The sequence below is a fragment of the Chelmon rostratus genome, chromosome 15 (genome assembly GCF_017976325.1).
Source record: "Chelmon rostratus isolate fCheRos1 chromosome 15, fCheRos1.pri, whole genome shotgun sequence".
NCBI lineage: Eukaryota > Metazoa > Chordata > Actinopteri > Chaetodontiformes > Chaetodontidae > Chelmon > Chelmon rostratus.
This window is the reverse complement of record NC_055672.1, coordinates 7507435-7649238: the sequence shown is the minus strand read 5'-3', so window position 1 is coordinate 7649238 and position 141804 is coordinate 7507435. Positions and strand designations below refer to the sequence as shown.

At 42.1% G+C, this 141804-nt stretch overlaps 7 protein-coding genes across 22 annotated transcripts in view; 2 read left to right on the top strand and 5 right to left on the bottom strand.

Moving 5' to 3' along the window:
* map4k5 (mitogen-activated protein kinase kinase kinase kinase 5) overlaps positions 1 to 29040 on the bottom strand; it is a 33206-nt gene extending 4166 nt beyond the window's left edge. Inside the window, exons 1-34 of one of the 4 annotated variants that reach the window (XM_041954257.1) lie at positions 28641 to 29040; positions 27971 to 28206; positions 23854 to 23911; positions 18147 to 18237; positions 16643 to 16707; positions 16100 to 16155; positions 15960 to 16007; positions 14669 to 14711; positions 14489 to 14561; positions 13875 to 14006; positions 13560 to 13622; positions 13352 to 13433; positions 12558 to 12674; positions 11789 to 11867; positions 10986 to 11057; positions 9911 to 9969; positions 9685 to 9752; positions 8418 to 8462; positions 8281 to 8323; positions 7964 to 8174; positions 7615 to 7700; positions 7144 to 7185; positions 6796 to 6880; positions 6634 to 6713; positions 5528 to 5588; positions 4972 to 4974; positions 4618 to 4732; positions 4308 to 4366; positions 3928 to 4031; positions 3371 to 3548; positions 2725 to 2793; positions 2506 to 2598; positions 2222 to 2292; positions 69 to 124 (exon numbers count right to left, since the gene is read on the bottom strand). In XM_041954257.1, the coding sequence (XP_041810191.1) occupies positions 69 to 124; positions 2222 to 2292; positions 2506 to 2598; positions 2725 to 2793; positions 3371 to 3548; positions 3928 to 4031; positions 4308 to 4366; positions 4618 to 4732; positions 4972 to 4974; positions 5528 to 5588; positions 6634 to 6713; positions 6796 to 6880; positions 7144 to 7185; positions 7615 to 7700; positions 7964 to 8174; positions 8281 to 8323; positions 8418 to 8462; positions 9685 to 9752; positions 9911 to 9969; positions 10986 to 11057; positions 11789 to 11867; positions 12558 to 12674; positions 13352 to 13433; positions 13560 to 13622; positions 13875 to 14006; positions 14489 to 14561; positions 14669 to 14711; positions 15960 to 16007; positions 16100 to 16155; positions 16643 to 16707; positions 18147 to 18237; positions 23854 to 23911; positions 27971 to 28078 (2615 nt within the window). In that variant the 5' untranslated portion in view covers positions 28079 to 28206; positions 28641 to 29040. The remainder of the gene's footprint in view (positions 1 to 68; positions 125 to 2221; positions 2293 to 2505; positions 2599 to 2724; positions 2794 to 3370; positions 3549 to 3927; positions 4032 to 4307; positions 4367 to 4617; positions 4733 to 4971; positions 4975 to 5527; positions 5589 to 6633; positions 6714 to 6795; positions 6881 to 7143; positions 7186 to 7614; positions 7701 to 7963; positions 8175 to 8280; positions 8324 to 8417; positions 8463 to 9684; positions 9753 to 9910; positions 9970 to 10985; positions 11058 to 11788; positions 11868 to 12557; positions 12675 to 13351; positions 13434 to 13559; positions 13623 to 13874; positions 14007 to 14488; positions 14562 to 14668; positions 14712 to 15959; positions 16008 to 16099; positions 16156 to 16642; positions 16708 to 18146; positions 18238 to 23853; positions 23912 to 27970; positions 28207 to 28640) is intronic. The other 3 variants (XM_041954258.1, XM_041954259.1, XM_041954261.1) reach the window with 3 other exon arrangements.
* Positions 29041 to 30127: 1087 nt separating this feature from the next.
* On the top strand, positions 30128 to 37967 carry atl1 (atlastin GTPase 1). Of its 3 annotated transcripts, none has more exons than XM_041954264.1 (14): positions 30128 to 30161; positions 32180 to 32430; positions 32656 to 32790; positions 33035 to 33139; positions 33722 to 33772; positions 34017 to 34073; positions 34332 to 34424; positions 34552 to 34690; positions 35534 to 35661; positions 35801 to 35857; positions 36058 to 36129; positions 36219 to 36650; positions 37528 to 37542; positions 37854 to 37967. In XM_041954264.1, exons 1-14 carry the CDS (start codon positions 30128 to 30130, stop codon positions 37965 to 37967), a joined length of 1683 nt encoding a protein of 560 aa, XP_041810198.1. The 3 variants fall into 3 exon arrangements, with proteins under 3 accessions (XP_041810198.1, XP_041810196.1, XP_041810197.1); XM_041954262.1 differs by having other exon boundaries at positions 30128 to 30167; XM_041954263.1 differs by lacking the exon at positions 37528 to 37542.
* A 3007-nt stretch (positions 37968 to 40974) lies between these two features.
* On the bottom strand, positions 40975 to 48234 carry sav1 (salvador family WW domain containing protein 1). The gene is made up of 5 exons (XM_041954265.1): positions 47849 to 48234; positions 46508 to 46999; positions 43969 to 44239; positions 43595 to 43750; positions 40975 to 42694 (listed from the first exon to the last, which is right to left on the bottom strand). The coding sequence occupies exons 1-5, from the start codon at positions 47940 to 47942 to the stop codon at positions 42481 to 42483; spliced, it is 1227 nt and encodes a 408-aa protein (XP_041810199.1). The 5' UTR covers positions 47943 to 48234; the 3' UTR covers positions 40975 to 42480.
* A 1321-nt stretch (positions 48235 to 49555) lies between these two features.
* On the bottom strand, positions 49556 to 73460 carry nin (ninein (GSK3B interacting protein)). 3 transcript variants are annotated; one of them, XM_041954366.1, is made up of 28 exons: positions 73215 to 73460; positions 69599 to 69811; positions 68584 to 68677; positions 67683 to 67855; positions 65364 to 65409; positions 65102 to 65277; positions 64410 to 64556; positions 64008 to 64175; positions 63614 to 63750; positions 63348 to 63488; positions 62733 to 62907; positions 62424 to 62534; positions 62139 to 62228; positions 61874 to 62009; positions 61595 to 61716; positions 59972 to 61095; positions 56853 to 56951; positions 56687 to 56756; positions 56325 to 56492; positions 56121 to 56237; positions 55723 to 55836; positions 55318 to 55464; positions 54987 to 55172; positions 54742 to 54876; positions 54554 to 54655; positions 54162 to 54254; positions 51340 to 51453; positions 49556 to 50566 (listed from the first exon to the last, which is right to left on the bottom strand). In XM_041954366.1, the coding sequence occupies exons 2-28, from the start codon at positions 69788 to 69790 to the stop codon at positions 50354 to 50356; spliced, it is 4590 nt and encodes a 1529-aa protein (XP_041810300.1). In that variant the 5' UTR covers positions 69791 to 69811; positions 73215 to 73460; the 3' UTR covers positions 49556 to 50353. The 3 variants fall into 3 exon arrangements, 2 of the variants coding, with proteins under 2 accessions (XP_041810300.1, XP_041810301.1); XR_006007446.1 differs by having other exon boundaries at positions 50532 to 50566; positions 51340 to 52952; XM_041954367.1 differs by lacking the exon at positions 56121 to 56237.
* A 2503-nt stretch (positions 73461 to 75963) lies between these two features.
* Positions 75964 to 82976, top strand: LOC121618074 (lysophosphatidylserine lipase ABHD12-like). Of its 3 annotated transcripts, XM_041953337.1 has the most exons (12): positions 75970 to 76300; positions 77553 to 77655; positions 77888 to 78007; positions 78187 to 78217; positions 78298 to 78343; positions 78929 to 79058; positions 79175 to 79212; positions 80010 to 80089; positions 80862 to 80944; positions 81510 to 81588; positions 81689 to 81822; positions 82067 to 82976. In XM_041953337.1, exons 1-12 carry the CDS (start codon positions 76198 to 76200, stop codon positions 82092 to 82094), a joined length of 975 nt encoding a protein of 324 aa, XP_041809271.1. In that variant the 5' UTR covers positions 75970 to 76197; the 3' UTR covers positions 82095 to 82976. The 3 variants fall into 3 exon arrangements, 2 of the variants coding, with proteins under 2 accessions (XP_041809272.1, XP_041809271.1); XR_006007431.1 differs by lacking the exon at positions 82067 to 82976 and having other exon boundaries at positions 75964 to 76300; positions 81104 to 81588; positions 81689 to 81746; XM_041953338.1 differs by lacking the exons at positions 81689 to 81822; positions 82067 to 82976 and having other exon boundaries at positions 75964 to 76300; positions 81104 to 81647.
* pygl (phosphorylase, glycogen, liver) lies at positions 82225 to 93192 on the bottom strand. Its single transcript, XM_041953335.1, has 20 exons — positions 92895 to 93192; positions 92146 to 92247; positions 91962 to 92040; positions 91579 to 91682; positions 90628 to 90759; positions 90288 to 90399; positions 89950 to 90032; positions 89654 to 89791; positions 88971 to 89063; positions 88146 to 88292; positions 87858 to 88021; positions 87001 to 87115; positions 86649 to 86750; positions 85412 to 85559; positions 84905 to 84963; positions 84647 to 84788; positions 84258 to 84465; positions 84043 to 84177; positions 83732 to 83798; positions 82225 to 82972 (listed from the first exon to the last, which is right to left on the bottom strand). Exons 1-20 carry the CDS (start codon positions 93135 to 93137, stop codon positions 82784 to 82786), a joined length of 2562 nt encoding a protein of 853 aa, XP_041809269.1. The 5' UTR covers positions 93138 to 93192; the 3' UTR covers positions 82225 to 82783.
* A 5024-nt stretch (positions 93193 to 98216) lies between these two features.
* Positions 98217 to 141481, bottom strand: trim9 (tripartite motif containing 9). 7 transcript variants are annotated; one of them, XM_041953750.1, is made up of 11 exons: positions 140645 to 141481; positions 127726 to 127821; positions 126443 to 126565; positions 109921 to 110031; positions 107286 to 107439; positions 106363 to 106508; positions 104371 to 104509; positions 102233 to 102271; positions 100589 to 100892; positions 100293 to 100455; positions 98217 to 98294 (listed from the first exon to the last, which is right to left on the bottom strand). In XM_041953750.1, exons 1-11 carry the CDS (start codon positions 141479 to 141481, stop codon positions 98217 to 98219), a joined length of 2190 nt encoding a protein of 729 aa, XP_041809684.1. The 7 variants fall into 7 exon arrangements, with proteins under 7 accessions (XP_041809684.1, XP_041809685.1, XP_041809687.1 ...); XM_041953751.1 differs by lacking the exon at positions 102233 to 102271 and having other exon boundaries at positions 106363 to 106544; XM_041953753.1 differs by lacking the exon at positions 102233 to 102271.
* Between the last annotated feature and the right edge of the window lie 323 nt (positions 141482 to 141804).

The following is a 141804-nucleotide window of genomic DNA, read 5'->3' as shown; positions in this document are numbered from 1 at the left end:
CCGCTCAGTGCGTTTGATCACTCATCTGCAACTGACGTAGCTACAGGCGGAAACATCTGTGTACCAACCTGTCAGATCCGAGGAGGCGGAAGACTCTGCTTGGATCACAAATCTCCTGCGTCACCTGGGAATGAAAAGGCACAACTGACTTAAACTGACACCTGGTGTTCTGTGCGTGTGAAGCACTGACGGCGCTGAGGGGGCTTTGAAACGCATCAATAATGAAGCATCGTTATCCTCGTGCCTGTTAGGACAGTTTCGCCAGAACACCGTCACGCTCCACAAGTGCAAAGATAAAAATCTCCAGTATGGGTGAGGCTCCTTTTTTGGGTTTTAATGCTGGAGAAACCAATCAAAAAATCCAACCCTCTCCCCTCGGGCCTCCCACCAAAGTCATTCCCCCAAAAGACACGATGGAGTCCTGCCTGACGACTGCTGGAGCATACCTCATGACTCAAAAACACACAACATTAGAGCGTTGGTGCTCACAGATGTCAAGCTAGCATGTTAGCCACTATAGCTTTAGCAATTTATCTTCTGGCCTTGTGGAAGACTTTTGTCAGAGCATTTGATTTGTTGATCGCTGTCTGAGTGTAAAGAGAACAAAAGGTGCTTCTCACAAACCTTTCTAACAAACCTATCCTCTCCGGCATTAAACTGCATGTCAAACAACGTATCAGGCAGAAATTCTGACTCTAAAATTAGTCTGTGTCATCAAATTCAGGATTAAAACTGGGCCAAATCCCAGCATGTCCGCTCAGCGTTACAGTGATAGCTGCCACTAGATCACCAAGAAAAATCCTGCACATACAATTTCAGTTGATTTTAACTTAGAAATAAAATAATTGTGTTATAAAGGACCATAATTGAGATGACTGCTGTGTTTACAACCGTTACTGATATAAACCTTTAATAGCATCACAAAACATTATAATTATTTAGCTGTTGTTTAGTGTCAGTGAAAGACTCGCCGATCAATATCCAGAGCCAGGAAGCTTCCCATCACTGATGGTACCTTTAACAAGAAAATGTCTATATGTTTTTTAACAGACTGCAGGTGACCAGGTGCCGTCTCTAGGGCCTCTGTGTCGGTGTACAATCCTGGAGATTACCTGTCCTAGTCACAAGATGTAGCCTGACACGTTGCAGTGTAAAAGACAAGGGCCCCTTCAAAACACACTCTCACGCGTCGACATGTCATGAAAACTTGTCGACAGATGCGAGATAGTCGCCGTGTGACACCTGCTAGGTGTAAGCCCTTGGCCTCGGGAGAGATCTGATCTGTTTAAGTCTAAACGAGAACAAGGTCTCGGGTGTTCAGAGAAGCACCCACCGAGGAAAGCACGGATCAATAGGCCGGCCCCCCTTGAATGCCTTCGCTTTTGAGACGAATCATAACGAGACAAAGGCTGAATTATTTAGTGCTGCTCCCTGTCGCGTGACGGGTTTCGTTTATGATCGATGAATTTTGCATGGCCGCTGACATTTCAAAAATCCTTGCTATGGGAGAACTGTCAAGCTGGGCTGGGCACAGACTCGGCAAACAGACCTTCTGTTTCATCCGAGCGCCGCAGGACCACGTCTGACACGGCGCGCTTTCAAAAGGGTGGCCCCTGTCGCCATATCACTTTTCATAAAAACAGAATGCTTCACCTCCCGGCGATCCCTTGAACTATTATTCTGCTGTTCGTGATCAGGTTAACACGGAATCCCTCCGTGAAAGGGGGACAAATTCATAACCTCGGCCCGACACACAGACACTTTGTCTGGCTGCACCTGAGGTCTAATCCTGGGATCACCGACAGCATGTTGCCACGCATATAAAAGGTCGGCGCTCAGGGTCTTTGTTGAGAAGAGCTAGAGGTGTTTGTTCACACGGAGAACAAACAAGTCTGTATTCAGGGACGCGACAAACAAAGCATCCATGTTTCTCCACTGCAGTCACTGGCAACCAATAAAAACTGATACTTAAGGTCTGGTATCAATATTGATTTAAAAGTAGTTAAAAGCTTTCAAATCTTTTATTTGTTGAACAGTAAGTTTTCAGGGTCATCGTACTTAAAAGTGAAGATGACATACCCGACTACAGAACAGAAAGTGTCTTCAATGATGGTGCAGTATCAAAATGAAACACCATAAATTTGTATTTGAATATAACTACTATTGTAAGTATTTCTATTCTAAGGTTCCGCCCGGCTGTCGTGGTTGTGGGATACTTTACCTCATTAGACTTGAAGCTCTTTCCCTGCATGCCGTGTTTCCAGAAGGCCAGGACGCTGTCCTGAAGGCACACTGTCAGAAGAGAAAGGGAAGACGACATGTGTCAGATCACAGGTCCAGGTAGCCACTGCCAACTTGGTTAAGAGGAGCGATGCAATTCAGTTTGCGTTCACTCCTTTGTAAATAGAAGGAGCAGCTTTGCTGGATATACAACAAGCTTTTTCTGTGTTTTCTTAATATTTCCCTTTAAGGTAAGGAATTTTCAGCACCTGTCGAAAAGCTTACCAACAGATCCGATGCAGAAGTCAAAACTGAGCTCTGATGCCAGCTTCTTGTTGGACTTCAATCTGCCCTGGAGATTAACAATCTTCAAATTTTCTGGGGAGAAAAGGAGTAAAAAAGCTGTAGGAAGGATGTGGCAGAACACAGAAACTCACATCTGGACTGTGGAAAGGCTGTTTGTACAGATTTCGGTGGAAGCTGATGAAAAGAGATTGTACTTACGGTCCAAACACACCAACACAGTGTCTCTCTCCAGCTGGGTGACGTGGATCGCATCCACCTGCTGATTACCTGCGGAAAGGAGAGGAAGAACGCTAGCAGTGCTGCTTGATAACATCAGAGGAAGCAACAGCACAATATTTTTGCTCTCGATAGGTGAGAGTAAACAGAAAAGCGTGTCATCACATGTCATAGCTGGTCGTTCAACCTGCACAAAAGCCCTACAACAGGATGCTGAATTTCACATGATACCCATGACGGATCCATAAAATCACAAGGCTGCATTACATTCAGTGGGGGCTGCTGTAAATAAACCAACTGGTTTGTGCAGAAGTCACCCAGTCCACCAAATCTCCACAAACCACAATGTGTCCCTGTCTTGATTTCATGGTGTTCGTCCGTACATCACACTACACCAGGCATGTCCAAACTATTCCATAAAGGGCCGTGTGGCTGCAGGTTTTCGTTCCAACCAAGGAGGAGCACACCAGCTTAATTAGCTGAGCTCAGTCTTCAGCTGATAACTCAGTGATCCCTTGATGTTGATTGGCTGGCCTGGTGTGCTCCTCCTTGGTTGGAACGAAAACCTGCAGCCACACGGCCCTTTATGGAATAGTTTGGACATGCCTGCACTACACGTTCGACTTACTTGTCCCCATCTCTGTGAACCAGGACGAGCAGGAGTTTAGGTTGATGGTCTCAAAGCGGACCACCTGGCCTGGCTCTGAGCCCTGGCTGATGGCCACACACACCAGGGGATACTCCTGCTCCGGGACCACCAGCATCTCAAACACCTTCAGCGGGCTGGGAAGAGGGAAGTCAAAGTGCTGCCAGAGGAAGACGGAGCCAACACAGGGGTTAGTGTCAATGGTGTTATGATGTTTGATGATGCTTAGGATTAACTCAGCAGAGTAAAACATGTGACACGTTGCGACAGGTGCAAGGAGCTGCACCAGTTTAATAGTGTTGTGCTTGTGATAAACTCCCTGGAGACACAAACAACTTGTTTTAGAGCACAAGAGCAATGGACATTTCTAGTCCTGATCTTTTTTTCCATACATGGCTAGATTTTAAAATATAACTGCAGATGTGCTCCTGAAAGAAAAAAATGACAGTACAACCTGCAGTAAAAACATGTAGTCTTACTATGCAAATTTGCGGAGGAACAGCAATGTTTGAGAAGAAGAAGGAAAAGAGCCAACTGACCTTGATGAGCATAAACCTCTGCATGGGTTCATACCACTGCAACAGGACAATCCCAGACTGCAGCGCACCACACAAATACTTGTGGCCTGTATATGGGTTTCTCACTGTGAAATAGAAAAGTGCAGCAAGACTGAGCGATGTAGGTCCAGTTTATATGAGGAGAATATGGTTTTAAAAAACTGGGCTGGGAAACCACACAGTAATGAAAAATCTAACTCACATGACCCCATTCACATCAATACATCTTATGAAACTGAACAAAAACCAAGTAAAGGGAGACATGGGTGGTGCAGAGATGTTCCTCATGTACTGACACAGCTCAATATGATGGATGGGTGAGTAAATAAAAACAGAGTGGTTGGGAGGGACAGGCCACTCACCAATGCAGCACTTGTGACAGCCCTTTGTGTCGGGGATCTTAGTTGTCAAGGCAAACCTCCTGGGGAGAGAAAACAGCCAAGCTGTTGTGACCACAGTCTTGAAAGAGCTGATGACGTCTAGAATCAGGGAAGTCGGCGGGTGCTTCTCCTTTTTTCTACCAGCGCGGTAGTTTGTCATGACGGTAGACAGTGAGCTACAAAAAGACTGCTCTGCACGAGTGTGGCAACATGCTTCAAGTTAGAAAAGCACAGCTGTGACCTGATCGCTGCAGTGCCAGGAGTGTTTCTGATTGGTGCGTTAGATTCTCACCTGGGTAAAATTTTGTCCGGGAAGCGGTGAGTCTGGAACTGAGCAGCCAGGCCGGGCTTCTTCAGCTGCTCGAACAGCCCGATGAGATTGTGGGAGTAGAGCTGGAAGGTTTTCCCTACAGCAGAATACAGTAGATTTAATCACTAGCTTCATGAGCAAAAACAGCGCATAGTGCCAGGAGCTAAAATATTCTCATTGTAAATATGACAGACATGAAATGAATCGACTTTTCTCCACGTTATAAGTATTTCAAACTTAATTTCTGAATCCCATGAAGCAGGTTTCACATGTAGAAAGGTTAGATGTGAACAGGGGTAAAAACAGAAGTGTGACGATGATGTGAAGCATGATTACCTTCTGATGAAGCCAGTTAGTAGAATATCAAATCAAGCCAGGCGAGAGGAGGATGGACAGTGTCCAAGGGAAGAGGAGAAGAGAAAAGAGGTTAAGTATACCAAGGGGCAAACTACTGAAGGTAAAACCGAAAGTAGACCTCGCACTTTGTAATCCCATCCTCAACCGTTAAACCGAGAAAAGGCTTCGGCGGCTAGGTCAGCCAAACAAAGACGGTTTGGTTTCAAATGATGGATGATTTGAGTTTTCTGGCAACAAATAGCACGTCTTTGTGGCTAGTAGCCATTGCAACCTACAGAGATCAATATATCTGAGTGGTTCTTCAGCAGAAGAACAGGCTGTAAAGCCAGATGTGTCACTCATGAGTCACTGTGCTATAAGGAAGCCGCTCGTATAGAAGCTCTTTGATGGCAAACAAAACAAACAGTTATTTCAGGGCTGCAGATATGGAGTGACCGTCTTGCCCTCAGGGGCAGCCAGATAACGCGGGACAAAGAAGCAGCAGGTTATGACAGTGGCCAGTGAAGCAGGAGGCTGTGATAAGTCCATCACTTACCAGATAAAGACATCAGGTTGTTGTTGATAACGTACAGCCAAGTACACTTCCTTGGAAAGAGCTAAATAGGGAACAAAACAAAAACGGGAAAATCACCATATAGTTGGACATTAATTCTCAATGGAGGGAGTAAGATGAGGCAAAAGAACAGCGATTGACCATTTGCTCCCCTCCTCTGAAAAGCAACTTTCCAACGACAGCTTAGCAGCTGGATTTAGCTACAGATGGGGAACTCAGCATGGGGCTTTAGTAAGAGCAGTACTCTGTATCCAAACAGTTTGAAGGGTGGCATCGATTTTTTTTAGCCTTTTCAAAACCAAAAGCACAAGATCAACTGTGTATAAAATGGATTATGCAATGGATTATATTATGTCTGCTTTGACATTAGCTGCAATCATTAGCCTTTCATCCAAGGCCAAGAAACATGAACAAACTACATTATTTTGAGGGTTACACACTTCATGTCTACTGTTTTCCAGTCAGATCCAGCTGACTTTTTGCCTCAGACATGCAGCTTTAGCCATCAAGTGCACACCTAAGACCCTTTCACCAGATTGTTGTTTTAAAACAAATCAGCAGGAAACATAATAATAAGCTAGTTGGCTACAGCTCACAAGACCTGCCCCTGACAGTTCATCCAGCAAAATCGATGGTCATTGGCTAGAAATAAAAATTCTGCTTTTTGAATTACTAAAAATGTTAAAGGCTGAGGAGGCCGGATGGCCCCCAGTAACTGGAAGGTCGCTCATTCGATCCTCTGCACACACAGGAGGGTGTTTTCCAGCTGTGAGCCGTGGACTGGCTGGCTGTTATCACATCTATGATGCCGAGATATCTCTGCCCAAGTGCCCTTGAGCAAGACAATAAACCCCAAAACTGCTCCAGGGGTGCTGACCTCCCTGATGAAATGCATTGTGGGGGACTGTATGTGTAACAAGGAGGGATAAGCGAAAAGACAAATTTCAATTGCCTCAGCAACTCAAATTTGCCTGTTATCACTGTGAACCACACATGTGTTGTGCCACAATTGAATGATTGACAGGCAGAGCAACAATAATGAGGATGAACAGTCAGTAATTCTAATAACTGTTTTCAGCTGCTGTTACCTGCTCCATTGTGGCTTCATGCAGCTCGTTGAGATTCAGCGTATAGATGCCGTCCTCTGTCCCAAAGATTAGGTACTGATCTAGAAGAAAAAAAAAAGAAAATTAAATCAAGCATTGGCTTTCATAAAACATATTAATTCTGTGTTAACTCTGAAGCTGTACCTTTGGTGTCAGGATGAATCCACGATGTGGCACAGTTGATCTTCAGTGGACAGCCATCAAACACTTTAGAGAAACAGGCTCCCATCTGAAATGAAAAGCAACATGGCTCAGAACAGGCAGCCTCTGGCTCAGTGAAGCGCTAAAATGTCAGCCAGGGTTTAATGAGCTGAAGCTGGAGCTGAGCTGAGCAGAGGCGACCACAAAGCAGAAAGCTCTGTGGACCCCAAATATCTGCAGAATGTACAGCAGCAGCAGCAGCAGCACAGACCAGAGTTTAATAACAGTGCCCATGAAACCAGGCCAGCAGGGGAAAGTGACTATGAAGGATAATGCAGATGATTCACTCACCAGTACTTTAGGAGTGGGAGGCAGACCGTTGATAGCTGGTTTCTAAAGAGAGCAGAGGAAACAAAATAACATAAAATAATGTAGATGCAGAACACGCAGACAAAGCAGCAACAATTATTTTCAATTTAGCTGCTTAATTTAGCTCCAACCTCAACAATGAGCCAAACAAGAAACAATATGGACTGTTTCCTATTGCAAAGTCTGTCAAAGTCAATTAAAAGTTCAACATGAGTGGATGCCAAATTTCCCTTTTTAAGTGTTTGGATCCGACAAGGGAAATGCATCATATTTGAGGTTTCAGTGCAGAGTCAGCCAGCTAGTTGGAGACACTCCAAATATAAAATACAGGCTTTTAGACCACAGATGACATTTTCATCCTAAAACCCGCCGAAACATAAGATGATAAGTGTGGCTGTCACGACGAAAATAAATAATGCAACGTAATATGTTGTGGGATATCTCCAGACTCACAGGGAATTCCTTCTTCTCCTTCTGGTGCTGTCGGTTGGGTGGTGGCTTGGGACTGCCTCCATTCACACTGTCGTCTGAATCGTTATCTGTCACAAGAGAGCAGGCAGATGAAAATCACATTTGTAGCATAACTTTTAAATCACACTGTCAAACACGCAGAATCGAAATCCAAAAACCAGACACATTTACACCAGACTCCCTTACCTTTACGTTCAGATTTACTGAGAGCTTGTAAAAATAAAAGTAAGTGCTCATTTAGAGACCTGCTTGGTTTAAGAAGACATATGAACTACTGCACATAAATATACTTAAAGACACCACAGGTAAGAAAAGAAATGTAAATACTCACCAGGATCAGAAGCGTGAGACAAAAGGCCGGGGCTGCTGACGCTGGCAGAGAGGAAATCTGAGGACGAGTGGTCTCCCTTGTGGCCCTGCTCAGGTGTGCTCTGTCTGCGAGCCACCTGGTTCTGTCCGTTCTCAGAGTTGGGGAACCTCCGAACCGTCAGAGACCTCTCATCATTAAGGCCAAGCTCCTCTGACGAGCTGTTTAAACGCGGCTGGTAAGGGGTGGGGGTAAAAGAAAAGAGTGAAAACAGTTTGGTGTTAATTCAAAAACACTTGTAACATGGACAGTAAAAGGGATTTTATCATTTTGGGTCTCACCTTTGGAGGCAGAGGAGGAGGAACACCTGGCTTGAGGGTTGACCTGAAATGAAGGTATGTTTTTTAGAAAGATGGAAACTCCAGCAATGAATGTTTGTGTGTCCATGATGAAATCTTAATATATTGATATTACTCACAGCTCCACTTCTTCAAAGGCATCTTCAAGGTGGGCGATGTGTCCCCTGCAGGAGACAAACACAACAATCGGTGTGGAAAATAAGACTCATCGGAGCTCAGGAGGGACGTTAATGGTACAAATGTTTGTGTAAAATCCCTCCTTAGAGATAAAGAGAGTCAGACTCTGAGGAGAAGAATGGGGGTGTATTCATCCTATTATTGAACTCAGGAGAGCATCATGAGAAGGAAACCAGAAGAAAATACTATAGCTATGGCTATACTCTGGCTATATGAAAGGTATTTCTTGTCCTGCTATACGTTATACTTTAAACAAGCATCTCTGCAGTCAGTATTTACCATGATGTTACTTACTGGAACCAAAACAAGGTCTGCAGACAGAGGTTTAGAATACTTCATTTTTTTATTCATAAATCCAGACTCAAAGCCAAGTGAAAGGTCAAATCTGAGCAAACGAGTCATTTTAATTGAATGCTATGGTTGCTGTTGAAGTATTTTCCTGTCTCTTTCTCCATCACACAGTTCTACCTGCATCTCTGAGACTTGTGAGTTTGAATCTACAGCTATTATCACACCGCACATAGTGAATGGAGGGATGTTAGGGAAGGTGATTGGTGGACACAGTGGGCGCTAAACCTAACTGTGACAAGGGTGGGGGACCAAGCGAAGGGTGGAGTGGATGGCGTACGGCAGCACAAACAGTGTTAGTGTTACCGTTGGAACAATTCGTCCTCAACGCTTTTGAGAAGGCTCCTTGGAGGGACAAGACGAGAAAGAGAGGCCGACAGCCAAGAGAGGACAGAGAGAAGTTGAAGGAGAAAAACAGTCAAAAGCACATGGACAAGTGAGAAGGGGCTTATAGGCCAAAACAACATTTCAAACTGCAGATGGGGAGAGTGAGTTCATGCACAGACGCAGGTTAGCTGCAGTAAATAAGCAGGTTAATGTGAGAGACAGAGAGGAGCATCAAAAACAAAATATATTTACACTAAGTATTAATGTATTAGTATTAAACTATACTTTGTAAATCAACAGTACAACTACTACCAATACTGTGCATCTTTGCATTTTGTGTTTTTACTTCTAACAGACTCCAAAGACATTAAATAAAAACAGCAACAAAACTTTCACCATGCATTTGCTTCCTTTCTATGGATGAATCTAAAGAGATGCATCACTCTAATAAATGAGCCAGGTCAAGAGAGAGAGTGAAAGAGAGTGGTGGGGTAAATAGGAGCAGTTCCCGTGACAACAGTTTCCATGGATTACCTGGTTGTTATTCCTCCCTCTGCAAAGGGACTCCAGGGGGAAGGGAAGTCATTATCTTTACTCACATCCTGTGGAAAGACACACATGCACAAAAATAGAATTTTTAAAAATCTAATCCAATCGATTGACTTCTTTCCCGACATGCACTTAAAATGAACTGATTGCAAACAGAAACAGAGAGTAGTTCTTGAATTCTGGAGTTGATTAAACTGAACATGATTATCACCATTTCAGAATGTGCTTCAGTTTCCTTCCGGAGTGGTGGTTCAAACTGGAGCTTGTCGACTGTAAAAGAAAAAAATGTGACAAGTTTTTTTGTGATCGTCTTGCGCACACCTTTGGCACTAGAGGGCATCAGTGCCCAAGACTTAAGACACACAAAGTCTTGGGAGTACTACTCTTGTGTATTAGTAGCAGGAGCCTTGGAAAAGTCCAATCTTAACAAAGAAAAACATGCAGCAGATCAGCTGCTTCCATTACAATGTACCTGCCAAAACACCACAGACGTCTTTCATAGATTTATTATGCTACGATGTCAATGTTTGGCGTCTAGTCTAAAGACGAGTCAGTCACCAAAGAGAAACACAGATTACACTTGACACTAACCAGGTCTGTTCACTTCACAATACTGGTGCAAGAGCAAGAATTGCAAATAAATCATGGAACAGATTCCTCTTAGTTTAGGTTTGAGGTCACATTCTTTCAAACAGTTGATCCCATAGAGGAGACTGGTTTAGTGTCCAGTATAAACATGGTGCGATCCTGCAGTAATTATGAAGGTGAAAGAAATCAACCAACCTGCCAATACATACTCCCACATAATCAGCTTCTAATTAACAAAGAAACTTTCTGTTCAAGAATTCAGACCGCAGTTTTTTTTCCCAGTGTGCTTTTCTGCTTGAGGTATGCTGATAATGTGGAGGTGCTGCAGTATTTAAAACACAGAAAACAGCGAAGAGGTGAGTCACTGACACCATACAGGGAAACATTTGAGAAAGAGAAGCCGAAGAATCAGGCGAGACGTACGAGTCAACCTTCTGTGTTAAGATCTGATTAGTCATCCAATTACATTTCAGTCAGTAAAACAGGAACCAAGATGTCACAATGTCCAAATTATTCAACCTCTTCAAGGTAAAGATGCTGTAAGTAGCCACCCCGTGCAAAAGAACTCACCTTATTAGTGGCACGTAAATGTCAAACACAATGTTCTGTTATGTACTACAACATGATCCTATTTCTCAGGAAGTCTTAGGAGTGAGCTGGGGAACAAACACACACTGTCTCACTACACTGTCACTAACCTGCGTCCCCCCTGTGTCCCTCAGTGAAGCTAGGACTTGAGCATGGCCCTCCTTGGTCTGTCCCATTGTTTGCTTCATGCAGGAGGGAAAGTCAGATGTAATTGTGAGAAATAGAGGTAAAACTGAACAGGAAGTGCATCTGGTACAAACAATGACAGCACGGGCAAGCACAAAGCACAATGAAGCTACAAATATATACATCAAACATCCAACAAAGACACAATATCTCGCCGCGGTTACTGTGTCAACCCAAAATGATGAAACGAGACATAGTCACACGTCTACCACGGCAGGCACAACACAGCATTCAACTTTATCTACAACATCTGACGACAACAGACACACGACAACTTCCCTGAAGGGTTGCAAAATAATAAACATACACGATCTATTAAGCTGGATCCTCTGCCAGCAATTGTTGAGTGCAAACCAGAATCCTCAAGAAACCTTTATGACCCCTTCAGACAAGCTGTTTCACATTATTCATTGAGTAAAAAATGAGGGACATTTAACCCACTATTTAAAAACATCACACTACACAGAAGCATCATGAACTCTACAACATCCACTTTCCCTTCCATGAATCCCCAGGCTATTTTTATACACGCTACCACATGCTGTGGTCTGGAAACGTGCCAGCCCAGTGCTTCAGGATTAGTGGGATGACCCTCAGACAAGCCGCTGGACCTCTATCAAGCTGAACAGCTAGGCTGACTGACATGCTGACCAATGACAGGACAGATTCATGGCAGGGGGGCTGAGTCTTGCACTTGGTGATGGGTTTGGGCTTTTTGTTCACTTACAGTCCAGCTCTGAGCGCGTCCTCTCAGCTCTGGCTTGTTTGTTGGTGGAGCGGATCGTGTGTCTGACTGCAGAGAGGGGCTGAAACAAAGAGCGAAGCAGACAGAGATTTAAAGATGAGAAAAGTGCTTTTGACAGTGGGAGCAAATGGGTGAAGTGTTATGAAATTATGTAACACCAACACTGCATTGCCTTGAGTCACAATTATGACATTTATCTTTTGAAATAATCCGGAAAAACTAAATTCTGAAAGTTGCATGCCAACTTAAAGCAGAACTGAGAGCTACTCTTTGCATCATCACATTATTATGCATCCCAGAGGCTGTTTGTTTGCAACAAGCTCCATTGCTTGCAGTCAATAGCCTTCAGAGTTTTTTCATTCATCGTGGCCAACACAGTGCTACTGCTGTCAGGGGGAGAAAAGCACAATGGTCTCTTAAAAGACACTGGTACCACCTCTTTGGCTGCCACATAGATGTGATGTTGATTCCAGTTGGAATAATAATGTTCATGGAGAGAATCAAGTAGAGGGGGAAGGGAAGTTTTAGGGCAACATGAAAACAGCTCACCTTTTATCTTTTATCACCGAAAAAGCATGGTGCGTTAATATTTTTATCATTTTGTTACAACCAAACACATGGAGCACAGTTTTAATACTTCAGGATATACTTTCCAAAAAGTATTTCCCTATCAATTTCTAAAAGCAAAGGTGGTTTGCCACAACCATGGTGCTATTTTTTTAAAGGTATATCAGATGGAGTCAGGCGTTACCTCGAGGTCATCATCATCCACCTCACTGTAATGCTGGTGGTTGTCTGGGTTGTTCATCTTGTCTAGAAGGTCAACAGCGAGCCTCCTTGTCAAACCTGTCTGGGCCATGTACACATGCTGCAAGAAGCAAGGCAGGATTGCAAGTTATAGTAAAAATAGTTTATACATCCCAAATTTCACATAGCGAGGTCCATTCAATCTGGAACATTAACATCCCTGCTGAAGTGCTATCAAAGTCCTAGTTTTGCTGTTATAGAGTAATTAAACCGTCTACATTAATCATCAGAATCCTGTACCATCAGGATGAGACACCTTTCCTCAGAGACGTGCACTGTGCTAATGATGATAGGAACTATCTGTTAAGAAGCAGCAGAATGGTCTGTTTCTTTAAAGATAGCTCTTCTTGGCACATGCTCACAGGTTGGAGACTTCTTCATCAGGACTGAGGCCTTGTTGACATTATTCAAAATGTAAATGTTGCCTTTAACAAATTTGCTGTAACTGAATTTTAAAACAGTTAGGGCCACAATCTGACTCTAACCCAAACAGCTAGATGTTCAGTCAAACTATACAGAAGCTCATGAGGCCAACCTCTACAATCTACATGTATAACAAGCTATACATATAGTGAATGTACAACTTGAATTACTGCAACTAAAGGAGGAAACGGTAAAAGACAGAGAAGATATGACTTTTGAAACTTAGCATTCAAATTTTCTATTGAAAACAGTTTCAGGAAAAAAGTGCAAACATATCAATCTCCTGCAATATGTGTGAGCATTAAGATTTCTTACCGAGAGAAGTTTTTCTGCAGTTGGCCTCTTCTTTGGGTTCTTTGTCAGGGACACTTTAACAAAGTTATGGAAGGCAGTGGACCTGGGACGATAAGAGACGATTTTGTTTTAATGCAATGATCAGCACTATGATCCTATTATAAGACCAAAGTATATAGCATTTTAACATAATCCCAAAATAGCACATTGAAAATTCTGCGGCACTCACCATTTGTTTTTGTCTTTTAGCTTCGGAGGCTGGAAGCTGCTCTTCGACATCAAAAACAAAGCCCTAAGGAAAAAACAAAAACACATGGAGAAAGAGTGGTTTAGACAGACGTACAGAGAGAAATATTGGTGACCCAAAGTAAGGAATGAAAAAGCCAGCAACCTCTTCTAATACTTTTCACCCAAGTGTACTTTGAAATAAGCAGGAAGGCCATTCAAATAATCAAAATACACGATGAAGCATTAGAGGAACACAACAGCTGAGAATCATCAGAGAAATCCCTCACTGATTATTTCTGAGAAAAGTAAAACATACCTCATCGGGTGTAGGTCGAACATTGGAGGCTGCAGCTCGGCCAGCTCTATGGACGTGATGCCAACGGCCCAGATATCACACAGCTGGTTGTAGCCACCGTTCTTCTCCACTGCTGCTACTTCTGGAGCCATCCTATGCAAAAGCAGGACAAGAATTCAGTTATGAGTCTCCAAAAAGAAGCATGAAAGGTTGGTTAGCAAGGCTTCCTTGAAGTGAAAATACTAATAATGGGATAGGAAATGGAAATAATTTTAGGTCAGGAAACAGGTCTGAAAGAAGCCTTGCACTTCCTGAAATGAATTGGTTCTGAGACAATTAGGTCTCCTTGAAGTGGAGTTGTGTTTAGAGGTCAGAGTCAGTGAGGGAACAGCAGTCAGGATTCAGTGTCTTGCGCAAAAACACTCATATTTTTTAGGTGGACACCTCACCACCACAAACTAGACTGAGGTGGTTCAGACAGTTGACTGGAAAATGTTCTAATATCTGATTAAAAGTATTTAATAAATGCTTCTCTGAATAAAAGTAACACCAGATAAAAGTAAATAATTCAAAATATCAGTTCTTGACCTCTTCAAAGACAGACTGGCTCACTTGATGGAGGGTGACACACTTACCAATAAGGTGTTCCGATGAAGGACTTTCTTTTAGCAATGGTGGCTGTTATTTTGGCTGCAACTCCAAAATCAGCTGTAATGAGGATTGACAGGGCTTTTCAGATTATGTAATCCATATACGACTGAAAGCCACAGAGGAGGACAAGTCTTTAAGAAATTAAGACGTTGACAGCAACTTACCTAGCTTCACATCTCCGTTGTCTGTGAGAAGAATATTGGCACCCTGATAAAAGAAATCCCACAAACATTTATTTTAAGTTGAGAGAATATGTTTAAAATGATATTATTTTATTGTGACATGACCAAGGTGACTTAAAGGTGCGGTCAGTGATTCTAGTGGAACAGATGCCTTCATGCTTGTGCACAGAACATGTTAATGACATAATGTGTTAACATTGGTGAGGCTTTCCGATGATGGAGACACCTCCGAGAATTCAAAGGCTGGAAGATGGATGTGGTGGTTGCTCTGTTTCTGTTTGGTAGGTGGGTAACATTAGTGATGCTGTGTTTTACTAACCAAAGGTGTGTGATGTTTGTGACTTGTGTGTCAGGTAACATTGAATTACTTGCCCACAGACATCCATCTTACGTTCTAGTTTGCCCAGATGTGCTGTTGTTGTGATGCTAGCAGTATTAACGGGAGGGTTGTGAGTACTGCTGTCTGGAGCTGGTGTGCTGGCTCTAAGAAACTGAAGGAACTCGGGGGGCCTGGCTTCGGGAGGAGCAGTGAAGGGTGGGAGGAGTTATTCTCAAACTATTCTCACACAGCTAACACTAAAGTGATCTGACATGTTGTCAAACTGGTTCATAACAAAGTGTCATGAGTTAAACCAATCATGTGTTAAACTTTCTCAAGTCACATCTGGTCTAGTTGAAGCATTAACTTCTGGTCTGCGACTGATCTGACTGCCAGTAAAGTTGCACCAGTATCACAGTTTTTGACAGTTCCACTGAAAATGTTTCTGTTGGCTGTGACTGACAGTGTCTCTGGTGGCATCCTGCGGTGAGAGTAGAGGAAACAGGAAGTGCTTGCTGTGTAGAGCTGAGTAAAGATAATAGGTCAAGCTCTGACCCTCTGTGATAACACATGATACTGAGGCTGCAGCCTGTGTGTATGCGCCAGGCACGATCAACTTCAGCTCAACCTCATAACTGCTGTAATTGACACCATTGGTCACATGCTTTCGAGTCACCACATCCTCTGCCACGTTTTTCCTGTGACGTCGGTTCACACCTCTGCAGCGCTGCTGTGCTGGAGAGAAGTCAGACCCCCAGCCTGCTTGAGAGCCAGGGGTCAGCCTCGCTCCCCTCCTTTTCTTTCTTTTTCTCTGAAGGTTTGAGATTTGCTACTTTAAGTGTTAATCTGCATGTGCTGGAATAAGTAAAAAGTATCTGTGTGTGGCACGTAGAACAGGCCTGACCTGGATAAAATCAGGACTACAAGGGAACACAAACAAAATAGAAATGATACCTTGATGTCACGGTGCATTTTGCCCTTGCTGTGCAGATAGCCCAAACCCTGGAAATGAAATTAACAAATTCTGTAGTGAGTTTCATTGCAATTTCAAACTTTGGAATATCCACTGAAAAAGGATTTATGAGTGCAGTTACCTGTAAGGTCTCTCTGCAGACATACGCTATCTGAAGCTCTGAAAGAGGTCCTGTCACTGTAACGACACAATTTCGTTCCATGTTTGCAGTGAGGATTAAGGCACAGATAGATTTTACCATCTATGAACAGTATGTCAAACCATGTTTTGACTGCATCTTCTAGTTGAAGGTCCAGTGTGTAGGATTTAAGGGTATCTATTGGTAGAAATGGAATATAATATCCATAGTTATATTTTCATTAATGTGTAATCACCTTAAAATAAGAATCATTGTGTTTTTGATACCTTAGAATGAGCTTTTTATATCTACAGAGGAAGCAGGTCCTCTTCCACAGAGTCTGCCACGTTGCAACGCCATGTTTCTACAGTAGCCCAGACCGGACAAACCAAACACTGACTCTAAAGAGCGCCCTTCACATTTTTCATGTTTGGAGCAGCCACCAAAAGGGAGGGTGAGGTGAGCGCTATTGAGATGTTTGAAATTTGCAACTTCGCTGCTAGACGCCACTAAATCCTACACACTGGACCTCAGAGAAAAGCTCACCGTGATAAATGTCCTGCAGAGATCCTCCACCACAGTACTCCATACATATCCAAAGCTTCTCTCGACTGATGAAATGAGAGAAAATTATAAGTTAACAACTGCTGCTTTGCCAGTTAGTTTGACGCACGTACTAGACAGCTAAGTGGTGCTGGGGGGTGAGGAGGGGTAGAGTGGTTAGCACACAAGCGATCATTACTTTCCTCACACTTGCGGTCATTATTTACTTACATACTTTGTAATGACCTAATAATTTTCAAAATAAAAGGAGACATTAGCCAAAGTCTATTCCTCTTCACTCCCAAAGTCTCATAAGTCAACTTGGGGGAGGGTCGAGCTTACGCTGAGCACTAACTGGCCTGCATGTGTGTGCATTGAGCACACACATGCTTCCGTCCACAGACACGTATGTGTGTATGCATCACGTACATGCACCTGGTTTATCTGCATGGTTTTGACACTAATGAAACCTCATAGAGCTCCATTTCTCGCTCTCTATCAGTCTTTTGCCTCTTTTTCAGTGCAGCCATTACCATAGCAACCTTAGAAGCCCTACAGCTAAGTAGCCAAATATTTTGCCAAATGGCGAAACATAATTAAGCAGCACAAGCATTCTACAACGGTGTTAAACTGTGTTAATCAGCAATCCTTTCTTAAAAAACTCAACGAACGCATGTTAATCACGCCAATGCTTTGGCACAAGGCTGAAAAATAAACAAAGGTTAGTGCTTCTGTGGTTAGGTGAACTGGAGGTCTGACAGAGGGCTGAGTAGAAAAATGATGTCAACGCTCTGACAAGCTAAAAATAAGACTGTGATCACACTGTGACAGTTGTCCAACAGAGGCGTTGATACTGTACACTGCCCCAGATTCCTAATCACAACTGTGCTACTTTTCACACCTTTTAGCTGGACATGGAGATGATTTCAGCTCAGCAAACGGGTCTAAAAGGAAACTTCAAATTCCCCCAAAAAGCTGTGGTTCTTCTAACACAATTAATGTACTTCTGTAATAATTAATGCATGGTGTGTTTCTCATTAACTTTTTACAATAACCATTTGTGCTCTGTGTGGCGAGACTGTACCAAGACATGCCTGCTGTGATAACACATGAATCTCTCAGGACTAAAAGCCATATAAAACAGATCAGAGGCTCATATTCCAGTTAAACCTGCTGGAAGTCGGAGGCAGCAGTGGGCGGACCGGCCCAACTTCCCTTAGATAGCAGCCACAAAGCACAGTTGCCATTAAAACATGAGAGCTGCATCCTGGCACTGAAGGGCCTAGTCAGCACCAGTCAGCCCAGTTCAAGGGCTTGAGTCATACTTTCACACACAGGTGTGACTAAGTAATTAAATACGTCATGTGAGTTTCAGGCAGCGGCTCGTTAAATCCTTTTGACAGTAAGATATGAATTCCACGGATGTCAATCCGCCGCCTGGCTGTGAGAGAGGAGAAAACACTGAGTATAAAATGACAACGCAGGAGTATTTAAAGCTGGCTCTTACCAGAGGTAGCTCCCGAAGTAGGCCACAATATTGTGGTGCATGCATTCCTTCACCATGAAGATTTCCTGCTGTATGATGGAAAAATCATCCCCTGGAAACAGAGGGAGAAATCACACAGACACATGGACAAAAAATTAGATTTTCGTTTTGTGCAGGGGGATTTTTTTTTCCATTTTAAAATGAGATATTTTCCATGTGGAAATAAACACGCAACAAAAGACTGTGGGCATGATATTACTCCGACATTCGGGGTCAACGATTTAGGTGATGATTCATCTACAAAACCTACACAACTGAATGTATGTTTTGACACTAGAACAAACAATGAACTTGAAACGCTTGAAACAAAAAACAACCACTCATAGCATTTCGGATTATACAAAGGTTGTGCACGCCTTAAACTGTAGGTTTAAGAAAACACTTTCCTTTTAGTTTGCCAAACTCAAAACCACAGAAGTCTTCCTATATTTCCCTCTGACTGTATGGTTCAATATTTCATCTCTGCGTAAATACAGCAGATTATACAACAGCCAAAAACAATAGAAGGAACACCTTGTACTTTTAAAGTTTATGTGGTAAAGGCTGATATGCAGGCTGCTTTCCAGTTGAGCAAAGCACTCTAACACATCCGACCAGGAGGAAGTAAGAAGACAAAAATATGTAAGCCCAGCTGCTCCCAATTGTGCAGAGACACGGCCCTGGAATACATTAACAGGAGGTTAAGATTACCAGACTCTGCCAGCTTCAGTGCTCTATCAACAGACTGTCATCAAAGGCATCGGTCCAGGCTAAGCTCATTTAATGGACGCAATCTCTGCCAAAAAAAACTGCACATTACTTGTGGTGGGAAATTACTGTCAACAAACACTTTTTCCCCATTTCGGCATATGGTCAAGTGTGTCAATTCTGTTCACCTATGCTGCATGTAAACACGGATGTTTGGATTGTTGAATTCTCTTACAAAAATCAGAAAAGTCTTGCAAATTTTGGAAACTACCACCAGCTGTGGCCTGAGGACAACAATAAGTTCTTGACCTGAACTTTATACATACTGTAGCTCCAGACACTTTACCAGGTGGCTTGTGGTCTAGCCTACTTTAAGTGATACAGGCGCACTCAAACTGTGGAAGAAAACATGATAAATGGAGAAACATCCTGGACCACTGAGGCTTTTTTTTGAGCGTACAAACAGTTTGTACCAAATGAGGCAACTGCTGCACAGCAGTCCTGTTTTCAGTCTGTCTGGGAGGGGTTAGGCTCTCTCACGTGAGTGTCTGAATTAAAGTCTGGTTGGAATGCCAACACGTGCATTACTATCCCGCTGACCAACAAAACAGTAAATTCACATTATCTCTGAACTAATCCTCAGCAATTAATTTCAGTATTTAGTAAAATCAGAACACTTGAGATAATGGAACTATTAGATGTCTGAACTACATAAAAGAACGACTATGTACCTGCAACCCTGGTGTCCACGAAGTGTCCAAAGTGTTACCAACTATAACTATACTATAATTAATATTTTGTCTCACTTGTTCAGTCATGAAGGTGAGATGAAGACCTTAAGCGACAAGGCTGGAAAATTTTGTGTCAACAAATCCTAACAATTGTAAGATCCTCCTGTTTGTTTTTAAGGTTTTAATGGCTGGTGCCCCCTACATATCAGACCTCCTCAGCCCCCACTCAATCCCATGATCCAACTACAAACTCAGCGGTGACTGCGCCTTTGTGGTCACGGTTCCTGAACTCTGGAACAATCTCCTACTCTCTGTTAGACCGGCCCCTTCCCCGAGCTCATTTAAAACTAAACCTCACCTTCATTCTCCTGTCAGTTTTATTTAGTTGACCGTCATTGTTTCAGCTGCATCTCTGTTTTGCCACTTAATGACTCGACTATGTTTTATTAATTTTCAATTATTTTTACTGCTCTTTGGCTTTTAACACTGTACAGTACTTTCATTAACTTCTGCTGTTTTTAAAGGTGCTCTATAAATAGACTTGACAAACAAGTTACGTCTGTCTAGCTAAAGCCTGATTAACCTTTTTTCATTCCTCTGTGTCATAGACCTCCAATGTTGTCCAAAAACAAAAAAAAAAATCAATGCGGCCCCCTTTGCACTGGGTGACATGTTGCTTCATTACATGGGAAATGTAGCTTATTTTCAGTTGATCCCACATATTTATTCCTGCTGCTGTAAATACTCGCTCGTCACCAGCGCATCAAAGTTGGATTAATTCGCCACTGAAAATAGTCACCCACAAATACATTGCTAACGACTGTTTGAGCTATGTTTACAAAAAATGACGGTGTCTAGCTGTTTTCGGAAGTTACTGAGCCTCTTTTTCACACAAAGAGATTTATGTCTTCAGTAGGAACCAATGGGTTTGGGGTGGAGTGCAACTGACAGAGTGGGGCAGTCAGAAAGTGTTCAGAGACAGCACAACACGTGGCCGATTTTGGTGTTTTCATGGGATTTGTTGACGATAACAAAAATACAGTACGTGACTAATCTTGTCCATCAATCAAGGGGAGGAGACACGTCACAAAAATGTTTTTTAGCTTTTACACAGCTGAGATGTTGGTGTGCAAAAGGAAGAACAAGTCACCGGTGGGAAGACGTATTATGAAAATGCAACACACTGTATGTGGAAAGTGTGAGTGGAGTGGGCATCCAACTGGTTTTACGTGGCCCGATGAAGGCCTTCACGGCGGCTGTACGTGTGTATGTTTTTACTGTAATTACAATTCAGCAGCCATGACATGTTAAAGCCGTTTAATTCACTGCCCTCTCGAGTGCCTTCAATTTAACTCCCGTTTTACGTATGGATGCTGCTATCAATACATGTCTTTACATTGCTTGTTTAAACTTGCTATTCAACCCCTCTTCGTGAGATTTCTCTCATTTCCACAGTCCCGTCTCTACATGCTTGAGACCTGGCAGCAGTCATTTATTCCGACAAGCAAATCATTTCCATTTCATAATTATTATTCACGTTGCAGATGCTTGACAAGTCTGCAGCAAGGATAAATTAAGCATGCTGAAGAATGGCAATGGAGGCTGTGGTGAGGTGCCAATATTATTCAGTTTGAATGAGGATGTAGTGAACGTCTCACAGCTTCAATGCACGGCTTCAAAGATGACAAATGTGAAAAGAATTTCACACAATATTCTTTGGCTGCCACAAAATTCTAAGGGAAAGTCACACTTTTTGGAACTCATTAATTATGATACAATTACATATTACTGCAACTGTGATTATAGTGATATTTAATCTGCTGGCATTTTCACACTGATGATTACAAATACATCTGTTGACAGAGAGCAAAATGGTGCGAGGAGCCACAAAAATTTGAGGGTAATTTCAGTGACACAACTCTGAGCTTGGTAAAAAGAAAAAAAAAAACAAACAAACACAAAACTATCTTCTGTTCTTGGTGAGAGGAGGCCTAAGAGTGTAGCCACTTCCTCTCAGACTGAGCGCTTCCCTCTGCTCTCTGAATATACACATCCTCGCTTGCCTCAAGTTTCAATTCAGCGTGTTGGGGTTGTTCAACGTTTTGACCAATCTCACAGCAATACAATTTGATGGATTTTATGTCAGCTTACTCATACAATTACATCTCTGAAGAAGTTTAAACTAAATACGAGAAGCCACTGAGATTTGAAAACTTTTCATAAAGTTACTGCTTCTGTTCTGACGGGACAGCTAAAAGAAAATAAATGGCACTGCATGCATGACAGACATTGTTCCACACCCAGGCGGCTTGCGGCGGCAGAATTTCTAATGGAAACTGCCAGGAGGCTGGTGCCAACTTCTGAGCGACAGCAACAACGTAACAAAGAAACTTTACTGTCACGGAGGGAAAAGAGGCATCGTGAGATGAAGCGAAGGTGTTTAAAAGAATGGGCCACAAAAGAAACTAAAGATTTTCTCCTTCCCTCAGTGGTCACTGAGTGAAGACCAATAGTCTTCAATAGTCGTTTAGCACCCAATTTATCAGATTAATCTGCTCTGTTCCCTACAGTCCCTGCAGCCAGAGGGCGTCACCACGCCTATCTCCTGTCTCTGTCTGTGTCCCTTACTTCATACCAGCGTCACTCCTCCTGGTCAAACCTGTTTGAGTCTATGGTCCACCCAAAGCTGTTTTGTAGCACAGAGAGGTGTGACTCTTGCAAAAGTGGGGGTAAAGAAAAGAGAGTCCTGCTTAAACAGGACGACCTGGGCTGGGTTAATCCTCGTTTCATCTAAAAAAAAAAAAGCAAGCGCAAATAAGAACAGAGCAAATATGAAAAGTGCTTAAAGATGCTTATGGGAAAACCTGCCCAGGGCTCTGCAACTGAAACTACAGTGCACAGAAAAAACAGGACAGATTTTGACTGTAACACTGCTCTAAACCATTTCTAACTTGACTTCAGCCTTAGCTGCACAAATTTTCAGTCTTCATCTATGAATTATTCTGTACTCTTCATTTATCTTCACCATTTAAGATCGCAGGTTTGCGCAAATGAGGCTGACTAAGAAAACAGATCAGTGAGCGTGTTAGAGCTGAAACGCTTAATCGATCAATAGAATCCTAAATGCGTCACTTTTCAACCAAAAAAATGAAGAAAAAAAAAGCATGGGCAGCTGCTCCAGCAGGAAGATTTGCTGCCTTTCTACATTTCCATCATTCTAAAAGTGTTATCTTTGAGTTTTGGACTGTTGTCTGGATCACTGTCGACTCTGAGAAGCTTTAAAGGGCATTTTACATTGTTTTTTTACACTTAGACAAAAAAAAAGAATGGCAGATGAATTGATGACGAAAATAATCGATAATCATTATTTGCAGCCCAAGAGTGGATTTAAAATTTCTATTCTTAAAAGTCATGACAGCAAGTAAAATATTTCCCTTTCCCTTCTTCTGCCTTTTCTTTCCAACTTACAGCTAAGCCCCATGAGCCCGTGCCACACACACACACACACACACACACACACACACACACACACACACACACACACACACCTATATTCCAACAGAATATATCTATGCCTTAAATAAGAGCTCAGGAAGTTAAATAGATAATCCTTTTTTTCAAATTACAGCTCAAATACAGAACACCTGAGGAAAACAACAGACAAACAACAACATACAATTAGTCACGGTGACAGTTACGTGATGAATGAAAGAGAAAACAAACAGCAGTAAATCTCTTCCTTCACTGACTGGTAATCAGTTCAGAGTTCAGTCTGGCTGCTGATGGTATAAAGCCCACATTGTAATCCCACTAATCTGGATTGCACCAACTCTGTCACTAGGTCACCACCAGCACAGACCCCAGAGTCAGACATACAAGAGGAAAATTTTCTTTTACAAATTCTGTTCTTTTTCCAGAATTAACTCAATATCCAAAATACAGAGAGTAGGACTGCAACCATCTATGAACTACACATCATTTCACCTAAAAAATATTAAAATCTGTAAAACAATGCTGGGGCTATGAGCACATAAATATTTGCAGTCATGAGTGTTGGCACTGTACAACACTATTTTTTTTTGTCTAAGTACTTTTTGTGCATTCCATTCAAAATCCTGGAAAATACCAGACCTATTTTCCAGACTTCCCCTTATTTCTCAGGTCTGACAACAACAACAAAAAAAAACCCAACTCAGACAACAGCACTGTGATGAGAAAAACTGAGATAATGAGAAGAAGAGCACTCTTACCTGGTTCCAACTTTATGATCTTCACAGCAGCGAGCTCCCCAGTTTTTATGTTTCGGGCCTGAAAGACACAACAGCCCTGTAATTAGCAAGGCTACAAATATTTAACTTCCAGAGACCAATATTCAACCTGTTCATGACAAAATTAGGAGTCTGATTAGCTGATCTACAGATAAGTGGGCAACTATTTTGATCATTTCTAACATAAATTTTCCATGAAAAATCATTCTCTAAATCCAGCCACTCACCTGTGAGGTTTTCCCACTTTTGTTTGTCTTTTTTTGACAGTAAATTGAATATTTGGACAGTTGGATAGACAAAACAAGACATTTAATGACAGCACTGTGGGCTTTAGGGGATCACAGGGATCACCACTATCTTCTGACATTTTATAGACCAAATGATTAATCAATCAGTTGTGGAAAATTATCAGAGACTGTTAATCAGACAAAACAAGGAATTTAGCCGATGTATTCTTGAGCTATTGAAACTTAAAATTCGCATTTTTCATTTTCTGTGTTTTTCCACTATCATTTTTAAATTAAATGACTATTAAACAGATGAATCAATAATAAAAATAATCTTCACTTGCAGCCTTGAACATTACATAACGTGATACTGCGTTCTGAAGCGACATCAGTTGCAGTTTTGGCCTACATACGCATTAAACCAATAAATGTCATTTGTCATTTGGATGATCCTTTTGCCTCAGTGAGAAGTGGAGTGAAAACATTCAAGTGTGGGATACAAATGGAATCATCTCCATCAGACAAATTCAACATCACTATATTCTCAAGCCAGGCCAATCCCATCGTTTAACTGATACGTTTTCACACTAGACCAAATAAAATCAAACCTGTTTGCTTAAGCAAGCATTATCACGAGGGATCATAAGTTCAACCTGTCGGCAATGTTGCTCAGCAGGGAGAAGCTAGACAGTGTCTGTCCACAACTATGACAGTAGACCTTCAATCTTCCTGCTGTAGATGAGTTGTCATTTAGTCAATATCAGAGTTGCATAATTTCTTTCATTCTTTTTCTTCCTTATATTTGTGCAATGCTGTCTTCATTGTGTGATATTTTATACGCCAATAGCTACATCTCATTGGCATTAGATTTTATATCTTAAAGTAGGCTGCACTGACTTCCAAATCCAGGTCAAGACGGGATGCTCCCTAATCCGTGCGAGTGAAGTGATGGGACGAGCAGCTAAATCAAGCGTAAACCATAAAAGCCTCCAACGTGGCCACCTTTCAACACAGGGAATGTGCTGGTGATTCACATACATAAACAGTATACCACACAAAGCTTAAACTTGTTCTGCAGCTGATGCCACACATGCATACACACAAACGCTAACAGAAAACTATTTCATAAAAACATTTTTGACATAGTAATGTTATTCTGCTGTGTGCTTATTATACTATGGCACATCTGCTCAGCTTTCAACAGTGGGAGTCAGCGACTCTACTGCTTTGAAGCATGGTTAAATAATTACCAAAGACTTGCTTCAAACCTGTGTCTGTCTTTAGATTTCCTGAAGTTGCTCACGTCAACCTGAGAACTGCACCCAGAAAGAGGAAGTTCTGAACTGACATAACATAGCTTTAACAACCTTTGGCTGAAGGAAAGAGCCGTCTGACAGGTAACAGATCTCTAAAAAGATAAGATCTGACACAAGATTAGCCGCCATGCCAGACTGAGGGAAAACGGTTCACTTCAGTGACAATGCAGACACTGACTTTACAAAAAGAAAGACAATATTTCCTCACATCCAACTTTTAACAACACGGAAGTTTTTGCTAACAATGAGCAGCTTTTTGAGGTGTGCAGGATTCCTTGGTTCCTTCTTTGTCATCCAAATTTGGCATTAAGGCTGGCAGAGGCAGAGCTTGTATCAGTACTACACTCATCAACATTACTAACTTACTTTCGCAGACACACCATTTGTGGAATTTTATCTGCTAATCCAGAAATTAAACTTCCCTAAAAATAGTTTTCTGGTAAATTATGTGTGGGAAACCTTTAAAAATCCCCAATTCTACACAGAATCCCATTATATAAATAAATATTATAGCAACCAGGCTGAGAGCTAAGGCTATGGCATTATAATGACGATAAATGAATCATTATCACCAGTAGTAACAAAGAGGAAGAATATGTGATACTCAAATTTATATAATCAGCTGTAATAAATCATCCAAGGTAGGGAATGCAGTGCCCATTAAAATTCAACTGAGCACAGCAGGCCAAAGGAGGACTTTTCCCAATGAGAGGTGTTTCCGCTGTCAGTGCAGCCCTGAACACACCCATAGTGAAACGCATGTTTAAACAGGGGCCTGATCATATTTCAGCCTGCTGCAGCCCAACAGCCTGTGAGCTGTGGGAGAATACCAGGCGCAGCATTCCACCGGTGGCCTGTCTGGGGGTGGGGGCTGGCCACAGAGGCTTTGTATGGAGAGGGACCATGACAGGCTGCCTGAACTATCACACCCTGGACCAGAAGGATCGCCTGTTTATCTGTGGCAGATGTATAAACACAAAATAATCTCCAGCAAAACATGCCATACCACATTTTTCCAAGCAGACAGAGAGAATAATGTGTAGAAATTATCTTGTTTAGCGGAACTGTTTCTGTGTAGACTTTCAATTTTCTCACATCTCTTTGAAAAAATGACAAACCAGATTCAGTAGCATCAATCTCTCTAGTATACAGAAATAGAAATATTTTCTATGGATTTTTTTGCAGTAATTTGTAAGTTTTGAGCTGCTGTGAGACAGAGGTTTATCCTTCCATTTAACGGAAATGTTCCAACTCTGGAAAAGTCCTGTTTTTGGCAGTTCAGTTTATTCGACTCTTGATTTATTGCAAATGTTGCTGCCTGTGCATGAAAAACACTGCACTATTGCCCAGTTTCATCTGAATTATCTAAAACAAAGTTGTGTGAAACTGGAGAGGCTTCAAAAGGTAGCAAATAAATATCATAACGGTTCCTTCTTTTTCCTCTCTAGTCATATAGATAGTCTGGAAATACATACACATGATAATGGCAGATAATTGCACTAACTATCATGTCATCGATATTGAGGGTATCTTGTAGTCCTATAGATTATCTCAGTTCAATATTACTAATTCTACTAAATAAATGATAGTTATTTAAAATAATACCCGCTTCTGGGAATGTTTAACTCTACCTAAATACATGCTTTTAATACAGCTGCTTTAGACTAATGACTGGTAACACAGTCTCCACCACAAAAAGAAAAAGTAAAGTGGATAAAATGGACAAGCAGGTACAAGCATTCACTGTGCACTCAGCCTTGAACAGTCAAACAAGTTCAGGAAATTGTCTATTAACCATAACGCAGCCTGCACAACCAGGAACAGAAAACAGCTAGTTATATAATAACACAAATACAACAAAAATAAAAACAAGCAACAGGGCTGCAACTATTACTTTCACCATTGATTAATCTGCAGACTTCATTCTCGATTAACTGACTATTTAGTCTACAGAGCGTCAGAAAAATGCTCAGCATAGTTTCCAAGATCACAATGTGACATCTTCAAATTGCTTGTTTTGTCTGACAAAAATCCAAAGATGTTGCATTTACTGTCATACATATGACCAGAACAAGTAGTAAACCCTCATTTGAGAAGCTGAGACCAGTAAATGTTTGGCATCGGAATTAATCAGTTTATTAATTACCAAAACAGCTGAAGATCTTTCTATCGATCTACTAATAGAGCCATCGACCAATCATTGCAGCTAAAGAACAGTCTTGTGTTATATCTCACAATTATTTCATGGCCCATCCTGCTTCATGTGACAGTATTGTAATTTAGGTTCAAACATGATTCCCACCCTTAGCTCATAATGTTATGTGGTATCAGCTACTTATTCCTGCATCTGAAGAAGAGTACACCACTGGATGCAGAATTTGGCCGTCCCTCAGCAGCTACTGTCAAATGTGCTCACCACATGTCATCATGACTTCCAAATCAAACAACGCTCTGCCTTAAATTAGGACTGCGGGTTGATTAGTCATGTGATGGAGAGCCAAGATATCTCCAGCTCTGGTGACAGGCTGTGGGAACCCTCAGCTAGCTCCACTGTACCTTGTACACGTCTCCATATGTGCCACTTCCCACCCGCTGAATGAGCTCAAAGTCATGCTGGGGGTTCCTCCTCTGGATTTCACCGCTGGGCCGGGGAAAGATATCCATAGTAGCTTGGACCAAACGATCCTTTACATTTAGTTGCTCAAATCTGGTGGCGGTGGTTTGATGAAGCCAAGGTCCTGAATAAGAGTTAATCACTGCGACTCAGACGGTCCCTCTCCGTGCTCCATGTCCTGATAGAGACAGAGGAAAAGTTTTGGCAGAAAGTGCTGAAAAACATTTACGCAACGTTAATGATAATGAGCACAAGGGTAACACAAAACCTGACACACATTAAATTAATGTGCGTTGATTGCAACAGAACAGATGCGGACATTGATATTCTGGCACATACCGCGACATCTGTCACCCAACAGCTTAACCTCGGTGTTTAATTTCTCTACAAGTCATACTGACACATGCAACAAAGCAAGCTCTAAAATAATGTTAGCTTGTGTAAAACGTTAGCACGGACACTGGTCAGTCCAGCAAATAGCCAGAGCCACTAACATTACTACGGATAGGGTGAGTTAGGGGCTTAGCATCCAGGCAAGTCAGCTAACAGCTAATGCTAGCTAGCAAACGTTAACTTAGCTTCGCTGCTGCTTCTAACTTCAACTGTGCCTACCTTTAACGATGCAAACACCCTGGATGAGTACGTCTTGCATTTCAAACCTTTCCGAGACCGTTAACCGTGCTATGGCGTCGAATAACCGCGCAAAAAAGAAAAGCGTCCCTCTTTATTATCGAGGAACAGTAATAAACTTCAGTTGGCTGTTGCTGTTCACTCCGTCGCCTTCAGTGCAGCGGCAGCACAGACGTTGCAATCGAGTTCAAGAATTCCAGCATTAAGTTTAGCCGCTGACATGTCATTTCCCCAGGCTGTGAGTTTCAGACGAGCCTCAGACGCATGTGTAAAATACTATCTGTAAACAACATTAATAATGTCAAGTATTACTCTAAAATGTACTCCCAAAAGAATCCCCCGAAAAAAGCAACAGTCAGTTGCTAATCTCTCCAGAGTCGCAGTTACAGGATCCTGTTGCTGCGTTCAGGAGCTCCTCGGAAGATGTATACTCTCGACAAAAAAAAAAAAAAAAAAAAAAACACAATGCAAATGTCTGGTCCAACAACCGCAAATATTTAATAATGAAATAATTGCAACACGGCGCATTTAAGGTAGTTGTCATTATAAATCGAGAGAATCGCTCTTTAATTTGACAGCAAGTCTTAAGTACTTGTACTTAATCAATAATAGTCCTGTAGGATTATATTACTTTGACAGGGTCTATTTTGCCTGCATATTGCAAACATCTATATCATCATATACATCTAGAAATTAATGGGTTATTAATACTGGTGCATTAATGTGCAATTTGAACTTAGTTTGTGTATTGGGTTGAGGTGGAGTAAAGTTTGGGTAGTTCAATCTATACACATTTGTAGTATTTTATAAGATATGTTTTTCATGAAAACTCTCAATCTCCAAAATAACTTCTCCTCCAAAATGTTGTGGTCTATAAGTATAAAGTAGCATCAAAGACATACAATCAACATATAAAACAAGATACAAAGTCCTGCAAAAATACTTCCTTGAGTGTAGTTACATTACACTCATGCTTTTACTTTCGTGAAGGATCCATTACTGTCCGTCCCATACAGGCTTTTGGCATGTAGAATAATTTTTGGACGTATATTTACGATGGCACACGAACGCAGCATGTGTTCCAATCTCTTTGTAATTACCGCCACCTACCGACAAAAGATGAAAATGTATTTTTAGGCTAAATGAAAGAGACTTGATGTCAGTTGCAGCAGCCATGCTTGACATACTCCGTGGTTGCATTCATTTTAACACGACGTCCGGTGAACCACATTCATTTTTTCCGCATTATTAAGATGCTACTTTACAGTGCGCGGGAACAACAGACAACAGCGCCCCCTGTCGGCATGCACGGACCCTGCATCACGCTGGGAATAAAAGCTCCATCATCCTCCTGCGCTACGAGCATCGCTTTGGTGGAGCCAGGGCATCCTCCCAACCCCCGACACCCATGACCACCGAATACAGGGTCGCTCAATAACGCACGAACAGCGGGATATAAGGACAGAATCATGGCGAAACACCGTAAAGACAGAGACAGCTGGGGTGAGTGTACGTACATTTGATATGCTTTCCTTGACGCACATACATTTTTTATTCCTGTCGAGGCGAGGGTGTAAGCAATGCAGCCAATTAGATGTTTATTTCAGACCCCACCACGAAGGGCTTGCTTTCGTTTCGACTGAATTGTGATCAGTGTGTGTTTATGTTGATCCTGATCATTTCTAACGTGACCTGTGGTGATAAATACAACGTTTTTTGTTTTTTTGTTTGGCTTCTCACTGCAGGATTATCGGTCACTCAAGCACAAGCAAGCAGACATAAAAAAAAAAAAAAAACAACAACAACATATGTTCGCCCATTAAAAATCCTGAGTGGAAGATGTGTTGTTTCATAATCAGCATGCAGGAAATACACGGGGCGGTTCAGGCCCCAGAAGGCCTGAAGATAACCTTCTGATTTTATTGTTTATCACACTGAGGCTCTCAGGATGCTCTGTGGTGCATCTGGCATCAAATTATGTAATATTGCATCAGTAAATAGCTTGTCACCATAATCTTCACACTGATCATTACTGCTATCATCATCATCATCACCTCCACCACCATGATTGTGATGATAACCAGCATCCTGATTGTCACTGACATCACTCCACGGCCCAGCCTAACTTTAAATACGGGCCTGCAAAGGGGGGGACTGGATCAGGGTTGAGGAAAAGAGGGGGAAAATGCTGCTGTTTGTCATTAGAGTTTATCTGGTCTGAGCCACTTTAAGCAGCCAAGCTTCTGACGTCTTCGGTGGTTTTTAAGGGCAGCAGCGGCATGATCAGGTTAACCGTGCAGGCTCGTGCCGGGCCCCCCCCCCTCCCCGACGAGGCCTCCTGCGAGAGATGTGAAGTCAAACTGACAGTCCTCTTCAGGCCTGAGAGCAAACCTCGGCTGATTCCTCCTTAAATTATTCACCGTGCATTCTTGGCACCCTGCATGAATCTTTCAGCACGCTCCCAAATTTGACTCCTTAATCTGTCACGGTGCCTTTTGTAAGACTTACAGGCCTGCTTGATCAGCAATTACATCCTCAGAATTTACATCACAGCCACACAGACTGTGTGTGAGGGGTTTTCTTCCTCTTCTCCTTCTCTTCTTCTGCTTTTGTCCGTTGCAGAAGGTGGTCAGACACATGCGTGCATTACATGAACGGGGGCTCGGAAGCTAAAATCTCTGCATCAGGACGCTCATGCAGCGCGAGCGCTCTACATGAGACAGCAGAGCTCGGAAACACACTGAGTCACTGCCTGGAAAGTGCCGGAAAAGAGCTCCGAATGCACATGATCTCATTGGATGCAAACAGATGGGATGGATACAGCATGGCATGATTCATTCTTATTAACAAGCTTGCAGGCGATGCTATTGATCTGAGGCTAACAGGAAGGAATAGTGGAGTCAACTTTCCTGTTTCCTCGCTTAATGGACCTCTAAGTTTGCGTATCATCTCTGTGAATAAGTTCCGGCCGTTCACTCACTCACACATTAGCATTTTAGCTGGCTTTCCAGTACTAATTACAAGGAAATTACAGCTGCAACTAACAATTATTTTTCATTCTTAACTAATCTGTCCATTATTTTTTTGATTAATTGATCAGTCCTTTGATCTATAAAATCAAGATCAAAGTTCAAGATGTCCTCAAAAGTTTTGTTTTGTCCACAACCCAAAGATATGCAGTTAACTGTCACAGAGGAGGAAAGAAACTAGAAAAAATCACATGCAAGAAGCTGGAATGAGAGAATTTTGACTTTTTTTCCCTTGAAAAATTACTTAAATCAATTGTTAAAATTGTTGCAGATTAATTTAATAGCTCAGAAATATTTGATTAATAGCAGAAAAATATAAGCATGCAACATACTTGTTGTCAACATTATCATTTCTTTGCATGCAGCCACATTCATAGTTAAAAATCTGCTAAGTTAGGGTGAATTTTTCCTCTTTAGGGTCATCCTCTTTCCTCTCTGCAGCTCTATGACATGATTTGAACCCCCCCCCCCCCCCCTTGTCTTGCCCTGCAGGGTCCCTCAGCGACAAAAACGTCTACGACTGGAGCTCTGAGGAGGAGGAGCCGGACGGGCGAGCCCGGCCCGTGCAGGTGCTGCTGGTAAAAGACGACCACACCTTCGAGCTGGACGAGGCGGCGCTGAGCCGCATCCTGCTGGCGGAGGAGGTCAGGGACCGCGAGGTGGTGGCCATCTCTGTGGCCGGAGCTTTCCGCAAGGGCAAGTCCTTCCTCATGGACTTCATGCTGCGTTACATGTACAAATTCGTGAGTATCCGTGACACTAAATTTGCATATTGAGGTTTGACCAAAAGCAGCAGCAGTCATTTTCTGCTGAGGCAGCAAATATCTGATATTTTCCTGAAGTTCTGTTTTTGTGTGTGATTATTGTGAGCAGATCACACACACACACACACACACACACACACACACACACACCATGTAAGATATTTAAACCACTGACTCTAACACTTGGGATCACGTTGGGCTCAGGCATCTGAAAACTGGCTCGGAGATTCAGAAGAGCCCCTGACCGGCTTCTCCTGGAGGGGCGGCTCAGAGAGGGAGACCACCGGGATCCAGATCTGGAGCGAGGTCTTCCTGGTGGACAAGCCAGACGGACGAAAGGTGAAGACACGCTTAATTACTTTGTCGCTCGTTGTTTTACGCCACCTTTTTAATACGTTTCATTCAAACCGAGCCAACTAGCCGGCGAGCTCGGTCCCTCGCTCGTAACTTCCTGTCCCCGAAGCAGCTCCAGCACTTCTCTAACCCTGCACACACTATCACAGCTCCCCGTCCTCTGCGGCGCTGAGGACGGTGAGTTGACCTTGCAGCAGAGGTCAGCGTCTTGGTCTGTTCCACCTCGCAGGTCGCCGTGCTGCTAATGGACACGCAGGGCACGTTTGACAGCCAGTCGACGCTGAGGGATTCAGCCACCGTGTTCGCACTCAGCACCATGATCAGCTCCATGCAGGTACAGCGGCTTTCACCCGTCTCACCCGCCTTTACGTCAGTGATTGGCATGTGGACGTGCATGAGTGAATAAAGTTTTGTGGGTGGATTGTCATGAATTCAGTACAAGTGGTGAATCTTAAAAAGTTTGATGAGCCTCCGACTTTTCTTCTAGCGCCACCATGAGGCTTATATTTGTAGTTTTGAGTTTTGATGAAACCTGCACACTTCATGTCCCCATTAAGTATGAATTTTAACCCTTTTTGGCGACCCCCCTTTTTTTTTTCCTTGCACCACCAGCAGGTCAGGTTTTGATTTGTCCAATACTTTGTTTTATGTTTTTACTGCTAATTGGCGAACGCCACACTAAGATGGTAAACACGGTGAACACGATACCGCCTCAACATCAGCATGCTGTTGTCATTGTGAGCATGTTAGCATGCTGATGTTAGCATTTTTAGCATGTTATTTTCCTGTTTGCTCTTTTACTTTGCTTTTGTTTTCACACATCAGAGTGAGCTTTATTAAACAGATTTACTACATGCTCATATTTAGAGGCGCTTTAAAGAAATTATACAGTACATGAATGGTCGGTCTTTTTCAGGTTTACAACATCTCACAGAATGTGCAAGAGGACGACCTTCAGCACTTGCAGGTAACAACGTCGAGTGTCAACACTTGAGAGTTAAAGAGCGAGGTCCAGATTTGAAACCTATTGACAGTCAGACGTGCATATTAGCATTTGGCTATATGCACTGGCTTATAGCAGGAACGTGAAAGAAACACCATTGAACCCACCACTGATATAGTCAAATAGTGATTTAATGTGCTCTCATAGAATTTCTTAAGCCTCCTCGTGGTCCAGACATCCTGATTTTGTCTCGTCCGTCTCATTTCAGCTTTTCACCGAGTACGGCAGACTAGCTATGGAGGAGACTTTCCTCAAACCGTTCCAGGTACTGTTCATTTTCACTTGCTGGCTGGATTTGCAGCAGTTGCATCCAAATGCCAGGAAATTGCATTTACAAATTATTATTTTTTTAAGCACCTTCAACTGTTGGATTGAGGACTGTTATGTAAGGAAATTTGATGAGCAACGGAAAGTTTTGATAACGGTCTGGTAATCAAAATGCAGTGACTTAGCCCACTTGACCAGAATGTGCAGTAAAGATTTTATTAATAAGAGTCACACAATAGCTTTTCTCTTCTCTTAGTCCATGATTTTCCTCGTTCGAGACTGGAGCTTTCCGTATGAGTTTCCCTACGGACAGGAAGGAGGCATGAAGTTCCTCGAGAAGAGACTGAAGGTCAGCTGTCTGATTTCCCTGCTGTGTTGCTGAACGCCTCACGCTGTCTTAAACAACTGCGATACAGATCGACGTTTCTAACACTAATGTACTTTCTAAAACCTGATACATGTGGTTTGTGGTGCAGATCTCAGAGAACCAGCATGAAGAGCTGCAGAACGTGCGTAAACACATCCACTCCTGCTTCACCAACATCTCCTGTTTCCTGATGCCCCACCCGGGCCTCAAAGTGGCCACCAACCCCCACTTTGATGGCAGAATCAAAGGTAAACTTCGGACTACTTTGTTCAGACTTTCATGAACACAGAATAGCAGCATTCATACCCAATCATGATGCTACCACCTGTTACCAATCAACCTGTTTACCCGTGGAATGTTCCAAACAGGTGTTTTTGGAGCGTTCCACAACTTTCCCAGTCTTTAGTTGCTCCTGTCCCAACTTGTTTGAAACATGTTGCTGCATCAAATTCAGAATAAGCAGATATTTACAAAAATCAATGAAGCTGATGAGGTCAAACATTCAATATATTAACCTTGTTTGATGTTTAAATTGTCCAATATTTTACAAAAACACTTTTACTTTTAACTACAGACTACAAACTAACGACTCCCCAACAGCCTCAGCTGTACTGAGTACTGTGTTTACTGCCAACTAGCAAACGTTAGCATGCTAACATGCTGCATTAAGATGACATTACCTGCCAAACCAGAATGTTAGCATCGTCGTTGTGAGCATGTTAGCATGGCTGAGTCGAGATAAAAAGTCACACATGTAGAAATTAGGTAATCTAGGGAATTGAGAGGGGACACAAATGCACCATTACTTCTTACTAAAATGTATGAATAAGGGATCAGTACAAAGAATCACAAAGACGTCTACAAATCTAAACAACTCTGGAGATGAAACACGTATAAATAAGTGACCACACAGCTGGTGCACGGTTGAGTTTTTCTGAATTGTGCAGGAGAAGGTGGTGCAGCGGAGCCTCTCACTGTTTACTGCTCTGAATCGCTGATATTTCTCATTTACTTCCTGGACTAACGCCAGAAACTAAATGCAACCGAGCACAGATACAACCAGCTGTTGCCTCTCGTCCTCCCCCGTCTAGAGATCGATGGGGATTTCTTAAACAACCTGAAGGTTCTGGTCCCGTGGCTTCTCAGCCCCTCCAACATAGACGTGAAGGAGATCAACGGCAGCAGGATCACCTGCAGAGGCCTGGTGGAGTACTTCAAGGTCGGAGCAAAGCGCCATGTTAACATGAAACACACGAGCCAGCGCTGTGCTTTGTGATGATGTTCAGTAGTAACTGTTGAACTGTGTTTCTGCACAGGGCTGTGCATAAATCCAGCATATTTCTGCGTCTTTATTTCAGGCATATATCAAGATTTACCAAGGTGAGGAGCTGCCACACCCAAAATCCATGCTGCAGGTGCGTCTTCCTCATCTAGTAGAAGTTTTGTATTTAATTTTAAGTGCAACCTGCTTTACTACTTTGTCTCAGTGCATCTTATAGTTGCTATTTGTGTGGGTGTATATAGTAACTTCACACTGTATGTTTATGATATGTATGGCAGTCTAGGTTTTTAAATGTCTTAAACTTACTTCTCTTTCTCTTACTTTCTCTCTCAGGCCACAGCAGAGGCCAATAATCTGGCAGCAGTCGCAGCCGCGAAGGATCTGTACAACAAGAAAATGGAGGAGGTAGGTGAAAACTTACATTTCCAGTGAATCGCACACTGTCCTCCAGCTGTCTGATCCTTCCTCATGACCCCCCTGCTTTCTGCTCCCAGGTCTGTGGGGGCGACCGGCCCTTCCTGGCCCCCAGCGAGCTGCAGGCCCGACACGGCGTCATCAGAGAGGAGGCCCTGCAGGTGTTCCGGGGCGTGAAGAAGATGGGAGGCGAGGAGTTCAGCCGCCGCTACCTGCAGCAGCTGGAGGGAGAAATCGACGAGGTGTTTGTCCAGTACATCAAGCACAATGACTCCAAGAACATTTTCCACGCGGCCCGCACGCCGGCCACCCTCTTCGTGGTCATCTTCGTCATGTACGTGGCTGCGGGCATCACAGGCTTTGTGGGCGTGGACATCATTGCCAGCTTGTGTAACATGATCCTGGGCCTGGCGCTCATCACTCTCTGCACCTGGGCCTACATCCGGTACTCCGGGGAATACCGAGAACTCGGCGCCGTCATCGACCAGGTGGCCGGTGCACTGTGGGACCAGGTAGTTCAATTAGAATCATAAACATTCAGCGAGCTAAAATCAGTGATAAAACAGACATCCAGCACTTACAGAGCAGTGAAGGTGTGCTGGCATCAGGTGCTGGATACACTGCAGTGCTGATCTGCTGAGGGTTTCGCAGTTCAGAGCGAAATCTTTAAACTCACCTCTGGCAGCCAAAGAAAAGATGTCAGAATTAAATGGTCAAACATCTGGTCAGAGTCCGGCTGCTGCATTTAAAGACCCTCAAGCTGTCATAAGACGATATTGATGATCTGTTTTAGATATATACGACTGTGACTGACATTTTTATTTTCATCATCGATTAATCTGTCAGTTACTTTTTCCATTAAGATTACTCTATATATTATCACATAAAGTGCCAAATATATTGTTTTAAGTAAAAGCAACTGTTCCAAATCCAAAAAATTTCACTTTACAGTAATATAAAACAGAAAAAACTCAAATTTGAGAAGCTGGACCTACTGAATCTTTGGCACTTTTGCTGCTGATCAGCGAATCCATAAATCAGATAATCCTTTCAGTACTATCCAGACGTTATAAATGAAATGGATTTCAGTAGTTGCCCATGACAAAATGAAACAAACCCTGTTCTCATCATTTATTATTCTGCTGATTGACTTTCTCAATTAATCAATTAATACCCATCACAGTTTGAGGACAGAATACACCATGTGCAATGGAGACAAATACAGTACCTTTAAACCACTAGAGGGCGACAGTCTCCTTTGAATCAGTGCTAGAGATAATGCGGCTGCATCCCTCGCAGCAGTAGTGAACTGTTACTGAACAGGCTCTGTGTTGTATGTGCATGTATGTGCTCACACTGTATCTACCTTTCTTTTTCATGCCTCTGCAGGGGAGCACAAATGAGGTAAGAGGAGCAATCCAAGTGGGAATTTATACAAAGGCGGGGGGAGCAGGAGCATGATTTAGGAGAGAATTGATGGGCTAGTCTTCTTAAATTGTTGCTTTCATGAAAATAGTAAATCCGGATGATTATCTGCAAATGACGAGGTCACTTTACAGATTAGTTTGAGCTCTCGTACCAAATACATGCATCCTCACAGCAACACATGCAGATAAATACACAATCCGACCACGCCGCTCCGCATCTCTGCCCCGACCTCATCTGACACCTTAAAATCACCACCTGTAACCGCCTCTCTCGTCTCCGCTCCACAGGCTCTCTACAAGCTCTACAATGTAGCGGCCAATCACAGGCACCTGTACCACCACGCCTTCCCCGGGCCTCAGGTGGAGGAGGTTGCCGAGGAGCGGGACAAGAAGAGGGACTGATTAGATAAGGCAGAGCACAGCAGGGACTTCGTGGTGATGGACAGGAGGAGGAGGAGGAGGAGGGACATCCTCACGCACCAGGCACTCTTTTATTCTAGTATTGGCTGGTGCTGCCCACCAATACATCCACTACTTTCAACCTGATACCGGACTGTATAATGTTCATGTATAGGCAGTGTCGGAGCGTCTCCTCAGTGGGTGCCTGCTTTCAAGCGATGGATGCCATTTATCATTGTCTCTCACTCTTTGTCTGTCTGTGTAAAAATAACACCTGTACAGATACTGTAGGCACTCTGCCAGAGGAGACCTCGGCATGTCCAACCTCCACTCAGCTCTCGACTTCATATCAGACGTTTTTTTTTTTTCTTCTTTGCCATCGTCCATCACTGACGACTTTATAGCCAAATCTGTGAAATCCCCATTTGTGACGATCGTTCTGTTCTTTGAAGTTTAGTGCTGTTTATAAGAAACAATATCTATGATCTGCGATGTTTGGAAGCCAAAATATGTACTGTGTGTCAAGTAACGAAGCGTTTCGAGCATCATCAGCATGGTTAATGGTTAACGTCTGTCATCTTTAAGCTCTAAAAGCAGGTATAGTTTATAAGAACATTGAGTTTTAATGGTTGTGACAAAGTGGTATCGTGCCATAACGTGTAAAAATGATTTCACTCTGCAGCCTGGCTACATGCAGACACTCAGTGGCACATTTATTAGTTAGTATACAGTATGTTTTGTTTTTTTGAGGGGGAATTAAGGTAGCATTTTACATTAAGGTGCACACATTCAGCATGAAGTAACTAATTAGCATGCATATTAGCAGCATATTGGCTCTTTATTTGCCATTATAATGCACTTATTGAAGCCTTATGCATGGTCATATTCTACAACACTAGGCCATTAACTAAGAGTTTTCCCTCACTAACTTCCTAATTACTGCTTATTGAAAGCAAGAAAGGAAGCTGTTGTACATGTATTGCAGTCTTAATAATGTGACCCTCTAAGCCCTAGAATAAGGCATTAATAAGTGCTTTATAATGACTAATAAAGAGCCAGTATGCTACTAATATGCATGCTAATAAGCAGCTAGTTATTGCTGGATTTGTGAGCCTCGCTTAAAGTGTGACCGGTGTTGCTTTTGAGTTCAGGGAGTTGCTTTGTGCTGATATTTACTTTCCAATGAGAGCGCTGGGCGGAAAGACCAAAACAGAGTAACAACAGTTCAAAGTTTACACAACACAGCAGACATTATCTCTCACTTTGTAGTCTTGCTCGCAGTTTTGTAACGACACGCGGCGTCCCGGCGATCCTCTACATGTGCGTTCGGTCTCCGGAAAAGAGCGTGTTTGGTTTCCATTGTGATGCAGAGGTGGTGGGCGAAGCCATTGTTGTGTTTCTCACTGAATGTTCGAGCAAATCCGAGGAATGTAGCTATTCTGTGGCCACTGAGGAATCAAAGCTAGTTGCTGTTAGGCGGGGCGACGGGCCCGCTTTGGAAGAGGATCCTCATTCCACATCTCTTTCATCATCTTCACACACACTTAAGTTGAATCATCTGTATAAAAAAAACAAAAAAAACAAAAAAAAAAAACTGTTGCATGGTGAAAGCGGCCAGGCCCCGGCTTTTTGTGTTCCCAAAACAGCTTGCATTTGTAAACAAAAGGCTTGTATCGGTGACAGCACTTTTTGGTGTTTGAATACTTTGGCTTAGTAGACTGTTACTGTACATTTGTATAACTGTGCTTCTTGTTTTTAGCTCACTGAATCACAGAGCTCACTGCAAAATGTCTGCATCACGTACAGCTGCAGCACTGAAACGTTTTTATTTCCCATGTAGATCTGGTCAACGGTACAGGAACACTGTCATGCATATTTAGCAAGTTTATACTGAGGTTTGACCTCAAGGGTTGAAAATTTAAAGGCGCTGCGGCCAAGTGGCTTCTTGAGTCTTCCACAATGTATAATCAACATCAGTGAGGCCTTCACACAAAGACCCATCGAAGTCCAGTTTAAGATTCGTGAGGTTTTGAAATCCCATCCCTCCACGGCCGTGCCGAAGCGTCCATTCATACGTCAGAGAAGCAGCGTTTGTTTACATCGTGCCCGCGTTTACACTCCGAATTCAACAATCGCTGAAGGTTTTATCTGGTCAAAAGGAAAATGCACCGAAACATGTTATTCTTGGATTCAACGATTCATTCCCAAAGCCGCCCCCATCAACGCTTAAATCAACTCCGGATGTCGTGGGAGCCTCGGCGTGCTGAAAGGTCAAAGGAATCAACCCCTTCCAAGTCAACGCTGCTCAGTTTCCACACAGGCATTGCAGAATTTCAGTTACAAGGAAATAACCAATAAAGTTGGACCAAATTAATGAAAACTAGACTTGAGTAATTTCTTCAGATTCCCTCCAGACATGTTTTAAGACATGAAAAAACTCAACTAAAAATTCAATAAACTTACATCTACTCTTTCTCCCTCATTCAAAGATCCAGAAAGTTTGAATTTGCGAGCATATTTTGTGTCAGAATCTAGAGTCCAGTGTTTGTGCGCTGGAGGCTTTGACTTTTCACGTCACACACCACAAAATCATCTCTTTAAACTCGTCTAGATTTTTTCTTGTTTTGGCATTTCTGCTTTATTGAGACGGTGGCAGCTGAAGAGAGACAGGCCAGGCGGGGGAGCGGCCGGGCCGCTGCAGCAAGGACTAACCCAAACCCCCATGTGAGCCACCGGGACGGCCCCAAACTCAATTTAGGGTGAGGCAGAGAAGCTTCCTCCCCTAGTATTAAACTGTGCATGCATCATTTACATCCTCAGTGTGTTTCCAGACCACATGTTATGCTTTTACAATAGAAAAGACTTAAATTTCTGGTTAAATGATTGTACCTTAAATGCCCCATTAAAGTGCAGCACAGAGCTGCTCCCTTGAGCCTTTCTAGGGGACCTTCCAGGACCCCCACAGTGGATGAACAGGGTGAAGGGAGCTGCAGATTCAGGTGATAATTCTCCAGAGGTTCTGTGGGCGACCACATTGCCATTGAGACATTATTATAAAAATATCGATGTAAGCTGCTTTAATCATTTTTCGTCTGTTTAAGGCTCCACGTGAAAGCGTCCAGGCAGCGAGAGGCAACAACTGTACAGCCATACGTCACTTTACTCCACTGCAGACTTTATTGCTTTCGTCCTGTATTTGCAATCCACAAAATCAGATATGTACAAACTGATGACACCGTTCTGAAAAGATGTGACTGAGAGCGTCTTGCATAGTGAAGGACACACTGAAGAGAGGTTCTTTACAAGCTTATTCCACTGTCACACAATCACACACCCCTTTAGGACATTCAGAAGTGTCTGGATTTGTTACTACTCCCATTAAACCCTTCATTTCTTTTACTGTGAAAACTGGTTTTGTTGTTTATAGTGTCCGTTTTCACTTTAGTGAGTCAGCTGATTGGAAGCTAGCACCCGTCTACACTAGATAAAATCTCCAGCATAGACAAACATTTCTGAGGCTTAAGCTGATTAATTAGTGATCAATAGAATATGCTTCCAAGAACCTGCACTTCTTCCACACAAGAGACGAGTCAGTCCATAAAAATAAGGCATTACCAAGGCAGGAACTATTCAGAAAGAATGAAACAAGGAGAAGCTGAATTGCACTTGTTTGGCAAACTTTTTTGTGTCTTCTAAAGTGTTTCATGAAGTTCCAGTAGCTTATTTATGTTTCATTATAAACACACACACAAGAATATTCCTGACTTACAGTAATGCCAAGAGCCAAGAGATGCTCAAACCGCTGCATCAAATGTGATGCTTCATCCAACAAAGGTCTTTAAATAAAGACGTGTTTCATATCAAAACTTAAATATCTGTGAAAGTTTTGGTGGATTGTCTTATAAAGGATATGTCGTTTAAAAAAAAAAAAAAAAAAAAGGAAAAATGCACACTTTTTGTTTAATGTAACAGAGTGTGGTTTCAGTTGAAGAGGGGAACAAAGCCAAGGAAAAAAATAGCCATGAAGTATGTCAAACAGAAACAAATTAGAAGAAGCTGCCGGTCATTTTCTCCCACAGGAAAAAATGTCGGAGTAGCTGGTGTCAAGAAGACATTACAAAATGCTGCGTTTTATTAAAAAAGGCACAATCTCAGGATGCTTTTCGACAAATATCCGTAGTTTTCCAGACTGCTCTCCTCAGTCTTAAATCCATACAGCGATTCAGTTCTCAGGGCAGTGGCTGTAAACGGCCCCAGATGTCGCACATTATAGCTTCTCTCTTCATCGGAGCGTTTTTTTCGGTCACATGGTCATTCATAAATTGAGTGTCACATGGGGGGGCCGCCACCGAGTCTCGGCTTCCTGGTTGTTATATTTGGATCAAGCGAAGGCACAGATGTGTTTGGTAAAGAGGCAATTACGAGTCAATCACGATTTCAAAGGGAACGCTGACCGCTCCCAAACTGTGGAAACCTCAGAGGCGTGGCAGCGAGGCATCCCTGCTGCGCACACACATCACATGTTCCCTATGAAGTTCTTGTTGGGCTGCTGGGCGTACCACTGCTGCCGCTGTTTGCGAGCCTCCACCTCCGACAGCAGCGCCTGCCGGTACGCCTCGTAGGATTTGACGATGTGTTCCAGCTCCTTCATGAAGAGCAGCTTCAGCATGCCCTGATACGTGTCCAAGTCTGCCAGCTGGAACAACTCCCACTTCAAGATGTGGTCATACCTAAGGGGAAGATATTTACGGTACTTTAAAGGCACTCTGTCGTGAGTGGGATGACAATCGTGCTGCTGAGCATTGTTTTGATGGGCGGGTCCATGGATTATTTGTACATCTTGTATTTCTGGATTTTTGAGGCTGATATTTGAGAACTTAAAAATAATCCATAGATAGATCTGCTGATAGTAATATTTTAAAATATGAATAGTCTTGATACAGATCCCTTAGCCTAATTTTTCCCCATTGCGACCAAGATGCATACTAAAGTGACATTCCACGGTTGGGGAGAGTCTTTGGATGACATATACACAATATATGGGTAATGAGCTCATATTTGCTGATCCATCAGTCTAGCTGTACTACTGAAACAACAAAAGGACCAATACACACCACAAGCACAACACACATTTCTGCTGACTTCACAGGGCAGTAACAAACATCCATATTTGATGGCAAAGGTAGAAAGTTTCCAGCAAAGAGGAAACAAAGAGAAGCGAAAGCTGACGTAAACACTGCAGGTCTCAAACAATAAAAATAAAGGTTTTTCAAATGCCTCATGAAGGTGGTCCAGAATTCTGTGTTAACCACATAAATGTCAATCATATATGTCATCTGCAGCTAATATAAGCATCAATGCTCTATATATAGCACTTAGAGTATTAAAGTCATTTTTGACGCACAAATGAATATTTGCTAACTTTTCTAGTTTGTGGGAGTAAACGTATGTTTGTTTGTCTTTTGGACAGTTAGTTGGTCTGAAGACATCAAACTGGCTTTCAGGAAATTATAATGGGTATTTTTCACCATCTTCGAGCATTTTATAGATCATACAACTAATTGAGGAAAATGCTGGCAGACTCATTAATGATGAAAATGAGTGTTAGTTGTCACCATAATAATACTCACTTGAGTGGGGCGCGGGCGTACACCTGCAGCCAGTTTGGGATCTCAGCTGTGTGGTACGGGTTAGCTGGCACCAGCACCGGCTGGTTCCTCTCTGCAGCACGAGGCTGATAGGTGACAGGAGGTGGTAATGGTGGAGGCTGATCATAGCGAGGCACACTGGAACAGACGGAGGTGATATCGTATTTATACTTGTTACTGCATGAAACAGTTTAGACAAAATATTGATAAGATATAAGATTTTAAAAAAATTCAAGCTTGTGAAACTTTTTCTTGTGAGTCCAGGAAATGGTGCCATTCAGGGCTTTGATCAGGGAAAATGCGTGGAAGTGAAAAAATGCACCTTTATTAAACACAAACTCACACTGATGACATACCTTGGAGCGCAGGGGTGACGATACTGTGCCCTCTTGTTGATGTGATCCACATAGTAGACCCCGAACTCAGCTGACTCCACCTTTTCCCAGCCTGGAGGGAGCCCTTCCCTCTCCAGAGGGTGGCTCCAGTGTGTAGTGTTAGTGTTGTGGTCAATGTAGTACTTCCTGCCACGGATGGTCCAGTCAACGGTCCAGCCGGCAGGAAGGGGGAGGTCCTCTCCCGTTAGACTGGAGAGGTTCCCAAGGGACTTGGCCTGTATTCGACCTATGCCTGAGCAAAACAAACATTTCTTTTTAGAAACCTAGAGGGAGAGGGAGAGATGTCTGACCAAACATACAGGAGAGCAGCTGCCAGCAAACAGCGCCTCTGGGAAAGAAAAAAAATATTTTGGGAAATTTCTTAAAAACAGCATGTGTGGGAAAATGTCATTTAAAAAGAGAGGAATGTCCAGCATTAACAAAGGTCAGTCTGATGTGGCAAATGAACACAGAGCAGGATAAGAGAGGAATGCAATGAATCACTTCTTAAAGCATGACTTATGCAGGGATGCTTCATGCCTTTGGCTCTGCGACTGTTGTGACAGAGCATCTTATTCTGACCGACATCATCTGATGAATGGTAGGAAGTGGGAGTGTTGCTACGTTTGGACAGGAAGGCAGAGATCTCTGCATGGCCAGACATACACACAGGAGCTTTCGCCGGAAGAGAACAAACCACTGAACTCCCAAACACTCTGAAGAGCACACAGCAGAGTGGGTTCATTCAACAGGTCCTGCACTTTTATAGGCGGATAATGTCAGCGAGGAATGTTGAGGCAACAGCTGTGAGGACGAGTTAGACTGAGACAGAGCTATCATGACTCAAAACCACTGAGCCTGGAGGGACTCAGAAAGGATTGAAAACAAAGGAGAATGTGCTGGGAATGAAGCATCTCAGCAAAATGGCGGCTACAATCTGATAAATTTTGCACGAGAGTGACAGCAACAGAGCTGGAGCTCTTTGCCAGCTGCTGAGTGAAGGGACGGAATGTGCAGGCGCTCCGCAGAAATGCACTCCTCCTCCTCTTCCACCACCTCATCATCATCATCATCATCATCTCTGCCCTTTTCCCCAGAAAAATGGCAGAGAGCCATACTCGCTGCAGACTTAAAGCTCAATGCATCACAGGAATTTCACTGGAAACAGTCAAGAGTGGAATACTATATTTACAACTGGTGATGCAGTAGTTGTTGTACTAAAGAAATTTAGTGGGTTAGCTAACTGAAATCAGTGATCAACAGAGTATGACTCACCAACACCAAATTCTGACAATACCAATTACAAATAACTCTATGTATGGTTCACTTTTATGGTTCGCTGCAAAGTTGGAGTGATTTCTGCTGCATAAAGATGCTTTTCCCGGCAGTTTCCACAAGTCGGGGTACTTCAGCAACAAGCACATTTTTAAACAATAATACCAGTAATAGAAGACAATGCAAGACAATGCAAATGAACTGCTAGTCATCTGTTCTAAATCTTACATATATATTTACAAGTGGCAAAGCTCCTTAGTGCTTGCCCTATAATGGTGTTTGTATAATAAGGTTTTCATATGTATTTCTACATTGATTATTAGCCAGTGTTTGCACATTTATATTCAAAATTAACACTAGTAAATTTCCAAATGATCCAAGTGAAATGTTTTGCAGTACAAAAATAATGCTGCTTCTGTCAAAAAAGGAAGGATCAGCTGACCATAGGTAGATGACTCCCCCGAACATATAAGTGACGTAACTATACAGACAGCAGTACCTACATACATGGGTGATTCATAGACGTGAGCAGTCTGAGGCTGAGACATTTGACTGCAGGCGGTCTGCAAATTGCTAGTTTGTTGGCAGAAAGTTTCAGCAAGCAGAGAGGTCAAAAATGCAGAGCCCCTAATGCTCATTTAACCTCACTCCAAACAAGGCTCCATGATACGCGATACGTGGGACTGACATAATATTAAACCATGTACATGATGTTGACAAGTCGGCCACAAAATAAAAGGTTCTCCATTGTTTGGAGTAGGTTGGAAAATTCCTGCAAGCCCCCCCTAAACATATAATCTCATGGAAATTACACAATTACATCATACTGATGTTTACAATGTGGAGCAGAAAGATAAAAATATTTAATTCCTCAGAAAATGAACTTTTGAGCTGTTCGGTGACAACCAACGGCTTACATTCCTTTCAAAGTGGCCTATGTATGGTCCAAAACACATCCACAATAATTTGCCATTTCAAAGCAGAAGGCATGTGTTAGTGCAGCCACTTCGTTTTAAAGTGCAACATTTTCTGAGACCCTAAAGTTGGCAATGTTTTCTTAAAATCTTCCCCCAAAGACAAATCTGAAAAATCTGGCTGGTGTGATTTCATTCATCGTCAAACGTGTCTGCAGTTCCCTCTCTTGCTTCCAATTTCTTGTCACTACCCCTTGTTTATGTTTCTGTAAAGGAGAAATATCTAAACCAATGCTGTAAAAAGTGAGTGGCAAAACACATTTCATGTTTACCTGAAGGGGGTCTGCTTGGAGCTGGGGGTGTGTGTTGTCGTGGAAGTCTTTGGAAGTTGTGTTCATTATGCTCATAGTATCTATAGTCCTCAGGAAAGCGGTCCGGGACCCTCCTGGGCTGGCGCTGCTGATGCTGTTGGTGCTGCTGGTTGTCGTAGTAAGGTTCAGATGGGTAATAATACCGGGCAGCGTCTCCATTCTCAGACATGGGGCTCACGTCTGTGAGGAAGGACTGTGAGGAGCCTCCGTACTCGTGGGGCAGGTCTCCCAGACTGCGAGGCAGGTATGGAGGTGCTGACATGCGATGGCTCTCTCTGCGGGCCACCTCATGAGGGGGCCTCTGCACAGGGGTACGGAGAAAACTCTTGTTGCGAGACACCACGGGCTCCCGGTTGGGTGCCACAGGGTAGGCAGAGGGCCCCATGTCTGGCAGAGGGACCTCTGTGCGTCTGGGAATAGTGGGTCCATGACGGATGAATGAGGGCATAAGATCTGCAACCAGGTGAACAAGACAAGTGCAACTGTCAGCATCAGTCAACACAATAACACAGCAGTTGCACCAATAGGCAGTGGAGACATGTAACTATGTACAGTACTAAGGTACAGCTTTGAAGTACTTGTACTCAAGTCTACATAATCAGTACTTTTACCTTACACTTAATTCATATGATAACACTTTCATACTTTTAAGTACTTGTGTAAAATAAGTAAGCATCACTACTTTAAGTGAATGTTTTTACACTCCTTCCAACACTGCTAAAAGGCACAACAGTTCTAACTGGTAAGCCATTTAAGACATAGGACAAATTGCATGTTAGCTAACAGGCACCGTACACTAAACATCAATTCAGCAAGTCAAAAACAGATGACAACACTCAAACTATATTTACAAACGGACGAATGTAAGATAATTAGCAACAAATCACACTTTTCACTCAACCACGCCGCTTAATACAGTGTCAAGAAACAGTTACAAGTAAAAGGCAATAAAAATTAAAATAGCGTAGCTTTGTTTAGTTGATCAATCTGAGTATGTACCGTTATCTCTGAACTTTCCTTTGACACTGCAGCTGACGTTAATGTAGCAAGATGAACATTTAGCTAGCTAGCACTTGAACTACCAGGTTAGCAACTTAGGTTGGTTAAGCTGCACAAAAACGCGATTCAGCTGTTGGTTAAAAGCTTATGAACCACATTAATGTGGCATTATGTTTAATCACGTTCACTTCAGCCTGCTTGCTATCGTTTGCTTGATACTTATTGGCAGTGAAGTTAATTCGCCAGTCGGCTAAGTGATGCTAACTTGAGCTAGCTGGCTAGCTATCAACTTGTTGCGCTTACTTCTCAGGAGCGGCGACGTTTCCTTCTTCACATATTTCCCGTGTACCTCGGCTGGTTTCGACGCTTCGTTTTTACTTTTCTTTCGTGAGAGCATAACTCAAGGCTCGGAAACATCAACAACACGGCGCTGTAATGTCATGGCACAATCCCTCAACCCTGTAACCATCCCGTTCAGTTTCCAAAGCGCGGAAAGTAAACATTTTAAACTCTAGATTAGCTAGCAGCACGTTAGCCAGCTAACTTCGGCTACTGGATGAGTCTTTCCTCCGGTGGTCCAGTCCGCTCTGAGTTGAGCTCCACTCCCACCGCTGGTCCCCACCGGGAATGGTTACTGTACGGTCCTGCCCAGCTGCTAACTCACCCTCTACAAGCGGATACACAAACAATGTTGATAGCAGGGCTGCACAGCTCATTCACCGCTATGACACACGACTGACAGATGCAATGACAAATATGTACATGTGTTATGACTCTAAACTGACGTTAGAAGATCCAACATTTGCATGTAATTGTTGCTCAAACTGTTTTGCTGTAGTTTAGGTTCGTTAAATTAAATTGAGGTTGGGCAAAAGGCAGTATGCAGGAAGTAAACAGATCCTCTGTTTCAGTTAAAGTGTTAATACCACACTGCATTAGTATCCATTACAAGTAAAAGTATGTAAGTGCAATCAGGAAAATGTGCTATGTGTTAAAAGTAAAAGTAGCCCCTGTGACTGTTATACTACTATAACATTGCATTAATTTTACTCATGCTAATGAGAAATGTAAAAGCAGGATTTTACTGTTTTGTATAGGCCTGCAGCTAGTGATTAGTTCATTATGGATTATCCTGCTGATCATTTTCTCAATTAATCGCTTGTTTGGGTTGTAAAAATTGAGAAAAAAAGGGGCCCAAAGAGAAACCTTCAGTGATTTTGTTCCACCAATGTTCCAAGCCTTAAATTAATGCAATTATTAAAAGAAAAATTAGCATGTACATATTGCTGGGTACTTTTTATAACAAACAACGTATTTGAGAGGCAGTTCATGTTTTTTATAAATAAATTATTTTTCATAAATATAATGAAGTTAAAAGTACAATATTTGGCAAATACTCCAGTGAATATGAAAATAAATGATTCAAGTTCAAGTACCACAACTTGGTACAGTACTTGAATACATGTAGTTACATTCCACCACCGAGAAGACGTATTCATCATGGCAACAATACCACAATGAAAAAATACTCCCAAGTAAACAGACCTGCATTAGTCATTAGAAACAAAATGTATTACAAGTATCTAAAGTAAAAGTACACTTTGCAGAATGTCAGCCAGGTATAAATATATATTATTATTGATCATACAGTTACATGTAAGCACAACTTTAAAGTTGTGGACAGTCAAGGTGGAGCTGGGTGTTATACTTCATAAACATCATCAATGTATATTTATGTTTATTATTGTCGAAAAAGTAATTAGTTACTATAGCTGTTAAGTAAATGTAAAGGAGTACAAGAATAAAATAACAAAATACAACTATGTAAGTACAAGTACCTTAAAATTGCACTCAAGTACAGTACTTGAGTAAAACATACTTTCCTCGATTACAATGTATAGACTGATAATCCTTCTGAGGAGGTTGTCTCCAAACAGCAGCAAAGGCAAATCAATACAGAAAGAAATCAAACCAAACACAATGCATGTATTTTATTATTTATACCTGTAACACAAAACATTACCCTGTTTTCATCTTTAGTGCTCAGGCAGCAGCAATTACAAGCACAAGGTCCTTCATTTGACCCAAAAACACAGTGGCACAGCTTTACAGATGAAACTATACATATTGCAACAGTCTATAGAATCTTAATCAGATGTATATTAATAGCAAGTATTGCCGCTTGACACCATGTAACTGAATGAATGTAACTTCAGGCAGTGTTAATGACAGCAAACGCCTTGAAAAGGTCATCAGATTATTTGACTTTTCTGTTTGCATGATTTTATGACCGACAGGTTTGTGTACAAAGGAGCCAGAGAAGAAAAGGACCAATAGATTAACAGAATTAATCTCTTTGACGACAAAGACAAAAGACCACTTATGTAAAAAGTGCACTTCAGTATTGTTTTTCTCTTTCGAAAGAGAAATATAGTGTCACAGTTACTAGTAACAGCTACTGCTTTGAAAAAAATATATAAATTAGTAAAATAAGTAAAATATCATGTTTTCTTTACATTCCAACCTCACATTTCGTTCCTAATAGGTCCAACACAACAACATTTCTTACTTCTTGAAAATACACTGCATATTTAACCGTAAAATACAGGCTTAAACATGATGAAGCGCAACAGAAAAAGGCCGTTTTCATGTTCATTTGGCTGCATCTGTTGCACAAGGGTTCAAGGAAAAATGTGTAAAAAGACTTTCCAGTAAATAAACAGTGCACTTCATGATCGACTTTGGAGACTTGCATTTCACAGGCAAGTGCTGTAAGTGTCCCAGAGTACCTTGGTACTCAAGGTGAAATTATTTGCATATGCGGTAAGGAACTGAGGTAAGGGGTGAGGGGTTTAGGTCACGCACTATCTTGTTAAGGCTGGAGATCTTCTCTTCCAGTAGGTAGTTCTTCTTCTCTGCAATTTTCTGCCGCTGCTCGGTTATCTCCAGAGCTTTCAGCAGCTGGTTGTTCTCCACATACAGATCTTTGATCAACACGTCTGCTTTGCCATTCTTGTGAAGCTAGAAATGTCAGAGAAAAGACATAACAAAAGCTTTGATAACTTCAAAATCCTTATTATGATAGTAATTAATCATCTTATTTGACACACCAGAGCCTGAATGAAAAACAGGCCAGCCAGTATTATAAGCTAGTAGTGGCTTGTCGCAATATATTGACTGTTTACGTTCAGGTTTTTGTTGTGCATTAGTGAGTTTAAAAGCTCGTCATGATATGTCTGCTCTACATTTTGCTGGCATTGAGCAAGTTAACTCTCTCCTGGAGGAAAGAAAAAGAGGTGAAGTTCCCCAAATACGTCCATGCAACCACCGGGAAAACACATGTTCAGTGATTTTATGTATGTTCTAACAGGTTGTACTGATTAAATTGCCTTTAAACAGTACTATTATTTGACTAAGAAGGCAACCTTGATGTATTTCTCAACAGAAATACTAGACTTAATTTGTAGTTGATCTACACAAACACTTCTTTTAGATTTACTAAGTAAGTGCTACTTGTTGAATATTTTGAGAATTTCTCCACTTGTCACAACCTGTGCCTTCAGTGTACACATTTGTTTTGTTCACACTGTGAATTCAATGCCTGGCGGAGGTTCGTGACAGAAATGCTGTGCCTCTAACTCTGAATTCATGTTAACCAGCCTCAAAAATCCAGATCTGACACTGTATTACTGTTAATCACAACTTCTGAGAAAACACAACCATCCATGCTTCTTTTTCCACTGAATGCAGACAACACTGGATTGTTTCTGGTGATATGAGCTTTTTGAACTGACCTGGTCTTTCAGCTGAGCAACCTTCTCCTTGAGCAGCAGTTTGACGTTATACAGCGACAGCTCAACTTCCCTCATACGCTCCTCCATATTCTTCATCTTCCTCTCCCTTTCATCCTGGTGAAAAGACAGTGAGTGATATCAACAAATTGCTGCAAATGCTACAAAATGACGCTGAAATTTGAATTTTCTTCCCTGCAGTAAACTGAAAAACGTGACTGAGAAAAATCAAACAACTTACAGACCACAGTTTAATGAGCTAGATGCTTTATTATGTCTTGATTTCTGCATTATAAATGATTTCTGGTACATTTCTAAGGAGAGGAAAAATCACTAAAAAAATAAATAAAATATAAATAAGTATAAAATTATGCCATGTATTCCAGATACCTCTACAAAAAATAATTTAATGCATAAATAAATTAAACTCTAACATGATTCTGTTTAAATAAATAACAAAACAATGAAACAAATCAAATACATTTGAGTCTACACATGGTGCAAAAAAGAAAAGCCTCACTAAATGACTCAAAATCAAAGCACAGATATGACATTAATACATATAATGACACGTTATACTAATGGCACACTACTGGGGACAAACAAAGATTTGGTTCAAATGGATTTTCTAATAATAAATACCAGATAAACATTCAAAGTTAACCGTTGTGTGGCGTGTTTGAGCAGCCCTTAAGAAAACATGACCTGGAAAGATGCGATTCACTTTGGTGGTGCAGCAGCAACAGAAACAGCCACACGCAGTCCCAGAACACAAACACAACATTAACAGATAGCTTGAAGAAACATTTGGCTATGTGTAGTGCCAAACAACAAATACAGGCATAAACAACAAAAGACAAGCAGTGAAAACGTAGTGCCTTCGTTAAGAAATCTCTCGAAACCCTGACTGGACACAGACAGTAACATCACCTGATGACCGCAGGATGAATTTGCTTGATTGTTAGAAAAGGCTCAGAAGGCTGTTAGGCACTAACCTCGCCTCAACTGAACACTCCTCGATGATCGTAAGGCAAGCTGTCACACAAGATTTAGCCTCTGAGGATGTATATACCCTGTCTCAGACAATGATAAATGCTACAAGTGCATAACAGAACATTCCCAGAAAATACACCCTGTTTTAAAGAGGTTCCCTGTATTTAAACTACAAAATGCTTTTACTGCACAAAGCACAAAAGTCAAAGTCTGTCGAGAAATGACACTGCAGTGTGTTTGGAGATGTTAAATTTGATACGGTACATCTGACAAACTTTACATTTTCAATGGTAATGTCATTATTTAATAGAAATCCCATTGGGAAAAACCTAAAGAGCCTTTTCAGTGTTTTCCTGCCACCTAGCAGCAGAGAAATACAATTACACATTCACGCCTTCTGAATCAGGCACCATATTTGATCACAAGCTCCTGTAAGGATGCAGAAAGGATGGCATCGTGTGCCACAGTCCTGACATAGCAGAGGAAGAGCAGGACTGAGGAGAGCAGTCTTGGAGGGGAAAAAAAGAGGCTAAAGTGAAGAGCAGGGAAAGACGCTGGTGTTACAGTCCACCGATCCGCCGGTAGCTGTCTGCGTGAGCCGCCCACTGCTCCGGCATCGTCCCCTGGAGAGAAAAGGCAGGTACACTTCACCACAGCTCGACCTGTCCGCTAATCCTACAAACCTACACAGGTTTACACATGGAAATATATAATATTTGTGTATTTTGTCTATATTTATATTCATTTGTGTGTATTTAATTTAATTTCCACTTTTGAACCTCTCCAAGGACACACACAGTTATTATATTAGACACGATCCTCTTTTCCCTCCACTATAGCCATGGTAATCTAGTGGTAACTAGTAGCTTCATGGTGCAGATAAAGTGACACATCATACACCAACAGTGGGATGATGCCATTTACAGATAAACAAACTATGTCTGTGTAGTTGGAAAGAGACGGAGGCTTGCGCAGTATGACTCTGACAAAAGGTGACAAATGGAAAAACAGCCACTAGGCCCACACCGACATGATCACACCACTACACTTCAGTCCTGACATGGAAAATTAAATAATGACAGTGAGTTCAAAAACATGAAGGAGAAACACACAAGCACCACAGACTAAATACCAAACCCAGAAAGTAAACACTACACACATGACCTAAGGAGATGAGGACAGACAGGTGCTGAGATGGATTAATGACTACCACCAAAACAAGGAGCACTGCAAACCCAGCATTCAGGCAAAAATGTGAAGGAAAATAAAAATGAATGAGGATTGTCACACTCAGCTCAGGTGTTTAACAAATGACACACTTTTAAAACAATGTTTTATTAATGTTCGCTTTGATGCTGAACACAATTTCCAGCCACAAAGCAAATTAAAAAACATTTTTCAGCACCTGAATTGAGTGGTTTATTTGAGTGGGAACACTTTGTGCAGCAAAGTGACAGGGAAAGAAACACCATGGGTGTGTTTACATCTAACTCCCATTATACCCCAAAACATTTCCAACGTGAGATGTAGGTCATAGTTTCCTTCTTATAACAGTTAATGATGAATTTATGATAACTGCGACAACAGATCGCTACAAAAGAAATGAAAACAGTGACAGAAAATGGAACTAGATGAATGTAATACCAAACCACACAATGACACAATGGCACTAAATCATCAGGTACTAAACTGCTCTTTCAGTTTTTTTTGCTATGTTAAATTTCAGGAAAATGTAGTCTGAAAAGGATTGGGAGCTCTTCAATCGTTTATCTTGTAAATTCTGCATATATTTGCCTGAGTCTGCCACTGTTAGGGTTCAGGCTGTTCTGTACCTGCATGTTGTCTGGACCTTCGCCACGATGCTGTCCTCTGGGCATCCTGTGGGGTGACGGAGGCAGAAGATCGACCAAATGATCCTGGAATGTCTGGACAAAGTAGAACAATAAATAAGAGAAGACAGCAACACAGAGGAAGAAACATTTATACAGTATGAGGTCATTTTGTTTAAAAGCGATCCAGTCATTTACTCTAATTTCATTCAGCCACGAGAGACCTGGCAAAAAAAGCAAGGCAATTACAAAGCTGCATCCACAAACAGCTCAACATAAGGAGAAGGACAGCACAGAACAAGCACTTAAGGAAATACCCAAGTTAAATAACACAAGTGCAAAGAAATACATTTTATTGTAAAACCAAAAGGGATAAAGCTGGGAACACAACCTACCTCTATCAGCTGTGCAGACAGTCGAGCCATTTGGGTCCTGAGTGCTTCATTTTCTTGTTGAAGCCTCTCCAGCTCTGAGTGTCCTTGTCCTGCTTCACAGCCCTGAAACACAACAAGCACATGTAAGAGACAAGACACCACATAATTAGCATGTTTATAAAAATCTGGTTAGATTCATAGACCTATACCTTGCTGAGCTCCTTTTGTGTCTCCAGCTCCTGCTTCAGAGAGGCGTTCTCCTGCTCCAAGGCCTTCACCAGGGAGGACTGACTCTGCTGTTTGTGCTGCTTCAGGGACTGGACGGTAGCATCAAGCTGACAGACCTGCAGACAGAAAATAAAGGGCTCTTTGATTAGTAGCATAGGATAATGGAGCACTAATATGACAGCAGGTTTTTAAAGTTTGTAACAGTTTGCTGTCACCGTCAGCTTACCTTCTCTCTGGACTGGACAAGGTCTCTGTTGATGCTGCTCACTTCTGCCTGAAGCCGTTCGTTTTCCTGCCTCAGCAGCTGCTGATCCTGCTCCATCAGTCGAGACATCTCATCTCTGTACCGCTTCTTGCCCTGACCCTGATTCTGGAGACCACTCGAGTGCAAGGCCATCTCCAGAACATGGTTCTGCGGCAAACAAAGGCAAAGGTCAAGTCTGCTGAACAAAGCTGCGCTCCCTTGTCTCTACATTTGAAGCCATATCTTTGTGCTTGTTCATGCACAAAGTGTGTTTTTTCAGTCTCCTAATTGAAAGACACCACAAAAATCTTACTTTATCATTGACCTTTTGCAGCTGTTTGTGTATCACTGCAACATCATGTTTGAGGGAATCCCTCTCTTGCTGAAGAACATTGAGGTCGGACTTAAGACGAGCACATTGATGGTTCACGGCCTGAAGAGTTTCATCTGCTGTCTTCACCTGCAGTGGAGAAAGGAAATGGTTTTTCGGGTTCCACTTACTTACTCAGGTTACAAATCTGTTACTTACTTTGAATGCTATAGTAAAATGCTTTGAAATAAGCACACCAAGTGAACAGAGATCAATTTGTTATGTTTTTACACGTTAAATTAGCGGTAATTCAGCTGATAATGTTTGATTTACTTTCATTCGAACTCAAGACACCAAATATTATAATCTAGCACAAAGATGATTCTGTAGGCTGCAGCAGACTCTCACCCTCTCTTCAGCTTTGTCTAGCTGATTGCGGAGACCTAGAGTCTCCTGATCCACACTCTTCCGCTCATCCACCAGGTGACTCAGCTGACTCTCCACAAGGTCGACTTTAAGTGCCTGAGAACCAGAAGACGACCAGAGTTGCAATGAAACAATCCTTTATGTAATCTTTCACTGCTAAAGCTAGATCACACCAAAATATCTCCGCAGATCACAGGTGCTTTCAGGCCAGAAAATGTTTCTTTTGTACTTTCGTTGCTGACGGTGAAACTGTTTTCACCTACACTGTGAGTCATTTCATGGCAAGAGTAGGTGCTGTTAATGGGTTATCACTTTGCCCGTGTCATGCTTTGATTGGGTTAATTGGAGATCAATAAAAGCGTCCATGGCCTGATGCTCACCTTCTCTCTGAGGGCAGAGAGCTGCTGTGACAGCTGGGTATTCCTCTCCTCCAGCTGTGCTGTGTCATCCAAAGCTTTGGTCAGCTCTGCCTCCAGTGCAGACACACAAACTAACATCTAACACAAAACAGCCACTGATTAACTACTCGCTACTTCCCCCTTGACACCATGACGACCATCAATCTGTTATACAACACTGTTTACCTCATTTTTCTCTTCAGCGGGGAACACCTCCCTCCTCTCGTTTTCCTTTATCAGCTCTGCCAGCTGCTGTTGTAAATTCTCAATATCAGTAATATTCTGGGCATCCTTCTCTGACAGAAACCCATTGTCATCCTCCAGCTGCTGGTTCTGCAAACGCAACTCTGAAATCTGCAGATGAGGAGATGAATTTGGAACTCATTAACAGCTTCTGAATGAGAAGACAACATTGTTTCAAAAGACTTTTGTCATGGTAACGGCATGGCTCTATGGATGGCGGCAATGTTGGTCACAAACACCACTGTGCCTATGTACAGCCTCACAGAGCTGCTGGCATGATCGTAGACTCGTGTTTAAAAAGTTACCTGTTTCTTGAAATTCTCTGCGGCCCTTTGAGCTGCAATCTTTCCTTTTTTCAAGCGCTCCAATGTTTGTCTAAAATCAAAAATTAGAAGAAAAAAAATCAGTTTACTTGACAAAACAAAAATGAACAGAGGTAATTATTTGCTGAATAAATAAGCTCTTTCTTACATAAACTCTTCCTGGGCCTCTTTCAAGTCCTCTTCCTTCAACTCAGCAAGCTTCTGCTTGAGGACGAGGTTTTCTTCAGCGAGACGTCTGGCCTCAGATCTATTAACAGACAACTTCATTAGACAAAGTTAAAAAACTACATTCTATCTGGTTATATCAGAATACACATTCACAATTCAGTGTGATGATTTATGATTTGATGATACCAGATTTGGTAAGAGCGTCACTTGCTACATATTGATTAAATGCATCTTATCCTATGATTTACACACATTGAACTTCCACTGCTGGTCTACAGGGGTCAAAGCAGCACAAGCGTTCAAGATCTGTTGCATCGCACAAAGGGCTTAGGAACCTAATCACAGGTAGCACAAACAGCACTATGTTGTGCTTGGGAACAAAAGGGAGGACCACTCTTAAAACTCAAAGCACCAAACGGATGGACCACCAAGGAGCCACAGGAGACATGGAGGGACGGGTTTCCTAGTTTCTCTCCACATTACCTATGAGCCTGTGTTGTTTCATTTAATGTCTGCGACTTGTCCTGTAGCTCTGTGATGGCTCTGCGAAGGTTGGTGTTCTGTTTCTCAAACTCCTCACAGTGGTCGTCCAGATCAGCCGCTGCCTGAGCTTTGAGCTCCAGCTGACTGGTCAGATCCAGGAGAGTCTCCTCTGTGGGGCTCTCAGACTGTCCGGTCTGTCCGGCTGAAAGAACCTCCCCCTGCCTCTCCAATTCACTGACCAACTCAGAGAGCTTACTGTTCCCTTCTCTCATCCTGCCGATCTCATCCACCAGTGAAATCTGCTGATCGTGGAAATCATGGAAAATATTCATCCTGCTCTCGAGGCTCCAAACTCTCTTTTCAAGTTCACCGTTTTGGTCTTTCAGTTTGGCATTTTCACACATGCAATCTTCATATCTAATCTGAAGATCTGTCATCTTTAAGGCCTTCATCTCCAGCCCTTTGACATGCTCCATTAAAAGTATCATTTTAACTTTGAGGCTATAGTTTTCATCCAACACCTGGTGGCTGGTTTTGATCTTTTCACTGTTATGAGACAGAAGAGTCTCTAGTATTTCTGTCTTCTGTTGAAGCAGAGAAATCTTCTCATGTAGGAGGATGTTCTCCTCTGTGGCAGTGTTACACAAAGCCTGTAGTTTAAGGAGAGAACATTCCCTGTCCTCCCAATCGGCATCTTCATCTGGAGTTTCCAGAAAATCATGTGCGCATTCATCCTTTATCTTAGTGGTTAAACATTCACAGTCTGAGTCTGACACAAGTTCAGCTTCCTGTCTATGAAAGTTATTTGGAAAACAAGTAACCTCAGCATCCACAAAAGACAGCTCATCAGGGTCATCCATCTCCTCCAGCGCTGAAGGATCGACCACAGTCTCATGACATGGCTCTTCATGGGAAGGGCTTTCACTGTCCAAAGCTGGTACATCTTGAGGTTTGTCTTCCTCCTCACATGATTCACGAGCTGCTTTATTCTCACCATCTTCGTTGGCATCAACACCTTCAAACGCCTCAAGGGATGAAACCGCCTCACACTGCATCTCTGCGGAAACAGCTTCCTTTTTGGATTCAACACGTGAATGATTTTCATCTGGAATTGGGGAATCTGGGTTACGGCCATCACAGGATGTCGCTTCAAGGTCTTCATGTCTAATTTCTGCAGAACAACAGTCGACTTCAGGCTCTCCTTTAACTTCCTGGACGGTCTCAGCCCATGATTCCTTAATTTCTTCTTTAGCCTTTTCTACAGAAGACAAAACCTGATTGAATTCCATCTCTAGCTCTCTAATTCTGGTTTTAAGATGATCTCTTTCTGCTATAACATCTTCTCTGTCGTTCTCTAGATTATCTTTTAACTCTTTCTCAAGAATAGATATATGTTCTTGCAGCTCCTTCCTCTCAAGCTCAAAGTCCACTGCCGCCTGTTTAAGCAGCATCTCCAGCTCCTCCAGCTTCACCCTCAAATCATCGCGCTCAGTTAACAGTTCAATCCTCTCCGTAATCTGCCTCTCAGAAATGGAAAGCATCTCGTTGTTTTTTGCCTCAAGTGCTGACTGGCTGCTCAGAAGTTCTGCCCTCTCCTGTTTAAAATCTTCCACAGTTTGATTAAGCAGGAGCTCAGTCTCAAGCGCCTTCTTCTCAGACTGAGCAAGAAGCTTGTCCCTGGTTTCCAGGCTTTCTTGAAGGCGGTTATGGAGGTCGTTTAGCTGCCTGCTCAGCTCTATCTCTTTAGTCTGAGCCATGCTTATATAGTCATCCAGTTCATTTTGCAGTTGCTGATTTTTCATCACAAGTTCTTCCATTTTCTCCTTATGAAGACTTTCTAGCTCATGCCGTTCTTTTTTCCACTGTTGATCCAGGCTCTCTCTCTCTTTGTCCATGGTCTCCTCCATCATTCTTCTTTGCTCCTCTGCGTTCTCAAGGGCCTCCTGTATCTGTGCCTCCCAGTGGAGCTTCTGCTTGACATGGCTTTCAGAAAGGGCCTTCAGCTCACTTTGATAGTGTTGTTCAAGTTTCCAAACATCAGCCTGAAAACGCTTTGCAACAGATTCTTGATCACCTGAGAAACGATCTTCTGCTTCCTTGATTCTCTGGGAGAAGCTGATCTCGATCTCCCTCCTGTACATGGTTATTTAATGTTACAGCAACAGTTTTTAACTCATGTTAAAGCATGTTAACATTTTTAAAACAAGTAACTTTTTTAGCAAATTCAATAATTTTCTTTCTTGCCGAGAGTTGGATGAGAAAATTAATGCCACTGTCTGTTCATATAGGGCTTAAGCCAGGAGCTCATTACCTTATTATAGCATAGCATAAAGACTACAAACAGCTGGCATGGCGCTGTGAAGTGTTTACAAAATCACAAAACAGCATCTCTAAGGGCCAAGGTATATTCAAGTCAGTCAGAACTAGTACAACCTGTTGTCTGACCACCTTGAAAATCAAATGTTTTGCTTTTTTCGGACTGAGACAGTGAGAGTGGTATCAATCTTTTCATCTAATTCTCTGCAAGACAACAAATTAGCTAATTATTAGCAAAATATCAAAAACAAATTGATGCATGTTTCAGGACAAAGCATTCAAAATAGTCAGTAGTCTTACCTCTCCTCAGCGATGTCATCTCGTAGCTTGTCCAACATGCTGCTGAGAGTGTCCCTCTCTTCAGTGTGCTTCACGGTCAGCTCCTTCACAGCCTCTCTGTGGCTCTCCTCCAGACGAGCCCTCTCCTCTGCTATTCGAAATTCTAGCCTCTTCTCCTCCTCCTCCGTCTCAGTCTCAAACTTCTCCCTCTCTTCGTTAAGCCTTTCCTGGAGCATCCCTTCGTAATCCTCCTCCAGTTGCAGTCTCTCCTTCTCCCAGTCCTCCTTCAGCTTTTTCTCCCTCTGCTCAAACTGCTCTTGTAACTGCGACCTTTCCTGCAGGATTCTATCGAGCAGAGCCTCCTCCTGACGCTCCAGAAGCTGGGCTCGTTCGCTCTCCCACTGCTCCCTGAGCTTGCTCTCCTTCTCTTCCTGTTCCTTGACAAGTCTCAACATCTCTTCCTCCAGCAAAACCTGCAGAGACTCATTATTCTGCTCATCCAGCTGAGCCCTCTCTTTCTGCCACTGCTCTGTCAGTTTCTGCACAATCTCATCACGCTCTTCCTCAAACCTCACCTTTGCGTCTTCTAGTCTGGCCTTCAGTTCATCCTCATGGCTTTGTTGTAATAGTTCCTTCTCCTTTTTGCAATCATTTATCAATCTTGTCTCCAACTCTGCCTTTTCTTCTTGTAATTTCATTCTCTCCTCTTCTAGTCTGGATTCAGAAAGCTCTACATGCTGCTCCTCCAGTTTCTTAATATCAGCGATGTGTAGTGTCTTCAGATCCTCCATCTCATTAACAAGGTTTTTGTCCGTCTCTGCCTGCTGGGCTTTGAGGGTCTTCAGCTGGTCCTCCAGATCTGCAGTGTAGGTGTGGGTCTCTAACAGCTGTTGTCTGAAAGCTCCGACCTCCTCTTCTTGCAGCTTCTTGAGCTCTTCCCTCTCCTTGGCCTGCGTCTGATCCAGACATGTTCGCTCCAGCTCCGCTTGCTCGAGCTGGCTCTGGAGTTCCCGTGAGTGGCTCTGAATGCCGGCCATCTCCTCCTTCAAAACCTGGACCTCTTGCTGGTACTGGAGGGCTAAGGCAGCCTTCTGGGCCTCATGGGTCGCCCTCTGCTTTTCAACCATCTTGTCAAATTCATTGATCTGTGGTCATATAAAGAACATAGGGAAATTAAATTGATAGTTTGACTTTTTAGGAAATACTCCAAGAGTTAGATGAGAAGATCAATACTGTTCTGTCTGTATACTAAATGTAAAGTAACAGTGAGCAGCAGGTTAGCTTAGCTTAGCATAAAGACGAGGGAAACAGCTAGCCTGGTTATGTGCAAAGTTTACAAAATCCACCAACCAGTTGTTTCCTAGCTAGCTGTTATCCCCCAAATCTTTCCGCTAAGGTAAGCTAAGGTAATTATTTGTTGGTTGTAGCTTTACATTTCGCACACAGACACAAGAGGGGTAGCGATATTCACATATAACTGCAGGACAGTAACTTCAGAACTGTGATGCAGCCAATAACACCAGTAAAGACCGATTAAAGTACCATGACCAACAAGCCCATTCAGTATCTTGTTTCCACTCAAGTTTTTTATTATGAAAAAATACCTTAATATTTCATGAATGTATGTGTATCTACAAGACTCACCTTGCTTTCCAGCTGGTTTCGCAAATCCTCCATCTCCTGAAGGTGCTGCTCCTTCAGCTGCTCCAACATCATCTCTGCTTCAAGGCTCATGCTGAATGGCTGAACCTCCTCTGAGCCAAGACCTGCAAAAAAGTAAAAATTTGGTGACAATGGTGACATTTGTCACATGGTTTGTATGTACTGATTGTTGTCATGAACAGGCGTAGCTAGGGCTCTATGATGAGTTCTCCAGGGACTGTATGTGTGCATATGCATGCTGTAAGTATTCATTAGGCTTACCTGGATCAGACTCCATGCCAGGGCTTTTACTCTCCAGCTCTTCAGAGAGAGGTTTGTGGCAGGTCTGATTAACTCGACCAAGACTGTGGAACTCCTGCAACTCTGACTGCAGCTCGTCAATACGGTCCTGCAGTTCCTATGTGAGTTATTAATAAAAAGTAATTAGTCATCTTAACACATATAGTAGTATAGTAGATTTTCTTTTTTTAACCGAAGTTCAATTTTTCAATGTATCTTGCACTTTTTGTGATTCAGATGCATTTACCCTGTACTGAGCTTCATAGCTGTTGCGTAGTTGTTTAATGCGTTCCTCTTGGAGGAAGAAGTCTGCACTGCCAGGGTCCAAGTCTCCAAACTAAAGAAAATAAGGTCATATAGAAATGTTTGTACAACCATAAAATAAAACAAAAGACACTAGCAAACAGAGTTAAGCTTGTGAGGAGAAAGAAGAAAGAAAATCAAGCAGACAAACAAAAACATGTGTAAATATGTTCCCATTACCCCAACACCAGAGAAAGTCAGTGCTGAAAAGCCAAACATGTCTCTGTACCTTTTCTTTCATAATGTTGTCCACATTTGTTTGGAGTTTTGCAATCTGGCTTTGCGCTTCCACCAGTTTTTCGGTGCTGTCCAGCAACTCCATTTCAAGACGCCTGTTTTCCTAAAAATAAAGATACCGACAACACAGGTTATGTTTGCAATTATTCATCATTTTTTCTTTTTGATAACCAGATGATAATGTAATGTTTGTTGTGAAAACTAAAGCCACGTCAAGGTTCATCAGTGCTTTCTTGATGCACTGACAAACAATAGAAAAAGGTTAAAGTAAAGAAAGAAACACTACAAATCATTTTGCTACCTTCACAGATATGGAGAGGTGGTCTCTGAGAAAAGATTCATCCTCCCTGATCTTCTGGACCTCTGCTTCCAGTTCCTCACGCTGCAGACTGGCTTGCTGGTGGAGCTGATCGATCTCCTTCATCAGCTCTGATCGTACTGCGGCTAGCTTTTCTTTGTGGTCCTGTTCAAGCTTCCTGTACAGAGAAACAGAGTGTGATGCTTACATACTGAATAACAAGACAAAGAACACTAAAATAATTACTGTAACTCACCTGAGGACTAGGTTGGATTTAGCAGGAATAGATGACTTTGAGTTTAGCAGGTTATTGGGATTAAAATAAATTAAAGATACTATACACGTCTATAAACTTAATGTGAAAGTATATAAAACTAATTATAATCAGCTGCAGTATTGATGAATGGACGGGATAAATGGTGACAACTACAATCCTTTAGTATTCCAATCCTTATAATCCACCTCAGGAATGAGAGGTAAGGATTGAGAAAGACACAATTAAATATTAATCAATCAAATTATTCTGTATGCTTCAGTGAACAGAGGCCTGTCACTGTGATAAAACTGGAGAACAAACAGCAAAAGGGGTCAACTGGTGTAATCTGAGGGATGAATTACCTGAGGTTGAGGTTATTTGTGTGCTCAATTGCAGAGTGATGCTCATCCACCTCAGTGGCAAGTTGAGTTTTTAGTTTCTCTGCTTTCTCCAGGTCAGATCGGATTTTCTCTTTCTCCCTGAGTTCTCTGTCTACTCGCTCCCTGACAAGAGAAAAACAAGAAAGATTAACCTATGATAAATGGCAACAGAAACAAGCAACATATGTTATATATAGCTAATATTTTATATTTAATAAAATCAAATATTGACAAAGAGTCATACTCACAGAAGATATCTGATCTCAGCTTTGAAGCTCGCCAGAGCTGCTTGATGAATCCCATTCTTAGTAACGAGTAGCTCATTTTCAAGTGCCATGGTGAGATCACCAAGGCTCAGTTTTCCATCTAGGCTGATATTCAAAGCCTGCAAAGGAAAAAAAATATACATGTCTTTTTGTGAATATTTTAGTTAATTCTTTACTTTGCATCACAAAGTAAAATGGACAAAATGAAAAATGGGTCTTTTTTTTTATCCTAAATGTAAATCATTCTGTCATCAGCTGTATGACTGTTTGAAAATGGATAACTGCCTTAAATTTATAAAATTCTATGGTAATCATAATGCCAAGACTGATGACCACAGTCATAATTAGAAGAATACTCTTAAGTACAGTGCAGTACCTGCAGGATCTCAGCGCTATTTTCTATTCCCTCTTCCATCCAGGCGTCCAGGATGTATTCGACTGGAGTGAAACCGGTCCCATCATCAAGGGTGGAGAAGAGACGCATGCCAATGGTGCTGGTCAGGGCAGATGGAGTGGCTATCCTGCGGCCTCCCTCATCAAAGGGCTGTATGGGGGAAAATGTGTCTTTTTAGATGGACTAAATGCAACCTCTTTTTGCAACTGCAATTTGTTTTAAGCATTCAAATGATAGATATTTCACAATGTAAAAAAAAAAAAAAAAACCCCTTCAATAAAGCTGGAACAGACAACAATAAAATAGAAATTTAAAGACATTAATTAACAAGGGAATTATACCACGTCATGTGAGCTCAAAAAGCTCTCCACAGACAGGGCTTACCTGAGTGGAATGGTGTCGTTTAAGCTGCCTGTACGGTGTGGAGGCGGACGGTGTGGGGGGTTTGTTGTGGTTTACAACCCTGGAAACAAACTCCTGAACATTCATCACTCCATCGCCGGTTAGACGATGGAGCACATCCAGGTTTATCTGAAAAATAAATGTTGATTTTTTTTTATAGCAACATTTGCTTGAGAAACTATGTATTTTCTTTACACTATACAGAAATTCACATGCACTAATGCACTGAAGCAAAATAGTTACAAAGAGCAATTATTAGTTGATGAATTAAATAATTTATAAAATAAAAAATAAAAAATAAATCACTGTTCTTGCTTCAAAAAAGGGGTTTGCTGTTTTTCCTTGTCTAATTATTTTTCTGGTTTTCAGCAAACTAAATCGATTACGAAAATAATCAGTTGTTGCAGCCATATACATATATGGCTGTATATGATATAAATAGTGTATATATACTGAATATGAGAAATGGTAATTGGAAGAGATTAACAGTGCAGCAGAGTCCTGCAAAGGCAGAAAACACTTTTTTGGGGGCTCAAATTGTCTAAATGAACTATGAAATTAAAGGCAGAACAACAACAATCAGGGCAAACAGACGTTTTTAACATCATTACATTATAACCACATTAAATTGGAGCCTTTGAAAAGCTGTCGTCTCTGTTCATTTTTAATCTCACCTCCAGGCCCAGGTGTTCACAGAGAGCGAGCAGTTCAGCGTGACCGGCATAGCCGTCCCATGATATCGCCAGCTCACTGCAGGCTTCACGCAGTCTCTCCTCTAAACAGGCCGACAGAGAAGTGTTTGATCCCCGGGGTGTGCTCGGCTCATCGGGGTTCCAGAGATGCATCTGACCTACACACAAGGTAAGAGGCTTTGATCATCTGGTTACTAACATCCATAAAGCTAGTTTTCTGTAAATACTGTGACTCTTGACGAACCTTCTGCCTCATATTCCTCCGTGCTTGTTTCGTGAGCATTCCAGCGCTGTTAAAGACAGATCAGAGATTCATATCACAACCTTTAAATAAACAACTAACAGGTCACACATTTTATTGTATAGAATCAATACATAAAAAATTTGGGAAGAAAAATGACCACATCAAAACATCCCCACAGGTTGATTTTCTTATGTGACAATCAGCTGTTTGCAAGTTCGAACATGTTTTAAATTAGGAGAGGTCGAGTTTGGGTGCAAAGGGGGGGGGCTGAGAGTCTAATAAAAAGCACAAGAGAGCTTTTGTGATGGCACGAGCAGCAGAGACGCTCAGTGGGAAAATCAGGAGTGGTGGGAATAATGGAGAAAATGTGTCACGGATAGTCACACTTCTCTTAATTTTATTTTTTCCCAAACATGTTAATAATATACTCCTCCTGCCAGTGTGCAAATAAACAATTGTACCCAGAATTAAAATTGCATAAATTTGAAGCTGTTGCTGAAAATATAACAGGCAAAAATAAAAATTCTTATTGAAACTAAAAATCCGGATGTTTAAAATCCAAGTTTGTTTTAAATTCAAACTGGAGCACCAGGAGAGTTCTAAGATTTGGAAGTTTTTTGGTGCTTGTCAAGAAATATGAAATGAGGAGGGGCTTGGGTGTGACCCACTGTGCTCCAACCCAATCCCAGTGCGACCATCTATTGTTTGGGAGGCAAACAGTGAGGGAATGAAGAACAGATGGGATCCTGCAAGTGGCATTTTGATGCATGGTGCATAGGCATCCACAAGGGTGGGGGTAGTTGGGCTCATTGTTCCTCTGTCACAGTCCTACACCCTCCTCCTCCCAAAGCACCAGGCCTGCAGTCTCTGTGGCAGAGCCCCCTGACCCATCCCCATCTGCTGGACATTGTAGCATTGTTGCAGCTTAGATTAGTCAATACCAAGACACGCTTCAGTTCAATGTCGCGGATAGTGTTTGTTGGTGCTGGCAGGCATCTGGGGTGGAGTCAGGAGCGCAGACAATACACAGAATATTAACACATCCATCCGTGCACAAGCTGAACTGCCCATCATTATACCGTTTTGGTGGGGACCTTTCTTTGCTGTGATTTATTCTGCTGCAGCACTTCCATGCTCGCACATTCAGTCTGGCCTGAGTATGAAAAATTAACCTGCTGTCTAAAGGCCACAGTGGTCCTTTATATACCAAAACTTAAACATATTGCTGAATCTGATCATTATTTTATTGATCTATTCACCTTTTGATTGTTTTTTTTTTAATAATCAATTAACCGTAACCAGTTTCTTAAGCTCAAGGTGCAACCAAATGGTCCAAAATGCTAAGACGTGCAATTTAAAATAATATTAAACAGAAAAAATAGCAAATTCTCACATTTGGGGCTGGAACTACTAAATGTTTGGCACTTCTGAGTTTCTGTTTCTGTTAATCTACTAAACCATTCATTATCAGCACAGCTCTACTACTTCAAAGCCAAAGACATTTTCAGGACAAAATGGGACATCTTGCTGGTGTTATTGCAAATTTCTCCCCAATTTTTGCGGCAAGCCATGGATGCAGAAAGTGTGAGCTGAGACCTCCATACATATGTCAAACAACTCTTTCTGTCAGCAGTGACGATAATCCAAGAAGATCAACCAGAGGAACCATGCAGAGTGTTCAGCTGTGCATGGCCATGACTAAACTAATGCTATACAACTCTGACCCAGAAGCATGTCGCATTCAAGTCACTACTGTCCTGTGCAGACAACGAGAGGTAGCTCCTGTCAATCTTTGATAAAAGCAAGTACTGACAACCACAAACACTCCAATCAGAGCCTGCCTCTCTTTTTATCTGCTGAAAACTCTGATCTGTTTGGACATGATGAAGTAAATTCCTCAATCACTGCACTGCCGCCTTGACCACCACATCACCTCCAGGATATAAACTCCGGACAAAGTTCAATTCATCACAATCGCATCACAGAACACTAAACTGACAACACTGTGTGACGCTACACTAACATTGCAATTGCATCTTGATTACCAAGAGGCTTATTAAACAGTAAATATGGTCGCAGTGTTATTTACAGACAGTGCTGCGTTGTTATGCAATGAACAGAGCTTTGTGAATCCTGCCTCTGAATATCTATGTTGCATTTCAGGATCTACACTGCATGCCACTAAGCTGATTAGCTAAGAATAACGTCACTGCCAGTCGCTGGCTGCCAAGTAAACACAGTACATGCAAGGACAGGAGGCGATAAGTATGGCATCCAAGTGTCTGGAGGTTCAGAACAGTGCTGGTCTTAGCCTTTTACCTCACGCTTCCTGGGAACAGCTGAGTCATAGTTGTCCTCCAGATCCTCCTGCTCCACTGGATTTGCATTTCTAACTTCGGACAAATCTGAAATAGGCTCTATGAACTCTGGTGTGGAGCGGCGTCCATAGCGTTTACTGCCCTTCACGAACTTTGGTTGGATCTCAGGAGACTCTGAGGAGATACAATGACAAGAAACTGTCAAATCAAATAGGTAAGAGTCATAATTATTTGCACAGCACAAATACGCCACCATAATAAGGTTTGCAAAGGAACCTAGAAAATGTTAAATGACTAATTTCTGCCACAGCCTTCAGCAGCTATTTCTGCAAAAGCAACAACTTCCCTAAAAGTGGTAACCACATAGTCTTTTAAAGGCATATATTCCCATTTGTTTGAAAGAAATGTACATGAAACTAACTGCAAACTGCAGAGAACATGTGTCTGTAGGAACTGCAAGTTTAACAGAATTTATGATTCATTCAAAGCATGACATACAGTAAATGTCACCTTTTTTGGAATTGGAGCTGTATAAACAAATGTTTACAAGAAATAACTTTGTATAAAACCACTCTTTGTGTTAACTACATCCATAAAATAACAAACTGTGCCAGCGATTCAACCATGACAGTGCTAACAGTTCAACTGTCGGCCAATTGGCTTTGTGTCTGTGTTTTGGCTCTGTGCCTCTGTATGTAGATTTAAAGCTGAATCAGCATGGGGGCAGTTCCACTTATTCACAAGTCACCTTCTTCACTTGTTTGAATGGGAAAAAGTCTCCTTCAAGTTCAATATTAAACTGATACTGACATAAATTACAGATTGGGTTAATGATGTGGCTTCATGCTTTGTACTCATTTTCATGGTCTTTAAAACATGCATCACCAGAATCCAGACCTTACCTGGTTTTGACAAGGTCTCCTGTTCTGCTTGTGGTGGCTCAATAGTTGATGACAATACCAGAATCAGTGCATTCTTGAATTGGTCAAAGTCAACCTGAAACAAGAATTACATAATTTTAGATAAATGTGATAAAATACAAAGCAAAAGTTCATGAAATTCCTTAGACTGGATGTAATTCTCCATGTGTCGGGTGGAGGCTGTGTGTCCCTGGATGTCTGGGTGGAGGAGGGTTTGCTGAGCAGGAGCATGGAGGTCACACTTCAAGAATCAACAGCTGCTAACCCTGAATATGGAGATTTTCTTTGTGCGTGGAGGCTGGCGGCTGGCGGCTTTTTGTGGGGTTTTTTCCTTTTTTGACTTTATTGTTGGATGCCATGGGTAGGCAATAGTTCTGGTCCTCTGCTTACATTTACCCCCGCCCACACACACCCGCACATTCAAGACAATAGCCATCCGTCTGTCCGCACGCTTATATATAAACACAACTTGATGCAAAAGTGTGGAGGTAAGCAATTTGGAATGTATCTCGTCCTTTCACTTTAGGCTTTAGGTCAAAACTACACACAAAAGATCCTGTGACTGTACAAAGCATTTTATACATTATATATGTCCATACAATTGTACAGATTAGACCAGTGTCCTTTCTATTTCCTACATTTCCACATGGATCAGCCTCAAAGAAATGCATCTGCGAATGTTGATTAGCCGGCTTGGTTGTCCTGACGACAGACACCTGGGATAAGGGCTGATGGGGGCACACTTTTTCCTCCACTAGACAGCTAACAAAGCCCCAAAGAGACTGGAGACACAAAGACCTGAAAGTTGGAGTGGCTCAACACAAGCATCTGCCAAATTTAAAGGATGCGGAGGACCTTACGAACAGGAAAGCTAGAAGGCCTGGACATACACGTACATCAGAAAAGGAACAATAAGAAGGCTGCAAACACAAGTTTTCTGAGCAAATTACTTCAAAAGATGAACACCATGACATTTTTTCAGTGGTAGAGGACTTACCCTGGCAGTGAGGCGGTCCTGGTTCTGCAGCAGTGTGTGGAGAAGAGCTGGTGTGGCATCATCCAGGTGCAGGGACTGGCAGAGGTCAGAGAGCTCCTCCGGGCACAGTGAACCGGAGCCGCTGGCGTCAAAACTGTTAAAAACTTCTTTTAGGCGCTCCTCATAGTGGTCCTGCTCCTGGATGTCATCCATCCCACAGGACAGCAACCTGCCCTGAGACAAAACAAGAAGGAAAAATACTTGTGTCTGTACAGAGTGATATGCCAGAATGATAGCAGAATTCAACTTACAACACTGCTACAAAGGAAACATCAAAATCTCTCTTCCCTAACATATCCTGTTAAAAGACACTCACAAACAGGGTGGAAACATCTATCTCAACAGCATGCGTTCCTAAGAGCACCTTCATCTGAGAGCGTCGCTGAATGACTAAGCTACCAACACGCTGCTCCAGCGTCATTTGTGGTGGAGGCTTTCCCTAATCCAATTAGAATGATTAGACAATCAGGTAAACTGACAGACTTGGCCAAATCTGATACTGACCATGACTCTCTTTCAATGCCTTCAGCTGGGATGTTTCATGACCCATGTAAATCAATCTGAGGAACATGTGAAAGGAAAATTTCCCCTTGTGTACACAGTCTGATGTAGGTTAAGCACAGTTCAGTATGGCTATAAGTAGTATCAATGAATATATTATCAAAGTTTAAGTGTATTTAATTTAGTAAAAGCTGTCAAAATAAAAATCTTGAAGTTAAAAAGGAGGAAAATAATAAAACACATGTTTGAAGTATTTAGACTAAATACTCTTCAAACTGGTGATAAAGACCGAGGACAAAGATTGCAAAGTGGCACTGAACCAAGTGGAACAAACAGCCAGGAGCTAATTGGGAAAGTTTCACCAAGGCCTTGAGCCAACATTTAGTGGCTGGCAGCATCAGTTACAGACACAGGGGCAAAGTTGTTTAACTTTCCATTCGGATGCATCAATGCTGTAATTGAAAAACAATGAGAACGATTTGACGGAGAGCAAGACTCTTTTGTGGTCCTAAACAGAGGTCTGGAGCCCAGTTAAACATGATACCAAAACGCACAGAAAGCCACACTAAGTTCCTTAAGCTGTAACATAAAACCCAAAACAATGAATCCAAGGTAAATGTTTAGGAAGGTAATCTTATTTTCTTATCCTTTTTCTTATTGTATTTTAAAGAAGCTGAACACGAGAGGTTTTCGTGAGTCAAAACAAGAAAAGTTGGAGTCTGACTAAAGTAATGATATAACTCACAGACGCAACAGCCCAGGTCAGCCACCTGAAGCTTAGGGAAGGTAACTGTCAGTTAACAGGACTGGAAATAGCAGTGGAGAGCTGAGCAGAGTAAAGCATTCATCTACTCCTATTTTTACTTACAAAACCTTTCCACAAATTTCATGTCTGACTGTTGCAACACAATTCTGCAAGCTACATGTGCTGCACTACGAAAGTGTTGGGTCTGTTGGCAGAAGTCATATGTTCCTATAGTTCCTTTTTTTTTCGTGCTAAATCCTGAATTTCTTGCTGTTGGACAAACTTAAATCTTATGCTGTATAATGGATTAAAAGGATGTCTCCTTTTCATAATCTTACTTTACTTTGTTCAAACATGATCGTGGCATAAAGGCTGTTAATGAGACCTTGTGCATTAGGTTTGAAAGAATGAGCATATCATTATACCTATTGAATCAAAACTTCCCAGTTTGGGCCGAAATGTCTATACAAAGAACAGCCTCCTGACCCCTGCTTTTCCAGCTGCTCTCAGTGAAATCATCAAGCTCTCAGCCAGGTGTCCCCCACACCCCAGACTCGGGGTACCCATTCACCACACACAATAGAGACAAAAACCAAATCAGTATTCTGCATCTGCACATTTGAGCAGCTTATGAAATGTGGGAAAAATCATGGTTCAGCAGTGTGGCAGCTTGTCTAAAGCGCAGAGTGACAAAAAAAAATAAAAAATAAAATCTGGAGTGAAACAAGGAGATCAAAATAAATGTAGGAAGATAATTTTTTTTTTTATTCATAATAGCACTGGCCTGTCCTCACTTCAAATTTTGACTAAGCAAGTTTCACTCCTCAACACTTGTGTTGTGTTGTCGCACTGATTCAGTTTGCGCTGAACAAGTAGCTTCTGAGCCAATTATCCTGGTAACCCTCCCGCTCCCCTCGGTCACAGCGGCTCAGGGTGGCCGAGGTTTGACAGCTGCTGCGGCCAAAGAATCACTCCAGTCCAGGTCACAAGAAGGAGGCTAATCCTTCACACCATCCCAGCACTGACTGGTACTGGTTTGATTGGTAATTATCACCAACAGATGTCAAAGCAAAAAGTAAAAAGCCTAATATCTCTATGTAGGTGTACAGGGCTGGTTTTAATATTATCCCTTATTGCCTTTTAATAGAATCACATTGTGAAGAAATATTGCTGATTAGTTACAGAAATTATACAATTCTTTTTGTCTGAAGTAGCAATGAAAGGAGAACTATTTGAAGCTTACAAAATGTGATCAGGAAGTGTTTTCAGGAGCATAAGAATAGTTATGATTGTGCATATGTTTGCACGCTTTTTGGCTATCTGTATAATAATCACCCATAATGCACTCCTGGTTGAATGAAACCCATACCGCTCTGAAGCATAGTTTACCTTAGGTCTGTAATTGCTTTATTTCCCCAATTTGTATGACGTATTTGCAAAAATCCAGTGCCCAATGTCTATGAATTATCATCACGCAACAGATTCTTCATTATACTGCATCTCTATCACCTTTTCCTTTACTACAAACACAAAAAACACTGTATGAACTTTGGAAACTTCTTTGCACCCATATTTATAGCATGCTATTATTTAGCCACACTGCCACAGACAACAAGCAACAAATCACACTTGCTCACTTTTCCACATCTGTCAGGCTGCAATAATTACTTATTTTAATCAATAAAACCTGGTGAGATCCTTTTCAAACTGTTCCAGACTCATAACATCCATCACAGTGTTTTCTTTAGGATGTTATAAGATAAGCAAATTCGGTGCTACAGTATGTTTAAGTTTAAAATAAACAATTTTCAAGGGCACAAATCGTTCATAAAAACTTTTCACAGCTTCGTCACAAAATCACAAACTTTTAAGGATTTTTTCAAACCAGCTGTAAACAATGCTAACAGGAATCTAGCAGTCAAAAAAGACATGAAAGACCGTGTCAAATGTGCATGTTCTCACATTAACAGTCATTTAGTAAATTAGTTAATCCTGTAACATCACTCACAGGAATTCAACAGTTGTCTCAGTAATGCCTGAATGCTCCACTAACTTGCCGACCGGCCCGCAGTAAAGTGGGAATGATAAAAACGTTAACAGTGAAGTGGTTTAGCTAGCGGTTGGTTAAGCTAGTTAAAACTGACCCTCATTGGAAAGTGATGGGCTATGCTAATCGGGCTAATTTATCAGCAGGCATGTTGGGAGGAAACGGTCGGTCAGGACTGCCGCTGGCTAACATCATCCTGAAATTTTAGGTTAAAAACTGCGGAGGACGCAGAAGAGGAAGCACCCGGCAAATAAACAAATTGTTCGCTTAAAATAAGCACTCACCAAAGTCTCCGAACTTGGACGACAGTTGGCTGCTTTTCCAACTGAAGTTTGGTGATAAACTAAACGCGGGTGTAAAATAAACCTTTATAACATTTCTCCGGAGCGGCGGTTCCCTCGCAGGTAGGCTCCTTCCAGAAGCAGAGATGAGCCGTTAGTTTTCAAAAAGCGGTCGCTTTGTCGCGTTTTGTCTGGAGACGTCTTGTTTCCGAACAGCGGCGGAGAAGTTTGTCGCTTGGTCCGGCGGCCGCTTTGTGTCCTCGGCCGTGTATCATCCTCCTCTGGTTTGTAGCGGATTTTGAAAAGCGGCTGGTGGAGGAAGGGGCGGCGACCGAGAGCCTGCGAGGGCCTGACTGGCCACAGTCCGGCCCCCTGGGGACCAAACCCGCGCTGCCTGAGCGACAGCAGCGACATCACAGTGAACACATACTCTGTCACAAGTAAAACATTTACTTCAGGAAAAGTACAACAGGATTCAAAATATATTTAAAGTACCTCAAATAAAAGTACTCATTATGCTGGGTAACTTCTGAGCTTCACTCTCGGGATCAATAAAGTTTTATCTAGCTTATAATACTACTACATACATCTTACTATATATAGACTATAATACTCCATCATAATTTGTTAATTATATTTTGTATAAACAATTTGAATCTGCATCGTAACAAATAAATATAGAGGAGTAAAAAGCACAGTATTTGCTTTATGTAGTCCAGTAGAAGTATAATGGAGCAGAAAAATGGAAATATTCAAGTAAAGTATAACTACCTCAAAACTGTACTTACAGACAGTATTTGGCACATTTCTAAAAGATAACAAAAGGCATATTAGGTGTTTTTAACTTTTATGTTCTGTGTTAATTTAGGTACTTGTCTCTTTACTGTTTCCATTTCATCCTGCTTTCTACCTCTACTCCACTACATTTCAGTGGGAAATATTGTACTTTTTACTCCACTTTTTACAAAACATGATCATCTTATAAAATGGATCACTTAGATTAAGATCTTGTAAAAGATTAAACCAGTGATTTCCAACCACTTGTGGTCTAAAAATCAGTGTCTTAGTTGTGTCTGTCTGCCACGTTTCACATGTGTGTGACTTATTAGCTCCACCAAAGAGACTTTTCCCCTCCAAGCTTCTGGCATGGTTTCATTTCAAGAACTGTTTGAGGCTCAGAGAGGTGAAAATAGTCAACATTTCCAATACCTTACAAGTCCAAACACTGAAAACAGATATGTGTCTCAGAAACAACTTTTTTCTTCTTTTGTCTCCCATTAAACATCTCACGACCCCTCACTTTTATCTTGTGACCCTTTGGAGATCCCTGACCCCAGACTGGGAACCACTACTGTACATAGAGTCGTTAAAAGACCTTAAGCAGCGACAACAGTAAAATGCTTTTACTTTTACTAATTTACTTTTAATTCTTTAATTAAATTTTTCCTATAATACTATTTTACTTATACTTAGCCTTAGTAGAATTTTAACACAGGACTTTTACTTGTAATGGAGTATTTAGGTATTGGCACTTTTACTTGAATAAACAAGTACTCCACCACTGTCAGGCATTGAACTTTTCTGGCACCTAGTAGCCGTTCTTGAACCCAGCTACCTCTATGTTTTACTCAATCATGTGTAAAACAAATGTGAGGGCTCATATGGCAGAGCACAGTGTGTACACTCTACACAAAATACTGCAGGCTGTTTACTCAAAACATTGTACACTGTACAGAGTTTTGAGCTTTTCAGATAAGACAAGACAGTTTCTGCCTTTGCAAACACACTCTCATGACAGAAGTAATCACATCTTAAAGTACCAATACCACAATCATCAACACATGACTGGCATATTATTACATATATATATATTTCCCCAAAAAGGTTTGGAACCACTGATTTAGTCTTTAATAATGTACTGTATTGTATGTTGTATTTTATGAACTTGTCGTATGTGTTTTAACAGTAAATCTTCACCTGAAACGTAGTTAACTAAAGCTGTCAAATAAATGTAGTGGAGTTGAAGTATAAAGCAGCATAAAATGTAAATACTCAAGTAAAGTACAAGTACCTCAAAACTCAGCAGCACTTATATGTACTTACTTTCCACCACTGGATCCTGGACACAAAGTGTAAGGATTGGTCTCTAGAGGGCGCTACAGTAACAACCTGTATCCAGTGGTGGAGCATAAAGAAGCACATTTTTTCAAGTACTGTGATTAAGTGCAATATTCAGGTTCTCAGTCAGATCTCATCAGGATGGAGATGCAGCAATGTGTCCCTAGCTCCACCCTCTCATCCAACAATGGTCACCTCTGGCTCCAAAAAACCAAGATGGTGGACACTCGGGATGAGCAGCTTCCACCAGGGTCTGGTTGGTCATCCTGTTAGTCAAAACACTTCATTTTGAAGATAAATTAAAAAATATACATAACACAAAAACACACCCCTTTGAATGTCTACTGTGTTTATGTCAAAGAACCACAGTACCCACAATTCCTTGCAGTGCATTGCTGTGACCTGTCAGCTGGGTGTGTTCTGCTGTTTGATTTAGTTTCATTATACATACGTCATAGGGGCATTTGTATAAACAAATGTTTGGTCTCTCTCGGTTTTGCTGTTGCTTTTTGTAATGAATTTGTATGTTTTTTTGTCATGCTATCTGTAAAAAGAAGACTTTTGTTTCCTCGAACATGCTTTCTACTTTAATAGTTAGCCTTAAGTTGGTGGCACAATTTCTCTTTTACCACATGTTTGATTCATTCTTTGAACTTTGAACTAACAGCAGCAGAGATCTGATTAGTCCCAGTTGAACGTTGACCTCTTTTCGTCTCTGTATTTCGCAACACTCATGCCATCGGGAGGAGAGCTCTGCTGAATACTCGCTCAGTTTCACGACTGAAACAAGGAAAAGGGAGCACACTGATTTGGACGGCAGGGCAGATTTTGTTGCTGCAGAAGGGAAATACTTTCACGTGAGGCAGGAATGAAGAGAGCTGTATTATATCTGATCACTGTCTATGGCTCAGTGCCTGTCATTCTCTTCCTGTTCCCCTGGATACTGGGACATGTCATATATTCTCACTTGTGTAAGTAATGTGTGTTTGTTCAGTGTACAGTAACTGCAGCTCTAAACAAATCAACATTTGTATATTTTCATAGTCATAAACAGGCTGTTAGAGCTACATAATGCTTAGGTGACCAAATGGGTCACACTGTGTTTCGGTTACCTTGTGAAAACGGAAAGTTTATTAGTATTTATTAGTGTCAAGATTCAGTAAACCTACAGATTCACAGTTTGGTTTGATAAATTACACTTTCTAAACGAGTGGTGTCGTGAGATTGTTCTTAACAGTTCCAAAGCATTTAATATTCAGGCTAAACCTGAGAATAAACAATAGAATTTGTCTGACCCATTTCTCCAGAGCACCATAACAAAAATGCAGCGCGTTACTATAACAAAAAAAAAAACAAAAAGCAAAAAAACAATGAGATGCAGTGACAACAACAGATGACAATGACGGTGTTGTGTCACAGATTTCAAACAATACGCAATAATTTTAAGATTCACTGCCTCGAACAGTATGATACAAAACAGTGAGATATGATACAATCTGATTAGATACCAAACAATTGAACATGTTAAAAGGTTGCCAAGTCATAAATTGAATAATCAATTTGTTTAAGTGCAGCGTCACTCTGTTACATAAAAGCTGTAATAACTGATTTTTGTTTGTTATAGATTACAATTTACATGGAATCATTACTTTTGACTGAATTTTGTGAAACAATAGCATAATAAAGCCATACCATTCCAACATGAATCCACTAAAAATTAAATGATAACAGAAATTGATTGTACAGCCTGATTAGATGTCACTAGACACAATCTGATAAGATACAATATGATATGACTAGATAAGATGATGATATGATGTATGATACAATATTATAAGATGTGATATGATATAAGAAATTATACAATACATTACAATACAATACGATATATTATATGATACGATATGATACAATACGATATATGCCACAAAATGTTAAGATATGATATGATATGATATGATACAATGTGATGTATGATATGAAACCATATGATATGATATAATGCAATTAGTTACGAATCAATAAATACAATTTGTTTTTAAAGGATACAATGCAATATGATGAAATATGATGCAATATAATGTGATACGACTTGATGCAAAAGGATACAATATGATTACATATGTTACATTGTGATAACACAATAGAATTGGATGGGATATGCTAAAATACAACCCAAAAGAAACAAATCGTACTGACCTTGTGTGCTCTCATCTGCTGCAGTGAGATTTCCATTCTTTGTGGATCTTAGCAGACCTGAAGCTGTGCTGAACCACACATGCAACTTCTACCTCAACACAGAGGAGGGTGTCTCAGTGGGTGTCTGGTAGGTCATTTGTGGATCCCTCTTTTCTCCATTTAAGTGCATCAGTACTTGAAAATACCACGGGCACATACATATTCAGCATTAGATGCTCCTGAGTGAAGAGGACCACAGTCGACTCGTTCATCTGCACGAGACCACTCAAAAAACCTACTGCATATTATACAACACAGGCGTATTTGTTTGTGCCACTTAATCTTTCTCCTCTCTCGCTCTCTATCTTTGTGTCTCACAGGCATACGCTCCCTGCCAACCAATGGGAGAAGGCCGCAGGGAAAAGCCCCGAGTGGTACTGGGAGACTCTTGGAGATGGCCGACCTGTTATTATCTATCTCCATGGCAACACAGGGACCAGGTGGGATGAGAGCAGCAGGATAGGGGCCTTTGAAATGATCCTAATAGAGTCTAGTGGGTATCAGGCCCCAGGGTTTGTCCACAGGCACAATGTACACAAGGGTTTGTGGGTCAGAGCGAATGAGTCTGAAAGCAACCCGTTTGTTTGTATTCATTCATATTCTCATGTCATTTCTGCAGGGCCATAAATCACAGAGTGCAGCTGGTGAAGGTATGGTTCCTGTTCTAGTCAGTTTCAATTCTGGAACAGTTCTGACTTAAGATAAAATTTTGATCTTTGTTGTGTTGCAGGTTTTAAGCGCTGCAGGGTATCATGTCTTGTCTTTTGACTACAGAGGTAAGACGCTTATTGCGGCTCTTCAAGTGTCCAGATAACGCTTTGAACTGATGAGTTTTAGAGTCTTTGTTACGGTGCCTGCTCGGGTTTTATACAGGAGTGACCGGGCCCAGATGCTGAAGCTCTGAGGCAAGGATAAGTAAAAAAAAAAAAAAGGCAAAAGTTTAATGAATAGTTTTCACACAAAGAAGCTGGAGATTCTAGTGAGAGTGAACAGGCCAGGAGAGACTCCAGTTCCAGATTATAATGACAGACTGACAGGGCACAGGCTGGAGCATGAAGGCAGGCACCTGAGCACAAGAAGACAAGAGTCAGGTGGTAGAAATACTCAGGCAGATCTCTGGAGTCTCAGTCTTTTTTCTGTCTGTAAATTATTTTTTGACAAACAAAATGAATGTATATTTGCTCATGCATAGCTCATATACATATAAAACATGAAAATTTTCCTTATTTAATGTAATTACAATACTTTATGGTCATTTCTGTTTCTGTACTTTGTCACCTTCTTCTACATATTAGTCAGAAGAAAAGGAAACAAAATGTATAGTATTGATAATTCTGAAGGTTCATGTGTCTTCTAACGAGGTTTTGGAGACTCCACTGGGGAGCCAAGTGAGGCTGGACTGACCAGTGACGCCCTCTACCTGTACAAGTGGGTGAAGAAGCAAACCAGAGGGGGTCTTATCTGTCTGTGGGGACACTCGCTTGGCAGCGGGTCAGTTTCTCTGCATGTTCACTAACCATTAATGTGCACTGTCTATGACACTGAGACCACTGAAAACACTGAGTAAGAACTGAATCAAATCTACTCTTTTTTTTGCCTCCTTGTAGGGTGGCAACCAATACTGCAGTGAAAGTACAAGAGCAAGGTGGGTCAAAGTCTGTACATGCCCTGTATAATCATATTCATCATAGGTAGAGAGAGAGGAAGAGAGGGCAAGAGAGGGAGGGGTCAAGGGGTGGACAGAAATGCAATTACAGTGACAGCTCTAATAATAGACTTTATATGCAGTATATATTGCATATATAATATATACATAGATGATATATTTATGGATGTCATATATGTATGTATTAGCAACAGATAGTATATGTACATAATGCAGCACTATGGATCTTATAATAATGGAAGTATGACTAATAGTAGTAGCAGTTGCAGTGGATGTCAGGCAGGGCCACGGCAGGAGACAAAGTCCAAAACTCTGGTTCAACCATGATCCATGGGAACCTGGGAGACAAGGAAGCAGAAAGACTCCAGGGAGGAAGCTGACATAGTAACATGCCTTGGTTGGACATGAATGGATACAGGAGTTCGGTGTATCTTTGCAAGTCCCCCAACAGTCTAATCCTATAGCAGCATAACTGGGGGCTGGTCCGAGGCAAGCCTGAGCCAGCCCTAACTCTAAGCTTTTTCAAAAAGGGAAGTTTTAAGTGGAGGAGCTTGATAGCTGAAGGCTCTGGCTCCTATTCTGGTTTTGGAGACTTTAGGAACCACCACTAAGCCTGCATTTTGGGAACGCAGTGTCCTAGTGGGTAACAAATGCATGCATTCGTTTTTCTGAGTCGTTTTGATGTGCCTGATTTTTGCATTGTTACGTAGGTGGAACAAGGCAGGCTTTTCAATTCAATACATCCATCCATTTTTTGTTGCTCTCTTTACTGTCAGGGTCTGCTGTTGATGCTTTAATCCTTGAAGCTCCTTACACAACAATTGGAGAAGTCGTAGCCAACCATCGGCTCGCTAAGGTGAGGCCACTTGTTACTTTTTTGTCTGTCTGCAGCCCCGCAGGGTGTTTACCAATCCAGGGTCATAAAGCTGTCCACTTTTTATCTAGTCTCAAAAGAAGATTTTACTGCTATAGCAAATTTTAATCAGACATCTAAGGTGGGATGATGTCAAAAACCACAGTTCCTAAAAAGGGGGTGAATTTTTATCTAAAGTCACTTTGTTTAAATCATATTAAGGTTTAAAGTCATGCATAATTATAGATATGGCTGCTTTGAGTGACAGCTCCACCCATGCTCCACCTCTTTGAACATTTTTGGATCAGCTGGCAGTTTGGTGAAATCAGGCACTGCCACGATGGCGACAGCTGGAGCCGCTGACACTGAGCTTTATAATGGCTCTTCAGAAACATATGGCTGGCATCACAGACACTATCTGCATGTTTTATACAGGCTGTGGACGAGGACCGCTGAAACCACGACTCATATTTTACTTCACAACCCCTTTTCAAGCCCAACTGCTTCATCTGAGATTCACATTAATAAATTGTAAATATTTCTATTTAGATGCAAATAAGAAGACATTTTACCATGTTGAAAAATCACTTAACGAACATTAACCTGGAAACACAGTTCACTTCACGCTTTTTCCATATTCTTCTTTCACTGACGTTAATTAATAAAATACATCAACAAAGCAAGCCATTTCTATTCTGCAAGTATGTATATGTTATTACAGTACACAGGATACTGCAAAATATTCCTACAAAACTTGTACCCTGTGTTCTTCCAGATATACACGTTCCTTCCAGGATTTGAGAGCTTGCTTTGGGACATATTGGAAATGAACAACATTGTATTTGCTAATGATAAAAAGTAAGTATGCTTTTAAATGCCCAGTGTGTAGAATGTAGGGGATCTGTTGGCAGAAATGGAAAATAATATACATAAGTGTGTTTTTATTGGTGCTTAATTACCTGAAAATGATGATCGTCCAGTTTTCATTACCTTAAAATTAGCTCTTTATATCTACAGGAGGAGTCGGTCCTTTTCCAGAAATGTGTACCATTTTTCTACAGAAGCCCAAAAAAGGACAAACCAAACACTGGCTCTAGAGAGCGCCTTTCATGTTTTTTCATGTTTTTAGCAGCCACCTTAGCTTCTCCTCCACACTTGGAAGGGGAAGGTGAGGTGAGGGGTATTGAGCTGGTTGCAATCCACAGCATCACCTCTAGAAATCAATACATCCTTCGAAGAAGTGCTCATACATTGTTCTTACTCTACTCATTGGTATATGAATTTTGCAGGATTTGCCATCTTTTAATAACTGAACTCCCTTTGTGGAAAGCAGTATGTGATAGATGTGATAAAATATATTTTATTCAGCTCATGAAAACCACATCTGACTCTGAATATATCTTTTATCCCAAAATCTGCACAGTTTAAAGGTGCTGACCAGTCCGCTCCTCATTCTGCATTCAGAGAGCGACAATGTGGTTCCACATCACATGGGCCTGAAGGTGCAGTAGCTCTCATATATTCTTCCTCTGACTGCTTGGATCATTTCCTCGTGGATGTTGCTGCCTCCTCTCTGAAATGCTTTTCATATTTTCTCTCCAGCTGTACGAGATATCGCTCCAGACTAAAAAACAATATAACACAGATGCACAGGTTGAAATGATCTCCTACGGTGCAAATCTTGGAATGTCCCACAGCAGCATCTACTTAGATCCCAATCTGTCGACTGTGGTTGGGTAAGTTTAGTCAAAACTGATATGAATTTTACAGTGCATGTTCTGGTTAATGTGCAAAAACAAGAAAATCAGCTTGTCCTGGTACAAGGATAATCATTTCATACAGTGAATTACTCTGAACACACTGGCTGATGATGCTTGTCTAACAATTACTGTAAAGTGTCTTTCATTAAGTAAATGTGTTTTTCATGTGAATCCCTCTGTAAACTTAACTAATGTAATATTCCCTGTGTCTTGGTTACAGGAAATTTCTACAAAACCTGAGACATTAGACCGGACATCCCTCCTTCTACCGAGTGGGTGTCTCATCTTTTAGTGTTGATTTGTAGATTTTGTGAAAAAAAAAGGCAAAAGATTCCATCATACAGTTTTATTTTTGTCACAAAATGTTTGTAAAAACTGAAATAAAAGCACTAAACACGCAAGTTATGTTACACAAAGTTTTTATTTCAACACAGGGACAAAATACTGAAGATGTCTAATGAAGTAGGTTTGACTAGTTATGTTGATGCAGACCCATGTAAATCTGCCTGGAGTACAGACAGGCTTTGTCACTCAGTACATACAGCTGAAAGTTGCAGGAATGTCATTAAAAATTGAGTGTAGTCAGCTGCTCTGTTGCTGCCATCCTACTGAATTCCTGACATGCAGAAACCCCCACCAGATCCTGAACTCCAGGAATGTCAAATATGAACAAATTATTAGCAAGTTTGACCTCCGAGCTCTCCACGCTCACCCTCGGTTTACTGTATGTGCCGGTGCTAAAGGACTGTAACAGACCATTTCTAATGCAAGTGCTTGGACAATAAAAAGTGTTCAGGAAATGAAAACATGTGCAGACGTGATTTCTGAAACACCCAAAGTTCTTGAAAAAGTTCATTACTGTGTAATTTGATGGCTAAAAGCAGGACGGGAAAGGAGCAGTAAGTGATTTGTAAACACAGAGGCAGCTCTTGGTGCCTCAGATTTTCTTCAGAGCTCTGGCCGTTTCTTCGATGGCCTCTCTCGGCTCATTCGGGGGCGGGATCTTCAGGTCGGTCGGCTCGACGCCCCACACCTCAGTGGCGTACTCTGTGATGGTTCTGTCGCTGGAGAACTTTCCTGTGGCAGCGATGTTCTTGATCACCATCTTCGTCCACTCCTTTGGATTCTTTTAGAGAAAAATAAAACATTTTTTAAGTAGATTTTGATCTTGTGTTCTGTCTCAATAGGTTTGTTGTCTGTGATAATTCTTTTCTTTTACTGCCTTCTTTAAAGGTCCTGGTGACAACTGCTTTTCTGAAGGGTCGGCTCAAGGGTCAACAAGAACAGGAGACAACAAAGCTGTACGCCCTCTTGTGGTTGTTTAAAGTTTCTGGCACACTCCAGTTCACCCAGGGCGATGAATGAAGGTTGAAAAGTAATATTCTTTAGTGTACTAGAAACATAATGTAAGTATACATACTTAATTTGAAGTATGTTTGATATATACTTTTAAAAGGTTCTACTTAATGTATTAATAATGAATATACTATTTCTGCAATACTTATATATTTCAAAGGACCCATAAAAAGTTATAAAACGTGTCAGGAATGAAAGACATTTTGGCAACTAAAACACATCTATAATCATTATTTTGTATTCAGTGTCAGTGTTTGTGAGAAGCTCTGTTTTAAACCCACAGTGACACATGGAGAGTCAAGCCTGACTGACACAAATCCTGCTCCTTGTCACTTGTTACCTCATTGTGAACGATGAGTCAGTTTTTCCAGTGATCTGATTGGTCAGTAGTTGGGCTGCTGGCAGGATTTGATCTGATCCTCTAAAGTTAAGTGAGGTTGCCATGGCGATTAAAGGTGAGCCAGCTTCACGGTACCGATAAAAGATTTTGTGGTTACAGGTGCCTATGTGTGTTTGAAGCGAATGTTACCTGGTAGAGATTGCTGACTTTCTCTTGGCATTTCACGTAGTCTTCAAAGTCTGCAAACACTTTGAAACTGAGGAGAGACAAGGGAGGATAAATAGACCGAGTGTGACAAGTTGAACTCAACAAATAAGCCAAAACAAGTGTACAGAAGTTTGACATCAATTATTAGAAGAAAAACTGCAGATTTCTGTTGTCATGACGATATCAGCTGTGATCTTTGCTGCCCATATAAAACAGATCTGGAGGTGGAATTAATTAACTTAAAGTAACTTGAACTGGGTACAAAGTGAGGAATGTATCTGTGTGTTTCTCACCGGTCGTATTTGAAGAGCATGTTAGTGAGGTCTTTGAACATATCTGGATTTCTGGGGCTGAAAAATCCACTGGTGATCTGGTCCATCACTTGTTTCAGCTCTGGAATCTTCTTGTAGTACGACATGGCATCATATCTAAAACCAGTTCTACAGTTTTAACAAGATAAAAAGAGCTTTAAAAACAGAAACGTAAGCATTAAAGCAGACTCCTTTACCCATTTTTGTCCATTTCAGCCACGTCCTCCACCCTCATGCCGAAGATGAACAGGTTCTCCTCTCCGGCCTCCTCGGCCATCTCCACGTTGGCGCCGTCCATCGTGCCGATGGTCAGAGCTCCGTTCAGCATGAACTTCATGTTACCTGTTCCTGACGCCTCAGTGCCAGCAGTGGAGATCTGCTCTGACAGATCTGTGGCAGGTATCACTGAGAAAGAGCACATAATCTGACTTCAAATTTCTGGTGAACTATCCTTTTTGCTCGAGGAGGTTTTGAAAGAAGCCCTTCCAATGAGAATTCTGCACATGCACCGTGTTGTCCTGTCATGGACACTCGTTAAAGGGTCAGAAACTTGTGCAGATGTTGAATAAAGGTGCCTGGACAGTACCTTTCTCTGCTAGGGAGACCCTGTAGTTCTCCAGGAAGATGACCTTCAGCTTGTTTCCCACCACAGGGTCGTTATTGACCACATCAGCCACTGCAGTGATCAGCTTGATAATCATCTTTGCCAAGTGATACCCAGGAGCAGCCTGCAGAGGGCGACAGTGGATGACTTATTGTAAAACAGGAACACTGCACAGCTCTCAGCCCGTTCAGTGGGCTTCATCTGTGCTGTTTGTCATGTCTGCTTTGGCTGAGCTGGTACCTTTCCTCCGATGATCACTGTTCGTGGTACGAAAGGTGCAGTGGGGTTCTTTCTGATGCCTTGGTATTAGAAAATGACACAAACTCGTTAAAAGTGATGCAGTTTTGGTGAAAACAGTACAAATACACAAATACGAACAAATTACAGATTTCTCACGTCTCTGCATTGACTGCATTTGTACTTTAAAAATATATATGACATATTTGCTGGGACATTTTGGGACGTTTTTGTTGCAGAGGACCTGAGCATCAAAGTACATTACATGTTGCACAAAACAGAATGACTTATGAAACTGATTTCCTGCTCATCGTGGTCTGATGATTGCTTGGAAAATTCCCACACTTGATTTAAACGGCAGATACAGCTCATTCTTGGTGTTTGTTTTAACTTGCTCAGAAGGCTCTTCCACATCAGGACATGTCAGATTGTGTCATGTAACAGCGATCACAGAGCCATGCAATGGCTCGTGAATCCCTCTGGCACTTGTTAATGACTGATTTCACATACGGTTGTACATGGTGATGATGTGCAGGCAGTTGAGCAGCTGTCGCTTGTACTCGTGGATTCTCTTCACATGGACGTCAAACATGGAGGATGGGTTTATCTTCACCCGGTACTCTTTCTCCAGGTACTGGGCAAATTTCACCTTGTTGTCCTGTGAGACAATCAGAGATGCATGACTTGGTTACAAAGGAGTCATTCACTCCGGTGAAGTAAAGACAAGTGCGGCCTGTCCTGACATGCAGCTCCTCACTTTGCAAAACACAATGTTGCAATGCACCGTAAAATCAGGGTAGGATAATTTTGCCTGAAACGAGCAGCAGAAATAATAAAAAACTAAGAGACGGTTTTTACTATGAACAGAAGTCTAGGTTGTTGCTGTTCATGTTGAAATGCATGGATTCATGGTGCAACAGGACATTTAGAACAAAACCTCCACTGTGCATGTAAGGCAACCTCATGCAATCATTAGTGCAACAAAAAGAGGAAACAATATGCTATGAAAGACTTAGCAATACAGTTAAACTCCTTTCGTGTCATATAGAGCTTCAAAATCTTTTGATATGCCATCTTTATTCAGCCTTCCTGAAGCCATAACAGCTGCCTGAGTATACGGAGACAGGGAAAAACCATTTGGATATTATTGAATTGTTTTATACTTCTGTGTTCTTGCTGAAAAAGTGGTGAAAGAAATACTCTGATCCTTTGCTTAAGTAAAAGTGCCAATAAAACAATGTAAAAGTCACTTAAAGAGTCGACACTAAAAGCACTTTTTCTGCAGAAAAATGGCCCCAGTGACTGATATATTATTCTATATGACATTATTAGTTTGTGATACATTTGTATAAGCAGCATTTTGAGGTAGAACTACTTTATTTATATTCTGGCAGTTTAGTCCAGTGCTTCTCAACCGGGTGGCCGAGACCCTCCAAAGGGTCACAGTCTGAGGGGTTGTGAGATGATTAATGGGGCAGGAAGGAAGAAAAAAGAAATTTCAGTGACACACGTTTTTACTCATTTTTGGATTTTTCTCTAATCTTTGCAGTTTTTGTAAAATATTGGATATCGAATAGTTATTTAAATGAACCTATCAGTAAAGTTTACAGGGGAAATGTCTGCTTCAATCTTTAATCTCTGTATTTGTGTTAATTTAGGAGGTTGATTTTTTCATTTATTTATTTAAAGTACCACAAAATGGTACTTCAGTGCAGTACTTGAGTAAACCTTGTTACTTGCACTCTACCTGTTTGACTTTGGAGACGTCACGGATGAAGGCAGCATCGTCAACAAAGTCGTTGAGCTTCTGTAGCTGGCTGAGGTCCTTCACATAGTCCTCCCCGATCACCTTAAAGAGATTTTAAACATCACAATAAAATGTGTGCAACACAAACTGACAGTATTTACTACTCTCCACCTCATGTATGGATTTGAGAAGCTGACTGAAACGCAGGCTGTAAGGGACTCCGGAGAGAGGGAGCTATGCTTTGGACTGGATCACACGACAGCTGGAGAGTATATTGTTGGGGATTCGGGAGTCTTAACAACGTCTCTCGGCGCTTGATCATTTTTTTATTGCTCAGGCAGCTCAAACAGACCTCAGCTATAAGCTCAGCCAGTCCGGGGTTGCAGAGCAGCAGCCAGCGTCTGGGAGTGATGCCGTTGGTTTTGTTCTGAAACTTCTTCGGTTCCAGTTCACTGAAATCACGGAATCTGTTGAGGAGAAGGGACAAAACAATGGAAACACGTAAACTTAGTGTAGTAGAAGTGTTTAGACTTCTGCTCACTGTTTTTGAGTCTATGCTACAGTTTCAGATTTTAAGCTACGCTGGCTCTGTCAGTCCTTTGGTTCAGATTGATCGGATGGATTGCAGTGACACTTGCAAAGGACATTCATGCTTCCCAGAGGATGAATCTTACAGACTTTGGTCATCTCCTGACTTTTCTTTTAGAGCCACCATGATGCTCACATTAGTAAGATTTTGCATTATGTAGTGAATGCACTATAACGTGTAAAAACACTTCAACATAATGACAGACAGGGTTGACTCATCTGGCCACATTCATCTCTCACTGCTCAGGAATCAGAGTTTTCTGCTTTGTTCCAGGTTCTGTGTCTTTGCGTCCTGGTTTCTCAACAGCAGTCGAGCCTGTCAAGCTCTCATCATTCAGTTATTGTTCAGTGTGTGACAGAGGGGATGATTCAATCCTGTGGTTTTCTGTGAGGCCATACTGTACTCATGAGGTGTTTAGCAACAGCTGTTTCAGTGGTGCTATCTGAGCTATGGTGCTTTGTTTCTTTCTGCTCATTTGTTGCTGTTTTATATAAAAATGCATGTGAAAACCTTTTCATGCTGCAGCTTGGTCTTAGTGTTTTGTTTTACTTTACTGTGTTTCCATTTTTTTGTGCACAGATTCATGTTTTGCAGCTGTGTGTCATCAGCAGAGGGCTCACACTTGAGTCTTGATGATGTTGGAGTGTATTTCAGCAACCCCATTAACGGCGTGAGATCCCACGATGCACAGGTGCGCCATGTTCACCCTCTTGCATCCGTCTTCTTCAATCAGAGACATTTTCCGCAGCTTGTCCATGTCTTTTGGAAAGAGAGCTGCAATCCTCTGTAGTGACAAATGAGACAGAGGTACACCTTCAGGATACCAGATTCATGTGTCACAGACGTGTTCAGTCAATAAAAAGCATGAACTTTGTCTCTTTTTGCGGTGTCTGAGCCACGGTACGCACATCGAGGTGGACCTGGTTGATCTGGTAGATGATCTGCAGGTGTCTGGGCAGGAGGGTCTCCAGCAGCTCCACAGGCCAACGCTCCAGAGCCTCAGGGAGGACTGTGTGGTTGGTGTAGGCAAAAGTGCGCCTAGTGAGGTCCCAGGCCTGTAGAGAGGGGGAGTTTATTATTCCTCCAACTGAGCTTTATAGTCAATGACTTATGAACAATGCAAATTTAAATTTGTCCCTCTTTGTTGATATCGTCTCTTCAAACTTCCTCTGCCACCCTGGATTTATGTCTTAACCTGCACGATCGACAACTTTCCCTGTTGCACGTGAACGTAATGCAACACAGACATTTCAGTTTCCTTTGTCAAGTTCTGTGTTTTCAACCTCCTTTGTATTACTTGCTTGTACGACCACGATGTAAAACATGAATAAAACATATAAAACAATATATTTAATGTTTTACCTCATCGACTTCATTGATTTTTGTAAATATCTGCTTATTCTGAATTTGATGCAGCGACACGTTTCAAACAAGTTGGGACAGGGGCAACAAAATTCTGGGAAAGATGTGGAACGCTCCAAAAACACCTGTTTGGAACATTCCACAGGTAAACAGGTTGATTGGTAACAGGTGATAGTATCATGATTGGGTATAAAAGAGCATCCTTGAAAGACTCAGTCGTTCATAAGCGAGGATGGAGCGAGGTTCACCACTTTGTGAACTCATGATTGGACCTGGGATGGGCTTGTTCAATTTTTAAGCCTGTTGCTTTTATGATAAGTCGCTCTCAATTAGCAAGACGGTTGAATTAAAATCTACTAAATCTGACTCACTGTGTCCCAGTCGAGTTTCTCAATGTCCACAAAGATTCTCATCAGCTCGGGGATGGCCATGGCCGGGTGAGTGTCATTCAGCTGGATGGCGACCTGGAAAACACAACACTCTGTAGTGACACTGTGGCCACATTGATTCCCTCCTGCTAACTAACTGACCAACTGCTAATAAACAGTAGAGTCTGTTGTTTGAGGTGCAGGTCCTGAGATTTTACTGTTCTGATGTAAGCTGTTAACTTAACTTATAGCCTACTTTCAGAATCATTAGATGCAGGATTAGATAAGCAGCTGTGAAACAATGACTGAAGGTGCACACCTTTGCACAATATTATACCTGCAGAGTTTCCAACTTGTTGTGAAACAAAACGTGTTCTGTTTCTGTGACATATTTTGTTTTCAGGAAAATACCTCACACTCTTTTCTGGTTTGAAAACTCAGTTTGTTTGAATAAGTTATAGCCTTGAAATCAGAGGAAGACAAGCTCGTGCCACAAATTTATGTAAGAAAAGTAAAAAGCCTTCTTGATATTGTTGCAGTTGCCACCCGATTGCCTCGGGCCGATAACTGAGGTTAAGAAAAGAAGTGAAAACAAACAACATTTCATTTTCAGACACTCACTTCTCGAGCTTCTCGGCTCCTTTGCCCTTGGCATTCATCAATAAATGACTGATACTTTAACTCACTTTGTCTGGGAAGCTCTCGAAGGAGGTTCGGCCGGGGGTGCCCTTCTTAGTGGTCTTGAAGCGGCGGATGATGTCTTGGAGTGTGGCCGCCACAACGAAGTACTCCTGCTTCAGACGAAGTTCTTTTCCTTCAAAGAACTGCAGCGTGCAGAGAGCACAGAAACAGTTAACACCGGACAGAGCACACTATCAATACACTAAGAAATTAGAAAATAAGAAATGATGCATTTCCTGCGGAAAAAGATGATCCTATATTTGTTTTATCGATGTGCTTAATGTCAAAATATTCAACTTACATTGTCATTGGGGTAGAGAACACGGGAGATGTTCTCCGCCAGATTTCTGTCCAGAACAGCCTGGATGTAATCTCCAACATTAACTACAGAGAGGTGAAGTGCATTTTAGTTAAACTGAGACTTTATCATATACATGTTATATATAAAAGAGTGTAATTAAACTCTGCAGGAGAAGAAGTTGCAGCATTTGAGCAACACAGATGTCTTTTAGCAAGGTGCCAGCGTTGCAGCAGTTCCCTTCTTTCTTGCAAAGTTGTTCTGTTGAAAACTTGCAGGAAATGCAGAGGTCGTTTTGCACAAGCGGGTTTCACATTAGAAATGGTCAGAATTGCCCTCACAGTCTCTCAAGTTGAAGTCGTTGGGCGCCCGGGCGGACCACAGCCTCATGGTGTTTACAGTGTTGTTCATGTAGCCAGGGATGGGTGTGTCGTAGGGCATCGCCAAAACCACCTGCATCGATGGAAATGTCAAAGTTTTAACTCCAAATACCTTAAAACCATGGTCAGATAGCTTTGTGTGCCTTAGTAACCATTTCTTCATCACTTTATAGTCCTTTGGCATCTGTTAGTACTCATTTTCTGTCTCTTTGTAGATGTGTTGCATCACTTTGTATTTGTTTGTCACTTTGCATTAATTTTCTGTGTCTTTGCAGTCATTGTAACCTGCACTCATCAGTACCTGAGTGTCGACCCATTTGGAGCCGTCTCTCGTCTCCTCTACTCGTCCATAGAAATGAACCGGCAGCATGTACTCAGGACGTGCTTTCTCCCACGGGTTTCCATGCCTCAGCCAATCGTCTGCCTCCTCCACCTACAACAGGTCAGTCCAGGGCAAGGCTTAAACAGCGTTAATGTGATACTACATATAGCAGGGGTTCATAGAGGAAGAAGAGTCATTGACACTAAAACTATACCTTAAGTGACCTCTGACCTCTTTATACAGTAGAAAATGAAGCACTTCTCTTATGTGTTTAATCAAGTTACTTGGCAAGCCCAATCAGGTCCATGATTAGATTAGATTTTGTGTGAAGTGCTGAATAAAGCACCAACTTTCATTAGATTTACTGTCCAATAGCAGCAGGGACTGGACTGTTCATCCACCCCAGTGATAAAACACTGAGCTTAGACTCAGTCCAGTGTTCAGAAGTACATGTTTACACTGAGGGTTCGAACAGCAAATAACCAGGAGGATCCAAGAGGGCAAAAGCCTTTAGTTTGGGCATCTCTTATCACAAGATACGCAATGTTTATTTGTTTTTTCCATCCAAAACCAACCGACGCCAGCTTTTGCCCAGAGCTTGCACCATTAAAGTGCCACTAAAGGCGTGCAGACCACAAGCTGTTAATGATTAGCCTGTGATGTATTCTGACCTAATTCATTTCTACTTTGGCCCTGCTCCACTTTAACTCACGCTGACTGCCTGAAAACAGAATCCTGAATTTCAAAGTAAAAGATAAGAGATAAGATCCCTGAACTCCAGCGTGTGAAACTGGTGTATTTGCAGGGAGATATCTCATCATTTTAGCCGACATTAAGCTTGTAGGACTGTATTTTCTAAGTTAAAGATTAGCAGCCGATCATGTTTGATGAACTCAAATTAGTTGGAAATATGTCTTTAGCTGCAGTTACCTGCCAGCCGTCTCTTATCTTCTGGTTAAAGATTCCATATTCATATCGGATGCCATAACCGTATGCCGCCAGACCCAAGGTAGCCATCGAATCCAAGAAACATGCTGTGTGCAGGAAAAAGAGCGTTAGAATTAGACATTAAATAAAAGTGCAAACTATAGAGTTCATGGTGTCAGCGGGGGAAGCGTGGAGTTCATTTGATCATTCACTCATTCTGTTGCAACATTTCTGTGGCTTCAAGTTCCTTCAAATGGCCAATAGGCACACAGATGATGGACAACTGCCATCATAGTCTTGAAATTATATTGAAATTATATGTTTGCATGCAAAAATGAGTGATATTTCATTTATAAGCAGGCTGTCAAGGCTGTCAGGCTTTTTACCTGCCAGTCTTCCCAGACCTCCATTCCCCAGACCTGCATCCTCCTCCATCTCCTCCAGCTCCTCCATGTCCAGGCCCAGCTACAACAGAAGGGAACATTAGAGTCTACTGCTTACATTCCTTTTAAAAAAAGGAAAAGGAGAGTGTTTGCTGTCGCATCTGCGTCCTGTGAACGTGTGTGTGACCTGGTAGATGGCTTCATCGCAGGCGTTCTGCAGCCCCAGGTTGATCATCGTGTTTTGGAGAGTCCTGCCCATGTAGAACTCCAGAGACAGATAATACACCCTCTAAACGCGAGAGCAAAAGAAAAATCAGGAACGTGTTTCTTTGCACACATCTTGACTTTAAGGATCAAAAATAAACTAATCTCATAATCAAATATTTGTGATCTGCTTTGATTGTGGCTTGAAGGTGCAGGGAGGAGTGCACAGAGCTGAGCAGCAAATGAATGAAACTGGAGCGAGCAAACATTTTCCTGCACAAAATAGCAGCGTAAACATGACGTAATGACCTAAAGTAGGCCTGCTGCACGTCTTGGAAATCTGGAAAGTTTGATGCAACAGACACACATTGCAAAAAACCCCACTTCCTATTAAAAAACGTGTTAAATAATGTGCTCTTTCTATTCGATGTACTGCTTTCTTTCAGAATAAACCATGTGGGCAGAAATGATTTGAAAAGCACTTTAAATGAGCAGAATATATTTGATTTTGTGTTAGAAAGGAAGTTCAAAACACTTCACTGTCATCAGTGAAATATACATATTTTTGGTCAGTTTTTGGCTTGCCTGAAACATATTAAACCCTAGCTTCAAGTTTGACATGAAATATCTTCTCTGCAGTGAAGGTTTCTCTGATGTGTCAGGAAGTATAAGAAGTATCAGTATTTACAGTATGAAGTGAGTTTAGTTTCACATTGAAGCTCTGATCTTTACCTTGGGGTCTGCTTCATAGTAAAACTGTTGTGTTCTGATCCATCTCCCCACCAGGTGATCTCTCACAGTGTGAGCCAGGGCAAAGTAATAATCCCTGGGTGTTGCAATGTTCCTGTCTTTCACCAGGGTGAAGTGCAGGTGACGATTGAAGCCCTTCTTCAGCTCCGCTACATTCTCCACTCCCACAATCCCCCTGATGCTGATCTGCTTGCGCTTCTCCTGGTCGGTGAGAGGCTTCGCCATGGTGGGTGGGCAGGTTTGTCCGGAGTTGTTGCGGCTGTCCTGGCTGGAAGTGAAGTTGAAAGGTAAGATGGTGGCAGTTTTTCATGCAGAAGTCTCCTCCTTTTGCTGCTTTTCATTGGTGAGTGCAGGGGGAGGGTGTTTCCCGGGCCGGCCCCTGCAGAGCTGCAGAGCTGAGAAGCAGGAAAAGGTGCACACAGAGACTGTACACATATGAAAGTGAAGGGTTTGTGCAGCTCAGGTCTATGATTCACACTCATAAATCATGGTGCCTATAAAAAGTATTAATCTCCCTTGGAAGTTTTCTGGTTTTATTGCTTGCTTCACAACAGTGAATCAAAGTAGACGTAACGTGGCTTTTTTGACTCTTATCAACAGAAAAAGAACTTTTAATGTCAAAGTGAAAACAAAAGTGATCTAAATTTATGACGCATATAAAATACAGAACCCTTGCTTTCATAAGCTCACCAGCATGCAGTCAAGGGTTGATTGTTGTATAAATACACGCGCATGTGGATAGTCCAGTTTTTGTTGTGTCAGCATCTTCATGCAACTCCATGAAAAGGTGCTTGAAAAGGAAAAGTCAGAGGACAAATCCTCAGTGTTTGGCTTGCAGAGCAGGTGTCTACCGACTGCAGGACTGGGTCTGATCCCCCAGATGCGCTTTGCACGGTGGCTGTCGTTGTGTGTGAACCTGTGAATGAGAGACAATGTGTAAAGCACTTTGGATAAAAGCTCTGTATAAATACCATCCATTTGCCATCGTCATAAACACAGAATCCGCAGCTGGACTCCCGGTGGTGGCAGCGTCATGCTGTGGGGACGCGTCTCTGCAGGAGGCCCTGGAAGGCTCGCGAGGGTCAAATGAATGCAGCAAAATGCAGGGAAATTATGGAGGAAAATCTGACGCAGTGTGCAAGAACCATTTGCTTTGGGGAAGATTCGTTGTCCAGCAAGATAATGACCTCAAACATTAAACATTAAGCCTTCAAAACAACTGTGTTTATGTCCTGCGGAGAATTTGTGACTGGACTTCAGCGGTTTTGTAAAGAAAAAAAGGGGAAACTGCAGAGTCCAGATGTGCCAAGCTGACAGAGGAGGCTAATACTTGACACTGAAGTATATTTGTTATTTATTTAGATCAGTTTGTAAAGGGTTTTTTTCACTTTGACATCAGAGGGTCTTCTACTGCTGAGCTGACAGACAGATATTCCAGGTGACATAAGTCCTTGTTGACACCTATTTATTGAATATTCACACATACAAAAAAACACAGAGGCTCATATTACACTTCAGATCATGATAATAATAGCAGTAATATGGTAATGATAGACATGTAATAATAACAATCATAATAATCATACTGTGTTAAAATCAAAGAAAGAACAAGGTTCATTTCATATTCATAAAATTCTTCATAGACATATTTCAGTATCAGTGTAAATAATAATATCGAGTGATGACATTCCACCTCGGATCAAACTGGGCAAAAAGAATCACTTTGGAGTTAAAATGAGGTTATAATGCAGGTAACGCACACTCCAACACACTCACAGTCACACACACATATGTATGTACATTTGGAGACGTAACACCCAGTGTCGCCCAGCGACTGCGTGTAAGTTTTAATAATTCATAAAAGTTTGACGAGGCTGTACGATAGACTTGATATCGCCCCCGGGTCTAGTTTGATATAATTAAAGTGTATTTGGCTGGTTTAGAAATAATAAATGTTACAATCACACACCTTTTAACGTCAGCACCCTCACGTGTGCAGCACAAACACACACTTTTATGTTATTTTTCAATCAAAGAAGCTGATAGAACTTCATATATTCACACAGAAAATATTCCATGAGAAGATAATTTGTGTTGAAAAGCAACAGAATAAATTATGTCCCACTGGACACGTAAAGAAAATCCCTTTAATGAACTGTTTGGCTGAATTACAGCCATTTAGTTTATTTGTCCTAGAATCTGAGGTTGTGTAATGCTGTAATAATGGCTGCTCTTGTCTTTGTATGAGAAGCTCTCGTTGCTCAGTGACCCACTGCTGAATGTGCTGCTTTTGTTCTCTAGTATTATAATTATGGCCGGACAAAAAGTCTAACCGTGAAAAACCACCAGTTAAATGTTGCATAAATCGAAGCTTGAATCAAAGGCCGTACGACTTGCTGAATGCAGCAGTAGTTTGGTTTAGTTTAGCATCGTTAGCACACATGCACACGTCATACTGAAAATTAGATGTTTTACTTTGTGCAGCCGTTTCAGCGTCCATGTGAGCAGCCATCAGTCCCAGATGATTTACAATCAATGTTAACCCCAGGGAAGAGGACGAAAAAAGGATTCAGAAAGCTAAGAAAGACACCTTGTCACAGCTGATTGTAATATTCTCTTCAGTACTGCGGTTGTTATATCCATAACAAACACAACTACGGTTGAGTTTGCCCTTTTGCCGATAGAAAAAATACATAGCAGCAGGTGAAGTCAGGCATCACAGATGTTACAGTTGACTCTGCTAAGGCGATGACTCTAGTTTATAGCAAAGGTTCAGAAATCTTTTGGGTACTGAAGAGGGGAAAAGGCACACCCATGAAGCTGGAACACAGGATAGCACCTCATGTGAATGCTAGACATGTGCTGTATGTCTCCGGGCGGCGATGCACAGGGAACATTTCTGGGCAACATGAAGGGCAACAGTTTCCTCAAAGTGACCTCTCAACATTCAGACTTCAGTTGCCACGGAGAATTTTTTGGCCCTGATTGACATATCCCAACAACTTCTGGATGGATTGCGAAGATGTTTTTGTTCATGGTCCCCAGAGGATGACTCGTCATGAATTTGGTGGCATTCTTTCTTTTCCATCTCCACCATGAGTCTGACCTTTTTGGTTTTTAGTCACATGAAATTTGGGTACAGACATTCATGTCCCCCTCAGGATGAACTGTTATAACATTGGTGATAACTTCATAAATTTAAATGTGTCAAATATTTTGGTTTATGGCCAGTATCTGCAAAATTAAAGATATTCTCACAGTGGTGGAATGTAACTAAGTACATTTACGCAAATACTGTAGTAAGTAAGTAAGTAGCAAGTACAATTGCGACGTACTTTCACTTTACTTGAGTTCCATTTCTATTTACTTTATATACTTTATACGTCTAATTCACTACATTTTGGAGGCAAATATTGTACTTCTTACTCCACTACATTTATTTGATTTACTAGTCACTTTGCAGATTCAGGATATTAATCGACTAATAAATGCTTTATTACACATTATACCTGCTAAACAAATCAGCAATGTTAGCATTGTCATTGTTAGCATGTTAGCATTAGCATTTAGCTAAGCACGGGTGTACCTCAAGTTGTTGTGTGTTGAGGAGGCTGTTACCCGACGCCACAACAAACATCCCAGTGCATCATCACCTTCCCTGTTGGTTTAATAGGACATAAACTGGACTTTAAAGCGACAAAAAGATTCAGTTTCTTTCTTTCTGTAATAACTATACATCAAATAAAGGAACAATTATGAATTCTCTTCGAAAAACTCTGAACATCAATAACTTATTTAGCTATACACCTCTTTGCAATAGATCATTTCAATAACAATATTACAAAACTACCAGGATTCGGTCACCTACAGTAAAAAAAAAAGAAAAAAAAAGCCAGACTGAAGCGAGCTGCTGTAGCACCTTATTCAAGCAGCTTCACAGTCATCATCTTTACGCCATTTTCAACACTCATCAATCGCCTGCTTTTATGATACATTAAACCAGAATCTGTTCCTTCTGTTTTCAGAGCTGCGCTGCAGAGAAAGGCCGAACAAAGGCCTTGCTTCCAGTAGCATTTTACACGCCGATGCTGTATTATTATTTTTCAGACAATAAAGAAGGTTCACATGAGCTAAGCCACTAAGAAAAGCGTCTCATGTACAAGGACGAGGATACGACAGTGACGCGGCTGAGAGTCGGACTATTGCTGTCGTCCAGGGATCACTGCAGCCTCAACCCATCCAACCCCCTCACACACATTCACACAAAACACACGAAAGACCTCCTCTCATGCTCCCCCTGGTGTTTTAAATATGTAAGGATGTTCATGACTGACGGCAGGAAAATAAATATACAGGATATCGTGTTTGCTAACGTGTGTTTCCTAAGAAGGAAGGATAAGAATGAAGAATAAGATATACTGAACTGCATGTTGATGGCATGATGGGGGCTACTTCTTCTAAGTCAACTCATTTACAAGACGACCTCCTTCCTTTTTGGGAAATATGCTGATTTGATGCCAAGAGTAAGATCAGGGGACCGGTGCTACTGTCATGGCTTTAGGCTAAATATTAAGGTACAGCCAGCAGGCGATTAGCTTAGCTTAGCTAAATGAGTGGAAACAGCTAGCCTGGCTCTGTACAAAGGTATCATAATCCACCTACCAGCACCTCAAAATATCACTAATGAACATGTTTTATCTTCTAAACATTTTTTACTATTTATTTGTTGTGCTCGTAAAACCACTTTTTTTTTACTGTTGTGTTTTTGTAGATGTGTTTTGTGTTGTAGACATTTTTGAGCTTTGAATGGAGCCAGGCTAGCTGTTTCCAGTCTTTATGCTAGGCTAAGATAACCGACTGCCAATAGTAAGTTCATATTTAGCATCCAAGCATGAGAGTGGTTTCAATTTTCCCTTGGCAAGAAAGCAAATAAGTGTATTTTCCAAAATGTCACGCTGTTCCTTTAAGCACATGTTATGATCAGTGCACATGATTCCAAGTCCCTCAGCTTGGGATCCCAATTATTAAGGTTTCACCTTCCTCAACTATCCGCATGTCAAAATGCAAGGTACAAATTGTAAAGCACTGTACGTTTTGACATTGTCCTGCAGGTGGTTCATGTGTTCAAGGTTTAGGCATGATGAAGGCATGGCTCAGTGCTGGATGGGGCCTCTGGCAGAGAGTCATGGGGTCAGTCGGTCAGGGGGACAAGAGGAGGTGGGGAGGGTGAGGGTGGGGTCATAGTTATTGACTGGCAGGATGAACCCTGGGAAATCCTGAACCGGTGTAGGTGGTGGTGAGTCTTCAGCACACAGAGCCAGTGGGATCTGCCTCCCCGGGAGTGTAGAAATCTGGGATTGGTAGTCCAGTATGCAGCGTGACCTGCAGAAAAACACACGTACGTACGAGTAAACAAATTATGGCGAGGCTGTTTGGTTTATTTTTCTGCCTGCAGGTGGAGCTGTTGAACTATTTCCTCAGCGAGTGAAGCGCTTGTTCTTGGAGGCGCTCTGCTTTCATCACGCAGAGATGGCATTAAAAATGAGCAAACTGGCTGAGAGCAATGAGAAATTCAAAGCTGCTAACTGCTGTTGAGTCTTTGAAGCTTTCTCTTTCAAGCTTTAATCCTCTGAGCCCATATTTGTAAAACTTGGAAAAGAAGTTTTACTGAATAATAACTGTACTCATGTGATACTTTATTGATCTACAAGTAAAAACCTCTGTTTATGCCTGCAGCGCTGCTCTGGGAGGGTGAATCATTAGCACAAGAAGCCAGGGCCAGCTGAAAAAAACAGCTTCTCCTGGTGCTGTTTTGAAAACTTGCATCTTGACCAGTTGGTGTAAATCACATGTGAAAATAACTCAAACATTATTGTATATGACCTGTAAGCCATGAAAAGAAACTATTTTCAATAACGCATCAAACTAAATTACTTCATGCAGACACATTTTTTCCACTAATTTAGATTCAGCAGAAAACAGGGAGCTTTTAAAGGGGCACCCCACCAGCTTTACACATAAGTTCAGTTTACTCATCACAAAGAACACTACAACTGTTGTCTAATAGCTTGTATACCTCTGGAAGGAGCTTTAAAAAGTCTAAGAAAATCTCAGCTTGGGTATGAAGGCTACAAATGTACGACAAATCCTGTGTTACAAACCGCGGTGTGGAATTTTAAAGATGTGGCCATTTATCAGGCAGACAGGCGCTAACAAAAGATGCTACTGAGCTGCATTTTAAGAACAGTGGCATCTAGTGTTTTTGCTTCATGCATACTAAGGTCCAAAAGTTACATATCTCATCTCACAAGTCCCCTTATTTTTATATATGTGCATTGCTAAATCAGTAAATATAAAGCTGACATGCTGTCACTTGGAGTTTGCAGTGTTTGGACAATGTGCAGGATGTTCCGTGAGTCAGAAATATCTCTCAGCAGCAGGATGTCAGGTATTAATTCAGTTTTTATCTCTTAAAAAAGCTGTCAGCCGTCAGCGTGTCTGTCATTGCAGACTCATACTTTTCTCAGTCTCTGCTCTGCAGCTTCAGAAAACACATGGAAATAGACAAAACACCAGCAAAGTGATTTCTGTATTTGCATCTATTGCAATTAAAGTGTGCACGAAATGATGCTCAAAACATTTGTAGTATTTTCATTTGACAGAATGGTGCACAAATACAAACAGCTGAGTCTGAGGTTTGAATATCACTGAGAATAATGTACCTCCAGGTTTGTTTTGTTTAGTATGTTTTTAAATGTTTGCATGTATGCTGCCTGAAACACGGGACTTATGGACTGTTAAAATAAAATGTAAATGGATAAATAATAAATATGAAGCTCCAGTCAGCAGCTGGCTAACTTAGCTTAGCTCAGCTTGTAAACAGAGGGAAACAGATCCAGCTAACAGAATCCAACTACTGACACCTCTGAAGCTCACTGATTAACAGAACAACAGTTCTCTGTGTTACAGGGTTATGAGTGTGTGGAGACTCTTGCTTGGCTGGGACCAGTAACGTCCTGGAGCCTCCGCTGGTTTCCTGCTAACTGGCCAAGAAATGTTGGCAGACTCCTTGTTTTCTTCACCCCAGTTTTTGTACCTTTGGAGAGCGACAAGCTGCTGTTTCCCTCTGGTTCCAGTCTTGTGCTAAGCTAAGCTAACAGGCTTCTAGTTGGAGCTTCATATTTTCAAACATGAGCGCTATCAATCTTAATAAGCTCATTTCCCAAAATGTCAAACTAATCCTTTAAAGCTACTGAAGAAAAAAAGAAGAGAAATCTGTATGTTCAGGGATCAATTTGCCTAATTAATTATCTTCCAATTGAGAAGTGTAATTAATTTAGATTAAGCATGTAGCCCCAGTTCAGTAACATCATACTATACCTGGACATTTCGGTTGATGCTGATAGCAGGGTAATAGACGCCCTCCAAGCCTTCAAAAGCCACTGGACCCTGCTGCTCATCATTGATGAGGAAGATAACGATCCCACGTGAGAAGTCCAGCAGGACTCCTATTGTAGATCCTTTACTGATGCCGCCGTCCGTCCTGCACGGTCACACACAGAGAAATCAACTGAAGAGATATTCACAGAAAACAGGTGCTGTGTTAGCGGTGGTGACAGTAACTAAACACATTTCTGCTTCACGACAATGTCATGCACATCACCTTCATGCCTTACCTGTTGGTGTGCGAGTTGTTGTGCATAAACCAGGAGCGGTTGTTGTCCACGTACATAGCCCAGGCCTTGTCGTCCTTCCCCAGCATCACATCCTTCAGGACGTCGGCCCGAGCGATCCCAAAGGCCGGGTCCGGGTGGTTGTCATAGCGATCAATGGTCATTTCCCAGTAATGAACGCCGCGGGAGAAAGCGGAATTACTCAAGACCACCCTGTCATCGTAGCTGTTGCACGTCACCGTCAGATTGTCGTTGGAGAGGATGATGTCCGGGTGAGCGGAGGCCGGGTCGAAGGTGAACCAAGCAACTGTGCACGTACATGGGAACAGTTACACACTCTGATAAGCATCATTAACACCTCTGACTGCAAGACCTGATGCAATGATCATGGATTTAGAAAGGTGACATGAATCTAGAGGCTGGAGGTTAGATGAGGTGAATTACACTGTAGAAATAACTTGATGGAAGGAACAATAAATGAAAGAAGATGAGAGGAAGAAGATTCACTATCACTATTGTGATGAATAATTCTATGCATCATAACATCTGACTTAATTTATAACTTAATCCTTATAACCTTAATAATCTCAATATCATCACACCAGTGTCAGACAGTCTGCAAAGAGTAAGTGGCGTTTGTTTTCATCTGCTTCGCACACCAGATGGGTGGAGATTATGACAAGTAGATAATTCTAGGTAAGTACACTAAGTAAATTGCTAAACTAAGTAAAATATGCAGCTGGGGATGAGTGCAATTTCATTTGTGTTGCTCAAAGTATCGATGTTTAAAAAATTCAACTGTCCTGCATCTGTTTTGGTTCACTCTCACTGCAGCAGGCTGCTGTTTACAGTGACAAAGCTCCAATAAAGCCCACTTTTCACTACCTACCCACCACCAAATAGAATATCAGACAGACAAAGTCAGCAACTAGCTGGTCGAGCATATAGCAGCTAAGGTGCCAGATGTTTGCCTCGGGAGTTGGTGGCGACCAAAATAGGAGATAAAAGGAGAGTGAAATGTGTAAAATACACAATTGTTTGCTGACTGTCACATAAACTTTATAAGATGACATTAACTCAATGCTGTGCTGCCCCCAACTGGCAGAAAAAAAAACATTCAGCACTGCAGTACATTCATTGTATTGGGTTGGTGGTTTAGATTTAAAACCATTTGCATGGATCGGTTGTTCTCCTTGTAACTGGTGTGAACTGACCCTTTATATGTGAGCTCTGAACATGTTACACTGCAAGCAGGCTGAATCAAATGCTGCTAATTTTGCAAACTGTTTGGCTCAGGCTTGAGAATATATACTCTATGCTCTATGCAGAGGATTGCGGGAGTTTAACAGATGGACGTTTGCGCTTTATATGGGCTCCACTGAATGGGCTCCACCAGTGAACGCCACGGACAAGTGGCGTTCACTGGTGTCACCGTGTGCGGCAAAGTTTCATTACATAGCTTTATTTCCCAAAGGAAATAAAACAAAGACATTTATGAGAAGCTTGTATTGAACGTCTAATAAGTACAGCCCACAGAGCAGCAAACTGCCCTCCTGCTGGTTTGAGAGTGAAGACTGCACTGATGAAACAGGAAATGGCCAGGAGGGGATTGGAGTGGAAACAGTCAGCAATGAGAGCCATCCATACCTGTGCCTATAGACTGAATATCGCATGGAGGGAGTCCAGCTGAAAGGTGAAATAATGGGGGTGGGGTAGAAGAAGAGAGGGAAGAGGGAGAAAGAAAAGAGGGAAGGAGGAGGAGAGCGTAGCGAAGCAGTGAGGCAGACAGTGTAGAGGGGTCGGGAGGGGTGGAGGAGAGGGCAGAAAGCAGGTTTGATCAGGGAAGCTGGTTGAACTCAGTGGCCAGAACACCAGAGAGGAGGTCCCAAAAAACAAAACCAAAGACTTCCTAGAAGCAGATCTGAGGAGACTTGAAAAGAACAAGCATGAAAACAAAGAGAACGGCTGCTCTGATGGAGAAATTCACACTTTCCCGTCTTTTCATGTGGGAAATAAAAGTGAAGGAGGAAAAAAAAGATCAAAGCACAGTCCGGTCAGGGCGACGGATGTCAGATCTGCAAAAACAGTGAAAACGTCTGAGAGGTTAGATCACTTTGTGCAGCCCCCCAACAGCTGCTGAGTGCCCCCTCTCTGTCAGGCAGGGAGGCTGTCTGGGTCTTTCAGGTCCACTGATGGATGACAAGCTTCCCCATCTATGCAGAGCAGCATTTAACTAATGGGAAAGCAAGCACGTGGGTGGATTAGACACGAGCCACCTGCTATTGGATGTACCTGGTTTATAAGCTCAAACACACCCTCAAACAGAATTCACATCCTGCTGCTGCTTTGTCAAAACCCTGCAATTGATATTTTGGGGGCTTTTAATGTTATTACTTCTGTGTTACATGACAGATAAAAGAGGGCAAGGAAGTTTGATGCCCCATAAGTCCTTGAAAACCCTTTAAAAACACATAATTAAAATTCAAAATGCATGGTTTTCAAACTGAAATGAGAGAAAAATTGCAAAGGAAGTGGCCAAATGAGTTCGCTTTTCTCCTTAGAATTCGGCTTTCTGAAGATGCGAGGCTTTAGACTGGCAGCAACAATTTATTATTCTCTCTGTGAGTTCAGTCAAGATGTATTTGCTACTAATGAACAAATACCCAAATAGAAGAAGGAAACTGAGCCCAGACTGCCGCTGATTAATCACACGACTACTGTTATTAGACCTGCCATAAAACACCTGCCAGCTGTTTGCTCGAGCACAACATCGCACCTGATCAGATTGTGCTTGTGTGTCATGGTTCATCACAGCATCAAACAAACATAAAATGACACTTTTTAAAGACCTGAGCATGCAAAAAGAAAATGTGTGTCAAACATATCATATCACATATTAGAAACTACAATAAATTACCACACCTGGGTAAACTAAAATAGTAATTAACGTGCAAATCCACCTGAACAGCTGATGGGATTTACTCACAGACAGGTGGCAGGTATGTGGAGAAGCAAAACATGTATATTGAGTCATGTCCTTCTGCTTTGGGACAACCTCAGAGGAGCCAAATCAGTACACATTTAAAATAGCATCTTAAAAACATGCTTGTTTTGTTTGACTTTTTCTTGGTCTTATAACTTTTTCTTATAACCACTGATTTTGTGGTTTGAACAGGTGTGTGAGCTTCACCTGCTTATACACCTGCGCCTTTATACTGATATCAATATTTGGGAGAAAATCTGACAGTGAAATATTAGTTGATAGCATTTTTTTTGTACATAAATAAGTAACATAAACAACTGATCTTGATATGGATCATTTAGATTTGTTATTTTAAAAAGGTGTGACAAAGATACATACCTCACCTGTTGTTTTGTTGTAAAAACGAGCTTGCGCCCTCTGGTGGACAAACTATGTAATGGGTAAATTACCTCAAACCTAATTTGCTATTTCTGCACTACAAATTTCTTGGTCCTTATCAGCCAACCTGCAATAATCTGATGGCAGAACAGCTTTGAGAAGTTGTGCACTTTTGACAAAGATTCCTTCCTTCAATACAAATATATGAATGTGGCTCAGTTCAGTGAGTCTTTTAATCGGCAACACAGACTTGAGTTTGGGCTCTTTGTAGATTTCAACTTGAAAACTGACAACTTTATCCTACATACTGACTGGATCTTTCCAGATCAGAGGAATAATTGGAGAATTCTGTTTGAAGAGTGTGTTTTTCCTTAAAGATACACAGTCACATTAGCAGTAGTAGGAGTGATGATGCTTAACGTACCCTCACTGGTCTGCATGATCAGAGTCTTGCTGTACTGGCCCACTCCACTTGCATTAAAGGCCTTCACTCTGGACTTGTATGTGCTGTTGAAGTGGAGCCCATCCACCGTGCAGATGGTCTCCGTCCCCACGTACACCTCCTGCAAAGACACACGTTGCTTCCTGTTAAGCTGGCAGATACATCAAGTGCGTAGTCATGACACGCAGAGCGAGCACTGCTTTTTTGACACAGCCGGCTCTGCCTGTGAAGGAGAGTCCCTTCTGGATTTGGCGGTGAGCGTAATAAGTGAGAGTGTGAGTTTGTACAACTGAGCGTGGGCGCGGCAGCCCACACCGGAGTATAAATAGACATGGGGACACAACTCGCCAAACTCACCGCGTTGGCGAGTCTCAATGAGTCAGAGAGTGGAAGAGGTGGAGAAAACTTCCTGCACAATTTGGAAAATAGTTGTAGGTACACAGGTCTGACATTAAACGGGAGTTCAAGAAACAGCAATCAAGCTATACTGTCACTTGGTTTATTCCACCAGCTGTTCATATTAACTTTGATTGCATGTTTTAATCATGATTATTTAACTCACTAATTTCGACGCCAGGAGACAACAAACAAATATGATGATGGGATCGTTTTATTTCAAATATTAAAAGATTTTTATGACCCACTGAGCGGAATGGAGGTGTTCCCGTTGAATACTACCTGTCAAATTTTCTTTGTTTTCTTTAAATGAAAATGTAGACTGTGTCCTACTATGACTGTGCAGATGAAACACCAGATTTCTTTGAAAATCTAGAAGTTTTAAGAGTATATTTGAATTCAAGCACATTCCTAACCTTGAAAACTAAAAAGTTTGAGCTAAACAGTAAACTTACACCCAATGTCATATGTTCCAAAACGTGCTAAACTCTGTTAAAATATCCTCAAGCTGTAATACAATTTGGCATCGCATGCCCACCAATTAGGAGTCAGCGGACGCAGTTGGTGAATCTGGAGGTAAATGGTCACCCTTTCATGGAACAGTTGTAATTAACACTGACAGGCAAACAGACAATTACAGAACACAGACCGAACTGAAGGGAGCGACCAGCTGGATTTAGACGAGAGAGTAAACTGACTTAAGTTCAGTGGCTGCTTTTTCTAGATCAAAACAAAGGATGCCTCTACAAACAGCTGCGGGTCGATTCACATTACTCAGGGCGTGTTTGGCTGATGCTCTGCATTTGGGAGAGCGTTAGCAACTGTTGTCCCGTTTCAGCCTCCTCACAAAGCACTAAAGTTGACAGGGTCACCTATTAACAGCTCCAACTTCATCCCAAAGTTTCACTTTGAGAAAGACCGCCCAGATTGATTGTTCTGAGAGTCTGCAGGGCCTCTGTACTGTACTGCATGGAGGAACTTCTAGGTTTAGAGGTTGCACACAGATATCCTCTACCATTGTGCTGAGGTTATTGTTCAGGAGGTTTAAGTTGCCTTTATAACAAAGCAAGGGCTTCAATGTACAGAGAACTGGGGGGGTCTTAGGTGGATAGATTACATAGTGAACCTCTGGGAGGGTATGAATACTGCTTTGATCCCAGATCACACTTCCTGTGGGATCATCCCAGCTGACAGCTGCATTACAGACCCTTTCTCCTGGTGGCGTGTCATTCAATGCCTCACTACAGTGTGTCACATGACCTGCTCTCATATCACCCAGAGCTGTGCGGTCCGGCCGTCACACATCGGCTCGAGGGATTTCAGTGACAAAGCGTTGCTTTCACATTCCCCTGGCTGGGCTGGTGTCCTCCCTGGCACCAAAAGAAGGAGTCTTTGTTGAGAGAAGGGGGAGTTGTGTTCTGTAAAGGTGAATTATTACTCTGACTGGTTCTGGTTTTCACTTTCTGTCTCGTAATCTAAATGGAAATCCAACAAACATCACCCCCGTGAGGACTTTACAAGTCGACCGATAAATCCTAACGAGTGGAGACAGGAGAGTACCTGCAGAGGGAAACCTACCCTGAACGGCCCCCCGGTTCCATCGTCCAGCTCCAGGATGTAACCGTCCACGGCGATGGTGGAGAGCGGTGGCTGTTTCCATGACAACGTGGCGCTGTTGTTCTGAGTGCAGCATTCCTCCAGCTGGAGCATAGGAGCAGCTGGGACTGAGGAGGGGAAAAACCAGGCCACATTACAGCCCGCTGAGATATGAACATGCACACACACACACACACACTCTCCCCAACCAGATATGACTCTGCAGTGCACAAAGATCTGTTCAATATTTATCACCTATAAAATCAATTATGAATATATGAATGCATCTCGCATTAATAAAAGGCCTCTGAATCATGAGTGTAAACACACCACACTTCCGTGACTTTCTGAGTAATTCACTGAATATTTTGCCAAAACACCGACAGTAGTCAGTGATATCATACTGTGTAAAGCAGGTACGAAACGCACAGAATCAGACACAAATGTCTATCCACACATCAAGCGAGTTCTTCTGTCAAACTGCTTCTGAGTGTATTTTTGTAAGATAATTTGTGATATTAAAAAATAAAAAAAGGTCATGTGCAAAAACAAACTGTCTCCAAATTGCAACTGCAAACACTAGGGAGAGTTGTCCCAAAAAAGAGGACACTGGCATTAGTGTCCATTATACATTTTAGACAGATACTAGTACATAAATGTCACAGTACAGTTATGATTATTAATATTCATATGCCTGCAGACACTGCAGGTATATTATGGTGATTTTTCATGACAGATCAGTTTGACTACAGAACAGCTGCTTCACAGGCTGGTAGAGATTTACTGTGTTGTTCAGATCAGGAGAGAAGACATTATCTCTAAAGAGGACCTGAACTGAACCTCTTTGAGCTGGAAAAAGTCTCCATCCTCACATAATCTCTACCCATTATCTTCTCTCTCTTTACCTTTCATCTGGACGAAGTCCAGCTGGTGGATGGTCTGCAGCAGGGGTCCACTGTCCAGAGTGAGGTCAAAGTCGCTGGTCATCCTCGGGGTGAGGGTTCCCTTCCCCCACTGGCCCTCTGTCATGTGGACCCTCCGGATCAAAGCATCCGAGATCTGAGAACAGCAAATTAATTAAAACTTTATTAAAACTCTGAGTGTTTCTGCACTGAACCAGGAAATCCCACATGGCAGCAGATGTATCCATGTTTGTATCATCATCTCTATTTAAACAACACATGCATTTTGTATTTTAACTATATTTTTCAGACCATAGAGGCAATTTTCAATCCACACACTTCCATTTAATAAATTACAATTCTCAAATCACACATTTGCTTTACAATTTGGACAGAATACAACAGCCTTTGTCCTTAGAGCCTCAGTTCAGATGATGAAACCCTCTCCTGGTCCTGGTCTAAAGGCAGGTCAGCAACATGCAAGGTTGGGAAATTTGTCTCCAGGCAATTCAACTTATATAGGAATCGTGTTGAGCTGTTTCTTCAAAGAAAACCCCTTTGTATATAGCTTCAAACTGCATGCCTTTTTCCAGGAAACATCCGAGAAAATTATCAGGAAATCATCAGGAAATTTCAGAACAGTGAACCTGTGTTTCCCCTATAAATATTTTACCATAATGGTTTAAATCATTTTGGGCCGTGCTGAAAAGACATGGTAAATAATTTAAATTTCATTCCAAAAGGCCTCTCCTCGCAGTTAACTCTTGCAGGCTCATATATTCAAATACTGTGATGCTGTGTTTGCTCATCATCTCAGATCCAGCTCTTCAGTGGAGACGACCATCACAAAAACACAAGACTCAAGCCTTCTAGCCATCAAACTGTTGAAGTTAAATAAAATGTGTCAAATAAGTTTGATTTTAACGAGGTGAAATTGCTCAGCAGGGGCAATAAAAATCTCTCCTGGCAACAAGCACACTGTATTTTTTACTGTATTTGTTAGTTTAGGTTTGGTTGAAGTTATATTTCACATGAATGTAAAGTCTACTTAATGTAAAATATATTGGGTCTGAGTCATATCTGCAGCCAGTAATTTACTGATTTTGTGGAGGATTTTCTCTTTTTTTTATTAATTTAACAGACATTTTCTTCCTTAGACGAGTCACTAAATTTACCACCACAAGTAGCAAAACGTGTGAAAACTGCAGCTTTAAAAGTACAAAAGTCCAAAGTAGTTTGTTACTACTTTACATTTCCTCATACATAAATGTTACTGCTTAGATTTCTGGCCATTTTGATTCCCAACTGGGGGTCAGGAGCCCCGCAAGGGGGTGCAAAATAATTCACAAGATGATAGACAGGAGGAGAAAGCAAGAAAAGCCTAATTCTGCCATACCTTTGTATAGCACCGTCCAAGAAAGCAATACAGGTGTTTTACATAAGACATAAAGGCATTAGGACAAGACATAAAAGAAACAGGAGGCAACACACAAAGGCAATATAAAAACACACACATAAATAGGATTTAAAAGGATTAAAATACAATAAGACAGATTTGGCAGTATAAAATAAACACAGCAGAATGCAATATTTGAATAAATAGGCCCAAATTTAGCTTAATGACAGGCAGTGGGAAATGTGTTGAGCCAATGTTTTAAAAGAAGTTTTCTGGGAGTTTCTTCCAGATATGTGATGCATAAAACTGAAAGCAGCTTAGCCATGTTTGGCTTTGATTCTGGGGAAAGTATGCAGACCAGAACCTGGATGACTGCAGAGGGTCTGGATGATTCCTCACAGAGCAGCAGATCAGAAAGGTATTCTGGCCCTAAACCATTCAGCGGATCATCAGTCAATATAGAATAATTTCTTAATGAACAGGGAGCCAGTATAAATATCTGAGAAGTGGTCTGATGTGGTCTCTCCCAGTCTTATCAAATCTTTTTAGAGAGACCTATTAGAGTAGTTCATCCTCCTGCCGAGACTTAAGTCCTTTAATTCCTGGTATATTGTTCAGGTGATTGTAGGCTGGGTAAATCATTGTCAAAACTTTACATCTGGACAATATTTCTTACATGTTTTCTATTTAGCAACTGAAGCTGAGCACTGACCAATCATTCTTCTTGGTTTCCAAAGACAACAATTTCTGTTTTATCTCTGTATAACTGTTTTTTTGGCTCATCCAATCACTGATTTGTTCACAAACTCAAAGCTTGCATAGGACCATAGTCACCTGGTGATGCCGTTACATATAAATCTGGGTATCGTCAGCATAACGAAGATATTTTGTTGTTTTCTATCATCTGAGCAGGTGGGAGCGTGCAGATGTTGAACCTGCTGATGAAGCCTTGGGCCACATACAACATCACATTCTGTTTGCTGACATTTCTCAAATCTTTTCTTGTGAATTCAAGGGGAATTTCACTTCAGAAAATGATTGAAATACAGCGATCAAAAGAACTCAACGCTTCGGTTGAACTGGTTACAACACATAGACACATCAAACACTGATGATGGGTTGTAAGTAAACATTGCTTCGTTTTAAGGGGTCACAAGATAAAAAGGTTGGGAAGTGGAAACATTTAGCACTCTGCTGTAGCTTCTAGTAGAAAAAACAGACTTGTCTTGTTATGCATCTTACCTGCAGGAAACCACTGGGGTCATTCTCTTTGATGACCTCCAGACAGTACTCCATCAGCCCCGTGGTCTGACGCAGCTTCACAGTACAGTGGGAGATCTGATCCCGAACCACCTGGATAACAGGGGGAAAAAAGAGATGGATGATTGAAGAGAAGAGAGGAAAGAAGACACAACCACAATTTTTTGCAAATATGATGCAGTTACACAACAACATCAAGCATACAGAAGATAATCATATGTTAATCATCACCCTTTTCCTGTAATCACCCTGGAGTGGAACATGAATAAAATGCACAAAGAAGGTTTAATAACGTATGCGAGCGGTGGAGAGTATAAATAGGGCTGGAATAGAAAGACTGGAGAGCAATTAAAGGGGAGTAAATAAGCAGAAATGTTGATAAATGAGGGGAGAAGTGAGACAAAGGCAAAGAGAAGAAAGATGGATGCAGGGGAAGCTTAAGACGACAAAAAATGGCGACACAACGTAAAAGGACAGGGAAACGAATACAAGACGGCGGAAGGAAGGAGGAGGCTGGAGAACACAGATTAAACTGTTAATGGACGAAGAGAAGCTGAATGAGACGACCAGGAGGAATACCAATAATGAGATCAGCAGCAGGATTGTCAAAGTGACTGATCGAGTCATTTCTCTCCTTCCTGAGACTTGCACACAGATTGAGGGAGGAAGAGGAGGCCGAAGGGACATCGCCGACTGATCCTGTTATTGACGTTAACAGAAGGAAAGTGACATTTTGTTTTCACGCGCCGGCCGTGTGTCAGCATCACCGGTTACATCAGAGATGAGTCTGTCTGAGCTACGTTTTACTCTATAACATGTACACGCTTTGCTGTTTTTCTGTGCGCAGAGATTTTTCTCTCAAAAAACACATTTGACATCAGAAAAATCACAATATCCAAATGTGATTTTTTTTTATTGCTGCTTCCTCATATTCATAATTTGTCTTCTAACATCTGAAAACAAGGAAACAGTTTTAAATCGCTAAAAGAAATCCTCCTTGTCGCACACAAAACAAGATAGTTGATTTGATCGGGTTTGATAACCTGAGAGATTCCCTCTCTGACACTACTGATGTCCACAGAGCCTCCTTGCAACAGTGTGAAATAAACGGGGGATGCTGGACCGAGGGTTGCTAGGAAACAGAAACTTCACTGCTGCTTTCTGAGGGTCTCCAAGGCTGAACGGGAAGGAAAATCCTTTCTGCAGCCGCTCAGACCGACAGAAAACATGAAGATGATTTACTGGTGACTGAAGTCACAGCACATCATTATGCAAATATTGTACCACTGACACATAACAAATGGCAGACTTTCACAGCATTACTGCAAGACACACAGAGGACGCTTTAACATAGAACCTTTTCGAGGCTTTCAAGGCTAAAATCTGAGCATGAAAGAAGATTTGTTCTCTGAAGAACATCAAGTACAAACCCGATTCCAAAAAAGTTGGGACTCTGTGTAAAACATGAATGAAAACAGAATGCAATCATTTGCAAACAAACTATGTTTAGCAACAACAGTTTTACAAAGTGTTCCTGAGTCCATGCAGTAACATCCTTTATCCAATCATGTGTTCACAAAGTGTTGAACCTCGCTCCATCCTCACTTGTGAACGACTGAGCCTTTCCAGGATGCTCCTTTCATACCCAATCATGATACAATCACCTGTTACCAGTCAACCTGTTTACCTGTGGAATGTTCCAAACAGGTGTTTTTGGAGCGCTCCACAACTTTCCCAGACTTTAGTTGCTCCTGTCCCGCATTGTTTAAAGAGTGTTGCTGCATCAAATTCAGAATAAGCAGATATTTACAAAAATCAATGAAGTTGACGAGGGAAAAGATTAAATATATTGGCTTTGTGCCGTTTTCATTTGACAAAATGTCAAAAAGGATTCATGAATAATCACATTCTGCTTTTCATACAGTGTACCAACTTTTTTGGAAGCAGGTTTGTACGTGTAGGCAATATGGATAAAGTATTTTAAATATAATACAATATATGTAATTTCATCATTTTAAAGTAGCAATATATCATATACATGTTTCTAAGAAATTGTTTATGGCTGAAATAATCAGATGTGCATGTTTTTTTGCTGATACAGTGAAATAAAAGCTGAAAAATAAATTATCTTTATTACGTTTGACTCAGAAATCCCATTGATCTAATATTTCTATAAAGCAGTCCAGCATACTGGCCTAATCAACCACAGATATGAAGGTTTAGCTCTCTCAAGATCCAGCAAAATCTATATATAATGTAATAATAGTATTGCCACCCTTCCCTTAAATCAGCTGTACAAATATTCCAATGATCGTCAAAACGGCAGCATCATCTTCAGGCTACCAGTGTCACTCACACAGCACGATCAATATTTGAGCCACTTAAACATTGAGTTTCCTGTCATTTCAAATGATCTTGCTTGGCTGCTGACGTGACTTTGCACTGACTGTTCTGATAGTGGGACAGAGGAAACTGAGGAGGATGATTGTGTCATAATCACTTTTTGCAGTTTATTCAGACATGTTGAGGGCACCGCACCCTGTCTGCCGTGCTTCATTCAAACCTCAGAGAGGTTAAAGCTTCTGTTCCCAGTTCGGTTTGTTTGGGCAGCTCAAAACAATCTGACCTGATCTCGTGTGCAGGCAAACTGCACAAAGATACACTTGAACATGTGGATTTTATAGTCCTGTGCCACTAAAGACCCCTCGTTTCCTCTTCTTCAGTTGCTTCCTCGTGTGCTCCTCTCTGCGGCAAACAGCAGGCACAGCAAATTTAAGCAAAGTCCCCAAATAAGTCAATCATGTGTAGCTACAGAGTCTGGAATCACATTTGTTTTGACCTCCTTCATTCTGCGAACGTGTTTGCAGTTTTGCATCCCTCTGGCTGCAAAAATGATTGAATACTTGCTCAGCTTTGGTGCATCCGAGCTACGACAGAGTGAACTTCAATGAACCAAATATAAAACTGCAGCACCTCCTCTAAGGTTCATACTAAATAAAACAATAAATTGGAGGTCTGACTGCACTTTAAGAGGATTGAATATTAACTGCAAACTGAATATTTTCAAGCAAATAAACATTACAGAGATATTATTCTAATTATTCCCTCTTTTCTTTGCGCTGTACTCAATCAGCTGGAGGCGGACTTGTTTAACCTCTCTTATCATACAGTGAGAGGAGACCCCATTCCAGCTCTGATGATTTGGTCTATATTTGTCTGGCTCAGGGCCAAACCCTCCCTGCTGTGTCAAGCCTGGAGCATCCGTACCCCTGCAGTGGCCTGGCAGGGCTCCAGGAAGAGTTTCTCACTGCTGTCGCTGCCTGTTAAACAATCAGCCTTGCTGTCCCTCCTCCATACGCAGCTGGAATCACAACCTCTTAATTCACAGAGCACAGTACATATGGAGGGATTTCACCTGAGGGGGCAGAGATACGGCGTCAACTTTTATTGTATCTTGTGCTTTTCCCTGGTCCTTTCCTTCTTCTCTCAGACTCGACACTCGCTGCTGCTTACTGAGCAGCTTCTCTCAGCATTCCAGTCACCTTTCCGGAAATCTGCTTTACATCAGCTGCGGAACAAGATATATAAACGCTGCCACCGGCAATACGGCTCTGCCAGCTGATCAGCAGATAATCAGCGCAGTGAAGTTTCATTCGTCTGAATTAAACAGAGAAAGAAGGGACTGCAGCAGCTCCAGGTGGGACGGTGGTGGAGGAAATTCAGAATCATGACGATAGAAGTGGGAGAAATGGATTAGCAGGGTTGTGCAGGACAGTGGTAGAGGGCACAGCTGGCAGTGTAAGTGGGCCACAGTTTCTGCAGCAGCAGACATGCACGGAGCTCACGGGGGGAACAAACTCTGTCCTCTCAGACATATGTGGCTGTCTTGGTGATTAAGCACATTGCCATGCAGAGTCACGGCAGTTCAACAGCGCTGCTAAAACACTCCTGTACAAACGAGAGGGCAAAAATGAATAGAAACTGATGCACTGAGTGCTGACATATACTGTAAAATACCTCTTTCCTAGTTCCTGTTTTATTCATATTTGGAACAGCAGGTTTCCATCACACTTCTTCATCCCAGGTGAGTAACTTATTCTCTTGCTGTGGGACACTCATTACAACATGCTAACATGAACTGCTAAACTGACAGCAGATTTTTAAATAAGATTTCTCATATTGGATTTTTTGCCCACTTGAGGGCAGTGGAAACAAGCTGTAAACACAACACTCACATATTATCTGTATTTAGGTTGCCATGGCACACTTGTTCATCAAACAGTGGCTTATTTAAGCAGCCAGAAGATACAGAGCAATGTTAGCTTTCATATAGAGTCAGCCCTCTGGCGAAGTCCAATATTTACTCTCCTTTAGGCTCAGTTTTCATTCTCCACCAACTCCTGAGGAAAATATCTGGCTCTTTAGCAGCTAAACGCTCCACTCTGGTCTGTGTTCCATTTGTTGCTGAGCGCATATTGTGCAGTGGGGTTTTTAGAGCTTTTTTTGGCTGAAAACAGCTGCCTGCTGCAGTAAAAAAACAACACTATGAGAGCGAGTAAACCAAATAAGTTCAACCTTGCTGTAAAGCTCCACTGAACTTATTCAGGTGATAATTCTCTTCAGCACATTACACATTGCCATTTGATGCATTGTTATTATAAAAATATTGATTGCTGCAGGTTTAGAGAGACGCCAGCACCGACTACAACCAAACAAGGCAGGATATTGAAAAAGGGGCCAGTATTCTCCAGTATCTCATCAGCTGCACAGGCCCTGCTGCTTCTTTGTGAAATAAATTGCCTTCTTCTATCTGTTTCTGTTGTAATTATCAGGCCACTGCAGCACTTTTGGCCTTGTAGCATTACTGTGACTGCAGTCTGCAACCTGCGCCTTCACAGCAGCACAGGATGGTATACAGTCAGCCAGGACCCTAACAGTTTGACATTATGGGAGTACATGAAGATGATTTAATGATATTAATATACTGCACAGTGTAGTAGAAACAAAGAGGGAGGCGGAATATAAGGGGCAAGTAAGGAGAGAGAGCTGTGATGCAGAGAAAGGAAGGGTATGTGAGGTAAAAGAGGGAAAGGAAAGTGAAAGATTGAAGTGACAGAGGAAGAGAAAGATGAGAAGTGAAGCAGTTGGAGGCAGAAAAGGAGACGAAGGAAGGAGGTTAAGGAAGGGGGAAATTGCAAGAGATGAGAGAGGAAGACAGGGGAGATACAAGACGGGCTGTGATGGGAATCAAACTGTTCAAGGATGAAAGGAAGACGAACAAAGGAATTAGAACGACTTCCTGCTTTGTCCTGTATGTTCAACGCTGCAGTGACGGTCAGAGGAAGTGACAAGTGCCACTTCCACAGACACTCAGCTGTCAGTGGGGATCAAGGCGCCGCCGGGTCGGCATGAACGTGCCTCCTACTCAGCCGGATGCAGAGAAAATGTAACAGGAAGATCGGCTTCACTTCCTTCGTGCAAACATATGAACTTCAATGGTAAACATGAGCAGGGGTCAGAATGACAGATAGTGATATGTACGTATTCCGTACGTCTTCAAATTGCTTGTTTAGACTGACTAAGAGTCAAAAACCAGACGATGTTCAGTGATATAAAACATTTTAGAAGCTGGAACTGAAAAAACAGTTTTCATTTTTTTGCTCAGTCATGATTTGACCTGAAGCAAATAGTCGATTAATCAGCAAGTCAACAGACAGAAAAATAATCAGCGACTAATTTCAGTCATTTTTTTAATTCAAGATCTTTTTTATTGAAGTTTTGTCAATATAATAAATGTGCAGCACTACATAGGTGTTACAAAGACAGAAAATGAATCAAGGTATACATCAATCACGGCATGCACAAATAACATACATAAGATAAAAATAAAATAAAATAAAATAACAATAAATAAATCCCTCCCGTCACTGCCAGTTCACTAGTCGCTCTATCAGATCACTGTATTACCATATGTAATCAGAGAATAAAAAATGTAAAAATGAGCTGTATTCAAGGGCCAAGTCATTACAGGTTCTGGAATGCTTTTAGAAAGGGACCCCATGTCTTCTGGAACTTCTTATTAGATTGTTGAAGTGAGTATCTAATTTTCTCCAATTTAAGGCAGGACATGATGTCCTCCAACCATTGTTCATGAGTGGGAGGGGAGGTATCCTTCCACCTGAGCAGAATTGCTCGTCGAGCCAAAAGGGAGGCGAAGGATAAAGTGCGCTGCTTAGTCATAGTTAATTTTTTCACCCCTCCCCCTCCCATGACCCCAAACAAAGCAGTCAGTGAATTTGGTTCCAAATTAATATTTAACACCCAGGAAAGCGTATGAAAAACTTCCCTCCAATATTTGTTAAGGCTCGAACAGGACCAGTACATATGGATGAGGGATGCTTCCACATTTTTACATTTGACACAGTATGGACTAATATCTGGGTATATGGAGGATAGTTTTGCTTTTGAGATATGGGCCCTGTGAACCACTTTAAATTGAATTAAGCAATGACGTGCACAGAGTGAGGTTGAATTGACCAATTTGAGTATGGAAAACCAAGTGTCCTCTGACAAGGAGAAACCCAAGTCCTCCTCCCATGCTATTTTACACTTATCTGTGGGAGCACTCTGAAGATCTAACATCTTGCCATAAAGAACAGAAATTAGCCTTTTTTTAAGTGGATCTATAGAAAGGACAGTATCAACAATGGTCATGTCTGCTGCTTTTACAGATCTGGTGGTCTGAGAGAGAACAAAATGTCTTGCCTGAAGATATCTGAAAAAATTAGACTTAGAAAGACTAAATTTTCTACTCAGCTGCTCAAATGATGCCAAACTGTTATTTATGAACAAATCTTTAAAACGTATAATACCTTTCCTGTGCCATTCCTGAAAGGCAAGATCCTGGCAGGATGGTTTGAAAAGGCAGTTTGATGCGATGGGACTCAAGAGAGAAAAGCTATGAAGACCAAAATATTTTCTAAATTGGGTCCATATTTTTAAAGAATGCTTAACCACTGGGTTCCTAATTGATTTAAGTGAGGGTAATGGAAGTGAGGATCCAAGAAAAGCAAGCACTGACAAATTGTCATTTGACTGTAACTCCATTGCCACCCAATCAGGACAGTCAGGCTGGCCATAACAAAAGGACCAGAATGCCAGGCAGCGCACGTTAGCGGCCCAATAGTAGAAACGGAAATTTGGAAGGGCCAGACCCCCTGATGCCTTGGTCTTTTGAAGGTAATTCTTGTTTAAACGTGGTCGTTTACCCTGCCATAGGTATGAGGAAATAACTGAATCGAGAAGTTGAAAAAAAGATCCAGGAATAAAAAGTGGTAAAGCCTGGAAAAGGTATAGAAATTTGGGTAGAATGGTCATTTTGACTGAGTTAATACGACCCACAAGAGTCATCGACAGGGGCGACCACTGTGTTAAGATTTGTTTGGTTTGATTTAATAATGTGCTAAGATTCTCCTGGAAGAGATCTTTATGCTTCCTTGTCACAGATATGCCCAAGTAAGTAAATTTGTTGTACTCAATTTTAAAGGGAAAACTGCCAAGATCTAAAGCACGTGCTGCATTGTTGATAGGGAAAAGCTCACTTTTGCTGAGGTTTAATTTATAGCCTGAAAATTTACCAAACTGACTGAGCAGCGACAGAACAGGGGGCAGTGAGATTGTTGGATAAGAGATGAAAAGCAACAGATCATCAGCATAAAGTGAAACTCTATGCTCCATGTCACCTCTCCAAATTCCAGACATTTCCTTGCAAGAACGAAGTGCTATGGCAAGTGGTTCAATAGATATATCAAAAAGTATGGGGCTAAGGGGGCACCCCTGACGGGTTCCACGATACAGATTAAAAGGTCTTGACTGTTGAGAATTAGTACGAATTGAGGCTGTGGGGTGCTGATAAAGAAGTTTAATCCATGAAATAAAATTCGGACCAAAGCCAAATTTATTCAGCACCGCAAATAAATAAACCCATTCAACACGATCAAATGCCTTCTCTGCATCAAGGGAAACGACACATTCGGGGACATCTTCAGAGGCGGAATAAATAATATTGAACAGTCGTCTTATGTTAAAGTAAGACTGCCTTCCTTTAACAAAGCCAGTCTGATCTTTAGATATGATTGTGGGAAGGACATTCTCCAACCTATGGGCCAGAACCTTGGCTAAAACTTTAGCGTCCGTGTTTAAAAGGGAGATAGGCCTGTAGGAGGCACAATCCATTGGGTCTTTACCTTTTTTAGCTATAAGAGTGATACAAGCCTCAGTGAGTGAAGAAGGGAGGAAACCTTGCCTGAAGGATTCTGAAAGGACTGAACATAACAATGGGGAAAGCAGCAAGGAGAATTTCTTTAAAAATTCTGCTGGGAATCCGTCAGGGCCCGGACACTTACCCGACTGCATTGAGGAAATGGCCAGTGCTACTTCGGCCTGGGATATAGGCTCCTCTAGTTTTTTCCTTAGATCTGGTAGGAGGCTAGGAACATCAAAATCTTTTATAAAATCAGAGATCTCATCACAGTCAGTCTGAGATTCCGAAGTATAGAGCTGGGAGTAGAAGTTCCTGAATGCTTCATTGATTCTTAAGTGATCAGTAGTTATGTGGCCATCTGGCAGCTGGATCTTTGAGATATTTTGTTTTGCCTTTGAGCCTTTAAGTTGGTTGGCTAGTAGTTTGTCTGATTTGTCTCCATGTATATAGAACATTGTTTTGCTTTTTAAGAGTGATTGTTCAATTGAATAGGTGGTCAGCAGGTCAAATTTCGTCTTGAGTTCCAACCGCTTTTTGTAAAGATCTGGAGACTTTGTCCGAGCATAATGGTTGTCTATCTCTTTAATTTGGCAAGCAAGGTCTAATCGTTCCTTGTAATATTTCCGCCTCATTTGCGCAGTGTAGGATATAATCTGTCCCCAGAGATAAGCTTTGAGGGAATCCCAGACAATTAGACTAGATATGTCTGGAGACACATTAGTGGAGAGAAAAAATGCTATTTCTTCTTCCATGAATTTAACAAAATTATTGTCAGACAGCAAAGTTGAATTCAGTCTCCATTGTCTGACACCTTGTGGCAGGCCAGGAAGAGACATGGTTAGAACAATAGGAGCATGGTCAGAGATGACAATGCTTTCATAAGCACAGGACTGAACCAAGGGAATCAGTTGGTTATCAATAAAAAAATAATCAATCCTCGAATATGTGTGGTGCACGTGTGAAAAAAAGGAGTATTCTCTGTCGTTTGGATGTAGAGAGCGCCATACATCCCTGATGCCATAGTCTGAGAGAAAAGCCTGAATGAGACGTGCTGACTTACTCGGTGTACCAGGATTCGTAGAGGACCGGTCTAAGACCGGGTCGAGCCAGCAGTTAAAGTCACCACCGAGTATAAGAGAATATGTATTAAGATCTGGGAGCAGAGAAAACATTCGTTCAAAGAAGACTGCATCGTCTATATTTGGGGCGTAGACATTCACAAGTACAACTGGTGTTTTGTATAATTTGCCAGAGATCATCACATATCGACCTGACTTGTCAGAGATCACATTATGCAGTTCAAATGGAACATCCTGTCTGATAAGGATTGAAACTCCCCGAGCTTTGGCTGGAAATGAGGAGTGGAAGCTCTGCCCCATCCATCTTGAAAGCAGGCGATCATTGTCTGAACTGCGAATGTGAGTTTCTTGTAAGAAGGCTATTTCAGTTTTAAGTTGTTTTAGATGCGAGAAAACCTTTCTTCTTTTCACGGGGTGATTTAGACCCTTAACATTCCAGCTCGTCAACTTCAAGTGTCTACTCATACCATCTGGCAAGGAGGTTAGGAAGTAAGCACAGTGACCTAGACAAAAAATTAACAAGAGATTGGATATGACTAGTGCTGAATGTTGCTTTCAAAGTAAGTATGAAGATGTTACTGGCAGTGACATATTCCCCCAACCCACCCTCCCCGAACAAGACAGCTGCTAAAAAAAAAAAAGCAGCAAGCTCTTCAGAACAAACATCTAACAATAACACAACTTCCTAATTCACACTAAACTGACCATTGCTCCCATATCCTGAACATATATGTGCTCAGCACCTCAAAATCAATGTGTAACAAGAAAAGAAAGAACGTTTCCCCTTTCAAATAGGGTTTAGGCGTCCAAATATGAGGTCTGAAACAAGATACCTGACACAAAGCAGATATAAATACCTGGCCTAAATAATCTAGTATTGTGAAATTGTTCACCAGAATTGTTAGAGAGTTTAGTGTTTCATGAACTTGCCAAGTCAGATTAAGCGAAACGTTAATGAAAAGTATATATAGTGGCAGTGGCATAGTAAAGTCAGTTTCAAGTCATCAGTGCTCAGTGTCCAGACAGTATAATTATCAGTAATAACTGTCAAACAAGGGGAGCAAAGAGAGGGTACTCACGAACGGACCGGATGGTTGAACATGCTCACGCAATAAACAAACCACGCCAGATAACATGGCACTAAACCTGCAGAGTGGCAGGGCTACGAAATGTAGCGAACTGTTTAACAGTCCCATCATGGCGGTTTCGAAGACTTGCAGGAGCTCTCTATGTACTTCTGTGCCTCGTCCACGGAGCTGATCCACTTTCTGGCTCCACCGGACAGTGTAATACGGAGCCGGGCAGGGTAAAGGAGAGCAGGCTTCAGACCCAGTTTGTAAAGTTCTGCCATAACTCCGCTGTATTCTGATCGCTGACTGAGAACTTCGGGGGTGTAGTCCTCCACAACCCGAACCGGCTGGCCGTGATATTCAAGCTTCCCTCTCCGCCGCGCCTCTCTGATGAGAAGATCCTTCGTTTGGTACCGGTGTAGGCGGAGGATGACTGGACGTGGTCGCTGTCCGGGCGCCGGCTTGGATGCTAGAGAGCGATGGGCTCTGTCTATTTCTGGTGGTGCGGGCAGTGTGTTATTCCCATATATCTCACACAGCAGCTTCGAGAAAAACTCAGTAGGAGACCCGCTTTCAATGGACTCCGGCAGACCCAGGATACGTATGTTCTGCCTTCTGCTTCGGCTCTCCAAGTCGACAACTTTAGCCTTTAGCCGGGCATTATCATCACGTAGAGTCGAGCAAATGCATTCGAGATCTGCAACTCGTTGGCCGAGGTCTTCTGTAGCGAGTTCAAGGGACGAGACACGTTGTCCATGATCTTCTACTGCAAGCCGCGTTTGGTCAAGTTTCGAGTCGAGCTGGCTGAATGATGTTCTGAACTCGGTAGACAGCGCCTCGCGATGTTCCTCGAGCAGTGCGGTGATAGCGGCCAAGGTTAAGCTAGCGCTAGCGCTAGCATCTTCTTTTTTGCTCAACTTGCTGCCCTTCGCAGCCATTCCAAAGACGGCAGGGTTCGTTGAGACAAGGCAATAGGAGAAAAAATTGAAAAGGAGAAAGGGGATACGTTTTGACGTAGAAAACTGGAGGTCTGAGTGGTTTAAAAAGTTAGGTAACGGGAGCTCTCGGACAACACGTCTACTCCATCTGCTCGCTTCCCGGAAGTCCAATTTCAGTCATTTTTTAAGTAAATTTATAACTTTGCAACTGTAAATATTTTCTCCTTTTATTTGTTTATTTAGCTGTAAATGAAATATTTGGAGGTTTTGGACTCGTGGTCGGACAAAACAAGACAATTAAAGATATCACCTTGCACCTTGTTTACTATTTTCTGACATTTTTTGATGAAATGATCAATTGATTAATCAAAACAGTAATTGGCAAATTAGGCAATGATGCACATTGTTGATAATTGTTTTGCTGATTGACCGAAACGTGTATATCTGACCGAGTATTTCATAGAAAAAGCACAAAAACACTGATGAATAATACCCTGATACTGAATTCAGCAGCAGTCTTAATATTCTGCGTTCATCCTCGCTGTGCAGATCCCACTGCAGCAATAAAAACTGTCGCTCACAGTCAGAGAATTAATCATTCGATATTCGCCTCCGGTGTTCTTTATATTTCCTGAGTTCATCTCCGAGCCACTGCGCGGTCCGAACTGTTCCCCGTGTGCTTGAGTGCTTGAAAGTGGGAGGCCCCGGGGAGCAGGGATCCCCCCGGAGCAACACATTTATTCAGATGACGAGGAGTCAACAGGGAGGCCAGCAAATCACTACAGTGGAAATAAAAATAGCCTCGGTACAGCTGTGCTCATTAAACGCACCCGGGCTCAGTGTCCAGAGGACGAAACATCCGGTGGCAAACTTCAGAGCGAGAGGAAGAAGACGCAGACTGACTTAGTTTCTGATTCACTTTGTGTTTCTCTAATCAGAAGAATCCCTCATCAGCTCGCTGCTGACTCTGTGGGCTTGGATCTCCCAGATGAAACGCAGTGAAAGGGACTGACAGCAGAGACACAGTGTCTCTCCACATTACATTAAAAAATAAAGTCTCCGCATTGAATTTAAGCATTGCATTGGTGCTTAATTTAGCATAAAGATTGGAAAGAGAGGGACACAGCTAGCCTGTCTCTAGTCAAAGTCCTACCATCACCTCTAAAGCTCAACACTTGAATTCATGAGGTTGCCAGCTGACCAACACAGACTCCAGGAAGTCAGTCCGCCTGGGCAAGGAATAATCCAGCACACATCCACGTAAATGTTGAGTTTTTCTGCAGATTAAAGATGATATAACATGTTAATTAATGTGTTTCACAGAAGGATTTTTTTCGTCTTTGGTCAGAGCCAGGCTAGCTGTTTCACAGTCTTGATGCTAAGCTAAGCTAACCCTCTCCTGTGTGTAGCCTAATATGAACAAACATGAGAAAGTTATTGATCTTCTGAACTAATGCTTGGTAAGAAAGCTAATTAATGTATTACCCAAAACTTATAATTATTCCCTTGAAGACTCTAATTTTTGGTGCATTTAGGTGCTTGCAGAAAGCTCAGACCTCAGAGTGGGCTACAGAACAGCAACTTTATAATGCAAAAAAAAATGTTGGATGTTACAATTTCTGTAAATCCAAAGCCATTCTGTTGAAAAGGTTCGGTTTCCGACATGCTCCTGAACGCTCCTCATTAGACGCCTGTTAAAAGTTCACTGTGATGGATTTTCAATGAAACAAGCTTCATGTCTTTGTAAGTTGATTTCAGTGACCGACTGACAGAAAGTGAGAAAAACGGCTGCCTGAAAGGCAAAAACTAGAAAATTGCCACCAGTGTAAGATAGCGTACGCAATTTTCAGTCAGCTATGAACAGGGCATGTCCTCAGTATTACGTCTCAGATCTGAAACTAAAAATATTTAAATTTGATTGAATTATATCTTGATAGTGTTGTGAAGACTTTGAACCAGCATTTAGGATGATATTTTTTACAGAAAAGACAACAATTAATTACTGAATAAAATAATGAAGCAATTTAAATGATGGAAAAAGGTTTTTGGCACTTGGACGTTTGTATTTGACCTGAATATTTGCCATGGCTCTGAAACCTTGAGTGTTTGGATGCTGGACTGAGACAGAGTGAAGGCGCTTTTATAACCGCTCAGTGTGACAAACCGCCACAAAACCACCTTCCGCCTCTGCCGTCTCTCTCAACAAACACGTGGATCAGTCCTCTTGATGTGCACAAAAAACATGAACCTGACTCATGTTATTAAGGGCTACTTCTCGCCTCTGCAGCTTCAAACAAGCGCAACACGTGCCGGTCACCATGGCGACCGGGCTTTGGCATCAGCGGGCAGGTCCAGAGGAGACGGCAAAGTCAGCTGCAGCAGCTTCTGTTTTCACGTTTTCCCATCATAAACAGAGCCTCATGTGACTGAATCAGCAGGATTAATCAGGGCACTTCATTAGTGTTTTAATTGGACACATATAAAACGCATAGCTGGCATTCTGTTGTACGCAACAATCTGCTTTTCATATGGAAATAAATCCTATCTGAGATGCTACATCTGGGATATACACAAAGGAGTACATTATCATCAGGAGTGCATCGGGAAAGAAATGTGTCTCATTCAATTACGGCAGCAGGATGACCTCCGCAGCTGAGCCACATGCTAATGAAGCAGACAGCATCCCATTGACTGCTCATGTCAGAGGGGCTCCAATTACTGGAGGTGCACTCCAGAATACAAGCCTCCAGTGGTGCTTCCCCTCCCCCTTTTACCCCAGCTGAAATCAACCTAATGTGAGCGACGCTGCCCTCAAGGAGCAAATGAGAAACACAGGACAGAGTTTCCTGCATCACGGAGTCTGTGGGAAACTCCTGTGATGGAAGCAGTGTCCCTGAGTACGTGAGCGGCACAGATTCACTCGAGAGATCGAGAATATCAGAAGTGTCTTGGAGAATTGTGTCTTTCTGGCATTAAGATTCAGCGAAGAACACATGGAGGCACTGATCTGCTGGCTGACAGGAGGGATCAGATCTGCACTGAGACGCATTAAAATTCCTCCAGCTTGGAGGTGCGAATGTGTCTGATGCTTCTCAGCCCCTCAATAAACATCCATCCATCACTTAACAGCCATCAGTCATTATCGGACGAGATGTTGCATTATAAGTGTGCACCTGAAACCAGCTCCTGCAGCTCTGCAAAGCTGCAGTTTCAGTCCAGCAGCAGATATAAACATTTGCCGCAGTGTGCTCCATCGACAGGAAAAGAAAATGATGCTACAATTCTGACATTTGTGATGCTACAAGAGATGAGCATGAGTTGTTGTAGATGCTGCGAGAGTGAGAGGTTTTATATTTTAACGTGCAAAACGTAAAAGTTTTGTGGACTGGAGCTAAATGCTAGAAAGAGGACACTCTGCTCAGAGTGTCATTGTGTGTCCTCTGTCCTCCAGGACTTTCCTGATTACTTTGCAGAGGGAGGGAAGGGATGCAAGCAAAGAAACCAAAATAAAAAAAACACTCACATTCACTTTCTTGTAGAGAGTCACATGAGAAGATCGATACCACTTTCATATCTGTACACCTGTACCTTAACATGAAGACTTGAAACAGAGAGCTAGCCTGGCTCTGGCCACTTGAGGCTGGTTCCAAAAGTGGGTCACTCCCCATAGACCCCCACTTTATAGCAGAAATAAACATGTTTACAGCCTGGTAGAAAAAACATTCTTGCTCTCTGTAGCTAATTTCCCCGTTCATGAGAACTCTGCCAGGGTGAATCTTTATATAGCTCACTTGTTTAAATTATGTTAATGTTTAAAGTTTTTTGGGCAGAGTGGCTTTGAGTGACAGCTAGCTGCTAGGTTTCAGCAACCAGGCTAATTCAGCTCGCCTCAGCTCCACCCACGTTCCACCTCTTTGCCAATTTTTGGATTAGCGGGAGTTTGGTGAAATCAGGCGCTGCCAAGATGGCGACAGCCGGAGCCGCTGTCACCGAGCTTCACAATGGCTCCTCTGAAACCTACGGAGACTCAAGCCATGTCTTATGCAGTCTATGTATTTCAACAAATAAGTGTTTAGAAACCATATTTCTGTTTCCTGCAGGTGGGGCAGGTTCACAGGTGCAGAGCTGCTGATGGCCGAGCGGCCCCTTCTATGACACACCAATGAAATGAAAATGAGTTTTTCAATTTGTGCCTGATTTATGAGGCACATCCATGAAATGCTTCACATCTAAATGTCTCATATATGGAGAGGTGTGTGAGAGGAAGGTGTGTGTGTGTATGTATGTAAGTGAGCATGTAAGTGTATGAGCATGTCGCTGTGCACAGGCTGCGTTTCTTAAACCGCCTACACGTGTGAAACCTTGATTCTACAGAGCGTCCAAGCGTGAAATTGGATGCTGTACAGCACAAATGTATCTCTCCCCTCCTCCCTCCTCCTCTTCCTCCTCCTCTCATGTTGACTCCATCTCTCAGTGATGGCCCCCGTTCAGTGTGTTGCAGACAGTTGTGAGACAAATGTGCGGTTTCTGAGTTTCATCTCAGTAAATGCGACAACGCTTGTGCATCTTTTTAGGTTGTTTCATTCAGCGCTCAATGTTAAACCAGCGACGAGAGAAAATGGGAGAGCTGCAGAAATTGGCTTCAATAACTCATTTAAAAAGTCATTTGAGACTAATGGGTTCATATCAGTGGTGCATTTTCAGCCAATTTAACTACAAATAACATACATTTGACATTACAGTCATCCATTTTTAAAGCAAACCATTAATATTTAGATTAATTTCCGTCCTGCCAGGCAGTAATTGCTTTCGGTTCGCGTCAGTAGGGTCAGTATGGAAATGATTTTCCTTCCAACGGTTGCACTTAAAATCTCACCTGAAATACTTAATTCATCAGAAATATTGTTGAAGGCACTGAAGCCACGAGCAGGGACCGTGTTTCCAATCTGAAATTTCATGCAGGAATCCTGTCATGCAAAAACAGCCACATTCACATCACACGCCTGCTTCTTCTTTGATTTCTTGGTTGAATTTGCCATTTCTGGTGAGTGACCACACCAAACCAAAGCTTGATATCCATCTGACACGTCAAGATGTATGTTTTTTGGGGAGTGTCTAAGCGGTCCGAGGCCGTGCCTGGTCGTGCTCGCTCACCTTCAGTTTGTGTTCGTGCTCTTTGTTCACTCGGGCCAGCAGCTGGGCCTTGCGTCGGTTCAAGGCGTCGATGAGGGCGTCGCACTGCGCCACCAAACAGGCCTCGAACTCAACCCCGTTCTCCTGCGAGACAACAGACAGAGGCTGACAGAGTAATGCATCTTAACGACTGAAAACAGATACAGTAGGAACAACATATACAGGATGCAAAACCAAAGGCAGAAGATTAAAACTGAAGTGCAAAGAGATCATGAGAGTTACAGTACTTGTAATGTTTGCTTTAAGAATTTTAGTTAAATAGCAGGAAGATAGCTCATTTAAATTCAGTCCATCCTATGGTAGTCTGCCAGGACGTTTTAAATGGCCAGGGGGTGTTGATGAGGAAAGTTACAGCAAATGTTACTCAGTTTGACAGATAGCTAAGCTGCTGAAGAGGTGTGTGCGTTTGATGTGTAGAGTTACATCTAAACCAGGGTAAGGCATGAAGGGAAAAATGTTTAAATATGTATTTGATGAACAGAGATGGGCTTTTAGGGGTTTAATCGGTGCCAGGAGAGGAACTTAAAAAATGCATCTTCATTCAAGTCTCCCCTCGTAACTCGCCATCATACGAGGTGGGTGGATCAAATCATCATGAAGCATCAGCCACTCAGTAGTGGCTGAGTAGCGTACATACAGTTATGCCCAGTAGAGTTTATTTTCACACATCCTAAATTCCCACTTTGATGGGTGTCCCTGAAGCGTCATCTGCATGACGATAATCGACAAGGGCATTTAATCTCCACGAATCAGCCAATTAAGATGATCACAGACTTGTCTCCACATGCAGCAGGAGGTTGCAAGCGTCTAAATCAATCAATATATTGCACTGTGGTTACACTAAGCACGTGTGATACCACAGAATGTTAACTGAGGGACATTTCCTCTCAAATCAATATCCCCGCTCACACATTTAAAGGAACTTTGCTCAGACTGAAACCTGCAGCAGAGAGATGCTCTGCTGTTCATATGGAAATTTACAACCTGACAGTCTGTATCTGATGCACTGTAATGCACATGTAAAATAATTTCCATCATAAATACATTTAAGTACAGCCAACTCCATGCTGGGCTTTACAAAATGTTAACACATGGAATAATACCATAAGCCTCTTTAGGTTCTGTTGATCGCTGCAGTGACGTGCTCTGGGGGACAGTTGGGATCACAGAGGGGGACGAGAGATTATAACTGGGATCGAGGCGCTTTATGGCTGGCTTGAGCCTGTGTTTGTGTGTTAAAGTACCTGGATGTGCTGCACCATGTTCCTCAGCTGAACCAGGAACTCCTTGGCCTCGGTGGCTCGGTCCGACAGGCCGTTGAGAGCCTGAGACAGCTGACCCTGTGGAGAGCACAGAGAGAGGACATTTAGGGCAGCAGCACTGCAGTTATTCAGGCATGTATGCACTGTCTGCAAATAATAAGAGCACCCGGCTTTATGGTGATGGTATTGTAGACGCCACACAGAATACATCAAAATGGCAGAGGGTGGGATAAAAAAGAAGGTGTTTGTGTGGATGTCCATGGGCAAAAGAGCTTTACGCAATACTGTAAATCTACAGGAACCATGTGTATTGTAATGTAGAGCTTTTACTGAAGTTTGAAGGTAATCCTCAGAAAAAATATATATAACAAACCCGCAGCAGGACAACCCTTAAATACAAGGATTCATTCATGTATGGAAGTTTTGGGCAGAAGCCCGTTTGCAGGGTGAAAACTGACAATGACGTTAGAGTTAGCTATGTGACGAGCTGATATGCAACAGTATGGCTAACAGGAAGTACCGTACTCCAAACAACAGACAAGTCGGGGTGATGGAGATCTCTAAACTCCTAAGTTTGGCAGTTTTTGGGTTTTGGATGAAGTGAAATTCACTGCGTTCAATTTAGAAACAAAGCTGCTTTTCATCGCTGCTGAGAGACTGACATTTTGAAGTGTCAAAGTCTTCACCCCTGAGACAAAATGCACTGCGAGCCGTATTCTCACACACAAAATGACATTTACAACGAAAACTAAGATGATTTATGTAGAAAAAAAGCACTTGACTCTTCCATGGCCTTATTATTGGATTACAGGCCCTGGCCATGCAGAGCACAGTGCATGTGACGGGAAATACCATTGCTTTGGATGTGTGCGATGACACACAAATGCCCCTGTTTGGATAGTGGGGAAAAAAAGAGGGGTGCATGTATGTGAATCGAGGTTGTGTGAACCGGGAGGTGACGGAGCGAGAGGACGCGGCCTGACCCTGTGGGAACCTCATTCGGTTGAGTGAACAACCGTCAGCTTAGGGAGCGTATTGTCTTCTGGGAGGAAAAGAGGTTATTGGGCGTTATCTGGCAAGAAGAATTTTAAAAAATCACTCGGACTCCAGAAGAGAGCAATAAAACCTGGAGCGAGCTGATTCAGGGAAAAACTCTGTGAAAACAACTCTGTGTCAGCCCAGCCCCGGGCATCTGACGTTAGCTGGTCAAATGGGAATCTGTCTGCGGGGTCCAACAGCTGACCTTTGACCTCAGCGTTTGGGAAACCATGACAGCTGCTGCTAACATGAGCCTACCGCACCAAGGGACAGTCTGAGCTGGTAACAGCTGAGCAAAGACAGAATGTAAACTTTCCGGATTGTGTAGGACTTCAAACAAACTTCCTCCTTGTTAACTTGCGACTCATATTTCAGCGTCACCAGAGAATGAGAAGATACAGTGAAAGATGTATGTTTACTCCTGTGTTGGTTTGTCACGAGGACATCTCAAAAACCTGGAGATGGATTTTAGAGGTGCAGCTCACATTTCATGATTTAGTTCAATAAATTACTGAAAAGATTATTGATAACCAAAGTTTGAGCATGGAAGCTAATTCCCAATCTTTGGGAACAGTATGCAACAAAAAGATTTAGGCTAGTACAGTATAGTTTGACTCGACGAATATAACTTAAAGAGCAATATTTATTACTGAAGTTGGGGAATTTTCAACTATGATGGAGGTATACTTTCATCTTAAGTTTTGAGTTATCTAAAGATTGATACCACTTTCAGAATATTCATAAGTATGTTTCCATTAGTTATAATCACCTGAAAATTAGAAGTGTTGCGTTTTCGTAACCTCAGAATGAGCTCTTTATATCTACTGAGTGAGCGGGTCATCTTCCACGAAGTCCGCCATGCTGCACTGCCACGTTTCTACAGTAACCCAGAACGGACAAACTAAACACTGGCTCCAGAGAGCGCCGACTGCATTTTTCGGGGCCGCCATAGGTACTCCTACATGCTGAGGGCAAGACGAGGGGTATTCAGTTGTTGTAATTTACAAGATCACCACTAGATGCCACTAAATCCTCCAAACTGGTCCTTTGAATGTTTAAATGTTGAAACTAGAGCCAACAACCAGTTAGCTTAGCTTAATATAAAGACTAAAAACAATGGGAAACAGCTAACCAGCCTCTGTCCTACAAGCATCCCTACGGTTAACTAATGAAGGTTAGTTAAGTCAAGTTAAGGTTTGGGGATTGGGGATTGTGTGTATATTTCTACATTTCTTGGATTAAATTAGTGTGGAATTTAAACCCAAAAAAGCACACAGTTCGCATCCTTGCGTCCTGACGTGTTAGGATGCTCAGACTTTTTTGCTGTTTTCTGAGATCAGACTACTTCAGAGGCCCTAACACCAAGCTACATTTTACCTGGATCAATAAGTCGTCACCATCGTTTTGAGATCCTGCCAATCACGCTCAAGTCATCCAAAACGCTCACTCAGACTGGTGGTTTCATTACACATCTGCCAGGTCACTCACACCTGACCTCTCAGCTGTTCTAGATTTGAGTTCATTTTCTTCTTCAGTTTTCTCATTTTCCTCTCTGTGATACAGTGACAGACGTTGAGGGAGCCCCTGCCTCGCCCAGCTAACAGTCAGCGTGTGCTCAGTGACAGAGCAGATGAAATGAAAAGCACTTGATTGTCTGGAGGTGTTTTTCCGCAGTGCCTGTTCGAGAGCCTGCACAGCACAGTCTTCAAAAGCAGGTCAAAACGTGCCATGAACGTTGAGGTGGTTTTATTTATACACAGCTCATGGCTACTTCCTGCTTGGTAAAGACAACAGTATGGCCGGAAGGTTGGCATATGGAAAGACAGACTTCAGCGAAGGACTGAGGAGCACTATGAAACTGAAACCAATGCTAAACAGTTTGAGATTTGGACCATTCGCCCAATATTTCTGTTGCTATACCCTTCAAGCTTTTTATATGCCCTTTACAGTGAAAACAACAGCAGATTTACCACTTAAAACTCTTTCTGAAACAATGAGTCCTTAATTTCAGACAAAAGCTAGTTTCTAGTTTGCAGCCAATGACTGATTCTGTGGACTAGAGAGGACAATATAACTCTAAACTAGCATTTTTTGGCAGCTGTAGCTAGCATTAGCTGACAGTACAGTTGACTGAAAACACAACCTTTGTAATTTCTATCTTATTTCAGCTAATTCACGTTACAATGAGAACCCTGTAGAGCACATGCACATGACAGCTTAGATACATACATATTTCCAAGGCAAGAGTTAGCATCTTCACCCGATTCATATAGACGACATGGATTTAAGGATTAGCATTGTACAATGGACTGTTTGCCCCTTTGTTTCTGTTGCGATGCCATTTTTTTTTTTTTGTAAGTCTACAGTGAAAACGGTGGCAGAATTACCACTTCAAATTCTTTCTGAAACAATGACAAAAATAGAAAACAAAAGCAAGCGACTGATTCTGGACTAGCATTGTTCTTCTTGCACAGTAGAGATAGTTAGCCGGTGTGCTAACGGGCATTTTTACAAATAAAAATGTTAAAACTGTGTTTGGATGCTTACTGTGGAAAACTGCCAAGTAACACAGAGGTTAAACTTACTGTTGTTGTACTTTGTGCTTTCAAAGATGTATGTTGTGCTAGTTAGCCTCGTTCCTTTGCTTGGCGACTGCTGTAGGTTTCAAGCCAGTTAGCTGGGCATGCTAACACTTATGTTAGAGCAGCTAAACACATTTAATCCATTCCTTACACTCACAGCTATTTGTGATTTGAGGGCTTTTTTGAGTTTTTGCTCCGCGACTACAGGCTTGTTCAGGGACAGTCGAAATACAAGCATCCAACATTACTGTAGAACAGAGGATGCTGGAATGTCAGAAATTCGGGATGGCGGATTTGTTGAGGTGGAGGGGGGTTTAGGATGTCCCTGCTATTTGGGAGCACTAATCATCTCAGTAATTAAGCCGAGTGGGAACACGTGCATGGCATGAATAATTCACAGGCAGCTCCAGGGCCATTCTGCATGCTTCATTTTCTCTCTGTGGCCGAGTGAACTAGCCAATCTGTCACAGGAAAGCGAGGATGTCAGAGAAGCGTCAGAGCCAATTTGGATTAGAGCCCCCACTAGTAAGTGGGAAGTGTAAGGAAAGGAGGAGGTAGGTGTAATGTCACTGCTAAGCCCTTGCAGCCGCAGCAAAGCAAAACTATTCCTCTTCAAGCTAATTAAAAAAACACATATTCACAAAATGTTCCATCAGTTCCACAGCAAAGATAGATTCCGAGTTCCCGTAACCTACTTTCAAAAAGCTGCGTTACCTCTTAAAAAGAGAACTTTTTAAGTGCCCTGTTCTTCCTCAGAGCTTCAGGGTTAAGTACTTTCTCTGCAGTTCTTTAAACAGTCTCTTTAGCCTAATTTAATCTTGTGTGTGGTTACACAGTGTAAATAGACGCAAATTGAGGGTAAGGTCAACTTCTGGTGGCAGAAAACACCAAACAAATAAAAAGACACACTTCCACTAAAGGCCGATGATGAAAGAAAGTGAAAATTAATCTAATTTTGCACAGCTTGATTACTGATTGTGTTTCGCCCTGCAGTATCAGTAACCAGAGACTCTAACATGAAAGGTTGCAGTTGTTTACACGCAGCGCCGCAGCCCTCAGAGAATACGGTTTGAAATATTAAGCAGGCGACTTGATGATATTTACTGTCTTGGGAGACGTTCTGTTGTTAAAAATTAAGCTCTTACATCTTCCAACATGGTGGAAGAGTTAAGATTTGGCCAGATTGTGATACTCCTCTGTGTTTAACAAGATCCCATATGAAACCATCTTCCACGCGCAGAAACTAAGTGGCTGGTGCATTATTCATCGCTTATATCTGCCGACATCAATAATGCAGAACAAGTCGTTAACTAGCCACACAAAAAAAAGCAATGAAACTCAGATACTAATAATGAGGGCTTTTTGAAAGTTGCCATAGTTTCTTCATGAGAGAAACACAGTCCTTATTTGACAGACACATGGGACAGCACAGCAGGAAATGGGGCAGAAGTGATCTATTCTAGTCAGCCCTGGATTTATATGGCGAGGCCGGCGTCTACAGAAGAAGATCAAGTCGGCTACCTGCTGATCTAGTTTGTATTCGGACGATGGTCAAAGAAGCCAAGAAAAGCACTTATCAAATACAGAGATACTGGGTCTGGGTCAGGTCATACAGTCAGGCCTCACATTTGTTGATAACTTGCTTCTTTCACATTTGGTGGGTACTGGAGCAATACCTGTTAGGTAAAAAGGAGATTTTTGGGGTATTCTGAAAACAGCAATGTTTCACATCCAGCCTGGGACCTTTCTTACGTATCATTCCCAATCTCTCTCTCTCCTAATTTCCTGTCTAGTAAAGGCATAAAATTCACCCAAAAACTAATTTTAAGAAGTATGTTTCTGCTACTTGGATTCGTTTGAGCTTTACACCTTGGCACCAAATTTTAAATTCCTCAGAACCTCATCTTCTTTTTCTACCATGCTTTTACACAACCTCAACAGGATATAAATCAATTTGTTGATGTCCATCCTCAGAAGAGTGAAATCCTTTGTGATATTAGCAGTTTTGGCCATAAGATTCCCAGGTCAGATTTGAGGCCAGCAGCTTTCACACAAATGTATGTTGAGCAGTTGTAGAAACAGTGGATTAGCTCAACGTCTAAAAGGCCTGATGCACCACTACAGGTGTTTTCCATTACCGTGGTGGAGGCTGTTTTATTTCCCAACTTTCCTTGGTTCAAAGAAAGTCCTACGAATTGAAGGATAAAGAACTAAATAAGAACTAATAAGAACTAAATAAAGGAGTTGTGACATCTCCAAAGAGCTAATAATGATAAAAAGAAGCTGTCTTGTCTGAGAAGTGGAACAAAACTAACTGTCCATAGCGACGTCCATAAAGTGCAGCTTGTTCATGCCCACTCAGTCCAGAGAAGAGGCCCAATCAGAAAACCCAAGTGAAAACACCTGTGTGGAAGGACTGCAGGTGTGTGTGACGAGGCAGTTTAAGCCATGGGTTAAATTAAGGTTTATATCAATAGTAGTATATATTAATAGTAGCACATGTATGCACCTGTGGTGAAGCTCATCACAGGTTAAATCAGAGGGAATGCATTATCAATAACTATCATTCAGAAGAGATGTCAGACATGACCAATCAAACCAGCTGACAAGTGTATGACAAGTGCGTTAGTTTAAGAAGTTAATGGTCAAGGTGGACATCTTAATGGTCATTATTTGCTTTTGTAACAAACAAACACTTTTTAATACGTCTGTCAGCCAATCAGAAGCAGGAGCTTTCTGTTGCCATGGCGTATCAGGTTACATTCTTTCATTGTCCACCTAACAAGTTGACTTGTCTTAAAGGCAGCGACACTGAGAACTGGCTGAGGATAACCACATCAGCTCCTCTTCAAAGTCTGTAAAATTATGATGATCAATGACGAAGATGATGCTCATGCTGATGATAATTACGGTGATGATGATGATGAAAGCAGGGTCACTGCGGGATGTAACCTATCCTGATCATCTGCTGCACAGATTTCAGGTTGAGCTCACTTCCTTATGCAACTGGTGTCCTCATTTAATGTGGACTGACCGTGTTCGGGCAGCCAGATGTAACGAAGCATGATAAATTATTCTGTTTTGAAACGTAGCAAAGCCTCCTGAAAATGTGACAACTTGCTTTGGTTTGGTCTCATTTATGTACGTAAAAAGGAAAAGAAAGAAAGTTCTTTCTTTCCCAGTTGGGCCACAAAGGAGTTTTAAGGCATTTATCTCTCTCCAGTTCCACGCCTGGAGCAAGTTGAAATATTCATATTCCCACCCAGGAAAGTTATGTAAAAATATGTCAAAACAAAAATACCTTCAGTGCATGAGCGAGTGTTTTCTGTGTGGACCCAAGATGCACACTGGACATGAAATATTCTGCTAAGTATCTTGTCAAACTTCGCTCGTTTACCCCTGAGATGAGAAATTCAGCCTCGCTCTGCCTCTCTTTCCTGCTCAGCTCCGTCTCACTTCCTCTCTTCGGGCATTCTGGGTCATTCTGGCGCTCTCATTTTCCTCTTCTTTATCTCCCTTGTTCATTAACATTTACACAGCTAATCTCTTTACATGGCAGCTCGAGGGGTAAATATCACCGCCCGTAATGGAGCAGCATCAAACTAAACGGCTTTGAGACATCTAAGCCCCCCCGCTGTGAGATGTCATTCTCTATAGACCTCAGTCCCGCCTTTGTCCTCCGTCTCATCCCCATATCAATGAATCACAGTCTGCCATCATGAACAATCGAGCAACCGTGTCTTTTATCTGCACAGAATCACTTATAGCTAAGATGACGTACTTAAAGATTTAGACCACGTTATCGCCGCTGGGCCACTTTTGACACGTCATAACAAATGTGCAGCTCAGGGGGGTGCAGGAGGACACTCAGGACTGTGAAGAAAAAGCACTGAACACAAGAGCAGCAGAGCAATATGGCCCATATAGTCAAACTGAGAATGACCAATGACATTAAACTAGACTTTCATCCCACAGAGCAGGCAGAAAAGTCCAGGATCTGCCTATTGTTCATACTGTACTTGACCACCACAAGTCTGCATCATATAATCTGTTGAAAGATCATGTTTTAAGGAATGTTAAAGCAGCATAAATTTAGTTTGTTGGCCCCTTGGAAACAGCAGAACAAGTTGCAAAGTTCACATTGACATTTTATCACCAGCTGGCTATTAGCATTCTTCTGGTGTATTAGTCTCACCAGTTTCCAAGGTAAATATCAGGGTTTTTTGCTGCTAAATGCTCTGCTATGTTCACTAGTGGACTGTCTGCTGTGCAGGTAGGGTACAGTCGGTTTATCAGAGCTGTCTTACTGACTGGCTGATGAGCGCAAACCAAAACAATGAGCTGAAAGATGGTGAAACGGTCCGTACGGCTGAAGGAGCTGCAGAGTTGGGTAAAAATTCTGTGTTCTTCATGACAAGCTACCCCTTTCACATCACACATTTGATCCATGCGTAACCCTCTTTTCTTGGTTTGTAGTGTTCTCTGTTTTGTCTGGTGTGTTAGTAATAAGTAGCTCCAGTTTCTCTTTAAATGTCATCTTTAGAGCTGCAACAATTAGCCGATCAAAACAAAATTAACCCTCACCTATTTTGTTAATTATTTAATTGTTTCAAGCAAAAATGTCAAACATTTATTATGTCAGCTTCTTAAATGCAAGGATTTGCTGCCTTTTTTTGACATTTATGATAGTAAATGATGAGTCTTTGGGTTTTGGACTGTTGGCAGGACAAAAGAAGCTATTTGAAGTCACTTTCAGCATTTATCAAACTTTTTTGAGATTTAATGGACTGAAAAAAATCAATACCTTAATCGAATACGAAAATAATCATATTGCGCTCCTAGTTCCTGTAGTCTTCTTTAATGGACAGTATACACCCAATTTAACTCTCTTGGAGTTCACAAAACTTCCACCAATCTACTGCTGCACGTTACCCTCCTTCTGTTACATTCAATAACTGTCCCTCCTATACAAAGGCAGGTAGGAACTAATATTAATTCCTAGGCAAGGGGACATGAATAGCAACATAACTGTCACACATGTAAATATATAATTAAAGTAATAGTGAGTTCTATAAATGATAATGAAATAATTATTGCATTTTATCATAATAAACTTAATTCTGAGTCAAAACTAATGTTGCAGAATTACTCCTACTATAATATATCTAATTTACTCGAGCATACTTACTACTTAATAAGCAACATACAGTAAATTACTGAATGTAAATAATTTAAAACTAAGGTTACAGCTGAACTGTACCTCTGGATATTTGTGTTGCTAATGAATTGTACCAGTTTCTGTGAGAAAGAAGGCGGATACACGTTTGTTCACACTGAAAGTCACCATGCAGTTATTTATCTGTATGGGACAGTTTCATGCTGGTCTTTGTCTGGATGTCCCGAGTGTTGAGCAGGACACACAGCAGGACCAACTGTGGGTACAATGGATCCAGACTGACAGTCAGCCTCATTACTAATAGCAGGCTGGAGAAAAAGCAGGAAAGGACGGGGAACCCGCCGCCTCTGTCTGACTGTGCAAGGCTCTTCCTTTGCTCCCGCTGAGCTCAGGCAGAGCCGCAGGTAGCTCATCCAGAAACAAATCAAGTGCCGCCGACAACATCGGCCTCAATATCGAGAAAAGGCTTTCACCGTTTGTCCCGGTACCTGCTCTGTCTGTCCTCATTAGCCTGCTTTTTTGGGGCATCTTGGGTGAGAGCTTGCAGAGCATCCGTCTGTGTTAGCTTTGCATCAATGTGTGCAGGCCGTCTGTTTATGTCAGGAGGCTCAGGATCAAACACGCGGTAACATTAAAGGGTCGCACATGTGCAAACAAGAAGTAAAGAATTCCTTAAATCACCTGCGAATGCCTCAAATTACTCGCTTTTTTTTGCTCACATGCAGAGCTCAAAGGGAAATTTTTAGGGTCGTCTGGGTTAACAGATCTGCTGCCTCTGATTTATCTTTCATCCCGTGGCAAGGGGGCAAATTACAAATTTTCTACAGCAATCTGCTGCTTGTTTTCTGCACACCCACGCATCTTCTTGTACTTAAGCTTCTATGTGATTAATCACCTTTAATTGCCACTAAACACACAGAGGCGACAGAGCTTGACCTAGATTGCATGAAGTCTCCTGTGTGACCCCTTATGACATCCGTGAAGAACTGAGGACCACTCACTATGTAGAGATTCAACACTCTAGTGCCTTTACTCTTTTTAATGTGATTTACAGAGATTAACACAGACATCCTGTCACCACATAAAACCTTATGACACAAATCTGAAGAGGCAGACGAGAGGGGGGACGAGTCACACTGTGTACAGCTTAGATTTCCACTCGTCTTTAGCGACTGAAATTGACTTTGGAGACATGAAATTGATTACCATCGCGGCTTGGACACGGTCACGCAGTCCAAAAGGAGGGGTCAGAGATAAAATGTGGCGGTTTTTATTGCCTGTAATACCAGCAGAGAGGTTGAGAAGGAGCAGGAAAAGCAGGAGTAATGATCTGCAGCATTCAGCATTCATTTTAGCACACACGCAGACACACATGTACTGTCGAGGAAGGAGGGGAAAGGCTGTAAAGCATCTGGGAAGGATTCCTCGTGGGGTCCGGTATCTTAGAGACCTCTGCTGCTCTGAGCAACATCAAGAGGGATTTGGTTGCCATGGCGGCAGGTGGTTCAACTCTCTCTCTATAAAGAGAGAAATGTTTCACAAAGACAGAGACAGCACAGTTTGTCCCGGCTTACCAAGACGACGGCAATGATGATGATGATGATGATGATGATGGTGCAGATTAAAAACCTTTAGGAAAATCCCAGTTGGAAGACAGGAGAGATCTTATTAAATGATACAAGCGAGCACATTTTCAGTTCTGAAATGTAAATGCTGCAGGTGTGGATTTAAGATTTGATAAGAAACAAAATTCAAGTTTTTTAGTGTTGTACTTCCTGCTGCAACATTAGACGGTGATGCTGAGAGATGCAGCAGCCCGCAAAAGCACACAGATCAAACAGCCAAACAGCTTTGATCACTTTGAGTATGAAGGGAAAGACAAGCTGTTTATGTGTGTTTTTGAGCACTGGATGGTTTTACTGCACTAATCATTATTTCGATGTATTAAATTGATTATTTACTATGTGTAACGAAAGGTGTCCCTCATAGTGACAAACCCAGAGTGGTTTAGTGTCTTTCAGCTCATTGTTTTTGTTTCATGGGCCACAACTTTCTCATCTCATCAACTTCCAACAGCATCGGAAAGCAGTTTTCAGCAAAAAAGCTTAAAAAATACACTGTAAACTACCTTCCCAGCACCAAACAACAGACAGACAAAGTTAGCAACCAGTTGATGAACATAACAGAAGTGACATATTGGACATGTTGGGCCAATACGTTCGAAAATGTCCAGACTATTAGGGGAAATTTGTATTCATGTTGTTGCAGTGACTCTTTAATCCTTATAATCTAATTATTTCTTGAGTGAAAATGTAATGGTTTGCTGCTTTTCCCTGTTGTTCTGCATTATAAACTGAAAATGTTTGGTTTTGGACTGTTGAACAGATTCAACAAGCTGTTTGAAAATGGTCCTTCTTAAAAATTATGGTCTTTTTACTATTTTCTATTCATAATCAAATAAATGATAAAATTTCAATTTAACACTAACCTGTGAGAAAGTCTGTGGATTGACCAATCAGGTTTCAGAGGAATCTGTTGCCACCACTTATGGTGCATTCTTGAGTTTCTACACCATGCTACACATGCATTATGCATACGTACAAGTGACACATAAGAATGTACAGCATATCTGCAGGATATGGAATACGATCTCATTTTTTCCCTGATGAATTATGTGAGAAACACCCCAAAGCGCTGAAAGATGCCCACCCTCAGCACTGCCAGCTCCGAGTTCTCAGCCATCTGTTACAGCTACTGCAGGCAGCAGCTTCAGATAACAGGTCAGAAATAAGCAGGTGCCATGAAAGAGGCCAAAAGCAGGGCGACAGGCTGTACGCTGGCACCAATGTCCCAGGTACCAATGACTGGTTTCGAAAAATGCTCCTTTAGCTCTTTTTTTCCCCTTTCGTATCCAAGAAAGATGAAGCAGGAGAGGTTGGCAACTGTTCGAGTGATGGCAATTTGATGTGAGTGAAATGATCAACCCCCTCTGATTTTTTCCATCAACTTTACAGTTGCCTCGTGCATCTGAGGTGAGACACTATCTCACCACCATCAGAGGAGATGATTGGACTGGAGGTCTGTTAAATGGCTGTTCTAGAGGCATTCAAGACCAATTCTGACTGTAAATAACAAGGAGAGCTTATCTACACCTGTAAGGAGGACATGATATGTGTGTGTGTGTGTGTGTAAAGACACAATATATTTGGTTTTCTTATGGAAACCCAGAGCCACCATCACTACACATCACTCTCCCTGTGTGTGCATGTGTGTATGTGTGTGTGGGTGGGTGGGTGAGTATTGAAAAGCATCTATATCTAGCTCTCCATCCTCCCTCGCCACTGGAAGCTGAGAGTGAGGAGGTGAGGGTTACTGCTGCAGAGGCGTAGATAAACTCAGCTCTGCAGCCTTCTGGAGCGCGGTGCCTCCCTGCCCACCACAACTCCACGTCCAAAATAGCCTCTCAGGCCAACATCTGTTCTGGCTCTTATTAAAGCTTAGCTCCAATATGAGCCGAGCCTAATGATCTCTGGGTGCGGAACATATATAGAGAGTGAAGGAATCTGCTGTATGGAAGCTGAGGAGACAAATGGTCAAGAGCTGAAATCACTGTTCTTCATTTGAAGGAAAAGTGCAGATATGATAGAGGCAGTTTCCTGTTGATAAGGGAGGCCTGCTCCTGGCTGTCCACTCGTGAACAGAATTTCAAATAGATCTTAGCCCTCGACTTTGCGCACCAAAAGACAGCACAGTCCCCGGGTGGGAGACGTGCGCATTTCTCCTCTTTGGCTGTATCTGACTGGATTGTGCGCTGGAGCTGTGCCAGAGAGCAAAATTCACCCACTTACTATATGGCGCACTGTAAAGGATTCATTAAAATCCGCTGTGACAGAGCGAACATTCCCACAGCTCTGCGTATCTACTGGATGCTAAACGGAGCTGACAAGATAGCGCAAATCATTTTCAAGGCAGACTTGTTGCTCAGCTCAGAGGGTGATGAATCATTGCGAATAAAGGCGACGCACACATACAGAGAAAAGACGCACTGGTGAACAGCAAACACACATTTTGCACCTTGAGATTTTTTCTTTTTTTACGCACGTACCTTGTGCAGTTTCCACATTGCGCCCAAAGCTTTGACTTCGTGCGTGCCGTGTTTCCCTTCTTCCAAACACTGATAGCACACAGGCGTCTTACACTGTACACAGTACATGCTTAGATTCTCCAGTTCGTGCTCTGTGCAAGTGGAGATTTTGCGGGGACTCGCGCGGCGACTTATCCGCCCCTGCGCTGGCGGCACCAGGCGGTGCTTGGCGAGGGGACCGCGGGGAGGATGGCACCGCAGGCGGCACGGGTCACAGTAGAAGACGTCGCACTGCTCGCACATCACGGTGGCCTCCTTCGGACTCTTCTCGCAGAGCTGACACTTGAGAGCGGCCGCTTTGCTCTGCTGATACCTGTCTACAACCCCCTCCAGCACCCGGTTCTTAGGGAATCCGCGGAGCCCCCGGTCGTCCAGGATGAGGCTGCGGTGACACTGTGGGCAGGTGATGCAGGAGTTGCGGGGGATCGGGGGTAAGGAGCCGGGCTGCGGTAGCAGGTGCTGTTGCGGAGGAGGCTGGGGGACAGTCGGGGGGAAAACTCGCACCCCGTTCGGTGATTTTTGGCAAGGGGTGGTCGGAGCGCTGACGAAGCCCCCATATGAACCATATCCACTGTCCGCCTCACTGTACAAACTCATTTTATCCAAATCCAAGTAATCATAGTCGGAGACGCCGGATCCGGAGGCTCGGCTGCTCTGAGGGGACTCGGCGTCGGGGGTCTGCACAAGGATATTCCGAGCACAAGCCAGGCAAATGTTGTGGGAGCACGGCAGTATGATGGGCTCCCGGTAAAAAGAGCCGCAAACTGGGCATTTTAACTCTTCCTCCATTTCATCCATGGCTGCTTGTGTGAGGTGGGAGATTCCTCTGCGGAAGGCAAACACAAACAGGACAAGTCACAGCTAAGTGTCGGCCGATCAGTCTGCTGCTCTGTTTGCGCGCAAGCGGAGCTCCGAGCGCGTCCTGCCGCGACTACTGCAAGAGCAACCTTGACCAGAGGAAAGGCATCAGATCTGTGGAGGCAGACTGACAGACACGGCGCACTCTTCACCAATGGGCAAACAGCATCAGCTCAGCCCGGGCTGCTATTGGACAATCAGTGGATTCCAAACAACCATTGGACAAATCAGCTGTCAGTGTGGAGAGGGCTCCTTAATGAGCT

Bases quoted from the DNA above. Each gene is read 5' to 3' on its own strand.
- atl1 (XM_041954262.1), top strand. From the start codon at position 30,128: ATGGCGAAACACCGTAAAGACAGAGACAGCTGGGGTGAGT. The intron at 34,074-34,331 runs GTACTGTTCATT...CTCTTCTCTTAG, and splicing joins CTTTCCTCAAACCGTTCCAG to TCCATGATTTTCCTCGTTCG. The intron at 34,691-35,533 runs GTAAACTTCGGA...TCCCCCGTCTAG, and splicing joins CTTTGATGGCAGAATCAAAG to AGATCGATGGGGATTTCTTA.
- sav1 (XM_041954265.1), bottom strand. From the start codon at position 47,942: ATGCTCTCACGAAAGAAAAGTAAAAACGAAGCGTCGAAACCAGCCGAG. The intron at 44,240-46,507 runs GTAAACATGAAA...TGTTTTGCTCAG, and splicing joins TCCAAGCAGACCCCCTTCAG to GCATAGGTCGAATACAGGCC. The intron at 42,695-43,594 runs GTGAGTATTATT...TCTTCCCCTTAG, and splicing joins TACGCCCGCGCCCCACTCAA to GTATGACCACATCTTGAAGT.
- nin (XM_041954366.1), bottom strand. From the start codon at position 69,790: ATGGATGACATCCAGGAGCAGGACCACTATGAGGAGCGCCTAAAAGAA. The intron at 63,489-63,613 runs GTGAGTATGACT...TTCTCTTGTCAG, and splicing joins GCTGAGATCAGATATCTTCT to GGAGCGAGTAGACAGAGAAC. The intron at 56,238-56,324 runs GTAAACAGTGTT...GTTTTGTGTTAG, and splicing joins CCGCTGAAGAGAAAAATGAG to ATGTTAGTTTGTGTGTCTGC.
- LOC121618074 (XM_041953337.1), top strand. From the start codon at position 76,198: ATGAAGAGAGCTGTATTATATCTGATCACTGTCTATGGCTCAGTGCCT. The intron at 78,008-78,186 runs GTGGGATGAGAG...TCATTTCTGCAG, and splicing joins CATGGCAACACAGGGACCAG to GGCCATAAATCACAGAGTGC. The intron at 78,218-78,297 runs GTATGGTTCCTG...GTTGTGTTGCAG, and splicing joins ACAGAGTGCAGCTGGTGAAG to GTTTTAAGCGCTGCAGGGTA.
- pygl (XM_041953335.1), bottom strand. From the start codon at position 93,137: ATGGCGAAGCCTCTCACCGACCAGGAGAAGCGCAAGCAGATCAGCATC. The intron at 84,789-84,904 runs GTACCAGCTCAG...CGCCCTCTGCAG, and splicing joins CAGTGATCATCGGAGGAAAG to GCTGCTCCTGGGTATCACTT. The intron at 82,973-83,731 runs GTAACATTCGCT...TTTCTCTAAAAG, and splicing joins AAGTCAGCAATCTCTACCAG to AATCCAAAGGAGTGGACGAA.
- trim9 (XM_041953750.1), bottom strand. From the start codon at position 141,481: ATGGATGAAATGGAGGAAGAGTTAAAATGCCCAGTTTGCGGCTCTTTT. The intron at 104,510-106,362 runs GTAGGTTTCCCT...GTGTCTTTGCAG, and splicing joins GAACCGGGGGGCCGTTCAGG to GAGGTGTACGTGGGGACGGA. The intron at 102,272-104,370 runs GTACGTTAAGCA...TTCACCTTTCAG, and splicing joins GATCATGCAGACCAGTGAGG to CTGGACTCCCTCCATGCGAT.